This window comes from Carcharhinus amblyrhynchos, chromosome 17 (genome assembly GCF_965287045.1).
Source record: "Carcharhinus amblyrhynchos chromosome 17, sCarAmb.v2.hapA, whole genome shotgun sequence".
Classification (NCBI taxonomy): domain Eukaryota; kingdom Metazoa; phylum Chordata; class Chondrichthyes; order Carcharhiniformes; family Carcharhinidae; genus Carcharhinus; species Carcharhinus amblyrhynchos.
The window spans coordinates 40,717,562-40,861,740 of record NC_137340.1 but is presented as its reverse complement, the minus strand read 5'-3'; the positions used below and the strand labels follow the sequence as shown (position 1 = coordinate 40,861,740).

Sequence of the window (144,179 nt, the reverse complement as noted above, 5' to 3'; positions counted from 1 at the left end):
GCTTCTGGGTGTAAATTCCTGAGTTTAGGACTTAGGTACCATGGCTGTCAAGTGTGGAATAATGAAAATTAGGGATGCGCAAGATATCTTCAACATACCATTCTTGGGGCAAGCGGTGCTTAGCATTTGTTATCAAGATCAAGTTGAAAGTAGCACTTTAAAAGTTTGCATTTTTATTTCCTATTTTCCATAAATATGAATGCTTGGTAAGTTTTGTAGCTTACTTTATCTTTCACGGCAATGGAATACTTTATTAAACTTCAAAATGATAATTTGATGATGTTATTGCCAAGGCTTTTAGCTCTTATGTACATTTTCTCTCAAGTATGCTGGTCATTCCTGTAAGGAGTCAAGGTGCCGCATGCTGAGGACTAGCCAATATTTCAATAGAAGGTGGTCTAACAAGAGGTGGCATTTAATCTGTGCCTTGTGGATTTGAGTGGCAGGGAAATTTGATAGAGTGGGAGAATGGCATGTGAGGTTCATGCTATGTTCTATCACAATCCCGATTAGTGGCAAGGAAGCCCATGGATGGTATTTGCACATCGCTGCCAATGCCCGCAGCAACGGGGAGGGGACTTTCCATGCAGGGAGCTGGTGTGGCTACCTGAGGGTGGTCCCTCTTGTTAGCCACTCAGTGCCTGACTGAGAGACTCCCATCAGGAAGGGAATGCTCTCCTGAAAGCCACACCTCGGACCTTGCTGCCAACCTGCTTATTTGTCCCTCCCTCACAGTCACACACCCGATGGACCCACAGCTGCCATCATTCACCTGTGCCTGGTTCTATGATGATAATAGGCCTCGGGTGCTGCCAGCGTCACTCTGGTGCACTGCTGCGTAATGAGGAGTTGCCAGCCTCTGACTGACTGGCAGATCTTAGCTGCCTGGTTCTCTGCCCCAGGGTCCTTGATCTGTGGGAGGGAGGCCTGCTGTTGCCCAATTAAGTGCCTGATTTTAACTTAATGCAATGGGCTTCCTGAAGAAAGACATGGGTTTTACCGGCTCCCGAGTCAATTGGCAACACCCCAATCTCATACATGATGTATATAGTGGGAACTAGACTTTTTTTTGTTTTGCAAATGCATTTACATGTTTTTTTGAAAAGCTGAACTGAAATACATTAGCAAGGCGAAGCCAGATAGTATTCATCGAGCCACTTTGCAGGCACATCTAAACAATCTCCATTACTTAATGGTGGATTTTCATTTCAGACTCTTTTATGGACCATGGGAGTATAGATCAAAGCCCAAAGGCACAGAGCTTACTGAAAATTGGGAGTTTTGAGCATGGCTGGTGAATGGCTATCACACTAGTCTATCCATAATCAGCACTGATGCTCATGCCATTGTCTGCAGTTTTTCCAGTAAGACAACCTGTGGCACCCTTTAACATACAAGTCCTGTTGTCGGGCAAAATTCAGAGCAATCACATGACACCCATCATTCCTCCATTTTACCTTAAGTTAAATGGACAATCCCAAAACATAACTAACTTAAAAAATTCATTTTCATAATAGTGGACTAACCTCCTGAACAGCATCAAGGAAGCAATGCCTCAAGTGGATTGTGCAAAGCTCTAGCCTTCCAAATCTATTGCGCGTAGTCCATCTTGAAAGGTCCATCTCAAAGCATGAGCGATTCAAGATAAAAAACCTAGAATTATTAGGGAACATGTTGAAGCGTACAAAGTCACAAGTGCTCCTCAGAGAGGTCAGAGCAGGGTGGTGGGAAGTGCTGAACCAAGTGCTGTGTTCTGTGTTGTGACTACTACTGTTTCTCATGGAAATAACTGACTCAACAAAGGGTCAAACCTACTGAAGATACCAAATTGAGACGGGCAGTGGAGTTGGAGGAAGCAGGTCCAACATTACATAATGAGTGAGAAAGAAATGTTCATGGGCGAAATTTAAGTACTACATCAATGTTCAGTCACCAAGACACAAGTATTGGAACAGCGGCAAGAAGAGTCAAACAAGTGACCACTGGTGTCAAGGGCCTGAGGGAAAGATGGAGAAACACTGGCTTTTCACCCTGGACAGAAAGCATCAGAAAGCTGCTTTTGCGAAGGTTGACAAGCTAAAAAGTGGAACGCAAAAGAAAAATCCAGAATATTACTTCAAATTAAATTTATCAGTAGGACAAGGGACATGGGTTCAAATTATTCAAAGGTAACTTTAGTCTGATGATCAGGAAGGATTGCTTTGTGCAAAGAGAGGTCAACACTTGGAATGGGCTTTGAAGTAAAGTGATTGAGATGAATACTCTGGATTCATTTAAGAAACAACGAGATGGTGAAATCATTAGGTTCGTCAGGATGGACCAAGTAATCATCATCCATTTTAATCTTCAGTGATGAAAGGCATTATGTAATATAAATGTTTATGTATTTCACAGGGAGAGCAATGTGCACACAATGTTTGAAAGATGCCCTCAAAAAATCACAATCACATGACCTGTTCATAATCCTTAATGTTATAAAAGTTAAAGTTTATTTATTAGTGTCACAAGTAGGCTTACATTAACACTGCAATGAAGTTACTGTGAAAATCCCCTAGTTGTCACACTCTGGCGGCGCCTGTTCGGCTACGCTGAGGGAGAATTTAGCTTGGCCAATCCACCTAACCACATCTTTCGCACTGTGGGAGGAAACTGGAGCACCTGGAGGAAACCCACACAAACACAGGAAGAACGTGCAAACTCCACACCGACAGTGGGCCAAGCCAGAAATCGAACCCGGGCCCCTGGTGTTGTGAGGCAGCAGTGCTAACCACTGTGCCACCATGCTGCCCCAAAAAGGTGCTATCTATGACAGTTGCTTCATGAAACTTTTTTGACAGTCATACAATAAAAATCAATGGGGGATGCTTGAGAGGTGATACTTTTAGTAGGTTTTTTATTTGCAATACAATTATATACTGTACCTGTCATGTCACTGTGCAGTAAGGTTTTACTCTACCCACTATAATATCTGAATGCCGGGGCATATTGTTGGACATAATAACTGTCAGTGGCTCCTATACCTAGGGCAGATGGTGACATTGTGGTAAATTCAGTGACCCAGACTAATGCTCTGGGGGCTTGTGTTCAAATCCCATCGTGACAGCTGGCGGAATTAACATTCAATTAAGAACTCTGGAAGGTAAAGCTAGCCTCAGTAATGGTGATCGTGACAGCTATCACCGATTGTTGTAAAAGCCCACCTGACTCACTAATGCTCTTTCGGGAAGGAAAACTGCCAGCCTGACCTATATGTTATTCCAGGCCAACAACAATGCGGCTGTCTCTTAACTGCCATCTGCAATGGCTTGGCAAACCACTTAAGTTCAAGGGCAATTAGGGATAAGCAACAAATACTGATCTTGCTGGAGATGCCCATGAAAGAATACATTTTAAAAAACCTACACCATGGTCTGAATGTTAGGGATTACCTAGACTGTAGTCTGAACATTGCTGTCAGGATTTGCTGTATGGTCGGGAGGTTAGCTATGGATTACTGAACATATATTATGATCATAACAAATAAGGTTACAATGTCTGACTATTGCAGTCAAGCACCACCATGTATGATATTGTTTGATGGTAGGATTGTATATAGAATATTGTGATTGTGTGCATACCTTTGTTTTTTAATTATTAATGAGTGTTATAGTACCTACCCTGCAATGTAAACTCAGTGTTTATATTGAGGGGTCAGTGTAGTTACTCTATGGTCTAAATGTTGTAGTTAAGGATTACTGTACATACAATGGTTAATTGTTGTTTGTGAATTCCTGCATGTACAATGGTCTTTCTGACTGTTAGGAATTATTGGATGTCCTATGGTTTAAGTATTTTAGTCAGGGTGGGGCAAGGACCAATTATTTTATAGCCTAATGCTTGCCTGTTGCACTACAGACTGAATGGTACAACTGCTGGCCATTGGAGATGTAAGATTGCCTGATGAAATCACCTTTAATATCATTAGTGTTGCTGCCAAACCTATTGTATTCTTGCTCTGACATCACTAGAGTTCACTCAGTTTCATATGCATGGAAAATAGGTCAATTTTAACTTGCGGATCGCATGTATGCCTCTGGTAAAACATACACCAATTAACTGATTTTAATGTGTTTCATTTTACAAACACTACCTTGAGACCAGGTAAACATGTGCTAACAACAGTAAATCTCACGCTGAGGGAAAGTTTTCATGTGTGATTGATTTTGAATTTTTACACCTGTTAAAATTTAACTTCCATTACAATTGAAGAAACACTTGGCATCATCTCAAGAATTCAGAAAAAGGTGGGTCTGTTGGAATAGCAAATTTGTGCATTCACCCATTGTATCAGTAATAAAATTCAACCTTTTACCCCATGATTGCGGACGCTGATCTAATGAAAGGTCACAGACCTATAGGCCACAGGATCATAAGACATGGGAGCAGAATTAAGCCACTCAGCCCATCAAGTCTGCTCCACCATTCAACCATGGCTGATATTTTTCTCATCCCCATAACCCTTGACCCCCTTATTAATCAAGAACCTATCTATCTCTGTCTTAATGACACTCAATGGCCTGGCCTCCACAGCCTTCTGCACCAAAGAGTTCCACAGATTCACCACTCTCTGGCTGAAGAAATTCCTCCAAATGTCCTAAAGGATCGTCCCTTTAGCCTGAGGTTGTGCCCTCTGGTTCTAGTTTTTCCTACTAGTGGAAACATCCTCTCCATGTCCACTCTATCCAGGTCTCGCAGTATCCTGTAAGTTTCAATAAGATCCCCCCTCATCCTTCTAAACTCCAACGAGTACAGACTCAGAGACGTCAGCCATCCCTCATACGACAAGCTCTTCATTCCAGCAATCATTCTTATGAACCTCCTCTGGACCCTTTCCAAAGCCAGCACATCCTTCCTTCGATACGGGGCCCAAAACTACTCACAAAATTCCAAATGGGGTCTGACCAGAGCCTTATACTGCCTCAGAAGCACATCCTTGCTCTTGCATTCTAGTTAACATTCTGAAATGTTAACGTTGTTTCTTCACTCTGCAGATGCTGCCTGTCACCACCCTCCCTCACCATTTTCAGCACTTTCTGTTGTTATTATTGTGCAAAGACCCCGGCATTATGCAATTTAGCACAATGGTTAGCACTGCTGCCTCACAGCAACAGGGATCTGGTGTTTGATTCCCAGCTAGTGTCACTGTCTGTGCGGACTCTGCACATTCTCCCCATGTCTGCATGGGTTTCCTCTGGATACTCTGGTTTCCACCCAGTTTGAAAGATCTGCTGGTTGGGTGCATTGAACATGCTAAATTCTCCCTCAGTGTATCTGGACTGGTGCCTAGGGGATTTTCACAGTAACTTCATTGCAGTATTAATGTAAGCCTACTTGTGATACTAATAAATAAACTTTAATTGGAACAGTCAATGAAGGTTTACATAGAAACCATTCACAAAAGTTCTTAAGAATGGACAGTAAATATTTTTATACTAATGGAACAAAACATTGTTGAAAAATAAGGCAAGTTTTTCTCCACATTACTGACCTTACTTCACTCTCAGTTTCAAATGTTGCCATTCTACATTATAAATCCACATCTCTTCTTCCAAAACAGTTCTCCTTTATTAATTATGCATTATTATCAGATATTGGCATAATTTCTGAAATAGCCTCAGAAAATAAAATTTAATGAAACTTAATTTGCCTGCATACACAACAATGATTTGCAGTTTTTTTCTATTAATTCATGGGATGTGGCTGTTGCTGGCTGGGCCAGTATTTATTGCTCATCCCTAATTGCTCTTGAACTGATGGCAAGAAGGCAGTTAACGGTCAACCCATTGTGGAGTCACATGTAGGCCAGGCTGGGTAAGGATGACAGATTTCCTTCGCTAAAGAACATCAGTGAACTAGGTGGGCTTTTATTACAACCAACAATGATTTCATGGTCATCATTAGACTTTTAATTCCAGATTTTTTATTGAATTCAAATTGTAACATCTATGATGGTGAGATTTGACTGTGGGACCCCAGAGCATTGCCCTGGATCTCTGTGTTACTAGTCCAGTGACAATATCATTATGCCACCATCTCTCTCATTCGTTTAAGTTACAGGTTCCAAAAAATAGACCTGACATGTCTTGCTTCATGTAATAATTGTAAATTTGAATTTGTATTTTAGTGCTAAATGGATAAAAGAAAAAGGAGGACCAATCATTAACTTATTGGTGTTCAGAGTAACCCAGGAGATATTAAGTTTAATATTACCTACCGGAAGGTCAGAGGTTATCGTTCTATCAGGGTTCTAGAAACAGAAGTCACTAAATTCCACAATACTGAGGAGATCAAGCCATTTTTGAAGTTTTTTTGAGCATCATCTCTAAATGTTGATCCCTGAAGTTGTGAGGTCAATGATGAATGTCTCAGCACTGTTCCAGGTGAAAAGCAAATCCATTATTTTCAAATACTTGAAACAGAAAATAGTACAAGTGCATAGCAAGACATCCTTCTTCCAGTCCTAACAACTGACACCATGCCATCATATGGATTCAGATTGGGTCCATCTAATATGGTTGGGGGCATATTGGTAAAGGCTTCATTGCAAATACTCGCAGATCTGAAACAAGCATGAGGCCCTTTACAGTTGTACATGTGTCTGTTTGGGCCCGCATTTCCTAAATTGGACTGTGTGTTAGCTTCATCTTCGTGGAGACAGTGAACTGTCTCTGGGTGACTGATTGGTGCCCAAGATTTATCAGACTTTTCTCTACCTTAAATCTCCTTCCATAAGCACTATACCTTCTAGTGGGATGATCAATGTAACTAGCACCCCACTATTATAGTTAGAATGTTTAAGTAAATTAGGGCAGTAGTTTCAGCCTACATGCCTGAGGTGGGGTGGATGGGGTGACAAGCAAACAGGATGCTTTGTCCAAGGTGATGTTTGGCTTCTCGAATATTGTTGGACCTGCACTCTCATCTCCATTTGCCCTTGAGAAGGTGGTGTGAGTTGCTAGGCTGAGCCATTGCGGTAGTTCCAGCTTTTTGACTCAGAAAGAATGGCAAAGTGAAGGAATGGCAGAGGTGAACATGAGACCGTTCTGCCTAGGTGACTATACTTTCATATGCTTGCACTTAAAATATAAAAAAATTATGAAACATAGCAAGACATGTACAAAGCTATATAGTTCCATCAAATCAGTGGTGCAGACATACGAGCAGTATTAAAGAGTTCCATTATAGAGTGTTCGGAAGGTTTCTAACTCTGGCAAGTCATCAAAAACAGTGCCAAGTGAAATGCAAGCATTTTTTCAGACATTACATTGGTGGAACGTTATAAGTGTATATAATCTCAATGTATCTGCAATATTTTTCTACCGTTACAATTTGGGCCACTTGCCTCTTCAACAGCACGTTCCAAACCATATAGAAGAGCAGCAGATACATAGGAAGATGACTTAGCACCCTAACTTGGAACTATATTGCCTTTTCTTCACTGTTGCTGAATCAGAAACCTGGAACAACCGGCCCACACCAGATCAACTGCAGCAGTTCAGCCAAGTAACTCACTACCACCTTCTCAAAGACAATTGGAGAATGCAACTTCAACAATATTCAAGAAGCTGGACACCACCTAGGACAAAGCAGCAGCCTGCTTTCTTGGCCCCATCCATCACCTTCAACATTTACCCCTTTCACCACTGATGCTCAATGGCAGCAGTGTGTACCATCCAATGAATACACTTAGCAAGGCTCCTTTGACAGCACTTTCCAAACCCATGGTCTCTACTACCTAGGAGGACAATGGCAGCAGATGGATGGGAACACCACTACTTGCAAGTTCTCCTCCACACCATCCTGACTTGGAACAATATTGCTGTTTCTTCACTGTTGTTGGGTCAAAATCCTGGAACTCCTTCCCTAACAACATTGTGAGCATACCTGCCCACATGGACTGCAGAAGTTCAAGAAGGCACCCTCTCAAGGGCAATTAGGGATGGGCAACAAATGCTGGCCTTGCTTGCAGGGCCCACATCCCGTGAAAGTATTTTAAAAAGTATGGGTTATATCATTGTTATTGTCAACATACCAGTACAGGTGAGATGTATGGAATATGACACCTAATTCATATTAACCAGACTGTACTCGCCAAAAACAATGGAGTGTTTCAATTTTCGGTAAGAGAAGGCAATTGTGGCAGCATTGATGATCTGTGTACATGTGGATTATGCTTCAAAGCTGGGAGGAAACTGAATTGTTTCAGTGCGTGATTAGCATAAACTGGCTGGTGCACTTTACGCTTAATTGCCAGTGCGTCATGCACTAATGCAATGGGTTGTAGGCGGGCAAAACTTGTGTTGAAATGTACCTTACAATGTTGTGGAATGATGATGTGTGCTGAACCATGCGGTGTTGTGCTGACTTCAGTGTCAGATTCCAATGAAAATGAAGCCTAAATGCTGTTTCACTGAGGCAAATGAGCTGCGAATCCCATTACTACCATCTGTAAACATGAGTGCCCTGCTCGCTGAATTCTAATGTTTAATTTAATGAACAAATGAAAGAAACAACGTGCATAATTTGGCTTAAAACAGAGCACATAGCTTTGATTGGTAATCTGTTTAACATACCCTGTGTCACGTCCATTTTTGCAAACAGCACGCAGTAGATCTACTGATCAGTCCCTCTATTTCAAAATCACATGCATCACTTCTGTCTTCTGATATTATACAAACCAGTTCTAGTTGCCATAACAGCCATTAAGTGGGTATAAATCAGTAGACTAACAAATCAGCCTGCCTATCAGCACGGCTGCTGCAACAATAGCCCATTTAGCTGAGGTTGGCCTGTAGCTGGTTTTGCAAAAAGATATCCATGAATCATATTCAGCAGTCAGCAATTAGATACTTAACTTTTAAAGCTTATTTAAAAAACTAAAAGTAGACATGGAACTCATTACATATGATGTGTGAAATGCCAATGAACTGTAAGGTCAATGTGACATTGTTTATCTGTGTCTGAATTGTACTGTAAATGCTCATCCTGTCTTTGAATATCATGGCCTTCCTGTATCTTAGAGACAGGATATATGCCTTCATTATCTTTTAAATAAAAGCCTTATACCATAAGTATTTAATAACATGTTAAAATAGCCAAATGTAATTTACTCATTTGTCCTCTCTTACATTTTTCTTCTCAAACACAACAACCTCTGGTGCAGCACATGCTCATATGGTCCAGCATTCTTTGAGTAACTTTCCTTCAGGTGGGAGCCAGTAAATGACATCTGGTTGGATTTATTGTGTAGAAAGTTCAAAGGCCTGTGTTTTTTTTTATGTATTTGTGGGATATGGGCTATCATGTATTGCCCATCCTAGTTGCCTTTGACTTGGTAGCGATTGATATAACTGAGTGGCTTGCTAAGCTACTTCAGAGGGCAGTTGCAAGTCAACCACATTGCTGTGGCTCTGAAGTCACATGTAGGCCAGATGAGGTAAGGAGGCGGGGAGGATGGTAGTGCTGGAGGTGTGACATCAGTAGGACTGGAAGATCCTGCCAGTGAGAAAATCCTGCCCATGAGCTGGAAGATGTCATGTCTGCATATCTACAAGGCAATAAAACACAACCGATCCTATATAAAGCTGTGTTTCATGGATTTCTCTCCAATTCAGAGATTCTGTTGATTTGCTGCCAGATGAAGGTAGCCCTCATGGAATGTCAGTGGCATCTTGTTGTGTGTGCTAAAATAATTCAACATTAAAAATAATTAAATAAAAAAAACTTACCAGAAACATATTAAAGATGGCCATAACATTCTATCTTAAATAATAATTTCTTTCCACAATTAAAGTTAAAGTTTATTTATTCATCAGAAGTAGGCTTACATTAACACTGCACTGAAGTTACTGTGAAAATCCCCTAGTCGCCACACTCCGATGACGCCCTCTCGGGTACACTGAGGGTGAACTTAGCCTAACCTGCATGCCTTTCAGACAGTGGGAGGAAACCAGAGCGCCCAGAGGAAACCCATGCAGACACGGAGAGAACATGCACTCCGCACCGACAGTGACCTAAGCTAGGAATTGAACCCAGGTCCCAGGTACTGTGAAGCAGCAGTGCTAAGCACTGTGCCACCATGCCACCAGAGAGAGTATGGGACACTTGAACTGGGCAAAAAAATGTTGATTTTCACATGGTGATGTGCAGTCCAGTTGTGAGGAACAGGCTGAATGAGCACTGGAGGAAAAGATATGTTTTTGGATTTGTGGCATTTTAACATTTCACAAGATGAAACAAGAGAAAATACAGTTTGATTCTGATTCATAATTTTTTAAACCTTTTGCTACATTAACCAGGTCAGACAAGCCAGTGTAATGGCGCTGTAGTTGTGGCATCCACTGACAGCAATGAATAATTGCAATGCCCTATGCAGCACGGAGTAAATCCTAGCCATATTGTTGGTGGGGGTGGGGGAGGGAGGGGGAAACAAGGCAGGCAGGCCCTTACCGGAGATAAAACATTTCTAACAGGGAAGAGGGAAGTAATCCTAATCTGCTTTCATTTGTGTGGCTTATTACAGAAATACATTATCAAAGGGTGGAGGTGGTTTGCTTATCAATTCAATTGACCAGAGACAGCAGGAAGGGAAATTGAAAACTGGGGGTCAAGGCTTACATTTATTTATTTGTCTTTATTGCCACACGGTGCAAAGCACATAGGCACAGTATTAAATACAGGAACAGCAACAACAACATTAGACAATGCATACTTGTACAGAAATCACACTGTCTTTCTGACGAGTCTAAAAGTCATTACATATTCAGCATTCACAACAAGATCAACAATTATACATGGAAAAAAATACTGTGAATATCAAGATCTGAACCAGTTTATACTGATGACCACGCAAAGTCCTGTAATTGCGAATAAAGGCCTTTTCAGGCTTAGAGATAGTAAGATCATATATCGATTTAGAAATTTTAACTGAACACACGCTAAAGGGGAGAGGGCTTTAGATTCCTGGATCGATGGATCAGCTTCTGTGGAAGGTGGGACTTGTACAAATTGGATGGGTTGCATCTAAACTGGAATGGGACTAACATCCTTGTAGGGAGGTTTGGATTGCTATTGCTGTCGGGGGATGGGGGGGAGTTTAACTAATTTGGCAGGGGCATTGGATATAGCGTGATATGGTGTGGAGGTAGAGTATGGGGTGATGCACAGCCAAATACAGAAGAAAAAACTACTCCGTCTGGAAGGCAGAGCGATTAGGCTTAAGGGAGTTAACACATAGAAGATTATATTATTGCTATCACAAAGATATGGCTGAAGGTGGGGCAGGACTGGTAGCTCAATAATATAGGGTATAGAATATTTTAATTTCAATACATAGCAGGTCCAACAAGAGAGGGGGCGGTGCTGGACCTAGTTTTAGGGAACGAAATCAGGCACATGGAGTTCCAGTGGGGGAGCATTTTGGGGATGTTGACCATAACTCAGTACGATTTTAGGTAGTTATGGAAAGGAACAAAGATAGACCGGAAATAAAGGGAGAGCTTTGGAAGAGGTCCAAATTTAATTGGATAAGACAGGATTTGGTCATAGTTAACTGGGAACAGCTACTAACAGGAAAATCTACATCAGAGCAGTGAGATTCATTCAAAAAGGAAATAGGGAGAATACGGAGACAACGTGTTCCAGTGAAAGTGCGAGAGCAACAAATCCAGAGAACTGTGGATATCAAGTAATATCTAGGCTTGATAATGACAAAAGGAGGGTTTATGGCAGATATCGAAGGTTCAAAGGAGCAAAAACTCTAGAGGAATATAGGAAGTGCAGGGGGTTACTTAAAAGAGAAATTAAGAGAGAAATGGGTGCATGAAAAAACACTGGAATGTAAAATAAAGGAAAATCCAAGTGTTTTATAAATATATTAAGGACAGGAGGATGACTGGGAAAGAGTAGGACACATTAACAATCAATGTCGCAATTTGTCTGTGGAGTCTGAAGATGTTGGTGAGGTTTTAAATGAGTACTTTAAATGAGTACCCTAGAAGTAAGGGAGGGGCATTGTGATTTACTTGAACAACTTAACACTGAGAAGGAGGAGGTAATAACTGTTTTAACAGGCCTAGAAGTGGATAAATCCTCAGACTTAGATGAAATGTAACCCAGGCTGCTGTGAGAGGCAAGGAAGGAAATTGCAGCAGCTCTGACAATAATTTTCAAATCTTCCCTGGCCACAGGAGAGGTGCCAGAGGACTGAAGGATGCCTAATGTGGTACTATTATTCAAGAAGGAAAATAGGGAAAAAACAGGAAATTATAGGCTAGTGGGTCTAAGTTCAATAGTAGAGAAATTATTGGAAAAAAATTCTGAGGGACATAACTAATCTCCATTTGGGGAGGCAAGGATTAATCAAGGATAGTCAGCATGGTTTTATTAAAGGGAGATCATGCCTTCCAAATTTGAATTAATTTTTGAGGTGGGTGACTAGGTGCATAGATAAGGGTAGCACAGTTGATGTAGTCTACATGAACTTCAATAAGGCTTTTGACAAGGTCCCACATGGGAGGACAATTTGGAAAACTGGATCCAAAATTGGCTTAGTGGCAGGAGGCCGAGGGTAATGGTTAAAGATTGTTTTTTTTAATTGGAAGCCTGTGTCCTTTGGTGTTCCATGGGGGATCGGTGCTGTGGCCCTTGTTGTATGTAGTGTTACATTAACGATCTGGATATGAATGTCAGGTATGATTAGTGAGTTCAAAGAAGACACAAAAATTGGTGATGTGCTAAATAGCGAGGAGCAAAGTCTTAGATTACAGGACGATATAGATGGGCAGAACAGTGGCAACTGGAATTTAACCCTAAAACGTGTGAGGCAATGCATTTTGGGAGGACTAACAAGGCAAGAGAAATATACAATGAATGGTCAGAGCCTAGGAAGTGCATAGGATCAGAAGGACCTTGGGGTCTATGTTCATAGATCTCTGAAGATAGCAGGACAGATAGATAAAGTCATTAAGAAGGAATACGGGGTACTTATTTTTATTAACCAAGGTACAGAATATAAGAGCAGGGAAGTTTTGATAGAGCCTGGATAAAACATTAGTTAGGCCACAACAGGGGTACTGTGTGCAGTCTGGTCACCACACTATAGGAAAGAAGTGATTGCATTAAAGCAGGTACAGGGGAGATTCATGAGGATGTTGCCTGGACTGGAGCGTTTCAACTGTCATGACAGACTGAATAGGCTGAGGTTGTTTTCCTTGGAGCAGAGAAGGTTGAGGAGGGACCTGTGAAGGTGCTTAAAATTATGAGGGGCATAGATAGGAAGGTATTTTTCCCCTTTGCAGAGGGGTCAATAACCAGGTGGCGGAGATTTAAGGAGCAGAAGGTTTAATAGCAGATGTGAGGAAAAGTGTTTTCACCCAGAGGGTGGTGCGAATCTGGAACTGAAAGGGTGTAGGGGCTGGAACCCTCACAACATTTAAGAAGTATTTAAATGAGCACTTCAGATATCATAGCATATGAGACTACGGACCAAGTTTTGGAAAATGGGATTAGAATAGATAGGTGGTTGATGTTTGGTGCAGACGCAACGGGCTGAAGGGTCTCTTTTCGTGCTGTAAATCAAAAATCTGTCTTCTCTTCTCTAAAAGTTATAACTTAAGGATTTTTAAATGCTCCTCATAAGATTTTCCCTCATGCCTTCCATTGTCCTGGTAACACATTTTGCACTCTATATAAGCTGTCTATCCCTCTGAAAATGTGGATTCCAAACTGCAAATGCATTCTCCAGATGTGGACATTATTCATCTGGCAATAAGGATACTTTAGTTGCAAACAACAAAGGAACTAACTTCACAAAGTAAATCATAGCAAAAGGTTTAATAAAGAAGCTTCATTACCCCAACACTTGAGCAACACCTGGACCACTCAAACTGATCGCCTCATCATTTTGCCATTGGTTACATTGTATACTGAGTCAGCTGATTCTGACAGCATGTTACCATTGGTTACTTTATAATAGATTCCAATGTTATCACTGGTTATGTTCGAACAGGCATACTAGTTGCTCTTAGATTTTAAGTTAAACGCTGAGGTTTTGACTCGGAATGTTCTGAGCCGCATGATTTGTAAACTTCAAATTACTTGTAACAGTCACACCCAAATCTTTTTCAATAGTTGAATGTGCTTGTCTGACCATCAGTATGCTATTGTGAATTAGGATCATTGTGGTTGAAATAGAGAACAGAACACTTTGCCACATCACAGGTAAGTTGCCACTCCTTGGACCACTGCACCATAATAGAGTGTTCACTCTGGAGAAGTACATTCGAGAGCTCTGGATTATTTTCCTTAACTCCCAAATAATTTTAATGTCATCCACAATGTCATGACTGTACAATGATGAAACTGACCATCAATGTCATTGATGTGAGCCACAAATAAAAGGGATCTTAAGACACCCCCTTGAGGGACTATTTGATAATGGCTCCATTAACAGTGACCACTTACACACAGTCCAACAAGAATGATTTACCCACTGGGAAAGTTTACCTTTAATCTCCAGTGCAAACAGCTTGTTAAATGATAAAATATGTGGCATTGAATTGAAGGCTTTTGAAAAATCCATTTAAATTACATCACACCATCAGCCTCTGTCATGGTCACTTCTTCTAAAGTGTCAAGTAACTGTGAGACAGGTAGATTCTAAGACAATCTTTTTTCATATCAATATGTTCAACTTTTCTTTAATGGCTGGGGTTCTCTGACCTCATCCAGGGCTGAGATTCTTCCGTCCTGCTACTGTGAATAGAGATTTGGCTGAGTGCCAAATTCTCCATTCTCAATGGCAGCGGTGACAGGGCATGTGGCATTGGAGAATTCCAGCCAATATTTCTTGAAATTTCTCATGCATATATTTTCAGGAACATCAATGGTTGAGTTGAATTGAAAGGTTGGTAGTTCATTAATTAGTAATCTACCTTGTTAACCATTTACTGAAATCACACTTGCAATAAATAAAACTTCAATGCCCTGTTTTGATTTAAACCATGTGCACCAGACATGGTTTCTAAGCATAGAAGAGATTACGCAGCTCCAGCAGAGTGAATAAACATCAGTTCACAAATACTGCTCTGTGCCTGGTACAATCACTGAGTAGTGGCATGTTTCTCATGTTAAAGGTTACGTTTATTTTGGACTAAGATGAATTCAATAATTGATGTGTTTAGTTTGAAAACAGAATCGAGGTGTGAATTATGCAGTGGACAAGTGATGGCAAAACCTTTGGAAAGTAAAATTGTGTCAATAATGCGCATGGCTATATGGTGGAGGTAGGATAGGGAAATTCAAAACTAAATCATTTGATTGTAATATAGAATCCCTACAGTGCAGAAGGAGGCCATTTGGCCCATCCAGCCTGCACTGACAACAATCCCACCCAGGCCCTATCCCCACAACGCCATGTATTTACCTGCAAGTCCCCTTTATACTAAGGGAGAATTTTGTACAGCCAATCAAACTAACCCGCACATCTTTGGATGGCATTTTGTTTTGCTATCCCAATACACTGCCACAAAATGACACAAGCCAATTTCATACTGTTGACTACCCACGTAGAAGACATAGAATCCCCACAGTGCAGCTATTCGGCCCTTGAAGTCTGCACTGACCCTTCAACAGATTGGTCGGTAGGTCTGCTGAGGAACAGTGGAGGATCTTTAAGGAGATCTTTCTTGGTGCTCAGCAGAAATTTATTCCGATGGTAAAGAAGGATTGTAGGAGAAGAGATAATCAGCCGTGGATAACGAAGGAGATAAAGGAGAGTATTAAATTAAAAGCTGATGCGTTTAGAGTGGCTAAGAGTAGTGGGCGAGAAGAGGATTGGGAGAGGTTTAAATATCAACAAAGAATGACGAAGAAGTTGATAAAGAAAGGAAGGATAGACTATGAATCTAGGCTAGCGCTAAATATAAAAAAGGATAGTAAGGGTTTTTATAAATATATAAAAAGGAGGAGGCTGGCTAGGGTGAATGTTGGACCCTTAGAGGATGAGAGAGGGGATTTAGTGGTGGGGGATGAGGAAATGGCTGAGGCCTTGAATAACTTTTTTGCTTCGGTCTTCACGGAGGAGAATGCGAATAGTTTGCCAGGTGTTAACGATGGAAAGATGGTAGGAGTGGAGGGCCTGAATGAGATCATTGTTACTAGAGAGGCAGTGCTCGACAGACTAGAGGGACTGATGGTGGACAAGTCCCCAGGACTGGATGGAATGCATCCAAGGGTTCTGAAGGAAATGGCGGAGGTGATAGTAGATGCCTTAGTGATTATTTTCCAAACCTCGCTGGATTCCGGGGAAGTGCCGGAAGATTGGAAAACGGCTAATGTTACGCCGCTGTTTAAAAAGGGTAGCAGGCAAAAGGCAGGGAATTATTAGCCAGTTAGTTTGACGTCTGTTATAGGAAAAATGCTTGAATCCGTAATCAAAGAGGAAATAGCGAGGCATCTTGAGAAGAAGTGTTTGATAGAGCAGACGCAGCACGGATTCGTTAAGGGGAAGTCGTGTCTGATGAATTTATTGGAATTCTATGAGGATGTGTCTAGTGCGGTGGATAGAGGGGAACCGGTGGATGTAGCGTTTCTCGATTTTCAGAAGGCGTTTGATAAGGTGCCGCACAAAAGGTTGTTACAGAAAGTTAGGGGGCATGGAGTTGGGGGTAAGGTGTTAGCATGGATAGGGGATTGGCTGTCAAATAGGAGGCAGAGAGTGGGTGTCAATGGGTGCTATTCGGATTGGCGGTTGGTGACTAGTGGAGTGCCCCAGGGATCGGTGCTGGGGCCTCAGCTATTCACCATTTATATAGATGATCTGGAGGAGGGAGCCGAGTGTAAGGTGTCAAAATTTGCTGATGACACAAAGATAAGCGGAACCGCAAATTGTGTGGAGGGTGTAGAAAGTCTGCAGAGGGATCTAGATAGGCTGAGCGAGTGGGAGAGGACCTGGCAGATGGAATACAATGTTGTCAAGTGTGAGGTTATCCACTTTGGTAGGAATAATAGTAGGAAGGACAAGTACTTACAGGGCGAAAAGCTGCAGCATGCTATGGTGCAGAGGAACCTGGGCGTCCTTGTGCATGAGTTGCAAAAACCCAGCCTACAGGTGCAGCAGGTGGTCAGGAAGGCAAATGGGATGCTGGCCTTCATAGCGAGGGGGATTGAATATAAAAGTAGAGAGGTCTTGCTGCAACTGTACAAGGCACTGGTGAGGCCGCAGCTGGAGTACTGTGTGCAGTTTTGGTCGCCGCACTTGCGCAAGGATATTTTGGCCTTGGAGGGAGTGCAGAGGAGGTTCACTAGGCTGATACCGGAGTTGAGGGGGTTGAGCTATGAGGAGAGACTGAATAGACTGGGCTTGTACTCGTTAGAGTTTAGAAGGATGAGGGGGGATCTTATTGAGACATATAAGATGATGAATGGGATGGGTAGGGTAGGGTAGAGGTGGAGAGGTTCTTCCCGCTCAGAAAGGACAGCAGGACCAGAGGGCACAGCCTCAAGATAAGGGGGGGGCGCAGTTTAGAACAGAGTTGAGGAGGAACTTCTTCACTCAAAGGGTGGTAAATCTCTGGAATTCTCTGCCCGTTGAAGTGGTGGAGGCTACCTCGCTAAATATATTTAAGACGCGGGTAGATAGGTTTTTGGTAGGCAAGGGGATTAAGGGTTATGGGGAGAAAGCGGGAAAGTGGAACTGAGCCGCTTCAGATCAGCTATGATCTTTTTGAATGGCGGGGCAGGCTCGAAGGGCTAGATGGCCTACTCCTGCTCCTATTTCTTATGTTCTTATGTTCTAACAGAGCATCTTACCCAGGCCCTATCCCCGCAACTCCACACTTTTACCCCACTAATCCCCCTAAGCTACATATCTTTTGACACAAAGGGGCAATTTAGCACGGTCAATCCACCTGACCCATACATCTTTGGATTGTGGGAGGAAACCGGGACACCCAGAGAAAACCCACGCAGATATGGGGAGAATGTACAAACTTCACATAGACAGTCACCGAAGGCCCAAGGGCGGAATTGAACCTGGGTCCCTGGAGCTTTGAGACAGCAGTGCTAATCACCAAGCGACAGGCTGTGCTCCAAAAATGGTAATAACTGGATGTCAGGAGGTGCCCACAGTGTGATGGCTACTGTTGCTGATCTTCTCCATATGGTACATTAAGTGGCTGCAGTTTCTGAAGGGGATGTTTTGAATTTGGAGCATTGGCAGGTAATCTGCTTCTATATAGGCAGATTGCATTTTGCCACTATGAGGGGGCAGGCTGAACAAAGAACAAAAACAACCCGGGAAACAGGCCCTTTGGCCCAACGAGCCCGCACCGCCATTTTAACATTACCTGTCCCCCCCTCCACCCATGACCCTTATCTATTGTTTTTTGGCAATCCACATTGAGGGAAACTAATTTAGGGACAATTTATTACTTCCAATCAGCCTAATAGCACATCTTTGGGGTGTGGGAGGAAACCGGAGCACCTGGAGAAAACCCACACAAGCACGGGGAGAATGTGCAAACTCCCACAAACACTGGCCCAAATCCATGTGTCTGCACAGCAAACAGTGATAGTCACTGAGCTGTCGTGTTGCCCAGCATCTGGTCCAGTTTAAGCACACACTAATGACATGAAGCACTAGCCCACTCTCGAATATTCAAGAGCAGCCCAAGTACGACCCATCGCGTGTATGCCCCTCGTTGGACAACAAGGCGGACCGGCTTAAAACCTGTGAATTAAAAGAGAAAAACATTATTATCATACTACATCCTTTTATATTACCAGGGACGTCCCAATGCTAATAAACCTTATTTAAAACAATCTCCTATATCCTCCCACCTCCAACCCACTCATGTGCCTGTCTAAGTTACTCTTAAACAACTCCAGCATGCCTGCCTCCACCACCTTACTTGGCAGAGCATTCCATACCCCCACTACCCTCTGTGTGAAACACCTCTCCCCCCTCACCTTAAGCCCATGGCCCCTCGTACTGTGTGTCTCTAACATAGGAAATAGCTTACCTCTGTTTACTCTATCTGTACCCTTCATAATCTTATATACCTCTATTAGATCCCCCCCTCAGTCGCCATCTTTCAAGGGAAAACAGCCCCAATTTGCTCAATCTTTCCTCATAACCCAGTCCTTCCATATCAGGCAACATCCTGGTAAACCTCCTCTGCACTCTCTCCAGAGTCTCCACGTCCTTCCGGTAGTAAGGCGACCAGAACTGGATGCAGTACTCTAAATGCAGCCTAACCAACATTCTATACAACTGCAACATTAGACTCCAGCTCTTATATTCTATATCCCTTCCTATAAAGGCTAACATACCATAGGCTTTCTTCACAACCTTCTCCACTTGTACTGCCACCTTCAAAGACTTGTGCACTTGCACCCCCAGGTCTCGCTGCGTTTCTATACTCCTTATGGGCTTACCCTTTATCATATAACTCCCCCCTACACTATTCCGGCCAAAATGCATCACCTCACATTTATCCGGATTAAGCTCCATTTGCCAAGTATCTGCCCAATATACCAGCTTATCAATATCCCGTTGTATTGCCAGACACTGCTCTTCACTGCCCGCCAATCCAGCCATCTTGGTGTCATCAGCAAATTTGCTGATCACACCACTTACTCCCTCTTCCAAGTCATTTATATATACTACAAAGAGAAGAGGCCCCAGTACTAAGCCCTGCAGCACACCACTAGTGACAGACCTCCAGCTAGAAAAGGACCCCTCCACTACTACTCTCTGTCTCCTCTGAGCAATGATGTGGATGTGCCGGCGTTGGACTGGGGTAAACACAGTAAAAAGTCTGACAACACCAGGTTTTAGTCCAACTGATTTATTTGATAGTAAACGCACAAGCTTTCGGGTTAGTCCCTTCCCGAAAGCTTGTGCGTTTACAATCAAATAAATCGGTTGGACTAAAACCTGGTGTTGTCAGACTTTTTACTGTGTACTCCTCTTAGCAAGCCAGTTCTTAACCCATCTAGATACCTGGCCTCGTATCCCAAGAGCCTTAATCTTTTCTACCAACCTGCCATGAGGGACTTTGTCAAATGCCTTACTGAAATCCATATATACATCAATGGCTCGTCCTTCGTTGACCGTTTTTGTCACCTCCTCAAAAAATTCTACCAGATTCGCAAGGCAAGACTTCCCCTTTACAAGGCCATGCTGCGTATCCTTAATCAGATCGTAACGCTCTAAGTGCTCATACATCCTATCCCTAAGAATCCTCTCCATCAACTTGCCTACCACTGATGTCAAACTCACCGGACCTATAGTTACCCGGGTTATCCCTCCTACCCTTTTTAAACAACGGTACCACGTTCACTATCCTCCAGTCCTCTGGGACCTCACCTGTGTCCAAAGAAGAGACAAAGATTTGCGTCAGAGGCCCAGCAATCTCATCTCATTCCAGCTGCTTGGCAATGCATCTGCAATGTATTATTTATATTGGAATGCTAAATACCTGTAAACTAATAGATTTCAGGGCAAGTTGAAAAGTTTGAAAACCAATTAAGAAGCAAGATAAAATCAACACAAGGTCTCATAAATACGAAATGGAGCTGAACAGACCCAGAGGATGAGTAGGTTTTTTTATCTCCAGTGTGGCATCAGGTGTATTTCCTTAAATTCAATTAAAAAAATTTAGGTAAGATTGTCTATTAGGCTTATAATGTTGTGATTAGTAATGGAGATTCTTGTTCCTTGAGATTTGATCTGTAATGCCTATGAATATGATTGTTGCTTGTAGAGTAGTACATTCATAACAGTATTTGCCTCCGACGTAATGAAAATAATAACTGCTATAATTTTGCAAGAACAATTTTTAACATGATTGTCTTTAAAAATTACTCTTGAATATGGCTCAATTGATAAGCACATTGCCCAAGAATGCAACAGAATTTTGCTGAACGCCAAGGTCCCAAGCTTGGCAACTTGCACTGAATAATTGATCTCAGCTCAGTCAGAATTTTGGATGTTGGTCTTACTGACTTGGGCAGAGGAATTCTCCTTCGCATTGCTATCTAGTGACCCCTACTGGAAAGTGCACATTTGTGAAAATGTTGGGCACATGCATGACAGTCCTCGGCAGTGATGATCCCCAGTTGGAACATGGAAAAAAACGTACAGCCTGGTTTCACATTCTCGCATATGAACAGCAGCTACTTGGTCGAGGTATTGGAGGAGGACAGCTTGTACTTTTGGAATGGTGGATTGACACAGTCAGGAAAGAAGTGGTGGGGATGAGTGGAGGTGGGGGGTGGTAGGTGGAGGGATCTTAAGATTGCCTCCCGAGACTCAAACTAGCCACAGAAGGCTGAAGTATTTTCTACTCTAATCAGTGATTGGTACACAATCAAAGGCTTACGTATTTAACAAATTATTTTTATAATTCCTCTTCTTTATATACTATGTTTAAAATCAAAAGCTTTGATTGCATTGTTGGAATCTGGAGAAATCCTTTTCCTTTCCCTGAGCTTCTCAAACACAAGTCTTGAAGGAAATTATTCATGCGATATGACAATGGATTGTATTTTGCTTTCTTTACAATGAATGAAGGCGACCGAAATAAATTAGCATGAATCGTTAGAATCGACAGAATGGCATAAGAGAAATCGAATAATAGTTTTCAGCTCCGAGGTTTACATTTGTATAGTGACCAGACTAATGGGACAAAAGCCTTTGTCCCTGGGTGGTGTAAGGATAGTATCTGAAATGAATTTGGGCTGCTTCAGTTCAGGTCCTGGTGGGCACTGGCATACAGTACAAACTGCCCAGAACGTTGTATGTACTAATTGGAAACAAACCAGTTGTCCCAAGCAGAAGGAAGGCCCAGAATGATGTATTCATTGGAACTTAAACCAGTTGTCCCATACACAGTAAGGATAAGAAATGTTACACCACATCAATAGGCATTGCTATTCGGAGGTATTCATTGAAAGCATATTCTTGAAGGAGGTTCAGCCTTCACTTAAAGGTGTTTTCAGCAAAGGAGGAGCACAGCTGACAGCATCCACAGGGTTCTTCCACCATCAGCTGTGAAAGAATTGACCTTCATTGTTCTGGTAGCAGCACTGACCCAGATTTTTTGGGGTCCCAAGAGTTACGGTGACATTTCTATTTAAAAATAAAAGCAGGCAGCCAGATTGCCTCATTTCTTTTCTTACCAGTGGGAATTGTGGCTCTACATCTCAAGGCTGCAGTGTTGGCACCAATAAATAGAAAGGTTGAAATGGTGTGTGGAAATCACAGGTCCCCCTTTGAATGCTGCACTCCTAGGTCCTTTTAGCAAACACCAAAATACAGTAACATGTCCCTTACCTGTCTCAGGAATGCCTGATGTTGTGATATGCGATCACATGTTCTTCCATTTTAAGCTAAAAAGTATATGGATATGAACACTGGAAGCATGAGGCTGGGAAACTGACAGTTTATTAATTTATTACTGTGCTCGTGGCATTTCAGTCCTCAGATTATGTATGAAAGGTCAATTCCACTCATGTTATCAATATTTTCTAAGAATGGTCCAGATGTGAGAAGACATTCATGAGAAGTATCAAGGAAAGGTCAAAAACAAAATCTGGGTCTTATCAGTCCTGAAAGGGGACAACAAAGACAAATTCATGAAGCGATTTATAATCATAAATCCCATTAAAAAAGATAAATCTGGGATGCGAGTATGTTGTGACAGAAAGGGGAATGGTGACTGGCAAATCTGGACTAATATTGTCTTTACACACAAAAAAATTAACATTGGGTTTAGTCAAATTATTTTAAAAATAGTTAAAGGCTGTTATGGGAGGCAAGGAAACCTTTTTTTAGATGAATGAAGTATTGCGATATAAACCAATGTTGCGATATAAACCAATTATATGAGCTGTGTCTGATGACTGGGCCACCAGTATGTGATACTTACTGGATCACTGAAAGCTCCTTCTGATCTTTGTGTATTCTGTCGTGGACAGAATGTAAGAACTGCATTACTACCTGTAATGATTTTTATGGAAAGAAGTATATATTTTCTTATCTTAGGGGTGCGCATACCAATCAATACAATTCAGAAGCAAGCTTTCATGAGTTTAAAATAAAGGTTATTTATTCTCCCACGCTTACCCTGAATAAATGGAATGTCATTCACTCGCACACACGCGCACAAAAAGATTGGCTACAGATAAAGATAGTGCACTTTTACAGATTGTGGTCAATTCAGTCTCTGTTCACAATTTCCAATCTACAACATGAGAGGTTTGTAGTTTCTTGAATGGATTGATGATTCAGAGTTGAAGTGAGGTTGTTGTAAAGTCAAAGCTGGTTGTCAGGTTTCTTGTAGTCGAATATCAAGGAGGTTGGTTCTCAAGTGAACTTTGAAACTGGAACAGGTGAAGTACTTTGGCTGCTTGATGATTTGCAGCTAATTTCAGTCTACTTCTCTGATTGGCTGATGACTAATGGTTCTGATGGTTCTGTTGGGTGCTGGGTGATAAAGGTGCAGCCTCTGAAACCAAACTCAATCACATGACGATTGGGTGAATACCTCTGAGGCCCAGCAAGTTCAGTTTGAATGTGAGAGGCCAATGCAGATTTGAGAGTTGCCATTATCTTTCCTTTGGTCCAGTATGAAACATGGAGACAGGAAGTCTAGAAACCCCATAGTCTTTAGTTGTTGGCCCACTATTAAACAATGAGGTGTATGAATTCCACATAGTTGTGGAATTGGTTACTTGCTGGAGACTTCACACAGTCTGTTTAGGCGGTTTAGAACGGAGTTGAGGAGGAACTTCTTCACTCAAAGGGTGGTGAATCTCTGGAATTCTCTGCCCGTTGAAGTGGTGGAGGCTACCTCGCTAAATATTTTTAAGACGCGGGTTGATGGGTTTTTGATAAGAGAGGGGATTAAGGGTTATGGGGAGAGGGCGGGAATGTGGAACTGAGCCACGACAGATCAGCCATGATCTTATTGAATGGCGGGGCAGGCTCGAAGGGCTAGATGGCCTACTCCTGCTCCTATTTCTTATGTTCTTATGTCTGTAATCCAAATAGCAAAAATCACATAATTTGTGGCAGCCACCTTAACAGCTTGTTTGCTTCCAATTTTTCAAAGTTCATAACATGACATGCCTTTACTGGGCATGATCAGAACTCCCCACTCACCTGATGAAGGGGCAGATCCCCAAATGCTAGTTGTGTTTGCTACCATATAAACCTGTTGGACTTTAATCTGGTGTTGTGAGACTTCTTACTGTGTTTATCCCAGTCCAATGCCGGCATCTCCACATCTTTACTGGGCACAACATGCCTCTGCCGTACAGCAAGAAATGGAATTTGATTACATTTTAAAACACATTCTGTACTCTTTCTACCATCCACACATCAATCTTATACTGTAATTGTCTGCAACAGTTTGATTTCAAGCTTGGGTTTGATGGGTTTTTGATAAGAGAGGGGATTAAGGGTTATGGGGAGAGGGCGGGAATATGGAACTGAGCCACGACAGTTGAGCCATGATCTTATTGAATGGCAGGGCAGGCTCGAAGGCTAGATGGCCTACTCCTGCTCCTATTTCTTATGTTCTCATTGTCTCTTTTAGGACAAGGCTCAAATGTGATTGTATTTTTGTCAGGTGTTGATGTCTGGCCTAGAGACCCCTTTTAAATTTCCTCATTAAATTTTCTCAAATGGGCTTGGATTTGTAATAACATTTGGTTGTAGCACGTGTACCACCAGCAGCATGTGATTTCTGATGAGTGAGTGTACAGATTAATCTGCAGTGCTGGAAAGAATGGATTTCACAGGATGTTTAAGGATAATGGGTCAGATTCTCCAACCTTGCCCACAGTTGTGATTCTCTAGACTTGCTGCAGTTGAACGGAGATTTGGCTGAGTGCCAAATTGTCTGTTCTTGCTGGCAATGGGGCCTGAATGGCCAGAGAATTACAGCCAATGTTTATAATACACAAATTTCTGTTCCTGCATAGTTAGAACGTACAGCACAGGAAACAGGCCCTTTGGCCCATGATGCTGTGTCAAAATGGTGTCAAATTAAACTAATCCTTTCTGCCTGCCCTTGGTCCATATCCCTCTGTTCCTTGCATATTTAAATGCTTCTCTAAAAGCCCCTTAAACGTTCATATTATATCTACCTGCACCCACCCCTAGCAGCGCGTTCCAAATACCTACCATTCTCTGTGTAAACAACGTGCCCCTTCCTTTGAACTTTCCTCCTCTCATCTTAAGTGCATGCTCCCGAGTATTAGTCATTTTAACCCAATCTATGCTTCTTGAATGGCTGTTGTCAGGGCCCATAACCTTTGCAGTATCCAGTGCCTCCAACCATTTCTTGATATTATGTGGAGTGATTTGACTACGCTGCAGATAGCAGGAGGCAGAGATGGGTCATCCATGTGGTATGTCCAGCTAAAGATGGCTGCAAATGCTTCCATCTTATAATTTGCACTGATGTGCGAGACTCCCACATCATTGAAGATGGGGATTGTGTTGTTTCACATCCTCCATTAGCTGTTTATTTGTCCACCACCATTCATGTCTGGATGTGGCAGGACAGTAGAGTTTAGACCTGAGTGGTGGATGTGGGATTGCTTAACTCTGTCTATTGCAGGCTGCTTCTACTCTTTGGCATACAAGAATTCATGTGTTATAGCTTCACCAGGTGGACACCTCATTTTTAGGTATGCCTTGTGCTGCTCCTGGCCTGCCCTCCTGCATGCTTCATTTAACCGGGGTCGATTTCCTCGCTTTGATGGTAATGGTGGAATGAGGAATCTGCTGAGTTATGAGATTATGGATTGTGGTTACATAAATTCTGCCAGTGGTCCACAGTACCTCATGGATGCCCAGTTTTGAGTTGCTAGATCTGTTTGAAATCTATCACATTTAGCATGGTGATTGTGCTATACAACACAATGGAGGGTGTTTTCAGTGTGAAGACAGGATTGTCTCCACAAGCAGTCTGACCAATACTGTCATGCAGGTAGACTTTTTCCTCTTATTAGTTCCCTCACTACCTGCTTGAGACCCAGTCCAGCAGCTACTTGGTTTAGGAACCAGCAAGCTCAGTCATTAGCAGTGTTCCGGAGCCAATCTTGGTGATAGACATTTGAGGTTTCCCTACCCAGATTATATTCTGTGCCCTTGCGACCCTCAGTGCTTCTGTCAAGTGATCTTCAACATGGATGAATACCAATTCATCTGAAGGGGGTAAGGTTGAGACTAGGATGGTAACCAGCAAGAGGTTTCTTTGCCAATGTTTGAACTGATACCATGAGGCCTCATGGGTCCAGGGTTGATGATGGGAACTCCCAGGGCAACTCCCTCCCAACTGTATGCCACTCTTACCTCCTCTACCTCTACTGAGTCTGCCCTGTCAGGGCTGGATTAGCCATTGTCATTTCCGGTGTCTTGATGGTCAATCTGATGCAATTCCTTTTTGGCTTTGTATAGGTTTGATATACCGAGTGGCTTGATAGGCTGTTTCAAAGGGAGTTAAGAGTCAACCACAATATTTTAGGTCTGAGGTCACATAGGGGTCAGACCAGGTAAGGACAGAAACTTCTCAGATACTGAGGCAGTCCATGTCCAAATGCAGTAAGAATTGGGCGGACAAAGTAACATTTGGGCACACAAGTGCAAGGCAATGACTATCTCCAACATGAGAGGACTTAACCATTGCCCCTTGGATGGCACGGTGGCACAGTAGTTATCACTGCTGCTTCAGAGTGCCAGAAACTCGGGCTTGATTGTTGGCTTGGGTCACTGTCTGTGCAGGGTCTGCACTTTTTCCCATGTTTGCGTGAGTTTCCTCCAGGTGCTCCAGTTTTCTCCCACAGTCCAAAAGACGTGTTGGTTTCGCATTGGCCATGCTAAATTCTCCTTCAGTGTACCCAAACAAGTGCCAGAGTGTGGCGACAGGGATTTTCACAGTAACTTCATTTCAGTGTTAATGTAAGTCTACCTGTGACTAATAAATTAATGAAATAAAAATGTAAAAAATTGACATTCAATGACATTACCATCACTGAATTCCCCACTATCTACATCCTGAGGGTTACAATTGATCTGAAACTGAGTGTCTATCTGGGCATGTCAAAGGCCAGGAATCCTGCAGTGAGTAACTGAACTGCTGACCCCCCAAGAGCCTGCCTACCAAGGCACCGGTCAGGAGTATGATTAAATACCCTCCACTTGGCTAGATGAGTGCAGCTCCAACACTCAAGAAGCTCGATACCATTCAAGACAAAGCAGTCCGCTTGATTGCCAATCCTTCCACAAGCATTCACTTCTGCCATCATCTACGAACAACGGCAGTCATGTGTACCATCTACAAAAAGCACTGCAGGATCTCACCAGTGTTCCTTTGGCAGCACCTTCCAAACCCACGACCATGACCATCTAGAGGGACAACAGCAACAGATACATGGGAATGCCACCGCCTGGAAGTTCCCCTCCAAGTCACTTACCATCATGTATCGCATTCCTTCGCTGTCGCTGGGTCAAAATCCTGGAATTTCTTCCCCAACAGTACTGTGGGTGTACCAACACCTCAGGGACTTCAGTGGTTCAAGAAGTCTGCTCACCACCACCTTCTGAACGACAACTGGGATGGGCAATAAATGCTGCCCTAGTCAGTGACGCCAACGTCTCACACATGAATAAAATACATTTCCTCTCCCTAAAGGGATATGAGAGAACCCTCACAACAATCTTTGTGGTAACCGTAACTAGCTTTTAATTCTAGATTTTTATTAATTGAATTTAAATTCCACCAGCTGGTTGGAAACAAATTCAGTCTTCAGATCATAGACCTAGGCCTCTAGATTATTAGTCCAATGTCATTGCTATCGCAGACTATATTTGGAAGTCTTAACAATGATAGAATACCTGTACATGTTAGCTAACAGAGTTTTGGAGGCTTTCCCTTGCTATTTATGTACCATGTGTTGTTCCACCCAAGGACACAATGCCTTGGTCAGATTATTTCCTTATTTGTGGATGTTAGTCTTAAAATTGAGACTTGCTGATTGTCTGGTAGCTTAAGTTTAAGCAAAAGCTTCCTGCTTTTATGGGGTTGTGTGCTAGCAGTCTCCTTTTAAATACCTTTATGTTTATGCAGAATTAGGGCTACAACGCATTGAAGTTGGATTGCTGTGAACCAATTATGTATATCAGAGGGTTTGGAAGCACTGGAAGTCAGATGCTGAGGTCAGTAGTCCATTGCTGCTGGCAGGCTGTGAAATACTTAGTGTGTTAGCTGGAGGATTCTTGCCAATTTTTAAAAAGCATTATAGTGAGTGAGTTCCAATTGCCATACTATGAAACTTTGCAGCCAGTTAAAGATATAATTTGCTGGACGCAATTATTGTATATATTTGTGTGATTGCAACTTTTGGCCTGTCGCTCATTTTGTTATAAACTGCTTGTCATTTATTGTTAGCTCAGGCAGGCCTCTGGAATATATTCAGAAGTACTATGTGTGTACACCATGGAATTACGCAATTTAATGTTTTTCTCTCTCCCTCTCTCATCTATATTGGCCCAGATTTTGTGGTAATAATAATGGTGAAACTGCACTCCTCTGAAACGGAAAGCAGCTTCTGGAGTCTGCACATGCAGTCAAATGTGAAAATCCAAAAGTTGATGGCAGTGATTCTATGCTTCTCCATAGGGTGGGCTATTGAAGACCCTGGATATTTAATTCAATTAGAAATCATTGAAATGATAAGAACTTGCCCATTTACAGTATTAGTCTTATTGTAAAAACACTTGGGAAAATTCACACCTTGGTGAAGGGAATGTAGTGGGTTTTTAAAGGTGCATTAAATTCACAATTACTGCTGAACGACACTTATAGAATCACAGAATCCTACAGTACAGAAGGAAGCTATTCGGCCCATCGAGTCTGCACTGACCACAATCCCACTCAGGCCTTATTCCCATTATGTCATGCATTTGCCCTGCTAATCCGCCTGACACTAAGGGGCAATCTAGCATGGCCAATTCATCTAACCTGCACATCTTTGAACTGTGGGAGGAAACCAGAGCACCTGGGGGAAACCCACGCAGACACAGGGAGAACATGCAAATTCCACACAGTGGCGCAAGCTGGGAATCGAACCTGGGTCCCTGGCACTGTGAGGCAGCAGTGCCAAACTCTGTGCCACCATGCTGCCCACTTCTGGTTCTAATAACCTAATTTTATATTTGTAAAGTGTCAAATTTCTCAATTACAACAAAAATACAACAGGAACGATCTTACCTGCCGTTCATGCCATGCTCCCGCTGCAGCGAGGTCAGAGAATTTGGCGCCCAGCCAAATCTCCATTCACTGAGGCAGGATACATACACACAAGCAAAGGATTTTGTCTATGTGTAGAAGACAAACGAATCAGACCAATTTAGGGCCCCACTTCCAACCAAAGTAAGCTCCTGTCATATGGAGTCAAATGTTGCCTTGAAATTGATGTAAGCTACCCAGAATCACAGAATCCCTACAGGGCAGAAAACAGTGCCAACCACAATCCCACCCAGGCCCAATTCCCATAACCCCACATATTTAACCTGCTAATTCCCTGACACTAGGGGTTAATTTAGCATGGCCAATCAACCAAACCGGCACATCTTTGGACTGTGGGAGGAAACCTGAGCATCCGGAATAAGCCCACACGGACACGGGGAGGATGTGCAAATTCCACACAAACACTGACTTGAAGCCGGAATTGAACCTTTTGTCCCTGGCGTTCTGAGGCAGCAGTGCTAACCACTGTGCTACCATGCACCATCTGTAATGGATTTTAATGTTCTCTGTATTTATAGGCTCTGATGCTAAGTCCCAATATTCAATCTGATTGACTTTCCCGACAAGCTGTCATCGACCCTTGCTTAAAATCTAAATCCTTACAAGAATTCTATGTGCAGACCTTTCCCCAAACTCGAGACTGGATTACTAACTAGTTTCCATGTATGGCTTTGTTCTCTTTGACTGTCCAGATATTAATGATTACTCCACATACCCAAATTCCTATCATCGTTTACTCCTGGGTACTGCATTTCAACTGAATGACTTTAGTGCATATTTCCTATCAGCAATCATTCCAAATATGCTGGGAAACATTCTCTCTTGACCTACTTAATGGAGGCATCAGCTTCCAAGATGGTGGATGAAGCACAGTTGATCTTAGGATCAGGCGTGGCTTCATTTGCTGGTTCATAGAATGTGAGAAACTCTACAGAGCAGAAGGAGGCCATTTGGCCCATTGAGCCTGCACTGACCACAATCTCACCCAGGCCCTATTTCCATGAGCCCGCATATTTACCGTGCTAATCCCCCTGACAACCTAACCCGCACATCTTTGGACTGTGGGAGGAAATTGGAGCACCAGGAAGAAATCCACCCAGACATGGGAAGAATGTGCAAACTCTGCACAGACAGTGACCCAAGGCAGAAATTGAACCCAGCTCCCTGGTGCTGTGAGGCAGTAGTGCTAACCACTGTGCCATCGTGCTGCCCATTTTCTCACATGTTTCTGAGATCCTTGTTAGGGGAACTTCAGGAGGATTGCAAACCAGCCCTTCCATCATTCCACTTGTTGCCCCAGTGAATAGCAACTGACCATTACTGTGTCTGATTAGACTAGCTGATGAAACCCGCGACATTCACTTTTCTCCTGTTACTTTCATTTTAAAATTAAGATACAATGGATTAAACATGTGACATCAGTAACTTTAGGAATAGATAAAGAGCAGGAGAGAACACCAGAGGACACACACACACATACATACAGCTTCGGTTTTCTTTGACTTGATGCCAATATGGGAAACAAGTAACTTTATGCTGAGTATATTTTAAACTGTGAACATTATGCTAGTTATAAGGCTATCTCCTGCAGTTAAAATATCAAAGATATGGCCACTTGGGGTGCACTCCTAACCAAGATATATTATTTAAGGATCACAGGTGTGTTGTGATCAGCAACACAATGCAACACATGTGCCCCCTGGTGGCCAGCAATAGTTGCTATTTATGGTATTTTAAGCTATATTTTATAATGTGATGAAATTTGCACATACCTATGTTTTGGAAAAGAAGTGCTAATAAATTAATCAGCAGGGAAGTCTCAATGCTGCCAAATGGACTGATAGTAAAATAGTCTCTGTATCTGGATTAGTGACCAATGTTATACCACTGACAGAATCATGGTTACATATATGTTTCACTCTGCCAGGATAATCAGGGAAGACAACAACTGCTCAGGCACATATTGAATCTGTGGTAGCCTTTGGAAAAAATGTCCTCTAGCATCATAAAAATAAGATCTTAAGTAAATCAGAATCCCACAAGATCTCATAATGTTGATTCTGTTAGTTAAGTAAAATCCTGTCAGGTTTTAAAAGTCTAGCTGCTAATTACTTTGACAGCATTAAAGAAAAACTTTACAATTTTTGTTGCTGTTGCTCTGATTACTGATAGCAGATGTTCATACTCCAATAATATGGCAGATTGGGTTGAGACAACTACAAGGATGACTTCTTTGCTTTAAGTAATATTTGGTGCCTCTGAATGTATGCAGCCATTTAGGAAAATAATGATTTGTTCATATTGAGAGCTCTGTGATTCTTTATGAACACTGACCCTTTTCCTCATGTGAATCATTTTGAAGCTGTTACAAACTGTCATTTTCTGAAACAGCTGCCTCTGATGGGTATAAAGGATTCCCCCTTCCCACCTGAGAGCAGCCCACACAGTGAAAGCTGCTGGGACGCCTGCTTTGCTTCCAACTACCACTGTCACACGTAATATAGCAGTGGAGGCGGAATGAGGTCCTTAAGCAGTCATTAATTGGGCCTGAATCCACTCAGTGTAACGTGGAGAGTTGGCAGGAAGGTCACCATTTTATTTTACATGCCACCCTCCCCCATCCACCTTTGAATACACTGGCAGAATCCACAGAACTCAGTCCATGATTACTAGTGAGCTAGGAGGAATTAAAATAAAGTTTAGTTATTAGTCACAAGTAAGGCTTACATTAACACTGCAATGAGGTTACTGTGAAATTCCTGTAGTCGCAACATTCCGGCACCTGTTTGGGTCAGTACACCTAACCACCATGTCTTTTAGAATGTGGGAGGAAACCCATGTAGATGTGGGGAGAATGTGCAAACTCCACACAGACAGTGATCCAAGCCAGGAATTGAATCAGGGTCCCTGGCGCTGTGAGGCAGCACTATTAACCACTGTGCCACCCAAAAAGAATTAGAGGCTCATGATGCAAATTAAACTCAGCCGAGATGCATCAGGGCCAATAGCCAAATTTAGGCAGGAAATTGAAGCGGGTCAAGTTTTAAGTAATGTATGCATACAATATGCAACAGGAGCAGTACTGTAGCTTCTACAGCTAAAGGTAATAGCTAATATAGCAAGCATTTAAGACACATTTCATGATGCTGCATCTCATAATTATGACTCAACAATAAAGTAGCTGGGATGGAATGAGTATGCAGTTTATGCCAAAAGACATTTTGAAAGACAATGTAAGAATAGATACTCAAAAATTCATGTTGTCTGATGAATAAATAAAGGCACTGGCTTTATTAAAAATGTTTGCCAATTTTTTCTGCAAAATTGCAAACTATATCATAATACACCATTGTCACTAGTTTACACAAGATATCACAATCACAAAAATATCAAGCTACTTCTCTGCATTCTCCCCACATTTAAAAGCATGGGGAAGACGATCTGAAATTCCTACTCAGTCAGATGGTGTGAATAAGAAAAATGTTGATCATTAATGTAAATGATCTGTGTATCTTTTACACTGGTACAGTCTACCAACTGTTGTGCATAGTATTGCTCAGTAGAATCATTCAACATTAACATTGGCTGAATCACCTTATTTTCATGTAGACACACAGGGCGGGATTTTATGGTTTTATTTGCCCTGAAACCATTAAATTCCACCTGAGGTCAATGGACCTTTCCATGGTCTATTCCTCTTCCCATGGTAGTAAAATTCCAGCTACATTATTTGTGTATATTCTTGTCCTCCAGTAGCTGATATCAAAAATTGGGCATGGCCCAGTCTTATCTTAAATGTTAACAAATAAGTAGTGATTTGAAGGTACAAATGTAATTAATTAAAAAAAATTATAATCAAGTTCCTATTTTGGCAGACTGGTAGGCTGGAATTCTCAGGGACTAATACCTTTTCACCATAACCCTGTGACTCAAAAAATTGGACTCATCATCTGAAGTGATGTTGGTATTATCAATAGCAGCCACTTCAGCATGGTATCAATAGTTACGCTAATTTAAACAGTGTAGACATTAATTGGAAACAAATACTGTGATCACAAATTGATTGCAGTGTACAGCTCTGGCCGCCCTGTAACGAAAAAAAGGGGAAAGGGTACATGAAAGATTTACAAGATACCAAAATTGCAAGGCCATATCTCATAAGCTTTGTCCCTTTTCTCTTTTAGATGAGGCGAGAAGTGACCTAATAGATGTTTTTATCATCATGAAAGGTTTTGATGGAATGGACACAGATGGAATATTTTCCATTTTTAGGAAGAGCAAAACTATAGAGGCCATTAATGGCAGGAATGTGGAACTCTATCACAGGGTGTGTGGTTGGGGAAAATCTTACTGATGTATTTGCAGGGATTGGGGGGGGAACTAGAGCATGTGCGCAGAAGAAGGGAATTGAGGGTTACACTTAAAGGAGTTGGGGAGGGATGGGGGGGGTACAGCATTATTCATTGTTGCCTGACTGGGCCGTTTCTACAAAGTTGTCAATCACAGCCTCAGGGACCCAGATTCAATTCCGGCCTCGGGTGACTATCTGTGTGAAGGAGTTTGCATGCCCTCCCTATGTCTGCATGGGTTTCCTCTGGGTGCCCCCACAGTCCAAAGATGTGCAAGTCAGGTGGATTGGACATGCTAAATGGCCCCTTAGTGTCCAAAGATGTAGGTTTGATGGATTAGCCATGGTAAATGCACAGGGAGGTTACAGGGATAGGTGGGGGAAAGGGCCTGGGTGAGATGTTCTGTTGGAGAGTCGGTGCAGGCTCGATGGGCTGAATGGCCACTTCTGCACTAGAGAGATTCTATGAATGTAGGAGCAAATCTCACAGTAGGTTCCGGTGGAAATTTTGAAACCTCCTTTGAGGCAGACAACCAAGAACTGCAGGAAACCTGAACTCCAGGAGACCTGCAGCTTGAGCTCCGCAAACCAGGAATTTTGGGTGCAATGGAGTTCAGCCCAGTCCAGCAGTGCGCCCCAATCTCCTGAACTGATCCCTGTCCCACCCCCAGGCTGAAGAAGCAGTTCTTGAGTCAGTTGAGTTGGTTAACAGCAAGCAGGGCTTCATCAGAGCAGGGGTTTTTTGTACTGTCACAAGTAGGCTTACATTAACACTGCAGTGAAGGTACTGTGAAAATCCCCCTGTTGCCACACTCTGGCAATGCTAAATTCCCCCTCAGTGTACCCAAGCAGGCGCCAATGTACTTAACCAGCATGTCTTTCAGACTGTGGGAGGAAACCAGAGCACCCGGAGAAAACCCACACAGACATGGGGAGAATGTGCAAACTCCATAAAAAGTCCGTTGGACTTTAACCTGGTGTTGTGAGACTTCTTACTGTGTAAACGCCACACACACAGTGACCCAAGCCCGGGTTCCTGGCACTGCGAGGCAGCTGCGCCACTCACCTGAACAACGATTGAGCAGCCATACAGGGATTTTCTGGGCCGCACTCGCCGTGAAACCGGAAAATCCTGCCCGAGATCCAACGGACCCTTTGCATCGTCCGCCCAGCCCGATTGCCGGGGCGGGGCGGGGCGGGAAAATTCCGCCCCCCTTCCCCGCAGCGAGAGAGCCACTCACCCTAACCGAACCGCCGGGCCCCAGGCTCCGCTCACAATGGCGGCGTTCCCTTGGTTACCGTCGCTAAGGAATGCCGCCGGGCGGTGGGGGAGAGAGACGGGCAGCGGTGTCGGGAAAGTGTCGCAAAGGCACAGGTCTGATGGGCGGCAAAGAGCCGTAAAGTGGAGTTGGGTGGCTGGGGTCGGGGGGAGGAGAGCTGGCGATCTCGGGGAGAGAATATTTTAAAAAAACAACAGTGACATTCATGTAGGAGCAATCTAATCGCATCTAAATATAAATCCAGCGGCGGAGCTGGATGAACAGTGACTCCCCTCCCTCCCTCCCCGCCGTGACAATGGAGGAGAACATGGAGGAGGACGCCAGCTACCAGCAGCTGATGATGGACGATCACAACCACAACAACTGGGAGGCCAACGCGGACGCTTATCATCACCACCAACAACAACAACACCATCACCACCACCACCACCCCAGCCAGCCTGCTCTGCCCGAGCCGGGGGGCTCGCTGCCAGCACCCCGCCAGCCTAAAGAACTCCTGCCGCATCCCATGTCCCTGAACGGGGAAGAGCGAGGGCCGGCAGCGCACAGGGAGCCTGACACCGAACCCATGGCCAGCAAAGTAACCCTGAACATCAACAGCTCGGCCTCCAAGTTCTGTAAGTCCAGCAGACCCCAGGCGGATAAGCCCGTTCGCAATCGATGGTTAAAGCCAATAAGGATTTCACAAGTGTGTTTTCTTTTAAACAGAAAGGGCTGTATGTGTTATGAAAGCTCCGATTAATCTGTTGGGCGCCCTGGAGTTTGCATTTTTTTTAACCATGATCAATGCCATCTGCATTCTTCTACCTGTTCTACAAGGGGCATTTAACCCTGTTTGAGGGTTAGGAGTGTAGGAGTGGCACAGTTGGGTTGCCATGGTGGCACTGTGGTTAGCATGCTGCTTCACAGTGCCAGGGACCCAGGTTCAACTGCCGGCTTGGGTCACTGCCTGTAGAGTCTGTACGTTCACCCAGTATCTGCATGGGTTTCCCCTGGATGCTCTGGTTTCATCCCACAGCCTGAAAGACATGCTGGTTAGGTGCATTGGCTATGATAAATTCTCCCTTGATGTAACCAAACAGGCACCAGTGTGGGCTGACTAGGGGATTTTCGCAGTAACTTCATTGCAGTGATAATGTAGGCTTGCCTACATGTGACACTAATAAACAAACTTCAAAAACTTTATGTAATTATTGTAACTGCGGATAAATACAAAACTGGAATGGAGGTACAATTCAGCTGAGAGGCCTAGCCTCCTGAATGCCAGTCCTGAATCAGCTGCAAATCCGAATAATAACCTATCTGTGAACTCAAAGCTAGAAGATCAACTGTTGATTTTATAGATTGTGTTTTGATTTTAAGAGTAATTAGGGATGGCAATAAGGAAGTACAAAGATTAATTTCATCAGAAGGGATTTTATCTGCTTAATAAATGTTCGCATGTCTCCTGTGGTGGCCTGATTGTGTTCTCTGTAGCATTAATTTAGACATTCTGGACATGTTGGACTTGTCTCTTTGACATCCAACAGTAAACTGGAGTAATTGACAACTGAGAGTTATTGAATAAATTGATTGTGTTAATGTAGTGAGAATGGTGTGCTGTTCTTTCAGGAACATCAGGACATAAAGATTGAGTATTGCGTTATGGCTAATGTCAGACATTTGTTTTTTTTTTAATGTTTTGAGTGAATTGTGTTGCGAATAATAAAAAAGGCATGAAATAGAACCTGGAATTAATGGGATGACCTAATCATGTTAAATGTTACTCTAATGATGGTGTGCTACTGATTAACTGTGAGCACACAGTCCAATATTGTTGGCTCAACCTATTTAAACATTAATTATTGCAGTCTCTTAAAAAAGTGTAAAAGAAATAGCTTTCCATTTCCGTTCTATAAATATCTGAAAATTTGAAGTTCAGAAAATAAATAGTGCCAAAACACACACAGCAGTGTGTCACCTCCTGATATTTCAGTCTGCATCTGCAAAATCCATTGTAGTGCTGAACCATACAGAGCTGGAGGATTTTGGGCTTGATCCTTGTGCTGAGTTAGCTCTGATCTCCCAGAGCAGTGGAGCTATCGTTGGTTTAGGTATCATGCTACTAGAGGATAAGATATTACAGGGAAGAAAAAAGCTGGCTGGAGTCTCTGCTTGTGAGTGCTACCCTGTGACCCTCTGCTATCAATTGCACATGGGCAGGCCATCATCAGAACATTGCTTTGAAGTAATGTAATGCTTGGTGTCTAGGGACCTTTGTGAAGACTGACTCTTTGCATGGTGTGCTAAACTGCACTCCAGCACTGATCAGAGGATTGGTGAGAAGAGTGGAGCAAATTGAAGTTACTATGTGATTTGGTAAAAGTGATTTATAGTAGCCTTTTAGAGTCATTCAATGCCATTAAATTCTTCATGAGCAGGTATCAGGGTGAATTTTGTGGAACTGTTTGAAATAACCCATGTGTCTTTTGAATAGATCTGTGACTCTTCTTCAACCAATGCTAAACTTATTTACATTTTAGTATGGTCTCTGGAACAACGAGATTAAAAAATGGGCAACTAATGTGGTCATAGTATCCAAAAATGAAATACACTTTTGCAGTAGTAATATGTTTAAAAAAGACAATTTGTATTTTGATGAAACTTGATCGCTTTATACAGCACAATTTGACCTCAGAAGATTCAAAATGCTTTGTACTCAATGAACTACTTTGAAGTGTGGTTGCTGTTGTAATGTAGAGATATGATAGCCAATTTGTACAGAGCAGGAGCCTGCAAACAACATTGAAATATTGACCAAGTAAAGGCAGGAATTTCCTGGCCATTCGTGCCGCACCATTGCTGCAGACGAGGGTAGAGAATTTGGCACTCAGCCAAATCTCTGACTGCAGTAGGACCAGAGAATCCTGCTGGCGGGAACGGTTGGAATTTTCCAGCCGATGTGCTTTTGGTAATGTTGGTTGGGGAGGTAAAGATTGGCCCGAACAGCAGAGTGAACTCTGTTGCAGACCTTTGAAATAGTGCATGCAATCTTTTATGCCCACCTGTGAAGGCAGACCAGGCCGCAGTTTACTGTGCCCTTTCTGAAAAAAAGGTACCTCTGACTATGGAGTATCCCCTCAGAATTGCACAGAAGTTCAATCTGGATTATGTGCTTAACTGGAATGGGATTGGAACCCACAACTTTCTGACTCTGAAGTGATGGTGCTGGTTCAGGGTTTGTAGGGGCCATTTGTTTGGAATTAGTTCAACCCTTGAAATGTTCTCAAGATTTTAGCAGTGACTGGACAGAAGAAAACATTTTGCGCAAGCAAAGTGTGTTTTCTGTTGGGTATATCCAGCTTGAATATTTAAAAAGTTGCTTCCTCATCATTGATTTAAAACGTTTCTGTCCCCTTTCTGAATTTCTTGATTTTTTTCTTCTGGCTATTCTGTTCCAAATGTTTGCTGTGCATTTGCTACAAGGCAATTTTTTATTTTTGTTCTTGGAAGATTGAAATGATTTTTGTTTTTTTACTCTATGGGCTGAAAATATGTTATATCAAAGATTGCTGTTCAAAATATTTTTATGGGTAGTGAAGAGCAGATGATCACTGTCTACCTTGGGATATAAGAACGTTGAATTTTTTGATTGCCTCTGTTGTAGCGCACTTGAAGACGTGATTGGACAACTGACTGCCTGCTTGCCAAAAAGAAATATGTGATTTGAAGTCATGTTATTGGAGAGAAAGGGGAAGTAAATATAAAAGGAAAGTTTTGGCTAATTGTGATTGATCACTTGTGATTCTGCAAATTACTCTTTTCAGTCTACCTCTGTCTTAGCATTTCTTTCCCTTTAACTGTCTCTCCCTAGTAATTGGTAGTCACTTAATTTTTTTATATCATTTACTGCTGGGTGTCTTTTCCATTATTTTAAATTTATTTTTGTGTTGGTTCTGATGTTGGAACTTGGGGAGGAAGAAAAGAATTACCAAGGAGAGAAGGTGGATTTAATGGAAAGGAAATGGAAAATAAGTTTACTTATTAGCGTCACAAGTAGGCTTAGGTTAACACTGCAATGAAGTTACTGTGAAAGTCCCCTAGACGCCACACTCCAGCACCTGTTTGGGTACACTGAGGAGGAATTTAGCATGGCCAACGCACCTAATCAGCTTACCTTTCTGACTGTTGGAGGAAGTCCAAGCATCCAGAGGAATCCTACGCAGGCACAGGGAGAATGTGCAGACTCTGGCCCGGGAATCAAATCCAGGTTCTTGGAGCTGTGAGGCAGCAACACCTCCTCCACAAACTTCCTCAAAGCCGGTGCTCCGCAAGGCTGTGTTCTCAGCCCCCACTCTACACCTTATACACCTATGATTGTGTGGTCATATTCCCCTCCAACTTGATTTTTTCAGATTTGCAGATGACACCAACATAGTGGGTTGGATCTCAAAGAATGATGAGATGGAGTGCAGAAGTGAGGTAAAGAATCTGGTGGACTGATGCAATGACAATAATCTCCCTCTCAATGTCAACATAACGAAGGAGATAGTCACCACCTTCAGGAACCTTAGTGGAGAACATGCCCCTGTCTACACCAATGGGGATGGAGTAAAAGTGGTCGAGAGCTTTCAGGTTTTTAGGTGTCCAGATCATCATCAACCTTTCCTGCTTCCACCTCCCCCATGCCAACATTATAGTTAAGAAAGCCCACCAATGTCTATACTTTCTCAGAAGACTAAGGAAATTTTGTCAGGCCCGCTACGTCTCTTTCGAACTTTTACAAATGCACCAAAGAAAGCATTCTTTTTAGTTGTGTCACAGCTTGGTAGGACTCCTGCTTTATCGAAGACTGCAAGAACCTACAAAAGATCATGAATAAAACCCATTTCATCACTCAAACCAGCCACCCATCCGTTGACATTGTCTACACTTCCAGCTGCCTCAGAAAAGCATCCAGGATAATTAAGGACCCCACGCACCCTGGACGTACTCTCTTCCACCTTTCTCCGTTGGGAAAAAGATACAGAAGTCCGAGGTCACGTATCAACCGACTCAAGAACAGTGGCCATCAGAGTTTTGAATGGACTTGCTTTGCACTACACTGATCTTTCTCTACACCCTAGCTATGACTGTAACACTACATTCTGCACTCTCTTGTTTCCTTCTCTATGAACGGTAGGCTTTGTCTGTACAGTGCGCAAGAAACAAAACTTTTCACTGTATACTAATACATATGACAATAAATCAAATCCGTCCTAATCTTTGTGCCACTGGAGTAGTCAAGCAGGAACTGGAGGCAGGAAAAATTACTACTGGAGCTGAAGCCAGGTAAATGAGAAGAAGGAGGGCAGTGGTGGTGGTTTGTGGAGGTGACAGGAGAATAGATTAAGAACTTGGAGGGGGCTGATGTATGAGAAATGCAGTGAGGAATAATTGATGGGAAAACTGATGGAAAGGTGGCTAAAAATAAGATCTGCACTACTTCTGTCATTGTGCAATTGAATATCTGGGTCTGATTGGTGTGTGAACTGGACCACAAAGCATTTTTGGGTCGCGGTCTCGTCTGCCAAAACCACTCACTATTCCAGGATTATTTAAGGTTTCATTTTCTTACTGCAAACCCTGCACTTGAGTTATTCATTCTCACCTCCCAACAAGTCAGAGCTGCTCGTGGGTTTCTTTGTCATTAAGTTTGAGACCATCCAATCAGATTTATGGTACAGAACTGGCGACTTGACCCAACCAGCACAAGCTGGTGTTTACCCTCCACCTGAGCTTCCTATTGTTTGATTAAGAGAAATTTTCTCTAACTACACAGATGCCAAAGATGCGTGGATTAGTTTGATTGGCCATGCTAAATTGTCCTGTGTAGGTGAGAGGAATTAGTGTGGTAAATATGTGGGGTTGTGGGGATAGGGCAAGGGTTGGGATTGTTGTTGGTGCAGACTCGATGGGCCAAATGGCCTCCTGCACTGCAGGGTTTCTGTGATTCCTTGTATATCGAGAAGATCAAACCTCTTACTTTGTGGCCCCTACCCAAACTCCATTCCCTCGACTCCATCCCTCTTTTTGCAACTGATCCTGTAGATTTTGTAAACTTGGTGTCATATTTGGCCCAGAGGTGAGCTTTTGACCATATATCTGCACCATCACTATTTCCATCTCTACAACATTGTCCAACTTTGTGGCTGCCTTACTCATTTACTGAAACCACACACCCTTCTACTGTGCACTTGCTCTCGCATCTCTTTGTATGGTTTGGTTAAACTTCTCATTGATAATGGTCCTGTGAAGAATCTTGGGAAGCCTTACTACGTTAGAAGTGTAATATCAAAACAAATTTTTGTTGCTGTAATGATCTCAGGATTGGGTATAAATAATCTCTTAAGTATGAACCAGTGGTGAGCAGTAGTATTTCACCAAGGTTACATTCACACATCTTTCCTGGCACTATACTTTTTAATAGCGCATATACTGATCCATTTTCACTTCAAATGAAGTACCTGAACAGAGATGCCATCTATGTGAAAAGGTTTGCAGTGACAACTTGCAATAGTTGATGTTGGAACGTGCACAGTTTTTATACTTTTATTGGTTGTCTATGTCATGGTGATGATTTTATTATTTTGGTTGCTAAGTAAATATTAATTTTGCAGTGATTTATTGTTGCATAATACTGGATGAAAGTGAAACAGTTGATTTTAAATAATTCAACCTGCATTTGGTTAGAACAATGTGTACGTTAGAGTTCAGAAGGTAAAGAAGAATATGTAGTTGGTAATGGTTGTCAAACATAACATCACATGCATTTTTGCAGTGCTTCTAATGTAGAAAGAAGGTCCACGGTGACTATAGGAACATTATCAGAAAATATTAAAATTAAACCAGTGAAAGCGGTTAGGTGACAAAAAAGCTTGGTCAAGGAGCTGATCTTTAAGCTGAGACTTAAAAGGAGAGAAAGAAAACCTTTGGGAAGAGATTGAGTTTTTAGAGCTTGAGATAGATGAAACTGGCTTTCTTGCACTTCTCTTGCTGTTTCCTACATAGTCTGTGTATTAGGTTTGCGAATGATGATAGGATGCACTTGCAGCCAGTTTGATTTTTGTCTAATAGGCTGATATTATGTTCATGCCCACAAAGCATCACTTAATTTCATCTCTGTAATAACGATGAGACGAAAATGTGAGTGAAAAAGTGTATATGCTCCCATATTAACTGAAACAAGACATTCTGTTTGCTGGTTCATAATTATGCCAGCATAATTAAGGACCCCACACACCCCGGACGTTCTCTCTTCCACCTTCTTCCCTCAGGACAAAGATACAAAAGTCTGAGGTCACATACCAACCGATTCAAGAACAGCTTTTTCCTCACTGCCATCAGACTTTTGAATGGACTTACCTTGCATTAAGTTGATCTTTCTCTACACCCTTGCTATGACTGTAACACTACGTTCTGCACTTTCTCCTTCTCTAAGAACGGTATGCTTTGTCTGTCTAGCGTGCAAGAAACAATACTTTACGCTGTATATAATACATATGATAATTATAAATCAAATCAATCAATAACTCTATAATAACAATCCGGAAAGCCTGCTTAAAAAAATGCATGTTTGTGGCTACTTTGACCTGTGTGTGGGTATGATTAGTATGTTTGGAGCTGTTTGAAACTGTGTCTTGTCACTGGTGGCAGGAAGAAAGTAGAATGTGGAATTTATGACATATGAAGATTACATTTTACAGAAAAGGCAGCTTTGAAAACTTAAATTGAAGGTCATGAAAATATGCTTATTTGAAATAGTGACTTTTAATCCCATTGGTTGGAAACTTGGACTTGAACTTTTAAGAAAACTTTACGAAAGCAACAGGCTAAAGCTGAAGACTGAAATGTCAGCCAAAGAAATGGCTGCTCAAGCTTGCATTACAATGCAGTCCACATTCCACTTCATTCGGATGGAGATGCCAGCTCTGTGAAAGAGCCCGCAAGAGACAATTAACCCCCCAAGGAATATGAAAGACCCACTCTTCACTGGTATTAACAAGGCATTAAAACAAGTTCCGGACATTCAACTGTTGGAGATGGCATGTTAAATTTAATCAGTTGGATGATGATGGTAACTTTGTAAAAATTGAATACTTAGACTGCACACACCCCCCCCCTCGCCCCACCCCCTCTGACAGTCGAGAGAGCAAGTCTTGTGGTCAATAAACCCCTTTTTTATGTGTTTAAACAAAGAGGCATTTTTGCAGCTGGCTGATGCTGAGATGGTGATGAACTGAGTACAAGCAGCTGAAGCTGTTGAGCCTTGCACTCTCTCTCTCACTCCTCCCTTCCTCGCCAGCTTCCAGTGTTGTTTGCTGATGGAGACCAAGCAGAGGTATGCCTATTGCAAACAATGACCTCTTAAAACAGAAATTCTGCTCAACATCACTGTCTCTAGAGGAACAGCCAAATTAACCCACTTCAACTTTAAATTGAAACATCAGGATCACTGAAGTACCAACAGAATCACTGACAGAATATTACTTTCCCTTGGCATTAATTTTATCAACCTACCCTTCCTCACTTTGTAATTTGTATTTATATGTGTGGATCCTATGAATGACGTATGCATGTGAAACTTGGTGAGTAATTTATTATTTTACCCAGGTCAGAGTAAATACAAAACTAATGTCTTTCTTGTTAAACTTAACCTGTCCGATTGGTTATTTTATGCAATGCGTAGAAAGTTAAATGCTTAGAGAGCTGCCAGTATATCCTTTTAAATTAAAAAATACAGTTATGGTCAAATGAGCAGGAAAAGAGAGGAGCCATTCAACTCCTGCTCACTTCATTTCATTATATCGACGTACATAAGTGCTTTAAACCATGTGGTCTGTCGGCAAGCTCAAATACATAAATAATGGTGCATTTTTCATGCCTCTGCTGCCTGTTTGAAAAATGTCCAATTAGCTTTTGACAGTTCTGATTGAATCTGCTTCCAGGACTCTTTTTAGGCACCGCATTCCAGATCATCATTCATGTATTTTTTTTCCTCACACTGCCTCTTTTGTCAATTGTTTTGGTTACTGAACCATTTTCCAGTGGAAACGTTTTTTCTTTTCATCTGTGATTTTGAAGGCCTCTGTTAACTGTCCACTTAACCTTCTTTGCTCCAAGGAGAACACTTCTCTGATCCTTTACGTAACTGTAATTTTTCACCACCCTCTCTTTGGCTGTGAAAATGTCGTGCCCAAGTCCAGCATGGGCCTAACCAGTGTTTTTAAGAGTTAATGTAACTTCTTGACCTTTTGCACTTTACCATATATTTATAAAGCCAGTGATCCTGTGTATTATGTTTCCAACATTTTTAAAGTTACCAATATTTGTATCTTGAATTAAATGTCACTTGGAACTTGTTTGTCTTGTTTCCTGCCTTTTTAAAAAAAGGGTTAGGAGAGCTCAGAGGGTGTTGGGTAAAGGAAAGCCCCAAGACTTTTTACTCTTATGTGAGAAATAAATGAACGATCAGGGTGAGGTTAGGGCCAGTCAAGGATAGTAGCAGGGACTTGTGCATAGAATCAGGAGAGATAGGTGAGGTGTTGAATGAATACTTTTCTTCAGTGTTCACTAAGGAGATGGGCCATGTTTTTGAGGATGAGAGTGTGATACAGGCTGATAGGATGGAGGGGGTAAATATTCTGAGGGAAGATGTATTAGCAATTTTGAAAAACCTGAGGGTCGATAAGACCTCTGAGCCAGATGGGATACATCCTAGGATACTTTAGGAGGCAAAGGATGGGCGGCACGGTAGCATAGTGGTTAGCACTGCTGCTTCACAACTCCAAGGACCTGGGTTCGATTCCCGGCTCGGGTCACTGTCTGTGTGGAGTTTGCATATTCTCCTTGTGTCTGCATGGGTTTGTTCCAGTTTCCTCCCACAGTCCAAAGATGTGCAGGTTAGGTTGATTCGGCCATGCTAAAATTGCCCCTTAGTGTCCTGAGATGCGTAGGTTAGAGGGATTAGCAGATAAATGTGTGGGGATGTCGGGGTAAGGCCTGGGTGGGACTGTGGTCGGTGCAGACTCTTTCTGTATTGTAGGGTTCTATGATTCTGGAGCCTTTAGCTTTGATCTTTGGGCCCTCACTGTCCACGGGGATTGTGCCAGGAGGACTAGAGAGTGGTGAATGTTGTTCCTGTCTTCAAGAAAGGAAACAGGAATGACCCTGGTAATTATAGGCCAGTTTGTCTGGAAAGGGTCCTAAGGGATAGGATTTATGACCATTTGGAAAGATGTAGCTTAATCTGGGATAGTCAGCACGGTTTCATGAGGGGTAAGTCTTGCCTCACAAATTTGATTGAATTCTTTGAGGAGGTAACTGAAGTGTGTAGACGAAGGTAGAGCAGTTAATGTTGTATACATGGATTTTAGTAAGGTGATTGATAAGGTTCCCCATGGTAGGCTCATGAAGAAAGTAAGGAGGTGTGGGATAGAAGGAAATTTGGCCAATTGGATAAGTAACTGGCTGTCTCATAGAAGACAGAGCGTGGTAGTGGAGGGAAAATTTTTAGACTGGAGGCCAGTCACCAGTGGTGTACCACAGGGATCAGTGCTGTATCCTCTGCTATTTGTGATTTTTATCAATGACTTGAAAAAGGGGTTGAAGTGTGGGTTAGTAAATTTGCTGATGACACCAAGATAGGTGGAGTAGTGAATGAGGTGGAGGGCTCTTCTAGGCTGCAAAGAGGCATTGTTAGGATGCAGAGCTGGGCCGCAAAATGGCAGATGGAGTTTAACCTTGATAAGTGCGAGGTGATTCATTTTGGTAGGACAAACTTGAATGCGGATTACAGGGTCAACAGCAGGGTTCTGAGGAATGTGGAGGAACAGAGAGATGTTGGGATTCATTTCCATAGATTTTTGAAGGTTGCCACTCAAGTGGATAGAGCTGTAAAGAAGGCTTATAGTGTGTTAGCATTTATTAACAGGGGGTTTGAGTTTGAGTCGTGGGGTTATGCTGCAACAATACAGGACCTTGGTGAGACCAAATTTGGAATATTGTGTGCAGTCTGGTCACCTCACCATAAGAAGGATGTGGAAGCATTGGAGAGCGTGCAGAGGAGATTTACCAAGATGCTACCTGGTTTGGAGGGTAGGTCTTATGAGGAAACGTTGGGGGAGCTGGGACTTCTCTCTTTAGAGCGGAGGAGGATGAGAGGTGACTTAATAGAGGTTTATAAGACGATAAGGGGGGGATAGATAGCGTGGACGTTCAGAGACGATTTCCTCAGGTGGATGTAGCTGTTACTAGGTAGCATAACTATAAGATTCATGGTGGGAGATATAGAAGGGATGTCCAAGGTAGATTCTTTACTCAGAGTGGTTGGGGTGTGGGATGCACTGCCTGCTGTGATAGTGGAGTCGGACACTTTAGGAACTTTCAGGCGGTTTTTGGATAGGCACGTGGAGCACACCAGAATGTTAGGGAGTGGGATAGCTTGATCTTGGGTTCGGACATAGCTTGGCACAACATCGAGGGCCGAAGGGCCTGTACTGTGCTGTACTGTTCTATGTTCTGGTGAAGCTTGAATAAAGGTAGACTATCTCATGCAGCAGGCTTGAATAATTTTGTGGAAGTTAAGACTTAACCTAGATTTGCTCACAGTTCTGTGTATGGCTGTTTTTTGCAGAATTCATGGGGAATTATACAGGCTATCGCTGTAGGATAACTCTGGTTGGAATAAACAATGGTAGAGATGGAAACACAAAATGCTGGACAATCTCAGCAGATCAAGCAGCATCTACGGAGGGAGTAGTGCCAACGTTTTAAGTCCGGGTGACCCTTTGTACAGCTGTGACGAAGGGTCATCCTGACTCGAAACATTGGTTCTTCTCTCTCCACAGATACCTGCTGAGATTATTTTCATTTCAGCATCCGCAATAATTTGCTTTTATGGTAGAGATGACCTAGTTTCAGTTTGCCAGAAGCTTGACTTGTATCCTGGCCCTTTCATCTCTGTACAATATTTCACTAATACTGAGATTTTTATCTGTTGTCATTCTGATACAGTAACCAGTTAAGAATACAACTTGCGCTTGAGCAATTGGTGCTATAACAAGTGAATAAAAAAGTAACCTTTAGGTGTCATTGGATTTTCAATGTTGGGTTGTTTAGAATTTTTTTTAGAAATGGAAACATTTATCTGGACTTTAATGAGACCTGCCTCTTTTCACAGTCCAACATTATCTATCCATCTTCCCCAGATATCCTTCAAATCCCTTCTTTTGCACTGGAAACATATCAAATTCCATAACCCTCTGGGTGAAAACATTCCACTTCATATTGTTGACTTTCTCATTTTTAGTGTGGATGGTTATGGAGGCAGTTCAAAACAAAATGATGAGTTGGAAGTAGGCAAAGGAAGTAGACTGAAAAAGACATGTTTTTCATTTTCAGTTCTGAAAGAAGGCAGGGAAGATACAGGAGTGAGTGACGTGATGAATTAACATGGGTCCAAGTTGATCTGGGGATTAAACGTGTATCACTTTTTGTGTCTGCCTTTTTATTATGTAATTGCTCTTAATTCCTCACCAACCTCTTCACTTCAGTTTACTTTTTCTTTCCTGCAAATGTGCTGTTTATGTAGATTACCTTTTGTTGGAAATGTTACTTTCTCACATCATTCACAAATGGGGATTATGAAAATTACACAAAAGAATCATAGAAATTTAGAAAGTAAGTGCAAGAGTAGATCATCTGGCCCTACGAACCTTCTCCGCCATTCAATATGATCATGGCTGATCCTCTATCTCAAGACCATAGTCCCACACTCTCTCCCTTGCCCTTGATGTCTTTACAGTCTAGAAATCTATTTATTTTCTTCTTAAACATATTCAGTGGCTTGCCTGCACAGCCTTCTGTGGTAAAGTGTGCCACAGGTTTACCCCAACCTCTGAGTGAAGCAAATTATCAAGTCTTAAATGGCCTACTCTGTATCCTGAGACCCTGACCCCTTGTTCTAAACATCCCAGCCAGAGGAAACTTCACACCTGCTTTCAGTCTATCCAGGCCCGTCAGAATTTTGTACATTTCATTGAGACCCCCCCCCCCCCCCGATTCTTTAAAACTCCCGTGAATATAGGCCTAGCCAACCCAATCTCTCACCATGATTCTGCCAACCCAAGAATCATTCTGGTGAACCATCTATGTCAAATATATACTTTCTTAAGTAAAGACCAAAATTGCACACGTTACTCCAGGTGTGGTCTCACCAAGGTCCTGTGCAGCTGCAGTTAGGACATCTTGCTCCTGTACCCGAGCCCTCTTGCAATGAACATACAGAAAGCAGTTAAGACAACAAATAGTTTCTGCATGTTTGTTTTGAGTGATTGAGTACAAGGATGCTCAGGTACCATTGTCCATCGACATTTCCCAACCAGTCACTCTGAACTACCATTATGATTTTTCTGCCAAAATGGATAACTTCACACTTAGCCCACATTTCATTGCACCTGTCATGTATTTGCCCAGTCCCTCAATTTGGTACATCACCTTGAAGCCTCTTAACGCTCTCCTCACCACTCAAATTCTCACCAAGTTTCATATTTGTTGTGAATCTCCACCCCATTTCAGTGGGCAAGAGAGCTGTCGGGGGTGGCGATTCAATGGGAGTCCTCCAATGGCTTTTATGCTAGCAGGATTTCCCATTCCCATTGTCTCTGCCAATGACATTATGAGGCACCCTCGTGAAAGTTAGAACCCCATTACCATACATTTTAACTATCAAGTGGGCTCCCCGCTGTTTTATCCCCCCCACCTGCTACTGATGACCATGAAACCATTGTCAATTGTCAGAAAAACCCATCTGATTCATGAATGTCCTTTAGCGAAGAAAATCTGCCACCCTTATCTGGTCTGACCTACATGTGACTCCAGCGCCATAGCAACGGTTGGCTTTGAACTGCCTTGGGGCAACTAGGGATGGGCAATAAACGCTGGCTAGCCAGCGTCGTCCCGCTCAGAAAGGACAGTAGGACTAGGGGGCACAGACTCAAGATAAAGGGGGGGCGGTTTAGAACGGAGTTGAGGAAGAACTTCTTCACTCAAAGGGTGGTGAATCTCTGGAATTCTCTGCCCATTGAAGTGGTGGAGGCTACCTCACTAAATATTTTTAAGACGCGGGTTGATGGGTTTTTGATAAGAGAGGGGATTAAGGGTTATGGGGAGAGGGCGGGAATGTGGAACTGAGCCATGACAGATCAGCCATGATCTTATTGAATGGCGGGGCAGCCAGATGGCCTACTCCTGCTCCTATTTCTTATGTTCTTATGTCCCATGAATGAATAAAAAAAAGGGTTGGGGCGCTTTCCTGTGCCGATGGGGATGGGGGTGGGGGGTGGTGGTACTGTTATCCTGTTTGTGGGGGCTGTGCAGCTGAGTCACTTGTGGTGACATGAACTTGGCTATAGCTGCTTTCCCCTGTGAAAACATCTCCCCAAACAGTATCCAACACGGAAAATCTCTTCGGGGTAGATACACCAAAGGATCTCCTGCATTACTTGCCTAGTACTTTTATTTTGTTTGGCAGTCACCCATTCTTTTCTGCCTGCACACTTTTTTTAATCTACGATGGAATTAACTCACTTTATCTGCTATCCATAAAAATCTTCCCTTTTTTCACTGAATTTTCTCACCATACTCCAACTGGCACAGTCTAATACAGCCCAGAACAGCACTGGAGTTCAATTATCTTGTAGTGAGTTTTAATATGTATGTGTTTTGACATAGGGTTTGCCTCAAGGGGGAGGTGATAGCCAAGTGGAATTATTGCTAGACAATTAATTTAGAAACTCAACTAATGTTCTGGGGATCCAGATCCGAATACCATCATGGCAGATAGTGGAATTCGAATTCAATAAAAAATATCTGGAATTAAGAATCTACTGATTGTCTGAAAAATCCATCTGGCTCACTCATGTCCTCTGGGAAAGGAAATCTGCTGTCTTTACCTTGTCTGGCCCACATGTGACTCCAGATCCACAGCAATGTGGCTGACCCTGAATTGGTCTCAGGCTATGAGGGGTGGGCAATAAATGCTGGCCAGCCAGCGATGCCCATGTCCCACGAATTAATTATGAAACCTAACACCCTAATAAATACACAGAGCTCAAAATTAATGTTAAAATGACACTTTATAATACTTAATTGGTTACTCTGATTCTAATCCTTCTGGAGCAGCACGGTGGGACAGTGGTGAGCACTGCTGTCTCACAGTGCCCGGGACCTGGGTTTAAATCCCAACTTGGGTCACTGTCTATGTGGAGTTTGCATGTTCTCCCCTTGTCTGTGTGGGTTTAATTCCTTACAGTATAGTCTGCCTTTGTGTGTTCTGGCTGCCCCCTCAGATCTTCTAGGCTTCCCTGAAACCTGCTCCCCTTTATTTAAGTCTGCTCCTCGCAGCTCTCCTGTTTAACTTGGATCTGATTACTCTGCTCCTTTCTCTCAACTTTGTTTAGGATCTGTTATTGACCTTTATCCTTGTTCCTTTCCTGGCGCTGATTCCTGGGACCTCTTGCTGATCCCTTCCTTCATCTCTGGGATGTTCTTTTGGGACCTCTCCCTGTCCTGCTCCCTAGGACAATTTGTTCCAGAATGGTGCTGGTTCAGGTCACCTGGCCTGCAGTTTCATGCTATTTCAGTCTTTGTTTCTGTTCCTTCTGCGCAGGTACAGAATTCTGGCCCTTGGTCAGAAGATGATAAAATAAATGAACTGCATGTGTGTGTATGTGCAGTCCTTTCCTAGCTGGAACATGTGCAGAAGGCTCTTAAGCTCCGACCCTCAAACTGTACTTAAGTATTTGGTTTTTGTCACACTTATGTAATAAAATTTATTTTATTGGTTTAAGACCACGGAATTCTGTAGCTTTATTCTTTCACTGAGTAAGTGGATTTCAAATTTCATCTACTCGACAGCAAAAGTTACTGGGCCTTAACTGAAATGTGACAAAATTTGGTGTCTGGTTTGGGATTGTAACAAAATAAACTAACATTCTTCTCCTTGGAGAAGATTAGAGGTTTGATGAACCAGTGATGTCGGAAAAAATGTTTCAAGCAGTGAGTTGTTTTGATCCTGAATTTATTGTCTGACAGGCTGATGGAAGATTCAATCATAACTTTCAAAAGGGAATTGAATGTGTAATTGAGGAAGAAAAATGCATTGGGAAATGGCAGGTATTGTAGGGTAAGGGAAGTGAAATTAGATTGCTTTTTCAAAGAGTGGCCTTTCAAAGAAGGATGTGGAAGCATTGGAGAGAGTGTAGAGGAGATTTATCACGTTGCTGTCTCGTTTGGAGGGTAGGTCTCATGAGGAAAGGTTGGGGGAGCTGGGGCTTTTCACTTTAGAGCGGAGGAGGATGAGAGGCAACTTAATGGAGGTTTATAAGATGATGAGGGGGATTGATAGAGTTGACGTGCAGAGACTTTCCTCAGGTGGATGTAGCTGTTACTAGGGGACATAACTATCAGCTTCATGGTGGGAGATATAGGAGGGATGTCTGAGGTTGATTCTTTATTCAGAAAGTGGCTGGGGTATGGAATGTAGTGCCTGCTGTGATAGTGGAGTCGGACACTTTAGGAACTTTCAAGCGGTTATTGGATAGGCACATGGAAGACACCAGAATTATAGGAAAGCTTGATCTTGGGATTGGACAAAGCTTGGCACAACATTGAGGGCTGAAGGGTCTGTACTGTGCTGTTATGTTCCATGTTCTAGTGGTCACAAGCATGATGCACGGGGTGGTGAAGAAGGCATTCAGCATGTTTGGTTTCATTGGTCAGAACATTGAATGCAAGAGTTGGGATGTCTTGTTGAAGTTGTACAAGACATTGGTAAGGCACTTGGAATTCTGTATGCAGTTCTGGTCATCCTATTAAAGAGTATTATTAAATTAGGAAGAGTGCAGAAAAGATTTACTGAGATACTACTGGGACTTGATGGTTTGAGTTATAAGGAGAGGCTGGATAGATGGGGACATTTTTTCCCTGGAGTGCAAGAGGCGTAGTTGTGATCTTATAGAGGACTATGTAATAATGAGGGAAATGGATAAGGTAGATAGAAAACATATTTTCCCAAAGGTAGGAAAGTATAAAACTAAAGAGCATAGGTTTAAGTTGAGAGGGAAGAGATACAAAAGGGTCCAGAGGGGGAATTTTTTCACACACGGTGGTGAATATCTGGAATGAGCTGCTAGAGATAGTAGTAAAGGCAGGTAAAATTTTGTCTTTTAAAAAGCATTTGGACAGTTTTATGGGTAAAGATTGTTATGAAGGGATGTGGGCCAAATGCAGATAATTGTGACTTGCTTAATGGTAAAAACTGGGTGACATGGACAAATTGGGCCAAAAGACCTGTTTCCAGGCTGTAAAACCTCTATGACCAAATGGCTTCCTGTGTTGCTGAATTTGAAATGGAGATAGCTACTGAAAACTGCAATCTATGTGCTAATGTGCAGAAGTGTATTGGTCATGGAATTTCTCCAGTATTTGTATACCTGGATACAAATACTGGAGAAATTCTGATCAGACAGATATGCTGATCAAAAAATTTGGAGTAATTTCTCTCCTTTCTGCTATTACCCGTTCAATCTGCTGGAGGTAGGATCTGGCCTGTAACTGTAGAGCCATGAATAATTTGACACCTTAGTGCAAATTAGTGTGCAAGTTGTCACATATGGACATTTGAATTTAGATACATTTGATACATTTTTGTACATTTGAGTTACATATTCTGTGAATATGATAACTGTCTTGTACACACAGTTAACTAAATTCCTTCAATGGCTAACTATAAATCCATCACGTGCTGTCACACTAAGCAAAGCAGGCGAGGAACATCTTCATTCAATGCTTCTTTAATTGGTCATTTCACGCTATGATATTGTTACATTTGGCTTCAGTGTCTTTGCACCGGGGTTAGTTATGCCCGTTTTCGTAAGGGTTAGTAATATCTAATTATCATATGCGAAATGCTTGATGCTTGTTTAGACTTTCAACTCATTAACCATAAAGTTGAGCAGGAGTGTCACTGAACATCTGCTAACGCAGCTGAGCTAGGAATTTGTGTACAAATGAGTTCATAAATTGCAGTTTAATCTCCATTGTTCACATTTGTTTCCTGGATTATCAAACTGGAAATTTTACGGGATAAAGCTTTTTGCAAGACACCACCAGATTATTGTCTACCAATCCCAAATTGCTTGTGCCTGATATAAACTTAATGTTACAGTCCAGCTTTAATTTCAGTTTATGTTTGCTTTGTGACAGGCCATTGCAGTACCAAATGTATCTGACTATAATTTGGGGACTCTTCATGGTGCTGGGGACTTCTGGGCAGGAGAGGAGAGTGCTCAAGTTGATAATCACCAGGGCTGTCCTCCAGGAGACCTGTTGATCTGGATGGTTAGTGTCCAAAACAGCCAATCTGGTATGTAGACCACCTCAGCTGGCAGGCTACTTTGCTAATGATTGCACGTGTTCTGAACAGCAATATTCATCAACTGAATAGGAGCTGCCAGATTTCCCAGTCCCTTCTTTGTTGATCACATCATCGACTGTTGTATTTAGGCCTCTTTGGCTGCTGCTTTACCCTGTCTTCCAAGTTTAGACCTGGCTGGAGGCTGCTGAAGCACAAGGGGGCTATACCTCCCAAAAGTTTCTGGCTTCCTGACCCCCCTCAGTTCACAGTGTCTGTGGCCTGTAGCCCTTCCTGACCACCTTAATTCCTGACGATAATGTATCCTGGCCCTGGCTTCACATGTGTGATTCAGAGAGGGAGGGAGAGGGGGATATAGTGGGTGTGTGTGCGCGTTAATACTGGTGAGAAAACGGGTGTGAAACTCTCCAGCTTCACTGGCCACTTTTCTTTCTAGATCTTTCTAGACTAACTGCAAAACAAAGTGGGCATGGTTTGTGCCATCATTAAGGCAAGGCAGGGACTCTTAGAGCCGGGAACCAGCTCCACTGCGATTGAGGCACCTTTTTAAAGAGTACCCTGATCACTGGAAAAAAATTAATCTCTCTTCCCCTCCACTAGGGAGGTATCTGTGGCCTCCCTCTTCCTTCCCCACTCTGATCATCACCGTCATTGTCCCACTTCCCCCAACGATCATTGCTGGCATGTCTGCTTCTGCCACAAATAAATGAGGCCCCAAATGTGAGGGCCTGTCCCTGATAATGCTCCCTGGTACAGGTTGGCACTGCCAAACTGTGCCAGGGTGCTGCCTGGCCATGTCCCTTGGCTCCCAGGGCTATATTGGCTGGGTGAACCTGTTACAAAGATTGTCGGCATGACATTACGTTGGTGAGGTATGAAAATCTAGTGAGGGAGGTGGAAGATTAGGCAAGGGGGTGTTTATTAATTATATTTAAAATTTATTAAAATAAATGCAAATCAGATTCTCGCCCACTTTGGGCATGAACCAGATTACCGGAAAGAGTTGGCAGGGTGGTGGTGGGAGGATCTCATTAGTTCAAGATGTTCTCATTTATACATTAGATTGCTTGAGGTTTTCAGTCTTTTGGATGTTAATGTCTGGATACAGCACAGGGTGATGTTCAGAGAAGTTCAGAATGAATGACCAAGTTATGTGTACATGGGTAACAGGGGCACAGTGGTTAGCACTATTGCCTCGCAGCACCAGGGACCCAGGTTCGATTCTGATCTCAGGTGACTGAGTGGAGTTTGCACATTCTCCCCATATCTGCGTGGGTTTCCTCCTGCAACCCAAGGATGTGCGGGTTAGGTGGATTGGCCATGCTAAGTTGACCCTTAGTGTCAGAGGGATTAGCCGGGTAACAATATAGGATTGTGGGATTGTTGTCGGTGTAAGTTCGATGAGTCATATGGCCTCTTTCTGCACTGTAAGGATTCTATGATTCTATGTACATATCTGACAAAGACATGGCTGTAGATTGTATCGTACTGAAATCCTGAGATTTTGATGGTCCTTATAAATTGAGGTATAGGGCAGGATTTTACAGCCTCACTCGTTCCGAAACCCTAAAATCCCACTCGAGGTCAATGGATCTTTCCATGGTCTGCCCCTCACCTGTTCCGATTCCCATGGTGGGTGAAACAGTAAGATTGCAGCCACTGGTTTCAAAAGTCAGGAAATTTTGCTAAACTACAGTTTGGCCCCGCTGCGACTATGATTCCCAATTCTGGGTACTTGAAAGAAGCGGAAGTGGCATGGGGTTAAATGAATAGCAAGGGAAGAAGGGGTGCATGGAAAGAAGCACAAGTATCAGGGCCCCTGATTTCTCTCCTTATCCCTGTAAGAGGGTAAGTGGATAGACCGGAGAAATGGAGTTATTCTGCTTAGTAAAGGGAAGGTTGAGAGGAGATTTAATGGAGGTGTTCAAAATCATCAGGGAGGAGATATAGAAATTCTGTTTCCTTTGGCAAAAAAGTCCTCAACCTGAAAGCACAGATTTGATACTTCAAGCAAAAGAATTGATGATGACGAGGAAGTACTTTATTTTCATACAAAGTGCAGTTGGGATCTGCAGTGTGCTGCCCGGGAGTGTGGTGGAGGCAGGTTTAATCATGGGCTTCAAAAGCCAATTGGATAAACATCTGAAGAAAACAAATTGCGAGGTCATTCCAGGAAAGGGTAGGGAGTGGCACCAGCTGGCAGGGACTCAAATTGAGTGGCTGCCTTCTGTGCTGCAACGTTCTATGATTCATTCTGTTCAAGGTGGAAATAAATCTGATGCCTCAGAATTATGTTTGCTTCACCTTTTTCCATTTGGCATAATTTTACAGGTGACCGTTTGTCTATTGAGCAATAAATGGATAGTATGAGATTGTGCTTGCTGCACAGTGACAGTTAGTACATCAGTAACCAGTTTTTTAGGTTTAGTTTCATGCAGCTTCCCTCTTTTTCGTAAAAAGAAATTATCCATTGACACGTACATCCTGTACCAGAGCATAGTTCTTGATCATCAACACAGGTAGGTGGTCCACTGTTCAATTTGTAATATTCTGAAATGGGAAAGGGTACTGGAAAGAAAGGGAGCTTTTTTTTATGGAGAAGCACTCTGACTAACTGGAATTAGGGATTCTCTGGTGGCATTCAGCATCTGTCTTCGTTCCCCGAATTGTTGGACTACAACCTCTGTAGCTATGATTTTATAATTATACTTAAGGTTACATAGGTTTTACTAAAAGAAAATGTTATCAGGAAATATCTTAAAATATGATGTAGCAAGTGTAACTGTTTGCAGGAGAAATTGATGGTTTGCTTCAGGCCAGAACCATACACGATGAATTAAATTTGGAGTGATAATGAGAGTGTTTCTTCATTATCTTTACAATTACTGGAGCCACACCACCCGTGCAGCTTCCGTGTCTACTGCTGATCTGGATTGCAGTCCTATTTGTTAAGCTTGGAAGACCCATCAATCGCTGGCCATCCCAAGTACAGGGAAAGATTACAAAAACATTTCTTGTGACTCTGAATTTCTTTTTGTCTGTGTTTAATTTGGCAAATTGTGATTTTATTTTTAATATTTTGTTTAGTGATGAATGTTATAACGACAGAAGACTACCAGCGTACTTATTGGCCGAAACTGGACAGTGCCATTGATCAGCTTTTGACACAGTCTCCTGGAGATTGCATCCCTATATCTTACGAGCAAATCTACAGGTGAGAGAACAAAGAATTTAGATCATTGATAATAACACATTTAAAAGAAGTGATTGGAATTTAATGAGTTTGCTTGTAAAAGTCATACTTGTGATGCCCTGTAGGGCAATGAAGTCCAAAATGTAATTTGCAAAGTTTGAGAGACCCACTAAGGTCTTCTCACCCCAGGAACTAGAAAAGATTACAAACAACTTGCTGATCTAGTTCCCAGATGGCCACGGGAAGTAGTTTTTGCCTTTTATTTACTCCAGAGATTTAGTGACTTGACCATTCGTGCCAACCTCCGGCGCATTCCTGGGATGGCATCACTGCCTTACAGCGCCAGGGATTTTAATTAAATTCCGGCCTTGGGTGACTGTGTGGAGTTTTCACGTTCTCTGTCTCTGCGTGGGTTTCCTCCCACACTCCAAAGGTGTGCATGTTAAGTTGATTTGACCATGGTAAATTGTCCTTTACAGTCAGAGGATTGCAGTGGAAATCTGTGGGGCTATGGGAATAAGGCCTAGATGGGATTGCTGTTGGTGCAAGCTTGATGGGCCAAGTGGCCTCCTTTTGCACTGTTGTGATTTTATGATTCCTCTGGCATATTCCTCTGTTTGTATACTTGGGGAATTGTGTTGTTGTTCTTGATTCTGGATTGGTTCTTTGACCAGTCTGAAGTTCCAACCCACCAATCAAATGAAGTTGAACTGACGTTATGTACTCTGTGCCCTCAGCTTATTTCCTGCGTAAATTGGAACTTGTGTATGCAATGCTCAGTTTAGAGCATTTTTATTGAATCAGCCTTTTCTGAAAGCTCGTCTCACCTTGCTATATTTCTCGCTTGAGCTGCTCAGATTTCATAATCATAAAACAGTCTCAAATCAAACTTCAGTTTGAACAATGACAAAAATCTACATTTATAACAAGGGATGACAACTGAACCGGAGGAAAACCATCCATTATTGCAGTATCTTTCTTTCAAGCCCCCATTATTTATTGATTTATGTTCTGTCCCACACTACTGTCAGGGGCCTATAAACCACTGTACCAGTGATTTCTTTCCTTTACTGTTTTTTATCTCTTTGCAAAATTGATCCACGTTTTGGTCCTTCAAACCAAGATAGTTTCCTTCATTGCACTGATCTCCTCCTTTACTAGCAAGCTACTCTACTTCCTTTTATTTTATTGTTCTTCCAATGTGTCAAATACCTTTTCAACGTTCAGGTCCCACGTATGGTCATTTGGAAAACATGTCTCTGTACTGACTAACATATTGGACTCTTATTTCTAATTGTGTCATCAATTCCTCCATCTTATTGTGAATGCTGCATGCATTCAGATAAAGAGCCTTTAACTCTATCTTTTTACCATTTTTCCTACTCAAGTTTATTTGGTGATACATTCTTCTGTTTGCACACTCTGTCCCTTCCTGTCAGAGTCTAGTTGTCACTGCTTGCCACTCCGTAGTATTATTGCCTTGCCTGTCTTAATTTGCTCCAGATTTTCTTTTTACCCACCACTTTGGCTTCCCACTTAGTTCAGTGTTGGAAATAAAGTTTGTATGCAACAAAAAACATGCAATTTGCAAGAAAATTATTAGATTGAATTATAGAACTAACAGAGGCTTGGTAGCCTGAGCATTGAAATCCTGTAAGTTCTCAGACATGCAGTTGACAAAAACAAATCTAGCAGCTCTTGGGTTGCACAATTTGTGACTATTTGTCTGCTCTGGTCAGTCAGATTATGTCCTTCTCGTTTTTATAAAAGCTGTTGCTCCGCTTTCTACTCTTTGTTATCAAAAAATATATCGGAGCCTACAAGATAAAAATACAGCTTTCGTATTCAGAGTATATAATGACAAGCCAAGTACTTGAGTTGTTTGCACAATTTATTTTTAAAAAATTGCAGTGGTGCTTTTATTTCCTGTTTCAGACCATCTGCCTCCTGTTTCTCCATCTATACGAAGGAAGAAATACCATTTGGTTTATTTTTGTTGCTTTCAATTTGCTGGCCTAGGAGTTGGGTAACGCCCCAGATTTTTTATACATTCATATATTAATTCCTGGGTGTATTTATTGCTCATTCCTAATTGCCCGAGGGCAGTTAAGAATTAGCCACATTATATTATTTGGAGCACATCTCGATGGGTCGACTGACTTAATTCTGCTCCTATATCTTATGAACATTGTTGTGGCTCTGAAATTGCACGTAGGCCAGACCATGTAAGGACGGCAGATTTCCTTCCCTAAAGGACATTAGTGAACCAGATGGGTTTTTCCAAAAATTGACAATGGTTTCATGGTCATCAGTAGAACCTTAATTCCAGATATTTTTCATTGAATTCAAGTTTCATCATTTGCCATGGCAGGATTCAAACCTGGGTCCCCAGAACATTAGTTGAGTTTTTGGATTAATAGTCTCTTGATAATACTACTAGGGCATCACCTCCCCTACCAACTCCTCCCCCTACTCCTTACCCTGTCTCCTTTTGGTATATTCGATCAGCAAGAGAAAACAAGTGTATGGAGAAGACTCTGTTAGGAAGATCTCTGTGAAAGAGGCTGGAAGGTTTATTTTTAAAACTGGGGTGTTGGAACAGGGAATAATGTTTGTAATGATTAAAAATATAACATTTTTGATAAAATTATCAAACTTACCTGTGGTGTGGCCATATAATGGTGTAGTTGAAATCTGTCGAATTGTTTTGTTTTGAAAGCCTGCACAGCTCCCAAGAATCCTTGAGTTTGAGTTCTTGTCCTCCCACCAAAATCAACAAAGTAGGGTGTCACAATTTACAGCACACTTGGATGTGCTTACTTCTCCAAGATATGTAGTACTTGATAGAAAGGTCAACCACAGCCTGTGTCAAGACCTGCTAACCTGTCTGTCCTCCTCCACTACTCTGTATCAACAAATAATTATTGCTGATAAACTGCTCTATGTGTCTTGGGAAAATCATTTTTCAAACCACTGAAAGTTATCTGTTCCTGATGTTTTAAACGGAAAAAGCACAAAACAAGTTCAGCAGAAACTCATCAATACTTTCTCACATAACTTTCCTTTTTAATATCTGAACTTAAAAGTAGATAGCCCAAAAAGTGACATAAGCATGATTGTGCCGTTGTTTATTTTTAGTGTCTCTTCTCCTTTTAATCAAATTAATTCTGATTAAAAAGTTTTTGAATTAACTTTTTTAATTTAGACAGTATCTTTTAATAATAATCGATTGCTGCAGAGACATTTGGTAAATGTTAAAAAATAGGAGAATGCTGATTTGATCTTTTTAGGTAAAAGACTGCTTCACACTTATGAAATAGGGAAGTTTACTTGTGTGATCATGGTACACCAGAAAAGATTTATTTACTTGGACATTGTGGGCAAGAGTAATGTTGTTTTGTTTTTCAAGATTATGTCATGATTCATGTGGATGTTTGCCACATTTCAGATGTCGCATTGCACAGTGTTAAAAAGAAGAGACACTATTATTTATTCTGATCTGGATCTGGGGATTAATAAGTGTGTGTTTCACTGCAAATTTCTCTCATCAATAATAACTACCTCCACATTGTCCAGTGTATGCAGTTAAATTCCCTGACCTTGAAGGGATAGGCCAGATTAAGCATAACTGCAAATAATATATTGTGTGTTGCACTCATTATGAAACTTGAATTTATATAAGCACATTTTGCCAAATACTAATGAATTACTTTAAGTTTACACCAATGGACAAGTGTGAGGAACTCATCGACTGTTTTGTCACTAAGATTAAGATTGTCTACTTTGTTGCTTCTCTTGCGTCCCTTCCATTTGTTTGTCTGCTCCATCTACCTCAGCTCTTAATTTGCATATTTCTCCTGTTTCTGTCGTATCTGAGCTTCTGACTTTATCTTGCTCATGAAACCCATATTTTGCTTTCTCCACTCCATTCCCACTCAACCGCTGACCACCCAACTTTCCTTTTTGTCCTCCGTAGTAACTGATTTGTAATTAGTTTCTTCTCTGATACTCCAACCTTTCAAATTAGTCATCGTCCCTCAACCTTTTCAAAAAACTTCTCTTTAATAGTTTGCCCTGCCAACTTCCCATCTCCAACTTCACTTTACTTCTAAAACTGTTGTCACCTCCCTAATCCATCTCCTCAAGAAAGGACATTAGTGAACCAAGTGGGTTTTTATGACAATCAATATCATTAGCCTTTCATTTCCAGATTTTTTTCATTGAATTCAAATTTCACCATGTTCCAATTTGGGATTTGAACCCTGGTTCCCAGGTATTACTCTGGGTCTCTAGATTAATAGTCCATTGACAATACCACCAGCCATCACATGCCTTTTTTGGAGCTGAACATGACAACTCGTACCTAAAACCACTTAATGGATACTTTTAGCACCTTTCTCAGCTTTCTTCATCATTGTTTACATTTCCTTTGTCCAATTACAACACCCCCTCCCCACTCTCATAGTATAAATCCCTTCTTATTTTCTTTGCTCTTAGCTCTGACGAAGGCTCATCCAGACTCTCAAAGTTGTATCTCCACAGATGCTGTCAGACCTGTTGAGATTTTCCAGCATTTTCTGTTTTTGTTCCACTTTACTATCCAGGTGTAGCCACAGAATTCCTTGCAGTCACTTCTCTTCCCATCCTATATTTTTACTTTTGGAACCTCACAGGATCTTCCCTGGTCTCCTCCATTTCTCATCAACCCAGTGCCCCTTGGCAACATTGTCCATTGATATCGATGTTAGTTGCTTAATCCACAGTGGCAACACTCAGCTCTACCTCCTCACCGCCTTTCTTCATTATCTTTATGTTGTCAGACTCCTTATTCTGGATGGGCGACACTTTCCTCCAATTAAACATTGCAAAGACAGAAGTCATTATATTCAGTCTCTGCCAGAAACTCTGTTCCTTGCTACCAGTTCCATCCTTCTCCATGGCTACTATGTCAGGCTGAACAACACTCAGTCCGATTTGTTCCTGACCTGAACTTCCAAGTCCAAATCCTCTCCAAGAAAAAAACCACAAATTGCCACCTGCAAAACACCTCTTGTTTCAATCCTATGGCTGAAACCTTCAAGCATGCTTTCATTAACTCTGGATCTTCTGATTGACTTGGAATCTTCCATCTCCATAATCTTCAGCTCTTCCAAAACTCTACTATCTGTATCCTAACTCAGACTGAGTTTCAGTCACCTGTCATCCCTGTGCATGCTGATCTATAGTGGTTCCTGTCTCAACATCTTGTTTTTAAAAATCCTGAATCTCGTATTAAAATTCCTCCATGACCTTATCCCTCCCTATCTCTGTAACCTCTTCGAGACCTATAACCTCCAAAAGCGTTGTGTTCCTCCAACTCAAATCTTTGTGCATCCTTCCCTTTTCGCCTCTTTCAGTGGTCAAGCTTTTAGCTGTCTTTGCTGTAAGCCAGAGGGCTCCCAATCTCTCAAATTAGGGAATGAGCTTTTTGGCAACAGTGGTGGCTGTGAAGTAGAGTCTGAAATTTGATTGTCCTGGGGTCAGCTGCAAGACCCTTTTAAGACTGAACAATTTTTTTAACTTGTGGGTGTGCCCTACCCACTGACACCATCAGAACCTGCAAAATGGTAGGTGCCTTTGGTTCTTTATTTGCGTCTGTCTCTCCATTGGCTGAACCCTCCTGCACCTGCAATTTTCAATCTGGGTTGCATCACGTCTCAAGCATTAAAATGGGGTCACAGCAGAAAAAGCTTGGGAAACACTGCTTCACGTTCGGAATTCCCTCCTGTGTATCTCTCCACCTCCCTATCCCTCTCTGTCTCCTCCTTAGACACTCTTTCAAGCCTGTTTCTTTGAGGCTTTTATTCACCCATCTTAATAAATCCTTTTTTCATTTGGTGTCACGTGTTATCAAATAATGCCCCTGTGAAGCACCATGGCTATTATAAATGCAAGCGAGTGCAACAGTTATTGTTGTGTAAGCAAATCATTAAATACAGTGGGATGGCACAGTGGCACATTGGTTAGCACTGCTATCTCACCACTCCAGGGACCTATGACCAATTCCCAGCATGGATCACTGTGTGTGACGAGTTTGCACATTCTCCCTGTGTTTGCGTGGGTTTCCTCCAGGTGCTCCAGTTTCCTCCCATGGTCCAAAGATATGCGGGATAGGTTGATTGACCATGCTAAATTGCCCCCTTAGTGTCCCGGTTAGAGAGATTAGGGGGTAAATATGTGGGATTGTTGTCAGTTCAGATGTGGTGGGCCAAATGGCCGCCTCCTGCACAGTAGGAATTCTATGAATAGAAGATGTATATGCTCACTGATATTATTCATAGTCAACTTTGGACTATCATATTCTCTAATATTGTATTGATGATGTCACAGTCCTGCAGTTCAGTTTAGATGCCATTGTCTAATGCTGACATTGTGTATGTGATAATTTTTGTCATTTTGTGAGAGGAAGTCATTCTCATGTAATGCATGCAAATGTGAATTTAACCACTTTTGGGAATGAAGAATGTTAGGGTACCAGATTGAAAACCCCAAGGTATATTATGAAGCCAGACTAGACACCAACAAATTTTCTATTTTGATACTAATCTGAAGGTAGGATGTTTCACTCCAAGTGCGAATCTACTGACTAACCAATATATCAGAACAAATTTAATTTGATAGTGCAGTTTGACTATAACAAAAGTTAATTTAATTTCTAACAATTGAATAATCCTTAACTACTAACCTAATACTATGAGTTCCAATCGAACAAAACTTATCTTAAAGACTTAAACCACTCTGTATAATTAGTTAGCAAAACACAAGAATACTTCCTTTCAGAAAACCTCTGGAGAAAGACACTTCTTTCTTTGACCAGCTACAGGCAACAACTGCTGTTGATTTATAAAATGAAAATAAAACTGTCTTTTTCCTGCAAGCTTAGCTCCTTCCATTAACCATGTGACTCTGTCCCTGTCAGTCAACCTAATTGTGTTACTAATCTAAAATCCCAGAAGAATTTAAACAAAAGGTCAATTAAATCTACAAAGTAACACATCCCTGGCTAAAATCTGTTATTATCTTGCTCTCAGCATTTGAGCTGCATGTTTTCCCAGACAAATCGACTTGTGAAAACAGCCTCATCTTAAACATAAAATTATAATAAAATAGCACAGTATCTTCACAAGAAGATGACTATAAATCAGCTAAACTTCATTTTGCTTAAATTCTGAACCGCTAAAAGACATTTCTGCCTTTTAATGTTTTCTGTTTAACCAGTTTTCCGGCTGTGAAAATTCCAGAGCGTTTAAGGTTTGGCTTTATTACTGTGTAACTATATATTATGCTTAATTCCACTTTAACCGATTTGGAATATAGACAATGTTAGAAGGGACTAGGGTGAATCAGCGGGAAAGACGCCATAGTCCTTTTTGGCTCTGGGAGTGATGTTTAAATCAAACCTCTCGCTGCTGTGTTGTCAAGTTCCTGGAATGATGCTCAGTCCAGTTCTTTACACCACTGAACTTCTCAGATTTTCTAACAGTGGGATTAAATTGGCAATCTCTTACTGGGCAATAAATATAGATTAGAATTGTCCACCTGTTAGAGTAGGAGATAATCTACTTGGATCGTTCGTCACTCTCCATGTGTAATGTTACAGAATTAGTATCTATAAATTAGACAATTATACTAACAAACCACAGTTTCAAACCTCTGCTAACTATGAATAATAACCCAAGGAGATATATTAATGTTGAACGTGGACAATTGCATGCACCAACGTTTTAGAGACAAATTGAAATGAATCAAAGATCTAAAGGATTAACTGCCTGAAGCCACCAAATGGACCCCGTAGATTTGACTGGCAGTGAACTTGAAGTCTATTTATGTCCCTCCAAGTTCCTCCTGGCCTTGCAACAAATTTAGTGTTTGTTGTAGCAGTGGTAGACTCGGAACACTCATCCACAAATGGCAATTAATGCTTGATCAATTGTTAATTTTAATTCTGAGATTAATAAATGTTTATTAACCAAAGGCAGGTTGATAGAATTAGGTCACAGATAACCCAAAATATCACTGAATGGTGGGATGGCCTACTACTATTCATTTATACCTCTCCCTGTACCACTGGCATTGTGTACCACCCACAAGATACAGTGCAGCAACTCGCCAAGCTTTTTGACAGCACCTCCCAATCTGTGACCACTACTGCCTAGAAGGACAAAGCAGGAGATGTATAGAAACACCAGCTGTAAATACCCTTCCAAATCTCACACCTTCCTGAATTGAAAAATATATTGTCAGTCATTCATCATTACTGGGTCAAAATTCTAGAACCCCCTATGTAGTAGCACTGTTTAAAGAACTTCACCACACAGACTGGAGTGGCTCAAGAAGGCCACCTTCTCTTGGGCAATTAGGGATAAATATTGGTCTTGTCAGTGACTCCCATATCCCAAGAATGAACTAAAACAAGGGAACAGGCAGTACGAATTGATGCAGAGTAAAACTGCCACATAGTCTCCACAATGCTCATTAATCTCAGCTTTGGAAAACTACTTCTACTAGTGATTCCTAGATTCATTATTCTATCACTTTCTCAGAGTGGGAAAGCTAGATTATTTTCAAATGGCCAGTTTTAATGCTGACTCATAACCGGATTGAAACTCGCACCATTTCTTACCTCCGAGCATTGCGACTGTACTTATATCAATTGGACTGCAGTTGTTCAAGAAGACAGCTCACCATGATCCTCTTGAGAGAGATTCAAGATGGGTAATAAATGCTGGCCTTGCCAGTGACACTTGCATACGCTGAATGTAGGAAAAAATAAGATGATTTTAATCTGGATTTGAGCCAAGGTGTCTGAAGAGAAGAGACATTGCTTTAAGTGGTCTTATCCCTTGGTTAATAAGAACATAAGAAATAGGAGCAGGAGTAGGCCATCTAGCCCTTCGAGCCTGCCCCGCCATTCAATAAGATCATGGCTGATCTGAAGTGGCTCAGTTCCACTTTCCCGCTTTCTCCCCATAACCCTTAATTCCCTTGTCTACCAAAAACCTATCTACCTGTGTCTTAAATATATTTAGCGAGGTAGGCTCCACCACTTCAACGGGCAGAGAATTCCAGAGATTCACCACCCTCTGAGTGAAGAAGTTCCTCCTCAACTCCGTTCTAAACTGACCCCCCTTATCTTGAGGCTGTGCCCTCTAGTCCTGTTGTCCTTTCTGAGCGGGAAGAATCTCTCTGTAGCAGTGGTGTCCGATTTTAGAAATTTGCTTGTTCTCTGTTTATCTGATGCACACAATGAGGAATAATGTAACATCTAATGAGTAATGTACAGGCTAAAAGCTAGCTTATGTTTCTTTTTCTTTATTTTTAGCTGTGTTTACAAGTGTGTGTGCCAGCAACATTCAGAGCAGATGTACTGTGACCTCATCACAAAGATAACCAGTCACTTAAGACGAGTTTCAGAAGAGCTGCAGGTACATATTATCCTGGATGTTTTTGTTGCTTTCTTTGCACACTGTGTGCAATATTTTACACAGTGAAAGTGGTAGCTGTTATAATAAATCAGTGCAATCATTTTTCTGTTTAAAATGTGAGACTAAGGACATTGCAACTGACATTAATATTGAGGTTCAGCACCTGAATCCAGTTAAGAATGCAGAGAATTCTACCAACACAAACTGTTCTTGCCTCTGTGATATTGTTTGTTGGAGATTAGATCCAATATTTGATTTTTTGCTAGTCAGCATTCACCATTGTGAGTGCTTTATTCTAGTTTGGTCCAGGCACCATTAGCTTGGAAACTTTTGAAGTATAAACTTTGCCATTCTACAGATGTGTCATGTCTTTTCTTGTCCTGAATCAAAATAATTAGAAATTGTTGATGCTCTTCAACACAAATTTTTTTTTGTCATTGATTTGTCACTGATTTAAATATTTGTTTCAATATAAAGCCTTTTGTTATCTCAGGACATCTGAAAGTACTTCTTGAAGTGTATCACTATAATATTGTAGGAAACATGGCACTCAATTTGCACACAGCAATCTCCCACAAGCAGCAATGTGATAATGACCAGGTAGTCTGTATTCATTTTATGATGTGGATTTGAGGGATGAAATTGGCCAACATACCAGCATAACTTCCCTACCCATTAAAATAATTTTTACATCCATCGGAGAGGATAGATAGGACCTCAATTTAATGTCTCATTCGAGAGATGGCACCTCTGACAGTGCAGCACCCCCTCAATGGATTTTTACTCTAAGTCCTAGAGTTGGACTACAACCCACTCAGAGATGAGAATACAACCAACTGAGCCACTGCTGCCACCAATTTCATGTTACGTAGATAGATGGACAAAGCTGAGGATGTAGAGGAGAGAGAGCTGGGAGTCGATATGGTAGAAGTGCTCAATATTGTGAAGAGTCAGGATAGAGTGGGTATTGATTTTAAGGTGATCTGGAATGCACTGCTTGAGAGTGTGGTGGATGATTCAGTTGTGGCTTTCAAAAGGGATCGGACAATTATTGGAAAATAAAATTTGCAGAGTTGCGGCAAAAAGGCAGGGAAGTAGTACTAACTGAATAACTCATAAAAAAGAACAGCACAGACACAACAGGCTGAAATGGCCTCTTACTGTGCTGTAAACATTCAATCATTCCAACTTACCTCATTTTCAAATCCCTCCATGGCCTTACCCCTCCCCATCTTGCAGCCCACATCCCTCGGAGATATCTGCTAAGGTCTCGTGACCATCCTCCATTGTAATTGCTGCACCATTGGTGGCTACACCTCAAGTTGCCTCAACTCTGGAATACCCTCCTTACACCTCTCTACCTCTCTACATTCTTCTTGTTCATTTAGACACTCTTTCTAACCTACCTCTTTAACATTGGTCACCTGAACTAATGTGACTCATGTGATTTGCTCTTAGTGATGGTGCTGTGAAGCATATTTTATTATTTTAAAGACACTATATGAATGAGTTGTTGATTCTTTTGAAATGGATACTCACTGCTAATGTGGAGTTGATAACTAAGACTGTGTTTTGAAACTGTGCCTTTGTGCTGTGTGCCTGCAAAGTGGTGTTCAAGTGAAACCTTGAAATTTCTGGGTATTGCCTTGCTGTTTTACTTTTGAATCATGCTGATAATTATACATCACTGATGGATTATTAGGGCAAAGGGCACCTTTGTGTTTACCATGCCTTTTGCCTCTAACCATTTGTTCACCAATGCTGCTGGGATCCCAGAAAGTGGACTATTTTCACTTGTGGTAAGGTCATAAACACGATGAACTGCTCATCGATGCATATCATGAATGTAAAACTGGATTTTCATCCCATCGGGCAGTGCAGAGTTCCTAATGGACTTCACCATCTTCATGCTCCCTGTTTGACTTGTCATTTTAAAGGCCTCTGTCTTGGCCCAGGAAACTGACGAAGTTCAGTGATGTGGCATCAGTTTATTGCAACAATACGATCTGCTGTATGGCTGGTTTAAATTTGATCATACAGAAAGTTGTCAAGGTAAACATCTTTCTTGAAAAAACATCCCATGCAAGATTCAGCTAATCAAGTGAACTGGAAGCCCAATGACTGTCATAAATTGGTCATGGAGCCCCAGTGTATGATGTTGTCGTCAGTGGTGCCTCCAGAAGCAGCTCAACTACATGATGCAATCTAGCATGAGTCCCTTGCCTTGCCAATGCTGATGTTTGGGCAAGCCCTGAGGGAGGGGAGAAGAATGAGAGAGGAGCTGAACATGTCCTGGCCTGATTGAACTTGGACCCCAAATTCTGGTCTTGCACCCATATGTATTTTCTCTGTTTAATATTAAACTGTAGTTAAGGAGCTTGATTTATTCCTTATTTGGAATAAGATAATGCTAGTTACAGATGAGGAGAGTCACAGGTGCTATCTAAATCCTTCTAATTAGTCTCAATATTGAGTTATGGAGATGATTAACTAATATGTATGCTCTTGATTGCTGTCAAGTGACTTACTGGAAAACCATTTTGGACAAATACTGAATTGAAGTTGGCGATCTAAGAAATCAGACAGCCAAACTTAGACAGGACTGATCTCAGCTTGACGTGCAAATAGGACTGTAGATAGGGCTTTAAACTAATTGGGGGGGGGGAGGGTGCGAGGGTAGGTGAAATTACAGGGTCTAAAGTAAAGGAGAGGGTACAGGTACAGGAAGAGGCCAAGGATGTCCCAATAATAAAGGAAGTAGGGGGCGTGAGTAAGGTTGGTAGCGTTCCTGCAAATAGGGTCCAGGTGAAGGCTGGGATGAAGACACTTTATCTGAATGCACGAAGCATTCGGAATAAAGTGAATGAGCTGGTGGCGCAGCTCAGCACAGATGGATATGATCTGGTGGCCATTACAGAGACGTGGTTGCAAGGTGACAGGGACTGGGAGCTGAATGTCCAGGGGTATCAAGTGTTTAGGAAGGATAGACGGGAGGAAAAGGGAGGGGGGGGGTAGCTCTGCTGATTAAGGATAGCATCAGGGTGGTAGTAAGGGAAGATATAGGAGCCAAAGAGCAGAATGTGGAATCGTTGTGGGTGGAGATTAGGAACAGCAAGGGGAGGAAGACACTGGTGGGTGTCATCTATAGGCCCCCAAATAATGATCTGGAGGTGGGGCAGGCTATTAACGCGCAAATAAGTGCTGCGTGCAAGAATGGAACGGCGATAATTATGGGGGATTTCAATCTACATATTGATTGGTCGACCCATGTTGGACGTGGTGGGCTTGAGGAAGAGTTCTTGGAATGCTGCTGGGATAATTTCCTTGAACAGTGTGTGTTGGAGCCGACGAGGGAGCGAGCTATCTTAGATCTGGTGTTATGTAATGAGGCAGGTAGAATTAGGGACCTTGTGGTGAAGGATCCTCTTGGGAAGAGTGATCATTGTATGGTGGAGTTTCCGATGCAGATGGAGGAGGAGAAGGTGGGTTCCCGGACCTGTGTCCTTTGTTTGAACAGAGGGGAGTGCAATAGGATGAGGGAGGAATTGGCGAATGTTGATTGGGGGAGCAGATTGGAAGGTAGGTCTGCTGAGGAGCAGTGGAGGATCTTTAAGGAGATCTTTCTTGGTGCTCAGCAGAAATTTATTCCGATGGTTAAAAAGGCTCGTAGGAGAAGAGATAATCAGCCGTGGATAACGAAGGAGGTAAAGGAGAGTATTAAATTAAAAGCTGATGCGTTTAGAGTGGCTAAGAGTAGTGGGCGAGAAGAGGATTGGGAGAGGTTTAAATATCAGCAAAGAATGACAAAGAAGTTGATGAAGAAAGGAAGGATAAACTATGAAGCTGGGCTAGCGCTAAATATAAAAAAGGATAGTAAGAGTTTTTATAAATATATAAAAAGGAGGAGGCTGGCTAGGGTGAATGTTGGACCCTTAGAGGATGAGAGGGGGGACTTAGTGGTGGGGGATGAGGAAATGGCTGAGGCCTTGAATAACTTTTTTGCTTCGGTCTTCACGGAGGAGGACGTGAATAGTTTGGGTGTTAACGATGGAAAGATGGTAGGAGTGGAGGACCTGAATGACATTATTGTTACTAGAGAGGCAGTGCTCGACAGCCTAGAGGGACTGATGGTGGACAAGTCCCCAGGACCGGATGGGATGCATCCAAGGGTTCTGAAAGAAATGGTGGAGGTGATAGTGGATGCCTTGATGATTATTTTCCAAACCTCGCTGGATTCCGGGGAAGTGCCGGAAGATTGCAAAATGGCTAATGTTATGCCGTTGTTTAAAAAGGGTAGTAGGCAAAAGGCAGGGAATTATAGGCCGGTTAGTTTAACGTCTGTTGTAGGTAAAATGCTTGAATCCATAATTAAGGAGAAAATAGCGAGGCGTCTTGAGGAGAATTGTTTGATAGAGCAGACGCAGCACGGTTTCATTAAGGGGAAGTCGTGTCTGACGAATTTATTGGAATTCTATGAGGATGTGTCTAGTGCGGTGGATAGAGGGGAACTGGTGGATGTGGTGTTTCTTGATTTTCAGAAGGCGTTTGATAAGGTGCTGCACAAGAGGTTGTTACAGAAGGTTAGAGGGCATGGAGTTGGGGGTAGGGTGTTAGCGTGGATAGGGGATTGGCTGTCAAATAGGAGGCAGAGAGTGGGTGTCAATAGGTGCTATTTGGATTGGCGGTTGGTGACTAGTGGAGTGCCCCAGGGATCGGCGTTGGGGCCTCAGCTATTTACTATTTATATAGATGATCTGGAGGAGGGAACCGAGTGTAAGGTGTCGAAGTTTGCTGATGACACAAAGATTGGTGGAACAGCAAATTGTGCGGAGGGTGTGGAAAGTCTGCAGAGGGATCTCGATTGGCTGAGCGAGTGGGCCAGGAACTGGCAAATGGAATTTAATGTTGGCAAGTGTGAGGTTGTCCACTTTGGTAGGAATAATGGTAGGAAGGTCTACTCCTTACATGACGAAAAGGTGCAGCATGCTACGGTGCAGAGGGACCTGGGGGTCCTTGTGCATGAGTTGCAAAAACCCAGCCTACAGGTGCAGCAGGTGGTCAGGAAGGCGAATGGGATGCTGGCCTTCATAGCGAGGGGGATTGAATATAAAAGTAGGGAAGTCTTGCTGCAACTGTACAGGGCACTGGTAAGGCCGCAGCTGGAGTACTGTGTGCAGTTTTGGTCGCCGTACTTGCGCAAGGATATTTTGGCCTTGGAGGGAGTGCAGAGGAGGTTCACTAGGCTGATACCGGAATTGAAGGGGTTGAGCTATGAGGAGAGGCTGAATAAACTAGGCTTGTACTCGTAAGAGTTTAGAAGAATGAGGGGAGAGCTCATTGAGACGTACAAGATGATGAATGGGATGGATAGGGCAGAGGTGGAGAGGTTCTTCCCGCTCAGAAAGGACAGTGGGACTAGAGGGCACAGCCTCAAGATAAGGGGGGGGGGGGCGCAGTTTAGAACGGAGTTGAGGAGGAACTTCTTCACTCGAAGGGTGGTGAATCTCTGGAATTCTCTGCCCGTTGAGGTGGTGGAGGCTGCCTCGCTAAATATATTTAAGACGCGGGTAGATAGGTTTTTGGTAGGCAAGGGGATTAAGGGTTATGGGGAGAAGGCGGGAAAGTGGAACTGAGCCACTTCAGATCAGCCATGATCTTATTGAATGGCGGGGCAGGCTCGAAGGGCTAGATGGCCTACTCCTGCTCCTATTTCTTATGTTCTTATGCACCCTTGACTTTTGAGTCAGAGAGCTGTGGGCTTGGCTCCCACGCCAGGATTTGAACATCTGGGTTGACATTTCATTGCCATGCCAAGAGAATGCTGGGCGGCTGGACATGTTAGCATTTGGGTGAGTTGCTAAACCAAGATATCAAATGCCCGATCAGATGGAGTTTTGAGATCCTGTGGTATTCTTCATAGAATCTTTGGTGCCCTTTTTAACACTCGTCATTCAAACGTTAAATGATGGTTCATTTAATTGTATGGAAAATGACTGCACCTTTCACCAAATAGCAATAGTAATTGCATTTTTGGAGTAACTAATTATATGAGATGCTTTCTTGAATATATTGAAAGAGATGGATAAGGCATTATACAAATGCAAAACTCATTATTTCTTCTGAAAAGTGACAGCCTGGAAAAAGATAGGATAAAGTCTATTTTTTTTCACTTAATATGTTATCATTTAATATCTGTTAATCCTCTTAAAATACGCTCAAAGATATTTAATTGAAACATGTTAAGCATTCATGCTATAATGTCACATTATGCAGTTTCATCATATTATGTTGCTAAACTGCTGGGAGTATATTTTATGGTTATGCTGTAGTCATTGAATTCTTTAGAGGCATCTTCAGTGCTGCATTAATGATTATCCATTTAGCTGCTTTAATTGAATCCTATAAATGTAGTATGTCTTTTATTTATGATCAGAGTTTTCAGGAACCTCATCCCACATCTCTTGTTCTCCCGATGGAACGTTTAGCAGGATTTGTCATAACGATAAAGTTGTGGATTTGCTGCTGAGGAATTGTTCAGTTGTGTCCATTTTGCAGCGTTTCAGAAAATACAGATATGGACTGATTCTTCAATTCGACATTGATCATGTTCCAGCAACATTCATGCATTTTAGGTTATAATATTTGACCTCATCAAAGAGGTAATCCCTCACTGTGTGTTAGATAACCATAAAGTTAAACGTCAATAGCTGCATATTAAAATTGCTAGAAGTAAATTTTTTAGATAGAAAATGATGATGTCCATGCAACTCACCTTTCAGATTATGCTGCTTCAATTAGTGCAGATGTTATGTGAAGTGTTTAAACTCCGATAAGTTAATTTGCATCTGCATTTAGTGGTTCAAAAGGTATGAGGGAAAAGTACTTGTGGATATAGGATTTAAGATCGGTAATGGAAATGAAAGCATGTGCTTGTAGGGGTTTTTGCCATGGACAGTGAAGTTGAATATTAAAATCAGTCCTCCCTGTAATCTGTCATGAGAGGATTATTACCCTAGGATGGACAAGGGAGGATCAAGCGCAAGAGTTTTTTTTATGAAGCAAGCAAATGGAACAATCCTTTGTTCCTTTAAATCATCCAGGTTTGCACTGTGTACAATTGTAGTTTTCCATACACTTACTCTATGCTATTCTGGCAAATGTTTTCTTTCTAATTAAGAACATTTTAGCAACACATTTAAACAGCTTGCGATAGCTTATAATAACTATAGGCAGAAAAATTCCCTTTGCCGTTAGCTAATATGTACTGTAGGTGGCACTGAAAAAAGCATTTTTTTAATGCACAGGTTTTCCTAAGTGTCCTAACTATAAGGCATTTTAACCAGTAGGCGTCAGTGTAGTCTGCAGTAAAATGAGGTAGTGTCAGGACACTAACAAATCTTTGTTTTTACACACCTTTAGTTACCAATTTCCCCCTTGCATTTTCTTCCCTTGTCATGTCTTTCTGATGGGCTAAGTTCCACAAGTGGCTCTTTATTCCGCTTCTGAGTGGTTATTCACGTGCACGCTTCCAGTGGTGGTCATTGGAGAATCGTTGGGGATGACGATCTTGTTTCAGCTCTATTTTAAGAATATCAAGGCCACTGCCCCAGATGTGTAGTTTAGTACCACAGCATGTGATGAATTTTACCTCAATTTGTATTGGGTGTTTTATCTGTTGTGGTTCATTAACAGATTGTTCAAGAGATGAAAGCAAATTACTACAGATGCAGACTGTACAAGAGTTTAGGTGCATGGGACCAGCACAATATCATATATAAAAAAACTAATGAGAGAAACCCTAAGGTCAAAATAGCCCTGAGGATAATGAAATCTAATATATTGGGTATGAACCCTCCATCTAAAGGATATTAATTCTGAGCACTTTTCATTTTTATATATATTAGAAATTCACAAAGTGACAAAACCTAATAACTAGTATATAATTGATCCTGAATTATTCTGTATACGGTTTGTAGTTGCTTTTTAAATAAATGCATGATAAAACATCTTTTGGTAACATGTCTGCTGCATCAATTCCTCAGATGTTGAGCTCTGTTTTAAAGTTGGTTTCAAATCAGTTTAAATAAGAAAGCACCTTTTAAGAAGGCTATATATCTCCTCGTCAACTGAATGCACATTTTAGCGTAATATAGGTTTGTATGAAGTAAAGATAAAATCCGTCCATGTGAGCATACATATTATCTTTCTTTCCATTGTCCCATCCCTTCCTCTTTTGAATACAGCAACTTATTCCCAATAAAATTATCCATCTTTTGCATGTTTACTTTATTATTTCATGGGATGTGGGCATCGCTGGCAAGGTTGGCATTTGTTGCCCATCTCTAATTGTCCTTAAACTGAGTGGATTGCCAGACTATTTTAGAGGGCAGCTGACAAGCTAACCACAATGCTGTAGGCCTGGAGGAGTTGCATGTAGGCCACGAGATGGCAGATTTCCTTTCCTTAATGGACATTAGTGAACCAGATGACAATTTATTGACAATCAATGATAGTTTCGTACATTACCAAGCTTTCAGTTTCAAGTACTATTAATTGAATTTAGTTCATTCGACTGCTGTGGTGGGATTTGAATTCCTGTTTCCAGAGCATTAGTCTGGTCTCAAGATAATAAATTCAGCTCCGTTTTATGATTTTCATTTGGATGGAATTGACCATATAATGCATGATGTTAATTAAACCAAATACCAGGACTTCCTTATTTTTTTGCTGTTCCTGTTGGGTTTCTAAGTCGTCCCTGAAAAGCCAGGGCTGCCATTCTGATCAAAGTGGCATTGGCTAGAAGCCTTAAGTTTGTCCTAATGATGGTGTAGGAGAGAAAAATGATGCATAGGATTAGGGAAGTGGAACTAGATGACTTGCAGGAGTACTGAAGCCAATTTTCAAAAAATTCTTCTGGAGGAAATAAAAATGATGCTTATTTTAATGTGTTTCTACTTAATCATGATGCTTGAATGAACTCATAATCTGCCTTAAGTTTTCCTAACAAGGCACTGGATGGAATGTAGTGTAACTGAACAAACCTTTTTTTTTCACCCAGGTAGCAATCCACAAAATTAAATCTGAATATGTTCAATGGGCAAAGTTCCTGAAAGGAAAAAAGGGATTAATGTTTCAGCTGGGGTCCTTCATCAGAAGGAGCTTGGTGAAGCATTCCACCTGAAATGTTCATCAGTCATCTTGTTGTTAGCTATTGACTGATTCCAGCATTCATAGTTTTAATCTTTTATCTTTAATGATGAATGATATTGAACTGATTGGAATGATGGCTGAGATTGGGAATTGAACCATATTAGTGTCAGGCTGGGAGCCAAATGTTTTGCTGAGGAGAAGCCTAGGTAATCTAAGCCAAAGGATAATTTAAAATCACAGTCTTGCTTTCTGAAACTGAACAATTGTACAGTCTCTGGAATTCATTCCACTTCTAAATTTGGCACAGAGATTTGGGTAGTGAAGTTCTGAGTGCAGTGTCGGATCCATAAATATCAGGTGAGGCAATTGTACTGAAATTGTACAATAATTTGGTCAGGCCACACTTTGTATCACGTTCATGCTGGGTGTTCAAACTTTTTAAGGAGGATGTCAAAAGCTTGGTCTCCACAATCAGAGGGTTAAGAACATAGATTAGAGAAAGAACCAAACTCTTTGGCAAAACTTACTTCTAATTGGCACTATTTGGTCAGTTGAATGTTTCATAGACTCCAAAAGATGTTTTTGGTAGTGTGTCCGAAGTGCATGTTGTAGTATCTGGTTAATTTCAGTTTTTCTTTGTTGTATAAGTGAATTAGGAACTAGTTGTCTCTTTATATTAAACTGCTACCATGAACATTTGTTCCAGATAGTTCCACAGGAAGACGAATGCAGCAAACTTGTGCTCCAAAGATTCATTTACGATGAATCGGAAATTTGGAAAATATCGTATCACCCTGACTACATGCTCCGTTATGAGTTACATGGTCAAAGCCTGGGCAACATACATCCTTGGGTTGATGTGTGGCATGAATGTTATTTGCCACTTCATTGCCAGGCAAGCATGAATAACCTGGGAATCACCATTGAGCAAACACTTAACTGTATCAACTGTGCAACTATTGTAGCTGCAAGAGTAGGTCAGAAACTGGGAATCTTGCAGGAGTTACCCACCTCCTGTCTCTTGAAAGCCTGTCCACCATCTACAAGGCTCAGGAGTCTGATGGAATATTCTCCTTTTTTAAATGAGTGCAATTCTTAGCATTCCAGGAGCTTGACACGATTGAAGACAAAGCAGCTCACGTGGTTGACACTCCATTGACCACATTAAGCATTCACGTCAGTGCCCAGTGGCAGCAATGTGCATCATCTACAAGATGCACTGCAGTAGCTTGTCAAGGCTCCTTGGATAGCACCTTTCAAACCCATGACCTCTACCACCTAGAAAGGCAGGAGTATCAGAAGCATGGGAACACCACCGCCTGCATGTTACAAACCAACCCCCACACCATCTTGTCTTGGAACTATACCATCGTTCCTTGACTATTGCTGTGTCAAAATCCTGGAACTCCCTCCCTAATACCAAAGTATCAACAACCACATGCACTGCAGCAGTTCACGAGGTTGCTCACCACCACCTTTCTGAGGGCAATTAAGGATGAACAAAAATTTTGATTTATTATTGTCACATGTGCTAACATACAGTGAAAAGTATTGTTTCTTGCATGCTACACAGACAAAGCATACCGTTCATAGAGAATGAAAGGAGAGAGTGCAGAATGTAGTGTTACAGTCATAGCTAGGGTGTAGAAAAAGACCAACTTAATGCAAGATAAGCCTATTCAAAAGTCTATCAGCAGCAGGGAAGAAGCTGTTCTTGAGTCAGTTGGTAGGTGACCTCAGACTTTTGTATCTTTTTCCGATGGAAGACGGTGGAAAAGAGAATGTCTGGGATGTGAGAGGTCCTTCATTATGCTGGTTCCTTTGCTGAGGCAGTGTGAAGTATGGACAGAATCAGTGGAAGGGAGGCTGGTTTGCGTGATGGATTGGGCTACATTCATGCCCTTTTGTACTTCCTTGCAGTCTTGGACTCAGCAGGAGCCTTACCAAGCTGTGATACAACCAGAAAGACTGCTTTCTATGATGCATCTGTAAAAGTTAGTGAGATTGTAGCTAACATGCCAAATTTCCTTAGTCTTCTTAGAAAGTAGAGACATTGGTGGGCTTTCTTAACTATAATGTCAGCGTGGGTGGACCAGCATAGATTGTTGGTGATCTGGACGTGCTGGCTTTACCAGCAACACTCACATCCCTCAAATTATTATTTTTAAATTATAACTATTGTCAGCCTATTACTATTTAACTAGTCCTGCCTGCCTTCGGTGGGTGAAACGTCATTCTTATTTAGTTATAATTACAGGCACATCACAAGTTCCTATTCATTCCAGGGAACTTTGACCATCTGCGAAGTAAGCAAAGATGAGATAGCAGTGGGCAGGAATAGAGCGACTTTGAACTGTAAGTCCACTCACCTAATTTTACCCGCCTTGCGCACCAATCCCGCATGTCGAATGCGTGGGGTAACTGTCAGTGCCACAGTTTGCAGAATGTATTGGTTGAACTTTGATTGCATAACATGGGCTTCATTTAGGTTATTTAAAGTGTGACAGCAGACTAATATCGCAGTGGTGCCGTCACCTGTCAGAAGTTAAGTAGATCTCCATTTATTGTTGAGTGACAATAAAATTGTGTAGCTGTCATGAAAAATATTGATCTTAAGTGGTGTTGCATACTGAGGAAGGACTTGGGTGTAATGGTTCTGACAGATGAATTATTAAATAGCATGGCATAGGGGTTCACTGCCTTTTTTGTTTTTGATGGTGCACACACCATCCCCCTTCGCCCTGCAGTGTTGCAAAAATTCCAAACCCCCCTCTAACACAATTATTTTTCTGTATGTAGGTTTATTATATGGTTAGGCTCATTTATTATTTTTGTTTTGCTTACTGTGGAATTGGATGTGATCACATTTTTAGTGTTTGAAACTACAGCATCATCCACAATCAACCTGAAATAAACCTGCTGGATCAGAGACCTTACTGGAAGCAGATTCCTTCCTGTGCATGACTAAGTGCTGATAGTTTTTTCTTCTAGCAATTCCTGCACTGCATGAGGCATTGCTGCCTTGCTTTGTGACAGAACAGATGAAATAAACCATGACCTTATTGAATGATGGAGCAGGCTTGAGGGACTAAGTGGCTTATGCCTCTTCATCCTTACATTCGTTCGTCATACCCAGAACTTGTGGGAGTTCCCAGTGTGGTGATTGTTTGAAATGTATTTCACTCAGTCATGGAATAACAGCACGTACCAGGTGGCTGTTTGATCCCTCACTTTTCTGTATTCCATCAGCCAAAAATGTGTGCTCAGATTGGACAATTTGATTGTCCAGTCAGACATCGACCAACAATGTGGAAAATTGCTCAGATATGTCCTGGTCACAAAAACAGGACAAGTCCAATCCAGCCAATTACTTTTCCATCAGTTTGCCCTCTGTCACCTGTAAGGTGATGGAAGGGGTTGTCAAAACTGCTATTAATGGCAATTTTTCAGCAACAACTTGATCACTGATGTTGAGTTTGGATTTTGTCATGGCTGTTCAGCTCCTGACCTTATTAGAGTCTTGATCCAAACATGGCCAAAAAAATCTGAATTTCAGAGGCTACAGTATCTGCCCTTGGACATCGAGGCAGGATTTGTGGCATCAAGGAACTCATGTGAAATGGAAATCTGGAACACTCTCCACTGGTTGGCATCCTGTCCAGCACAAAGGATGATGCATGTGGTTGTGGAAGGCCAATCGCTCAGCTGTAGGACATCTCTGCAGGAATTCCTCAGGATAGTGTCCAAGTCCAAACCATCTGTGGCTGCTTCATTAATGAGCTTTCCTCCATCATAAGGTCAGAAGTGGGGATATTTGTTGTTAATTACATAATGCTCAGTACCATTGGCAACTCCTTAAATGCTGAAACCATCTGTGCCCACATGCATCAACACCGGACAACATTCAGTCTTGGTCTGGTAAGTGACAGCTAACATTTGTGCCACTCAAGTGCCAGGCAATGACCAAACAGCGACCAAGAGAGAACCTAACTAACTCCTCTTGACATTAAACCTTATTTCTATCACTGAATTCCCTACCATCAACATCCTAGGAGTTACCATTGACTAGATACTTGGTCAGTGACATAAATATTACAGCAGAGCTTGGGAATTCTGTGGCAAGCAACTCCCCAAAGCCTGTCCACTGTCTACAAGGCACATGTCAAGGCTGTGATGGAACATTCTCCACTTACTTGCATGAGTGCATTCCATCAAGCTTCAAGAAGCTTGACATGATCTTGGGCAAAACGGCTCGCTCGGCGACACCCTTTCCACTACCTTAAGCATTCAGTCCCATCACTACCGGTGCACAATGGCAGCATTTGCAAGATGTACTGCAGCAACTTGCCAATGCTCCTTCGACAATACCTTCCAAGCCCTTGACATCCACCTAAAAGGACAAGGGCAGCTGATGCATGAGAACACCACCACCTGCAAGTTCCCCTTCAAGTCACACGTAATCCTGGGGTTATTTTGTTCTCACTGTCGCCGGGTCAAATTCCTGGACTTCCCCAACAGCACTGTGGGTCTACATGCACCACATGGACTGCAACAGTTCTAGAAGATAGGTCATCACCACCTTCTCAAGGGCAGTTAGGGATGAGTAATAAATGCCAGCCTTGCCAGCAGTGCTCACATTCCAGCAACAAATATGTTTTAAAATGGATAAAAAATCTTTGAATTCTCTGTTGACAGTTTAAGCATGATAGTTATGGCTCATTATTATCTTAAAAACTGAAGCAACTTGGAAATAAACCAGTTGAAGTTTATTGGACAATACTAGTGAATGTAAAACATTGAATGAAAAAATCCACTATTACGTATAACTTTACTGAAAATGTACTTAAACTATTGAAGTGAAGCTCTGAAAAAAGTTCACAGGTTCCTGAAGAAACAAAGAAACAATCAACACAATTGGAATCTTCCATTAGTTAAAATAGTACTCTGTGTACATGCTTAAAGGTAATCCACAAGTAGGAAATGCTTCCTTCCCATTCAGCAACTATAACAGTCTCTTTGTCTCTCAAATAAAACTCAGATCAGCAATGTGATAGTTCATGGTTCTTTTGATAGTTTTCAGTGACAAAAGAACAGCAACTAATTCAAATTTCCTGTGTTGTGAGGATCTGCTTAATCAGGACCTAGCTCCTGAAAGAATGGGAAAGTTTGATTTTAATATTTCTGTCACTCCCAATGGCAATGTAAAATCCATGGAGAGGTGTTTGGGACTGGTACTTGGAGAGTCAAACAGGAGAGTGGGCCCACGTCAGTCTCTGCATTGTGAATTCCAATAACAGGAACATAGGACTTAAGAGCAGGAAAAATCTGTTCCGCCCTTCTAGCCTGCTCCATGGTTGGGTTGGAGGAGGGAGTGGAGAGAAACCCCATTGGGAATTCAAAAGAAAGCTTTTTACCCAAAGAGGACTGGAAATATGGAACTCGCTGTCATAGAGAGTGGGTGAAGCAAATTTGTGTAGATATACGAATAGTGATAGGGAAGCTAGACAAGCACATGAGAGAGAAGGTAATTGAGGGTTACAATGGTTGATTTAGGCAATGAAACATTGGAGAGGAGACTCATGTTTAGCATGAAAGCTGGCATAAACTGTTTGGATTGAATGGCTTGAATCTGTCCCATATATCCTGTGTAATCCTATACAAGGCAGTTAGAATGATAGGGTTCATTTCAGTCAGGTGAGAAAATTATTTTCTGTTGGTAAAGCAGGATTCCATGCAGATGTGACACAAGCATTTTGAGGCTGTTGTAATGTCAGTAAACCATCCATCTGTACCTGTGGGATAGGAAAACAGACTTTGCCTGCATTGGAACATTTTGTAAAGCATTGCATTGTTGTTTAACATTCATAGTTTAAAGTACTGTTCCCTCATAGTTTTTTCTTATATTGAGCTTGTAACCACATTAATATAGAGTTTTGTGTTCAACGTTTTTGCATCTCCACAAATTTGACTCTTATATTTGAGTCATAATTTTGATAAGACTTGTGTACCGAGCTTTCTGACAATTACTTGTGAAGGTGGCTTCTCCTGTAAGTGCCAAAGTCCTAATAACAGGGATCCATTTGGTCAGCACTGGGACACCTGCCAGGTATGTAAAATAAAACAACTGAGTAATTACAAATTTGCTTGGGGGAAATGCCTTTCTCACTTTCCCAGTGGGATGGAGATACCAAGAAGGAAGAGTGTAGGTAAGAAAAAAGTAAAAATTGATAGGAAATACGAAAGATAGGTGGTCCCTTAGAGTAGTTTATAAATCCCCTCATGATTGTATTGTAGAACAGACTATGCAGGAAGAAATAATGGGCTGTGTAAGAAAAGTGCTACAATAATCATTGGCAATATTAATCTAAATCTATAGAATCATAGAATCCCTACAGTGCAGAATGAGGCCATTTGGCCTATCAAGTCTGCACTGACCACAGGCCCTAGTCCCGTAACCCCTCATATTTACCCTGTTAATCCCCTCCGACACCAAGATAAGTAGAAAGTTATCAAGTGGAGACAGAGAGCCTGGAAAACAATATAGGTTAAGTGAGTGGACAAAAATTTGACAAATGGAATCTAATGTGTGGAAATATGATCTTGTCCAGTTTTGCAGAAAGAATGGAAAAGCTGTAGACTGTTGAAATGGAGAGAGATTGCAGAATTCAGTAGTACAGAGAGATCTGGGTTCCTGATACATGAATCACAAAAGCTAGTCTGCAGGTGCAGCAAATGATTAGGAAGACAAAGAGCAGGTTAGTATTTATTGCAAGGGGACTGGAATATAAATGTAGGCAAGTTTTTTACTGCAACAGTGTAGGGTCTTATTGAGACCACATCTGGAGTACTGTGTACATTTTGGTATCCTTATTTGAAAAAAGATATAGTGAGAAGCAGTTTAGAGATTCACTCATTATCTCTTGAGATGAGAGGCTTATCTTATGAAAACATTTTGAACAGGTTGGGCCTTTACCTATTGGAGTTTAGAAAGTTGAATGATGAAGTATGACCTTATTGCAACAGAAGATCCTGAGGAGAGTCAGTAGTGTAGATACCAAGAGGGTGTTCCCACTTATGGGGAAACCTGAACCTGGGGATACATCTTAAGAATAAGAGATATAAAGATAAAATATGGCAGATGCTGGAAATGGGGAAATAAAAACTGAAAATGCTGGTTAAGATGTACGGATCTGGCGGCATCAATGGAGAGAGAAACAGAGATAACATTGTGAATCATATGACATATTCTGTATATGTAACAGAGAATTTAAGATTTTGAGAATTTTTTTCTCTGAGGGTTTTAGTAGGTAGAATTTTTTTCCAACAAAATAAGTGAAGGCTGGGCCATTAAATTTATTCAAGGCAGATTTTAGATAAACAAGGGGGACAGACAGGAAAGTGGAGTTCAGACTACAAGATCAGCCATTACCATTTGAATGACGGAGCAGACTTGAACAGCTGAATGATGTATATCTCTTCTAACTACTACATTCTTAGAAGTGTACAACTGTTTCTGCCTGAGTGAATCTCTGAACTGCTTCTAACACAACTACATCTTTGTTCAAGTAAGGACTTCAAAAGTACTTTGTGTCGAGAATGTTATAAATGTGTGCACTTCAGGGATCTGCAAATTACATGCAAAAATCAGAAGTATCGTTCCGTCATTGTATAGGTAGATTTGGACTGCAGATTTATTATCTTGCATGTTAATAGCCAATATCCAGACATGTACAAATAATATTTTCATTCTGCAGCACGACGATAATTCTTGTATTATTTGTCGAGCCTGGCAGATACACTTGGCTGTCAGGTGATTGGACAATTCTTTGAAGCCATAACTGATGTCCCCAGTTAAAAACAAGGGCAGAATGCAGATACAGTTTAGTCAATGCCACTTCTTGAGTTTTTAATGGAATAAACTATAGGAATATTGAAGTAGTTATTTTTGGTCAAAGATTTGAGTTTTATAGAGCTTCTTAGAGAAGGAAAGAGGAGAAGAAGAGAAGCGTGCAGACTTTTGGGAAATTAACTCCAGGGTTTGGGGCCTTGGCAGCTGACGACAAAGCCACCAGTGTGGAGTAGTTAAAATCTGGGATGCTCAAGAGGTTAGATTTGGAGGAATGCAGAACAATCTGAGGGTCATATACAGCACAGGAGTAGAGAGAGAGAAATGGGTGAGGCCATAAAGGGATTTGAACAGATAATATTGTATTGGGGAACAGTCAGCCATTGCAAGTCAGTAAGCGTAGATGGGAGTGAGCACAATATGGGCAGTAGAGTTTGCATGAACTGATAAAATGTTTTAAAGAGCTTGTACAACATTGAAATTCAGTATCATTGAAGTCTAGAAAATCTGAAGCCTTTTTTATGATGTCCTAACCCAGATGCATTATGCCAACCCCCTGTGATGAAACTGTTCTCTGATTGTTGCACTGAGGCAAAGGTAGATATCTGGAGTTGGGGCACAAACCAGCCATGTTCACTATGGATGGTAGAACATGTAGTCCCTCCTTTCCTAGTCATATGTTCCTGTGGGAGTGATTATTGTTCAGCTGTGTCCTTATCAGCTATTTCATTTTGAGGACTTCCTGCCAGAAATGACTTCAGGTGCAAATATGGACAAGTGTACAGGACACAAATGTTGAGATAATATATGCCAGGAAAGGTGATTTTTTTTTTGTGACCAGCATAATAAAGGATTTCTTCCAAAAGCCAAAGAAGGAGGAAAATGCAGAATGCAGTAAAATTCCAATGAGTGGAACCTCAATGGATCCATCCATAAATTAATCGTAAGATGATCTTTGTAATTGAGGAGGACTCATTCCAACATGAATGTATTGCTATCTAAACGATATGCCTAAAAACATGGTCTGTGTCAAAAACAATTGATTCAAATTTAACTGAAACACAATAAAGCAGTATACGTGTAAACATATCTTTATTCAATTTGGTCACGCCTTACAATGCCTAATTTTATCCAAGGTCAGAACGTTGTACTGAAAGTTGTTGGGAACTGGCTCTGGAAATACTTGGCTATCTCTTGAATCGGCTTAACCATCTGTTGCTGCAGGTGAACTCGATATGGCGCAGCTTGTTTCCCAGGGGGACATACCCATTCCTGCAGGATTAGACTGGTGTTGGGAACATGCTCTGCTCAGGCTGCCTTGAACCCATGTTAACAGAGCTTCTTCAATGTCAGGATAAGCAGTCCTTGCTGGAGGGCTGCCTGCCTGTTGAACAGTTCTAGGATGTTGGCTTTGTGTGTCATGATGATGCATGAATTTAATGGTGGGATCTCCCACTCCTTCACAATGTCTGCTTTCCACTTCATGCCATGGTTTTCCATTTGCCATATCAACTTAATCTCTCTGACCAGCAAAACTGTAAACTTTCTCACGGGTTTAGCCAACTCACAGGCTTTAAACTTGCTGGTTTGTAAAATAACTTGTCCTCCTAAATAACCATAGTTTGAGAAACATTTTTGCACAATCTGACTAGAAACTGTCTTTAACTCACAGCAAGTGTTCAGATGCTCTATTATGATAAAAATTGCTTTGCTCACAACGCAGACAAGATGTAATCTTGGTGGAGACTCTGATTTTTCCTTTTGTCGTTTCAATGATTAATGTACATGTTAACATTTACAGTTTACAATATACAATTTACAATAAAGGCAAAATATTGCAGATGCTGGAATCTGAAATTAAACAAAGTGCTGGAAAATCTCAGCAGATCATCCTGACTTGAAACGTTGCCTTTTATTCTCTCTCCACAATGCTGGCAACCTGCTGAGATTTCCCAGCGTTTTCTGTTTTTGATGCAATTTATAATGTTTATATTATCAAGATTAAAAATGCCTAGAATTTGAACATATACTGTCTTGCCTATCTGACGACAAGGAGGAATAGGAATCCTAGGAATATGATGCATTTACCCCATCAGTAAAAACTGAGCTTGATGAGGTATTTGCATTTCACGACATATAAAAAGTGCTATCATCTTCAGGCCCCTCATGCTGCAGTGACTTTGTCACTTTGCACTAAAATGTATACATGATTCCAAGTCACGAAAGAATTTGAGCCCATTTTGTCTCCAACCACTAGTTTCCAGACTTTTTCTTATCTTTCATCACTCTCATCTCTGTAGACGGCTGTTTTAATCTGCTGCATTTAATTGATTGTATTAAGACAGAGTAGCAGCTTCAAATTTTGCGAAGATACCATAGCAATCTCCTTCACCCCCCACCACCACCAAGGTGCACGAAATGTTTAAAGGAAGCTGAAGTCAAGGAGGTTACAGGTGGAGATTCCACTTAATGGAAGATCCAACAACATTGCAACAAGGAAGGAACTTTAGACCAGTATCATTGGGATTACACTCTGAAGTTGAGGAGACATTTGAGTGGTTAGCATTGCTGCCCCACAGTGCCAGGGACCCGGGTTCAGTTCCCAGCTTGGGTCACTGTCTGTCCAGAGTCTGCATGTTCTCCCTGTGTTTGCGTCGGTTTCTTTTGGGTGCTCCGGTTTCCTCCCACAGTCCAAAAGACGTGCTGATTAGGTGAATTGGCCACGCTAAATTCTCCCTCAATATACTCGTATACCCGAACAGACTGAGTGTGGCAACTAGGGGATTTTCACAGTAACTTCATTGCAGTGTTGATTTAAGCCCTACATGTGGCACTAATAAATAAACTTAAATTTAGACATTCTTCCTCCTCTTTCTTATCATCTTCACTTGCTGTCTTTTCATTAAACTTTCTGTCTTTTGATTATCTTTTTCTTTCCATTCTACACTTTTATTTCTGGTAGTTTCATCATTTCCCACTTTGTTTTAATTTTTGTTTTAAATTTATCATTTCTGCTGATTTAGTGACATTTTCTGACTTTTCAACAGCCACATTTCTATTCATTTGCAGCTTCATGGTAACCAAGTTGGCTTTAAATCCACCGACAGGCAGAACTGCTAAAGGGAGGATGATGGGGAAAATTGACTCAACATGAAATACTTCTAATTGGTCCTGAACATTTTTGCTTAAAGCAGTTCAGGATAAATGGAGTCCAGAAAATATTTTGAATAATTCGCACTCAAAAGTGTAATAAACGTTATAGTAAATTCAGTAATTCTTTCCCAATGGGGAATAACATTCAGAGTAAGAGTTGACCAGAGCTGGTGCTGAACACATTAGTAGTTCTCTTGACTTTGTTGCCTATGTCTCCCCAGTGTGGGTACAAAATCACTGAATGGGTCTTTGGAATTATTGTACATCTGACACTTTTGAGCATCAAAATGAATGAAAATGTGAGATTCTGAAATAAAAGCACAACATGCTGGAAGTGCACGGCTGGTTTGATATCTGAAAAGAAAACAGTCTGTTTTGTGTTTGGTTAAAGATTTTTTAAGAATTATTTTCTCTACTTTGCACACGGTTTCAGATCTGTCTTTACCAGATGGAACATTTATTAGAGCACCCATTTCTAGATCACGAAATATTCAATCATGGCGCTACGAGCTGTGGCTATGAATCAGAAGGACTCAAACACAGAGCTCCAGGACCTGAACACACAAATGAAAGCTCATAGTCCAGTACATTAAGGAGGGAGTGCTGCACTGTTGGAGGTTTCAGATGAGATGTTCTGCCTGGATTCTGTTTGCCTTATCAGAGAAATGTAATGGACATATTTTGAAGAAGGGCAGAGAAGTTATCCCTGATGTCCTGACCAATATTTATCCCTCAAACGACATCACAACAACAGATTGTTTGATCATTAGCACATTGCTGTTTGTGGGAGCATAGTGGGTGCAAATTGACTGCCAAGATTTTTACAGTTACAACAGTGACTACATTTCAAATGTACTTCTTTGGCACATCCTGCAGTTCTTGAAGGTGCTGCATAAGTGACAGTTTTTTTATAAGATCAAAGCTAAAAGCAAATTACTGTGAATGCTGGAATCTGAAACAAAAATACAAAATGCTGGAAATCTCAGCAGGCCTGACTGCTTCTGTTGAGAGAGAATAGAGCTAATGTTTTGAGTCAGGGTGATCCATCATCAGCATCAACGAAGAGTCATCCAGGCTTGAAATGTTAACTCTATTTTCTCTCCACGGATGCTGTCAGACGTGCTGAGATTTTCCAGCATTTTCTACTTTTTAGAAGGTCCATTTATTGTACCTCGATGGTATATTCTTGCTGGTATTCTTGCTCGATGGTATATTCTTGATGTGCAAATTACTTACTCTGCTGCTATCCTGCATTCTCTCTGCAGGTCAGTTCTCCAGATGCATACATTGAGAGGTTTAATGCAGCACTCAGCCAGTACATGGGAGCTCTGCAGAGCATTGTGCCTCTATTCATTTACATGGTGAGTAGGCACTTATGTGGAAAGACTTGTGTGATTAACTGCTATGACCGTGGACTGATTTCCTTCTCGTTAAATGCACAGCATTACAGCACTTTACCTCAATTTGCTTAGCTCCTTTTCAAATACTGGATAAAATGGAAGTAAGAAGTCTGACAACACCAGGTTTAAGTCCAACCAATTTGTTTGATAGTCCATGGCTCCTCAGAGTTTTCAGTTCCGAAGTCCAGACCGTTCAAACTTGAGATCTCTTTAATTCCACTTTGGGCTTGTGTGTTATTTTGCAGCTCAGTGGGAAATGCTCCTGAAAGTAGGCTGCAATTTTTAAATATTGTTAAAGAAGCTTTCATCTTTGTGTTTTGCTTACTCAGACTGACGATGATTTTAATGCTACACACTCTTTATCCTGTTGGAAGATGTGCAAGATAAGACTGAGCCACTAATTTTTTCTTCTGTCCCTTACTTGTGAAAAACCAGCTTATCCACATTCAATATTGATCCACAGCCTCAGATTAGAAACTCGCCATGCAAAAATCATTCTCAAGCCCTGTGGCTTCCTTCAGTCACACAATTATTTAAAATGTACACCTCGCTACAGCCTGCCCTTTGTCACACTTTAATCACAGTGAATGGCACTACATGTATTGTGCACCTAGCTTCAATAACACAAATTCAAACTTCTAACCACTGTCTGTGTAAAGAACTTTAGTTCTGGCCCCCCCACCACTTTGTTTTTATCCAGAATTACAGGTTGCTTTAGAGTATCCAACCACTCAGTCTGCCCTTGCATTTGTTTTGTCGTCAGAGGAAAGACATTTATTCCTTCAAAGAAGGTGCTTTGAGGTAGAGCCTTTGGCATTTGTCATGAACTGGTTGAAGGATTGCAGCCAGAAATATGCTTATGAGTTTTCTAACAGACACTGTTGAGATTAATTAGTCTTCAGGTACCTCTAATAAATGCCTTGTTTTGACCTGAAGGTGGCAGCTATTCCCTGAAGACGATTGAAACTCATGTATTCAAGTAAAATGCTAAGGAAACATAACAGTGCACTCCCATCCGTACTGGACCACTCTGTTCTAATAGAACCATGTGTCTTTTGCCTAGTTCCCAAATGCATCTGTCTAGATGTTGAATTTGCCTCTGATCATGTTCTCATTAGCATGTCCCCTTAGAAGCCCTATTTTAATGAGGTAGTTATCCATTTTCTTTTAATTAGACTCTCAATCATGTTAAAGTAAAGCACAAAGGATCACTACTGAAAATTTTTAACCAGATCAAGTTGGATCCACAAGTGAGAAAATAGTTTAATTAATACAAAACGCCGTCCAAATAGGATCTATTTTTATTCTCGCTTGCATCCAACAGCAGTGTTTGCTGGTTGTGGGAATTGCTGGCAGCATTGTTGGAGTGAAGGGAATTTACCATGGAGATGATTTATGTTGCACAGGCTTTTCCAATTCACATCTGTGCTTTTAATGAGCATCAAGCCACTGTCTTCCAGTTGCGTGCATGAATTCTTTTCTCTTCTCCTGGCCTACTTTAGACATGTCCTAGTTCAGAAAATTAAAATGGGTCATTTGCTCCATTTGTGCTGTTATTTTTTTCTCTCTACTGGAGCTCCAATCTAATTCCACTTTACTGCTTGGCCCATCCTGTCGATATTGTTTGTTTTCAAACTGTTATATTTTCTTTTTTAATAGAATTGAAATAACTTAGTTTTAGCAACAGGCTGTGGCAGTGAACTTGACTGCCCCACATGTAAGGAATTTGAATTATAAGTTCAAAAGATATAGAATTAGCATTTGGCCCATCGAGTCCACTCCATCATTCGATCATGATTGATGTACTCCTCATCCCCATTTTCGTCCTTCTCTCCATAACTTTTCAACCCATTACCAATTTAAAAATCTGTTCAACTCCTCAAATTTACTCAGTGTCCCAGCATTCACCACACTTTGGGATAGCGAATTCCACCAATTCACAACCCTTTGGGAGAAGTAGTTTCTCCTCAACTCTGTTTTAAATTTGCTACCCCTTATCCTCAGACTATGACCTTACCTCGAGTCTTGGGGTTATTATAATTTTATAACCTCCTATTACTGTCTCTGGCCAGGTCAGTGCTAAAATCTACTGTAAATGCAGTAGCTGATAACAGTGACCAGTCAACATTGCGAGTTGGGTGGTGATTAAGTAATGTGACCACCTTCATTAGAAGTTGACTGCTTAAGGTTGGAATTTTACCATCCCACCCGCCACGGGAATTGGAGTGGGCGAGGGACGGACCATGGAAAGATCCATTGACCTCAAGTGGGATTTTATGGTTTTGGGATAGGCAAGGCCATAAAATCCCACTTTAAGAGTATGTCTGGAGAAGGATCATCATTAGCTATTTCTTGATTTGAGGATCATGTCAACTCAGGCTTTTTTTTTTCATGGCTTTCACCCAGGAGAAGGGTAATGATACCCTTGATGGAGAAAATGGCAGCCTTCAGCAGAGGAAGCAGCTAAGAGCCAGCCAAGATTGACGCTACCTACAGGGAGCCTTCATTGTCTGCTACTCCAATGCAGTCTCAGAGCCCGCAGGATGTGCTGCACTAGTTTGAAATGAGGCAATTCCTTGAGTGTGCCTAGAACCAGCACGACCTGACCCTTGGTGATGGTTTCAATGAGGAAATGATGCAAATTTCAACATGGTCAATCCTAAAGTGGGAGCTGCTGGTTGGAAGTCTGGGGGATGTGAAACGGGCAAGTTGGAATGAGATGACAGATCAAAACCCTTGCGATGATCGAATCAGAGAGTCCCTACGGTGCAGCAGTGGCCTTTCAGCCCAACAAGCCTGCACCGGCAGCAATCACACTGGGATTGTGGGGATCTCAGTGGTACATAGTCATTCAATGTGAATAAAATTTTCTTACGATTGGGGAAAAAAGGTAGATGAGCTAATCCCAGACTTAGCCGATGGTTTCGCTCAAGCTTATAACACTGCTGTACGTAACAAGTCAGTGAAAGAGGACCAGTGGACTTTAAGATGCAACAGCAGGCTTCAAATCCCTACCTTAATGTGGAAGACAGCCATAGCAATTCCGACGATGCTTGAAATTATCATTATTGTCTCAGCCCTCAGTGAAAACAATCTCACTATTTATCTTAATGTAACTCTTCATCATCTTGGTGTCTTCTGTCAGGTTGCTAATTAAGTTAACCTCTCCTGTCTTTCTTCATTACTCTAAATACTCATCCTTAACAACAATGTATTAATGAATCAGCAAAGGTGCTTCTGACTTTTTTGGAAAGACTTTTTGTCAAGTGTCTGGATGAACTTGCTTTCAATCTTAAAATACTGCTTTGAGTGATGAAGAATGAATGGGAGAGATTATGCATCTGACTTTGACTTACTCATGTGAAGTTGTACTTATTATTGTTCTCAAGAAAACATTGAGACTCAGAGCTCAGTGGCTTGTTAAATTCAAGCTGTGTTCTGGTGCTCCAGCTTTCTGTTCTATTACAGAGCAGCTGTAATAACTTGTGTTGCTTGTTGTTTCTCACTTCTCTTCTTCAGCTTATCTGATTTAATCAACAGTCTTTTTCTTTTGTTTTCTTAATCTTTTCTTACTTTTGTGCATTGAAGTTTAGCAAACGTTGGCCATACGAGCCAGAACTTATTGGCAGTTCATGCTGGTGCAATCTTCTAGTCTTGTCGATGGTGCACCGTCTCCTCCTCCCCACCCCCCCGGCAAGTTTCCCAACATTGAGAAGCGCATTCAATGTGAAACCTTGTTGACAATAGCAGGACCAAAAGATCCTGTCTCTAGCTGATGGCAGACTATCTCTGCTGCCTGAAAACAGGTGCTTGGTTCATCAGAAAATCCTGCCCAATGTTTTTGTTTAACCCTTCCACAGTGACAAATTCTACTGAAACACAGTTTTAGAGGTAATTTTCACTCTAATTCTGTCTGCAAGCAGAGTCTAAAAGCAACGGAGTGAGGTGCTTACAGCAAATCTCAGTTAGAGATGTTAATATTACTTGCCATTTTCATCCTGGCTGCTCTGTCAAACCCAAACAGCTGAACATGAGAAACAACATCATCCAACAACTTTATTACTTTCTATTGGCTCTTGCTGAGTTTTTGGAAGTAGTGCGTGTTTGGAGAAACTCAGAAAAATTGATAAAGTCTGCAGTAAATAATACTGAACATTGCAGCAATGCTGTTTGTTATTGAAAGGGTTCCAAGTACACCATTTGCTCCATGTCATGGCAGCTTTAGTTGCAGCATCAGAGAGGGATAGAGTAGAGGCAGCAAAGAAGACAAGATGCTCTCAGATGGAGGGGGAGAAGAACTCTTAAGCAGGAAGCCCGAGGGCCTTCTCCCATCTGCAGTTGCTCAGTGACTGCAATTTACCAAAGATTGTTCACAAAACTGTGAAACCTCTTGAAATCAGACCTGTGTCTGGACTGCCAAGTTGATTGTGTGGCCCAGAACATTTTCACAAATGAATCCTTCCAATTTAGAACGATCGATATAGCAAACATCTCATGGCTCGTCATTCACTGCTATATCGTTTGACAAAGTACCTCACAAGAGGTTATTGCAGAAGGTCAGGGGACTTGGAGTTGGGGGTAGGGTGTTAGCGTGGATAGAGGATTGGTTGTCAAATAGGAGGCAGAGAGTGGGGGTCAACGGGTGCTATTCGGATTGGCGGATGGTGACTAGTGGAGTGCCCCAGGGGTCGGTGCTGGGGCCTCAGCTTTTTACCATTTATATAGATGATCTGGAAGAGGGAACCGAGTGTAGGGTGTCGAAATTTGCGGATGACACCAAGATTGGGGGAACGGCAAATTGTGCGGAGGGTGTGGAAAGTCTGCAGAAGGATCTAGATAGGCTGGGCGAATGGGCCAGGAAATGGCAAATGGAATTTAATGTTGGCAAGTGTGAGGTGGTCCACTTTGGTAGGAAGAATGGTAGGAAGGACTATTACTTACGGGGCAAAAAACTGCAGCAGGCAACGGTGCAGAGGGACCTCGGGGTCCTTGTGCATGAGTCGCAAAAACCCAGCTTGCAGGTGCAGCAGGTGGTCAGGAAGGCAAATGGGATGCTGGCCTTCATAGCGAAGGGGATTGAATATAAAAGTAGGGAGGTCTTGCTGCAGCTGTATAGGGCATTGGTGAGGCCGCAGCTGGAGTACTGTGTGCAGTTTTGGGCGCCGCACCTGCGCAAAGATATTTTGGCCTTGGAGGGAGTGCAGAGGAGGTTTACTAGGCTGATACCGGAGTTGAGGGGGTTGAACTATGAGGAGAGGCTGAATAAACTAGGCTTGTACTCGTTGGAGTTTAGAAGAATGAGGGGAGATCTCATTGAGACGTATAAGATGATGAATGGGATGGATAAGATAGAGGTGGAGAGGCTCTTCCCGCTCAGAAAGGACAGTAGGACTAGGGGGCACAGCCTCAAGATAAAGGGGGGGCGGTTTAGAACGGAGTTGAGGAGGAACTTCTTCACTCAAAAGGTGGTGAATCTCTGGAATTCTCTGCCCGTTGAGGTGGTGGAGGCTACCTCGCTAAATATTTTTAAGACGCGGGTTGATGGGTTTTTGATAAGAGAGGGGATTAAGGGTTATGGGGAGAGGGCAGGAATGTGGAACTGAGCCACGACAGATCAGCCATGATCTTATTGAATGACGGGGCAGGCTCGAAGGGCCAGATGACCTACTCCTGCTCCTATTTCTTATGTTCTTATGTTCTTATCTCCAAGATTACAGCCTTTACGGCTAGAGAGGGGCTTCATTGCCTTCACTGTAAAGGAGGGGCCAATATAGTCTTGCCCATGGTTCAGGATGCCACCAACTGTATAAATAAACTGTGACTCATGCATCACTTTGGTTGTGGTGTAATTATGCGCCACAATCCCTGTGCCTGAATTCAGGGGCTATATAATTTAGCCCGCACTGTTTGTTTTGAGAAAAATTCACTTCTCCACTTGTTATCAGGGAGTGGTTTAATCATAACTTATGTGGATATGACATTTGGAATGGCTGGCACTTCAGTGAAACAATTACACTAATTTCCTTCTGGAATCTGACTTTCCATTTCTTGAGGTGACTTGGACTTTGTAGTCTGTTTTGTATTGGTCAGAGAACTATGCCTGTTAAAACTGTCAAATGAGTGATACCTAATTCTACTGCACAAATAATGGAAACACTTCTAAGGCCCTATTGAAGCTTCTACAAAGTTAGCACAGAGTATGCTTTGTGCAACCTGCCCTGCTTCACATATCTTCATTTAATGATGGATGTCTTGTCGATTTGGCAGGCAGGCAATTCCCACTGCTGCCAGTAATTACACTGACTCAACAATTCATGAGGAAATAATCAAAACCAAAAAAGAGCAAAGTCTATCTTAACATTGTTGGCTGAATCTTGCTATACTCAGCATCCTACAATTCTGGATAACCCCCTTATCAAAAAAAAGCCTGTAATTTGTAGCCAGTTTGGTAGGAAAATAATGCAGGAAATTTAATCAGGTCACTTCCTCCTCTCCAAAAACTGCCATTTACAAAGGAAGGAGATTCTACACTATTCACTGACCATTCCGGTGCCATCCCAGAGCAGTGATAAGTATTGGCAATTTCAAAACCGTTGTTTGTGCCCTCACTATTTACTGATTCCATCCCCGTCCCTGGCAACTGCATGGTGCTGAACCAGACTGTTCACAACCTTGGTGTCTTGTTTAACCCAGAGATGAGCTACTGACTACCATCAAGAATGCCTATTCCCACTCTAACATCTCATCCCGTCTGCTGCTAAAACTCCTATCCATGCCTTTGTACCTTTGGGCTTGATTATTCCCAGGCCAGCCTCTCTCTGTAAATTTTGGTCATCAAAGATCTCGCCATACTATTGCATGCAGCAAGTCCCATTCACCTAACTACTGCGTGCACCCCCATCCCCCTGTTAATTGCTACTGCCTTCCATTCAAGCAATGTTTTGATTTTTTAAAATGCTCATTTCAAACACATCCATGTCCTCATCACCCCCGCCCCCATTTCTGTAAACCCTTCCAGTTCCACAACCCTCCAAAATATCCTTACGTTCTTCTAATTCTGACTTTGTAACAATCCCCAGATTTATTTGCTTATACCGTTGGTGGTTGTATCTTCAACTGTCCCTCAACTTTCCTCACTTCAAATGACACTTCTTAAAACCTGCTTAACCAAGATTTTTGCCATCAGCCCCGAACATCACCATCTTTGGTTTAGTCTCAGAATTTGTCTTTACAAAGCTGCTGTGAAAATACCTTGGGCTGTTTTCCTTCCATTAAAAGTATATGTGGTATTGTTGCTGTGGGAGCAAATCTACATAATATTCATGCTGTTGCTGATGCGATTTGAGGAATTGAGATTTTTTAAATTGCTCTCTTATAACATTGAATCCTGCTGATAATTTCTGTTTTCATTCTTGCAGAACAAATTTTACATTGAAACCAAACTTAACAGAGATTTGAAAGATGACCTCATAAAGTTGTTTACAGAACAGGTTGCAGAAAAGCATGTTCCTACCTTAATGCGTGAGTAATGATTCTGTTTGCACTTTGATTTCTGTGCCAAAGTTGGTTTATTCCTGAAGCTGCGATGTTCAGAATTGTACTTCTGACATTAATTTTATCAAGCATTTGTCTTTACTCAAGCTAAGCATCACCAGTAATTTGGAGTAGATACTCAAATGAGGAGCCACCCCAGGAGGAAGAGAATCATTCCCTTTCCTAAATCTTGATCTTTGCTGTCAGCCTGTTTTTCCAGCATTTCCAGGATGTGCCTTTGGGATATAATTTTTTTATTTATGACAAAGCCAAGATTTATTGGACAGCCAGCATACTGAATAAGATGGTTAGATTGTCATGACAGACAAGTTTCAGCTTCCAGCTCAAGTATCTTGTCAACTTCATTTCTTCTATTTATGGGAAATTAGCAGTGAGCTTTTACGTGACTTTTGCTTTTGAATTCTGCTGCTTGGATTATTTCTGTATTACAAAACTGCAGTTCTGTTAACATTATTCATGGCAATAAATTGTAATTAAAACTGGAAGTGTAGTTGTATATTTAGTTCTGTCATTTGATACAACATTAAGCTTGAAGGCAGATTCAATTTGAAAAGAAGGATACTTTCCTGTTACGGAATCATTCTCTGATAATGTGCACTAGTTCATTCTCATTTCCAATTATACAAGGCTGAAATAGAGGAGGAGAGACAGTAGATGCAATTTACAGATGAATTTGGGTCAGGAATTTGGTTGAACTAAATTAAATTTTGTATTCCAGAATTTAAAAGATTCAATTTGGGTAAAAGTGTGATGCAAGTATATAATAAAATAGCAATAGAGCAGGAAAGCTTGGAAAAAAAGACTTGAAAGTCAGTAAGTTTTTTCTTAATTTTCAAAAAAATTATCAAGGAGCTGTTGCAAAATTAAATCAAAGGCAGCCATAAAGTCAAATCAATTGAGTTACAAGTCTACAGAGGTTATGTTGAAGTATTAGAATAATTTGGTCATTCCACATTTGGGGTACATGGCTCTGATCACCAGCTTTCAGAATAGAAGTGCAAGCATTGGAAAAAATGTACTGAAGAGCAATAGGAATGTTCCTAAGCGTGCAGAAACTCAGCCGTAAAGATAGGTAGGAAACAGTTGGTCTGTACAATCCAGAGTGAATGAGGTTAATGGAAACCTTGTCAAGATATGTTGAGCATTAAATTACATCAATAGCAATAGTGAACCTGAAATATTACTGGGCTAGGACATATAACTTTATTGTGTTACATACGACAATTGAAAATCTTATTACCCACCAGGTAAGATATGTAAATTTTGAGAAGAAAATGACAGTGGCCGACACAGTGGTTAGCAGCGCTGCCTCACAGTGCCAGGGACCTGGGTTCAATTCCTGTCTGTGTGGAGTCTGCACATTCTCCTGTGTCTGCATGGGTTTCCTCTGGGTGCTCTGATTTCCTCCCACGGTCTGAAAGATGTGCTGGTTAGATGCATTGGCCATGCTAAATTCTCCCTCAGTGTACCCGAACACGCGCTGGAGTGTGGCGACTGGGAGATTTTCACAGTAACTTCATTGCAGTGTTAATGTAAACCTACTTGTGACACTAATCAATAAACTTTTAAACTTTAAGTTCTCCTTATGTCCTGACCAACATTCCATTGTCAACCAGTTGTATCAAAAACAAAGGTAGTTATTTCATCTCATTTGTTATTATTAAGGAGGCTATCACAAAACACTTAAAAAATGTCAATATGATAAAGCAGAGTTAGCATGGCTTTATGAAAGAGAAATTGTGTTTGACTAACTTACTGGTTCTTTGAGGAAGTAACACTCGATACTGATAAAGGCGTACCTGTAGATGTGATATATTCGGATTTCCAAAAGTATTTGATAAGGTGTCACATCAAAGCTTCCTACATGAAATAAGAGCTCATGGTATAGGTGGTAAAATATTAGCATGGATAGAGGATTGATTAACTAATAGGAAGCAAAGAGAAGTGTTCAATGGATTATTTGCAGGTAACAAACTGTTATTAGGGGAGTACACAGGAAGTACCACAGTTCTGGGGCCTGAACTATTTCCAATCCAAATCAATGATTTTGGATGAAGGGACCGAATCTATATTAAATTTATGTGTCTAGGGCGGTGGATAGAGGAGAGCCGGTGGATGTGGTCTTTCTTGATTTTCAGAAGGCGTTTGACAAGGTACCTCACAAGACGTTATTGCAGAAGGTCAGGGGACATGGAGTTGGGGGTAGGGTGTTAGCGTGGATAGAGGACTGGTTGTCAAATAGAAGGCAGAGAGTGGGGGTCAATGAGTGCTATTCGGATTGGCGGTTGGTGACTAGTGGAGTGCCCCAGGGGTCAGTGCGGGGGCCTCAGCTATTTACCATTTATATAGATGATCTGGAGGAGGGAACCGAGTGTATGGTGTCGAAATTTGCTGATGACACCAAGATTGGTGGAACGGCAAATTGCGCGGAGGGTGTGGAGAGTCTGCAGAAGGATCTAGATAGGCTGGGCGAATGGGCTAGGAACTGGCAAATGGAATTTAATGTTGGCAAGTGCGAGGTGGTCCACTTTGGTAGGAGGAATGGTAGGAAGGATTATTACTTACGTGGAGAAAAACTGCAGCAGGCGACAGTGCAGAGGGACCTCTGCATGAGTCACAAAAACCCAGCTTGCAGGTGCAGCAGGTGGTCAGGAAGGCAAATGGGATGCTGGCCTTCATAGCGAGGGGGATTGAATATAAAAGTAGGGAGGTCTTGCTGCGGCTGTACAGGGCATTGGTGAGACCGCAGCTGGAGTACTGTGTGCAGTTTTGGGCGCCGTACTTACGCAAGGATATTTTGGCCTTGGAGGGAGTGCAGAGGAGGTTTACTAGGCTGATGCCGGAGTTGAGGGGGTTGAGCTATGAGGAGAGGCTGAATAAACTAGGCTTGTACTCGTTGGAGTTTAGAAGAATGAGGGGAGATCTCATTGAGACGTACAAGATGATGAATGGGATGGATAGGATAGACGTGGAGAGGCTCTTCCCGCTCAGAAAGGACAGTAGGACTAGGGGGCACAGCCTCAAGATAAAGGGGGGGCGGTTTAGAACGGAGTTGAGGAGGAACTTCTTCACTCAAAAGGTGGTGAATCTCTGGAATTCTCTGCCCGTTGAGGTGGTGGAGGCTACCTCGCTAAATATTTTTAAGACGCGGGTTGATGGGTTTTTGATAAGAGAGGGGATTAAGGGTTATGGGGAGAGGGCAGGAATGTGGAACTGAGCCACGACAGATCAGCCATGATCTTATTGAATGGCGGGGCAGACTCGAAGGGCCAGATGGCCTACTCCTGCTCCTATTTCTTATGTTCTTATGTAAATTTACGGATAAGACAAAAGTAAGTAAGGTAATAAGCTGTGGAGAGGACATAGTCTACAGAGGGATATAGATAAGTTAAGTGAGTAGGCAAAATTCAGGAAATGGAATGTAATTTGGGAAAATGTGAATTTATCATTGGCAGGAAGAATACAAAAGCAGTATATTATTTAAATCGAGAGAGATTACAGAACACTTATGTTGCAGAAGCATCTGAAAGTCCTGGTATGTAAATCACAAAAAGTTAGGATGCAGATATAGCAAATGATTAAGAAGATAAATGGAACATAACTTGCATTTATTAGAAGAGAAACCAAACGTAATTGTAGTTAAGTGTTACTACAGCTGTACAAGGCCTTTGACTGCATCTGAGTACTGTATACAGGCTCCTTACTTATAGGATTTAATTGCAATAAATGCAGTTCAGAGAAGATTCAGTACACCGATTGCTGAGATGAATGGGATAAATACAAGGAATGGTTGGATAGGTTGGAGTTTAGTGGAATTAGAGGTGATCTTGAGGGAAAAAAGACCTGAAGGGACTTGAGAGAGTGGATGCTGTGAGGACGCTTCCCCTTATTGGAGAGGCTGGAACTGAGAGACAGAGATTAAAAATAAGGTACTTAAGGTTGAGATGAGGAGAACTTTCTTTGTCTGAGGGTTGTTAGGCTGAGGAGAACAGTAAAAACAGGGTTGTTGAATATCTGTAAGGCTCATTTAGTTTTTAAATGGACAAGGAAGTCAAAGGTTATAGGGGTTAGAGGAGAAAGTAGGGTTGAGACTGTAATAATATCAGACATGATCTTATGAAATGGCAGGGCAGGCTCGAGGGCCCTAATGGCTTAGTCCTAATTCTTGTGTTTTTGTGCTGTAAGTTTGCGTGAGATGTTACTATATGCCGATTATTGATTGATTTACTTGCATTACAACAGTGACTACATTTCAGTAAGAAGTCTCCAACATCAGGTAAAAGTCCAACAGGTTTATTTGATATGAGCTTTTGGAGCGCTACTCCTTCATCAGATGAGTCACCTTATGAAGGAGCAGCGCTCCGAAACCTGTTGGACTTTAACCTCATGTTATGAGCGTTCTTACTGTGCCCACCTCAGTCCAATACTGGCATCTGCACATCATGACCACATTTCAGCACCAGTTAATTAGATTTGGAGTATTTTAAGGATTTATTTATTTTTCATAATATGCTTATGAAAGTAAAACCATAATTGTTAGATTTGAACTGACTTTTGTTCTGTAAATCTAACTTAATAAAATTTGTCTCAAAAACTGATTCATATCAATTCTGGGGTGGAATAAACAAAAGGAAAGGGAAGGTTGCTTCTCCCCTCTCCAGTTTTTGACTGTGTAACGCTCATACAAAACATGTCCGCCAGAGACCAATGTCATATTACACACTGATTTCTGATCTTGGCAATGAAGTTTCACATCTATATGCTTTGCATTGTGTGCGTTTGGTTTTCAAATGTTGGCAGTGCCTGGCTAAGAGCATCCAATTTTAAGCATACCATTAAAGATGGAACTTTTACATGTATTTTCTTTGGGGCTAAAGTTACATGGAAGCCAGTGCAAGCTTTGAGTAATGTGAGCAGGCCTCTGGCAGGATTGTGTATTTGGCTTTTGTGTACTTGGGTATTCCATCAGGATCTGGTCGTTCTTTTTGTTACGTTTCAGAATGGATTATACTCCATTTATGCCAAAGTTAAATGACTTTAAGGTTGTCTGCTGATGGCCTCATTCAGAACTTGAATGAATAAATGCTAATAGGTCTAATTCAATTGAAGTACTGTAGTCCTCCTTGCACTTTATCTGTTTCCTTTGCTTCTGTTTCAGCTTTACTAATAGAAGCTCAGTCAACTCCATTTAAGGTCACTCCTTCAACCATGGCAAATATAGTTAAAGGCTTATATACACTTAGACCTGGTAAGTAACAGAAAATGAGAATTGTCTTTTCGAGAAAACAACATGATTTGCAACATGGAAATTGTATTCCCTAAGGCTAAGATGAAGTTATCTCTTTGTGAAGTAAATTCAACATCATTTTCTCCCTTCAACAACCAAAACAGAAAATGTTGGAACATTTCAGCAGGGCTGACAGCATCTATGGGGAGAGAATAGAGAACTTTCCCCCTTGTTCTTAGACTTCAAATAAACCATCCTACTCACTCCTCCTCCTCTCCGTACGTATGGTGTTAAAATGAAAATCTGTCGCGCTGTTACTTATTTGAATTCCTACTGTTAAAGAACTTAAAAATAATGGAGCTCTCTTGGCTTCCTCCTATAACTGACCAGTCTGTAAAATCTCAGCATACGACTGTTTTACTTCCACTTGTTTTATCTCTTGACCTACTCTCTTTGCTTTTGATGGAACCCTCTAAATATGGTCTTGGTCCTTCAATCTAGTTTCTCAATAACAGAAATAACATCTGTTCATACATGGAGTAGATATTACCAAAATATATTTGAAGTCAAATACTTAAAAAATTTGTATAATATTGGGTGGTTTGGTCGGGCCCATAGCATCCCAATTTAAAAATCAGACAAGTTGAAGTTGACTACACTTGCAAAATGCATGGACATAGGTTACATTTTAAGGTCAGAGGGAGAGGTGTAAACACTTAAACAATGGATGACCCATTTTCTAAACCTTGAGTAGAGCTAGAAGTTCTCCATTTAAATCATATAAGTCTTTTATTGAGCTATGTAGTTTCCAGTTCAAAATTAAGCTAGAAGCAAGCAGCTTTGTAGAAATGGAGATTTCTTCTGGTCTCAGGAAATCCAGAGGGAGGACCATCACATCTTTTAGCAATATAAATTATTCACAAGTTGCAGAATCAGAAAAGCATTGAATAATTTGTTTGTATTTCTGTTTGAGAATATTCCAAAGCGTGTTACATTGTCATAGAGATGTGCTGTGGGAGTTGGGAAGTCTCTAATTTATCTGGGTGTGCACTCACAGGAGGCAGATGCAGTTTTGATTTGATGCAGACTACATCTCAGAGAGGAGAGAGCTAAGAGGCAATGAATATTAGACAGGCTTGCATGAAAGCAGAGAAAATACTAACTTTTAGATCACCACATGGGTGCTTCAATCACCATATGCTTTTCATGAGGGGGGAAAAGGCATCTGGAAAGTTTATTTGCTTTGAAGCTGGAGGAAGAAACCTACATTGGTCCCCATAGAGCCTTGTGGAAGAAAGCAGTCAACAAATTAGCTTGGAAACTCTGAGAAGGAAACCAGAACAAGGAGTTAAGACATCTGCAGTCATAATGTCTCACCTTGAAGAATAACTGGAATACTGAGGAGAGTTAGTGAATTCTGGAGGGTTGTAGCATATCTTTGGCTCAGTTCCTACATAAGTAAACAAACCTTCCAAGACTGAAGTAAAGTATAAGGAGAAATTATAATGTGGAGTTAATAGTACTTGTTTTGTTTAATTCTTTTTATTTGTGATAAAGTTTGTTTTTGTCCAAAGCTATGAAATCTTGTGTATTTCTGTTGGTTAAATCACTGGATATTTGGATTTCTGTTTAAACGTTATGGACCCTAATTAGATTGTAACAAACCAAAGGGATAAAAATTATATCTCATATCTATTTTAAGATGCAAGACAAGTCATGATAAAAGCCCAGTTTTGGTGATGAATGTCTTGCACAACCAGGATACCTGAAGAACTATCGATGCAAGATTTGTTTGTGCCATTTTCAGGGATCTTGGCCAGTCATCTAAAATAAGCTTTATGCCCTTCCCAGATGCAAATGAGAGACCTAACTCCTGTTTTAGAATGTCTCAGGGTAATTGGGCATTCTTGAGCTGAGCAGGCATTTGACCTTCTCTGGTTTTCGAGATCTGGATTTGAACTACCCAGGGGCTACCAAAAAGGTAAGGTTTATTTTGTTTTTAAATCAAAGTGGTGCCTGGTGGAGCAGGAGTGTTCCATCAACTCCATGATACTCTTGTTGCCACTGCTGGCTGCCATTGCCAGTCCCCTCTCCAACTCGTCCAATTTTCCAGGATCTACTGGAGGGGCAGCTACCAGAGAAGCTGACGTCTAAGAATAACTTATTCAGCGTGATAGGGTACGGTAATATAGTAGTTATGTTACTGGACCAGCAGTTTGGAGGCCTGGACAACTAATCCAGGAATATGAGTTCAAATCCCAACAGTTAATTAAATAAATCTGGAATTGAAAAAAAGTACCAGTATTGTTAATATTGCTATTGAGGTTAATCGATTGTCATTAAAAACCCAACTGTTCACTGGTATCCATTAGCATGTAAACACAGCAAAACACATTTCTTAGTTAAAGCGTCTTGGCTCTGAACAAATATTGGAATAACAATCTGTTGTGGGCTCTACAGATTTAATTAAATGTGCAGGTTTTATGTGTGGGAACATTTAAAGGCTTTTTTTTTTGACAGCTGTTATTACACCCACAAAAAAATCAACTGAATTTTCCAAAAAATGACTGTAGAGGAAAAGATTCTTGTCATTCTGTTGCCAGGTTGACGATGTCTAATTAATTGTGTTTAAATTTCTGGAGTGTTTTTTCAGGTTAAAAACATCTTCATTATTGATCAAGCAATGAAAGTTCGAATGAGTTTGCTTAGTGACACAGAAAGAGAGAGCAAGTGTGTTTTTAGAAGATGCATTCAAATGTGATTATATTAGGTTAATTGATGTCAGAGAACATTGCTTCTCTCCTTATTGTTGTTTTCTGCTTGTAGAATCTGCATGTTTTTATGTCCGTGCAGAAGGCACAATATTGATTTTATTTGCACAGAGCACTGATACGTAGCTGCTGATTCCCTTCATTTTTGTTTTCATTGGGCTTTGCTTTTCAATTTTGCTTTTTCCAATTTGAGTGGTTTGTATTTAATATCTTTAGTGTCAGAAAATTTATTTAATTCCACATTTTCCCCCAACCTCCAATCCTCGAAATAGAACATTGACTAATAGGATACTAACCTCATCTTATTTATGATTATACAATATGAGAACTGAAATCAGGCATCAATTGATCACATGTTTTGAATTGTAGCCTGCTCACTTGTATCTGAAATGGCAACACTCAACAACAAGGCAGTTGCTTCTCTTTATAGTACAGTAGAAATATATATTTTATTATATAACCATATTGTGCCAATTTAGTACCCTGATCCATCATTCTCCTTATTCTGACAGTTTTAGTTGGTTAGATACAGGTGAAATATCTTGTAAATCATTGGTAACAAGAAGTTTACAAGTGTTTCCCAATCAGAACTCAATAATTGTTTTTTTAAAGGAGAAGGTGACTTATCATACTAGTATAGGGCTTGCCAAGCTTCAGTTGGCCTATCCATTGAAGTTAGTGCATCTGAAGAGCTCTGTGGCTGCCTGGTAAGGCAAGTGTCAAAACAACTCCTGCTTGTTGTCCCTGTAAATTCATTCATTAAGCAGTGCGTCCAGGCACATCTTCCCAGCAGCTTGGAATTCAATGCATTAGCACTGTTACTGTGCTTATCGGTTCAGTTCAGTCACCATGGTACATGTTCCTTTTCTCTCCATGTGGACCTTCTATGATCATGTACCTACTGCCCGAGATCAGCAGGAAACTGGCTCATCTCATAAGCATATTTAATACACTCCTGGTCATGTATACATCAGCTCAGATACATTCCAGCTCCAGCTAACCTGATAGAAGGGGGGATGGTCAGGAAGGAACATCTAGCGAAACATGCAGCATAAGTGCAGAGGAGAAAATGGATAAGGCTTTAGGATTGGGAACAACCAATAAAGAAGGCCAATTGTTTTGAGTTGTTTTGAGTGCTGCTGAAGACAATGAGACTCTCAATGTAACCCTTTAAAAATTTGACCAAGATCAAGCCGGAGATGGAATGCAATGTCTTTCCTTGTCAGCTTGGATCTTTTATGTCTCTCTTGTGGGGACCATGAATTGGATTCAATTTGAATTTGGTTTTTGGAGCAAGCACGGAATAGATTTGGATAAGCCTGGTCCACTCTGCACTTGGTAACTTTAAGAATGGAGTAAAAATTAAACACATTGGGCCACTTGTCTGCATGGGTGCAGCTAGAACAAAGTCACAAAGTCTGATACTATTTAGCACAAAGCACTTCACAGGTTGGGCACCCAATTCGCTGGTGCAAACTTGATCCACTACAGTACCAGGCTATAAAGGATACACTGCAGCAACTCGCCATTACATCTTTGACAGCATTCCCAGTCTTGCAGCCTCCACCATCACAAAGGCAGGGCCAGGAAGTCCATGAGAACGCAATCATCTTCAAGTCCCTTATAAGCCAGACATTGTCTCACCTTGACATGTGTCACTGTTGCATCATTTTTGCTGCATCAAAAATGTGGAACTCCTTCTCCAATATTACTGATAGAATATAGATTACAGAATAAATTGTTCATACGGTTAGAATATGGATTACCTTCAAGTTAGATCCACTATCACTTTCTTGAGGGCTTTGCTAATGATGCATGAGATATCCTGAGAATAGATTATAAAATGCTGCATTAACTTGTGAAAGGAATTGGAAAATATGTTGTTCATACTAGGTGGCCCTTCAGAAGACTGAAGAAGTGGTAATGGACAAGAGCAAACATCCACTATGTTGTCCTGGCAACAGTTGATGAACACTCCCATCATTCTTTAGGTGTTCTTGAGTTTACGTTTCATCAAATGTTCTCTTCATATTTGTTTCCCAAAACCTTTTTTAATTTGAATTTTAATTCAGATCTATTATATCCTAAGTTCTAGATTTATGAATCATTTGTCACTATATCTATTCATTTCTGAATCTTAGTGAATCTCGTCCAATCTTCAAGGAGCCTTAACTTTCTGCTTCACGTGGGTATGCAAAACTAGACACAAAATTCTGTGCTCAAAATGAAAATCTGTAGAGTTTTCACTTACCTTTTTGAACTGCTTGTCCCATTTAGGAAATTTCTATATAGCTTTATCAACTTCTCATTTTTCCTACTTTCAAAGATTTGAATGTTTGAAGCCCTATGTCTATCCTCTAAGCCATTAGAGACTTGTTAATATGGGAAATTGAAGGGGCACCCTGTTTAATTCTTGATAGGTGCTTTTGACAATGGAAATCTAAATATGTAGTTGGAATTGGGAACAAAAATGACTTTGCTGATCTGCAGAATTTCAAACAAATGTCTTCCGTGGACATTTAAGTAAATAATTTGAAATGCTGGTAGGAATTTAATTCTGGGAAATAAATTAGTGAGATGTCAATGTTATATAATTTGTGTATTGAGTGCTTAAAATTTTCAATAGAACATTGTTGTGCATTCCCTTGTATTCTGAAACAAATCTACAATAAGCTTGTAACCATTCATTTAGCTACTTCGTGTAATGTTTTACTGATGCTTCTTTTGAAGTACAGTTGTTAGAATTATGCCAAATGTCATGTATGATCATCACAAACCAAAGATCATGGAAAAAGTACAGGCCTTTGTAAATAAGTTATAAAATAAAATAGTACATAATATAAGAGCAAACAGAGGTTCTCAAAATATAGTCACTAAATAAAATTTAATTTGAAGCTCATTTTTCAAGAATAGAAGCAGGAAAAGAATGGAGCAGTTATCAAAAAAGGAATATCTTTGTATTGGAGTAAATGCAATCTTTATTGTCCAAGTGGAGAGGAAGACTATTATAACATATATAATTGAGGTGAATATTTAGTATCAACAGTGCAGTACAACAAATTTAAGTTTCCACATAATTTTTTTTTTACTAAAAACTAATCTGTTCAATGATAAAGTCCAAAGATGTGCAGGCTAGGTTGATTGGCCATGCTGAAAATTGCCCTCAGTGTTCTGAGATGCATACATTAGAGGGATTAGCTGGTAAAATATGTAGGGATATGGGGTTAGGGTCGTGGTGGCTTTGTGGTTGGTGCGGACTCAATAGGCCGAATGGCCTCTTCCTATACTGTAGGGATTCTGTTTTTGTTTTTGTCAACTTTAGCCAATTTAAGTTTGAACAAGAAATTCTCAAGATCATGTAACTTAGTAAGAGGATGATTTTATCCTGGAGTTTGTATTGCTTTTAAAATATTTCAGTTGTTCAGTTTTAGATCACTGTGTCAACTGTTCAGAAAATAATTTGGAACATCGAATCTCCCTGATGGTTCGGTTAATAAATGCACTAAGCTTCACAGGCCAGGAAAGTCCCGAGTTTAATTTTTCATTGTGTGCTTGATCAGCTGGCTGTATTCGGAGCTGCATGGACTTCAGCAGTAATCACGCTAATATGATCACAAGTTTTCCATCATTTTCTGAGAAAACATTCTGTTTTATGGCCTGTCACCTTTTACTACTTTTGCCACTCATATTTTATTTTTAAGAGCATTGTGGATTAAAATGTGGAAATCCATTTCTGTACATGCAGAGCAAATTGTGAACTTCAGAAAGCGAGAAGGATGCAAAATATGAATTAAAACAGAACTCCAACACAGGCTGCATTGTTCAAAACCCCCTATTTATTTGAGCACATATATTCAGCCACAAAGAAATTACTGGTTCATGTAATATTTATTTGGTTTCAATATTTAAAATATTTCAGCAGTGATTAGAACTATTTCTTGTTAGATATTGTAGTCTGTGGGCATAAAGATACAGTTGAAAATGTTCACTTTACATTGCTGAAATAGATGAATAACTTGTAACTAAGTGTAACCAAGTGCAAATGTTTTTGAGTACACAGGATTCAAAGTTTAACACCTGGTAGATATTCAAGTTTATTTATTAGTGTCACAAGTAGGCTTATTTTAGCACTGCAATGAAGCCTAGTCGCCACATTCCGGAGCATGTTCAGGTACATAAGAACATAATAAGAACGTAAGAAATAGGAGCAGGAGTAGGCCATCTAGCCCTTCGAGCCTGCCCCGCCATTCAATAAGATCATGGCTGATCTGTTGTGGCTCAGTTCCACATTCCCGCCCTCTCCCCATAACCCTTAATCCCCTTGCTTATCAAAAACCCATCAACCCGATGTACATCGAGGGAGAATTTAGCATGTCCAGTGCACCTAACCAGCACATACTTTGTACAGTGGAAGGAAGCCAGACCATCTGGAGGAAACCCAGGCAGACAGGGAGAATGTGCAAACTCCAAACAGACAGTGACCCCGGGAATCGAACCCGGTCCCTGGCGCTGTGAGGCAGTAATGCTAAGCACCTTGCCACAAACAGATTCATTTAATGTGGAATGAAGCCCCAGTGAAGATTTTTTCCCTTAGCATAATACAGCAATGAAGAAGCTATTCAGCCCATCACGCCTGGTCACTCTGAATGAGAAAGAGTTGGACAAGTAATTATATATTTTTAAAAAAGTTTAAAGCAACTATTTATGATGATGAAACCAGAATCAATCATCAAGTTTTTTTGGTATTCTCAGTGTTGTGAATTTTATAGTTAACCAGCAGTAGCTACGAGCAGCTTTCCCTGCATTTACTTTAATTTAGAAAAGTTACATTTGCTACAATTGAGAATGAATCTCTTTCTGCAGTGTATTCTGACACAGGTTGCAGTTGTTTATATCAAGGCATTGGTGTGACATCAAATTAACAGCCAAAATTATGACCGTCAGTACTCAGTTTCTGTATTTCCCTGCATTGTTTTATGAGGTTCCTGCAATCATGGAGATGTTTAAGTGATTTATGGAAATTTGATCCTCAGGTGCCTGCAGTTTAGAAGGAAAAGTGAAGGAAGGGCAAAACCTGGTGTACTTTTCATTCAGGGCACCAACTTGATCATCGGCAAGAATTGTCAAATGCATACAATTGTGGGACAAAAATTAGAAGCATTATAATTTTTATATGGCTATTGCAACAAATTATATTTGCTGTACTTGCATAAAAATACAGATGTTGACCATGGTAGTAACCTTTCTTTTTCTCTATTTTCCCAGATTGGGCACAGCTGGCACCCAGTCTCTTTTCTAAATTTATCCCAAATATCCTTCCCCCTGCTTTGGAATCGAAGCTCTCAGAATATGCTGCTCAAGACCAAAAACTCCAGCGAGAATTGATGCAGAATGGTTTTGCCAGGTAAAATTTAGACTCCATGTTTCAAACCTACCATTGTAAATGTAGTTGCTAATTTATTTATCTTTATTCATTCATGGAATGTGGGCAGTGCTGGCTAGGCTGGCATTCATTGCCCATCCCTAGTTACCCTTGAGAAGGTGGTGATAAACTGCCACCTTGAATGCTGCAGTCCACGTAATGTAGCTGCACACACAGTGATGTTAGGGAGGAAATTCCAGGATTTTGAGCGACAGTGAAGGAGTGGCAACATATTTCCAAGTCAGGATGATGATCAACTTGGAGGCGGATCTCTAGGTGCCAGTATGATCTGCTGCCCTTGTCCTTCTAGGTGGAAGTAGTTGTGGGTTTGCAAGGCGCTGTCTAAGGATCCTTGGTGAGTTCTTGCAGTGCATCTTGTAGTTGATATACATGGCTGCCATTGTGTGTCGGTAATGGAGGGAGTGAATCTTTGTGGATGCCTTTCAAGTAGGCTACTTTGTCCTGGGGGGTGTCAAGCTTCTTGAGTGTTTTTGGAGCTGCACTCATCCACGCAAAGGGGGAGTATTCCATCACACTCCTGACTTGTGCCTTGTTGATTGTGGACAGACTTTGGGAGTCAGTAGTTGAGTTACTCACTGAAGGATTCCTAGCATCTGACCTGCTCTAGAACCATAATATTTATGGGATAGTCCCATTCAATTCATGGTTGCTAGTGGGGGAATTCAGTGATGGTAATGCCATTGAATGTCATGGGGCGATGGTTAGATTCTGTCTTGTTGGAGATGGCCATTGCCTGGCACGTGTGGCACAAATGTTAATTGTCATTTATCAACCCAAGTCTAAATATCGTCCAGGTCATGCTGCATTTGGACACAGAATGCTTCAGTATGTGAGGAATGCGAATGGTGCTGAACATTGTACAATCATCAATGAATATCTCCATTTCTGCCCTTGTAGTGGAAGGAAGGTCATTGATGAAACAGCTGAAGGTGATTGGGTTAGGATACAAACTTGAGGAATACATAGGGATTTTCTGGGATTTAGATGAATGGCTACCAACAGCAACAACTTTTGTGTTACATATGACTCCAACCAACAGAGTTTTGCTCCTGATCACCATTGACTCCAGTTTTGCTTGGGTTCCTTGATGCCACATTAGTCAAATGCTATCTTTAATGTCAATGGTAGTGACTCTCACCTCTGGAGTTCAACCCTTTTGTCTATGTTTGAACCAAGACTACAATGAGGTCAGAAACTTGAGTGTCAGTGAACGTCAGTTATCTGGGGCCACAATTAAATTTACCTTTTTTCTCTTGAAGATATTAGACATCAGGACAGCCCCTAAAGTTGCTCCCTTCCCCCAGAATTTACCCAACTTCTATTTAAATGACTTTCACCTGCACACTACTTATAACTAATTGTAGGTATTAATCACTTTATGAAGTAAAACAACCCAGAATCAATCCCAATGTTGTGTTTGAACGTGTGCCTCTGTTCTAAACTTTGTTTAGTGCTAGGGATTACTTCTATATCTCTACAGTAAACAACTCACAGGGTTTTGAGTGCTTGTTGTCTTTCAGTTTTAATTACCAGAAATGAATGCAGTGCTCAGTCTGGTATAAATAAGTGCACTATACGATTCAGCCTCCTGTTTGCTTTATTGATAGTCATTTTGCAGTGATTGGGTATGTTGACTGGGTCTCTTAATACCTATGGATCTGTCAACCTGAGCCTTAACTATTTCAACACCATTTTCTGTGGTATGTTGTCTGATTGTTGTTTATCATGTTCTATTTTATACTTGCACTAATTACATATTTAATTGGTAGGTCTCGAGCTGCTCCCCCGATTGAGCTGTTTTCCTAGAATCATACAGTGCAGAAGAGGCCCTTCGGCCCATCGAGTCCTCACCGACACATTAGAAACTCCTAAACTCCACCTAATCCCATCTGCCAGAATTTGGCCCATTGCCCTGAATGTTGTGATGTACCAGGTGCTCATCCGGATTCTCTTTAAGGATGTGAGGCAACCCGCCTCCACCACCCTCCCGGGCAGCATATTCCAGACTGTCACTACCCCTTGGGTAAAATTTTTCCTCAAATCCTTCCTAAACCACCTGCCTCTCACCTTGAACCTATGTCCCTTATTGACTGACTCTTGAACTAATGGGAATAGTTGCTCCTTATCCATTATATCCATGCCTCTCATAATCTTGTACACCTCAATCAGGTTGCCCTTCAGTCTTCTCTGCTCCAATGAAAACAATACAAGCCTACGCAACCTCTCTTCATAACTTAAATGTTTCATCCCAGGCAGCATCCTGGTGAATCTCCTCTGCATCCCCTCCAGTGCAATCACATCCTTCCAATAATGTGGCAACCAGAGCTACACACAGTACTCTAGCTGTGGCATCACCAAAGTTCTGTACAACTCCAACATGACTTCCCTGATTTTGTAATCTATGCCTTGATTGACAAAGGCAAGTATCCCATGTGTATTTTTCACCGCCCTGCTAACATTCCCTTCCACGTACAGAAATCTATGAACAAACACGCCAAAGTCTCTTTGTTCCACAGAATTACTTAGTGTCCTACCATTCATTTAATACTTCCTTGTCCAATTAGTCCTTCCAAAGTGCATCATCTCACACTATTCAGGGTTAAATTCCATCTACCATTTATTTGCCATTTGACCATTCCATCTATATCATCTTGTAGTCCAATACACTCCACCTCACTGTTAACTATGTCCAATCTTTGTGTCATCTGCAAACTTACTAATGCTGCCCCCACATAGTCATCAATGTCATTTATATAAATGATGAATAATAGGAGACCCAACACAAATCTCTGTCGTATGCCACTAGCTTCTAGTCACTCATGCAGCTTTCTGTCATCAGCCTCTGACTCCTAAAACTGAGCCAATTTTGAATCCACTTTATCAAATTATCCTGTTTCCCAGGTGAATTTACCTTCTTTACAAGTGTCCCATCTGGGGCCTTGTCAAAGATTTCGCTGAAAACCATATAAACTACATTGCATTATCCTCGTCTACACACCCGGTCACCACCTCAAAAAATTCAATCAAGTTTGTTGGGCATGACCTCCCTCTGATGAAGCTGTGCTGACTATCCCTGATCAAGGTTTGCCTCTGCAAGTAGAAATAGATGCTCTCCTTCAGAAGTTTCTCTAATAGTTTCCCTACCACTGATGTGAGACTTGCTGACCTGTAGTTTCCTGGTTTATCTCTACAACCCTTCTTAAATAGTGGAACCACATTATCTGTTCTCCAGTCGTGTGGCACTTCCCCCGTGGCCATGGAGGGTTTGAAAGTTTGGGTCGGAGCCCCTGCAGTCTCCTCCCTTGTCTCTCATAGCAGCCGAGGGCACAATTCATCTGGACCTGGAGATTTATCCATTTTTAAGGCTGCCAATACCTCCCATATATTGTCCTTCCCTATGTCAATTTGCTCAAAAACCTCACAGTCTCTCTGCCTGAATTCCATACCATCGTCCTCATTCTCTTGGATGAAGACTGATTCCTAGTTTAGTGAATTATATTAGAAACAATTGAGAGAGCAACAGTGTGCTCAAGTGCTCCACTTTACACTCCGCCATGACCTAAACTTGGTATTCCACACTGTCTTAACTCTTCTATCAAATATGGCTGCATCCTATCTGCCAGTTGTTTTTTGAAACCTCATATTAAGTTGATCTTTCTCTACACCCTAGCAATGACTGTAACACCACATTCTGCACCGTCTCCTTTCCTTCTCTGTGAATGGTATGCTGTGTCTGTATAGTGTGCAAGAAACAACACTTTTTTCATTGTATACTAATACATGTGACAATAATAAATCGAATCAATGATTGCCAGATCATGGAAGCCTTGATACACTAGGTCCAAAGCTGAAGAAAGTTCTTTAATTCAAGGGCTTCACTCTCTAGACTGCACCCATTCTAGCATGTTGGGCATTCAACTTGTCCTGCAGGTAGAATGTTACATGAGTTTGAGTGTGAAAGAGCTCTTTTCAGAAATTGACGGCTTTTCAAGCAGGAAAAATGGCTGCAAATTTATCGCTCTGGAGAGGCTGCTCTCGTGGCAACTAACTGTTACAACTTATTTGCTTTTGAACTACCAAATAATGCCTGGCCAATCTTTACTTGCCCATTAAACAAAAATATGTACACACTTTATGCTTTTAATAGATAACCATGAATTAAGACTGTGAGAATGCTTAACTTGCTTTTCCTGGTCAGATCAACAAAACTTTTCCTTGCCTTGGCTCTCTATCCTTGGCACTGAGAAGGTTTTAATGAAGGTTTAAGCCGTTTGCCTGTATGTTAGAATGCTAATTGAGTGGAGAGTCTTCAACCTCAAAATTCAGCAGTTCGCAACTCTCCACTTAATTCATGGAGACCCATAGCTCCTTCCCTCTAGAACTTTGGAGCCCCTTCTTGGATGCTTTCCCTGTGGAAAGATGTATGTGCACAACACCTAAATATTTAAAATGCTATATTTTTTAGTTTTTGATTCGTAGCTTTTTCAGATGTTGCACGTCGCTTACCTCAGCAGTGCCATACCTCAGAGTTATAGCAATTGATTTTAGATGTTTATAGTGCCATGTAATTGTGTGTCATAGAGGTTTACAGCATGGAAACAGGCCCTTTGGCCTAACTCGTCTATGCCTCCCTTTTCCTTAACCCCTAAGCTAATCCCAATTCCCCGCATTTGGCCTATATCCCTGTATACCCATCTTACCCATGTAACTGTCTAAATGCCTTTTAAAAGACAAAATTGTACTTGCCTCTACTGCTACCTCTGGCAGCTTGTTTCGGACACTCACCACCTTCTGTGTGAAAAAATTGCCCTTCTGGTCACTCTTGTATCTCTCCCCTCTCACCTTAAACCTATGCCCTCTAGTTTTAGACTCTCCTGCCTTTGGAAAAGATATTGACTATCAAGCTGACTTATGCCTCTCATTATTTTATGCGGGGAGTATTCTCCACACAAAGGCAGGGCCAAGGCTTTCATGATGTGGGGACCATGGGTAAGCCATTGGGCACAAAGATTGTAAGGCCATCAATGCAGCAGTAAAATTACCATGTCAATAACAGTGACATTCCAGCAGCTTGCAGCACAAATATAGTCCGGTGACAGTGAGAAGCTAAAGAACCTAATTAGTGTCATTCACTGCCCAAACTGCCATTGCAGTAATTTTTGCCTCATTGTTGCCCTATTACTGTTTTTCAAAATAGAGAATAGAATAATTTCAATTGACATTTGCAACCATCTGTGAAGTGACAACTGTCATTTCCATGTGATGGTATAATTGCAGGATAAATTGTACATAATTGCCATGCTTTTGCTTCACTGCCCACCGACATACAATAGCACTTATTTTGAAATGGAAAGTTAAGGTATTTAAATGTGACTATTAGTGATCGACCTGCTATTTGGAAGTAAGTTTACAGGAAAAGACTCATTTCCAAGAAGTGGTGATAACACTAAGTAGGACAAATAAACATTATTTTATGATAAATTTTCAGAATCTATTATTCAGACACTTGTCACAAAAACATGTTTCCTGTTTTTCAATTGTTCCTTAATGTGTTCCCATATTCATTTTCAGGTTTAGTTTGAACCACACCAACTCATTTTGTTCAAAGAACATAAAACTATACATTTAATAGATTAAAATGCAGAGCTCTTTGTATTTGCAGGAAAATTGATAACACATGCGGTTAAACCTTGGGGACAGGAAGGAGTGAGGGGGTGCTAAGTGAGGGTTTGGATCAGGTCACCCTCATGCTGGAATGTTACCATCCCGCCTACCACGGGAATCTGAGCAGGCGAAGGGCTGACCATGGAAAGGTCCATTTAACCTGGGGTGGATTTTTGGGACAAGCGAGGTCATAAAATCCCACCTATTGATTCCATACTTACCAATAGATTACCTCCATGTGTTCTAGAATAAGACAAAGTATATGATTATAATTCAAGGAAACGGTCTGAGTAAGAGTAGAAGGTTTTTTTTTAGTTTAGTTACGGCATCATGATCAGCACAGGCAAGGCTGAAGGGCCTGTTTTTATGCTGTACTTTTCTTTGTTACTGCTTAATGAGGATATTTTTCAGCCCCTGCTGAAGTTATAAAGTTTGCTTTGGTAAATATCTTAATAAGGGCAGCATGGTGGCATAGTGGTTAGCACAGCTGCCTCACAACGTCAGGGACCCGAGTTCGATTCCTGGCTTGGGTCACTATCTGTGTGGAGTCTGCACATTCTCCCTGTGTCTGAGTGGGTTTCCTCCAGGTGCTTCAGTTTCTTCCCACAGTCTGAAAGACATGCTGGTTAGGTGCATTGGCCGTGCTAAATTCTCCCTCAGTCTATCCGATCAGGCACTGGAGTATGGCAACTCAGGGATTTCGCAGTAACTTCATTGCACTGTTAATGTAAGCATACTTTTGACACCGACAAATTTAAAAAAAACTTTCTGGAATGAACTCCATTAGATTTTAAGTAGCAATTTTTTCCTAATTGTTTACTTTCTCCACTTGTCTCCTGAAAGCACTACCTCAGAAAGCAGTGCTAGAGAGGAGATAGCCTTGCACCCCTTGAGACTGGCGTCGCAAAGGGTATAATAAATAGATCAGAATGTTGTGTCAAACCTAGATTATTAAACTCTCGGGATCAAATATCTACTTGTGTGCAGCATACAGTTGAAATGCTCCAGAGTATTATCCTTGCTACAGATACAAAGTAATTTTATTTTAAGAAGGATAGGATACTGGAATGCCCAGACATGACTCCAATTACTTGGATTAACCTGTTTAGAATGGGGCTATCCTACCTATCGGTCATTTCAATTGATCTGCTGACCATCTCTCGGTTTGAAGAAAATTGCCAATATAAACAACTCGTGACAGACATTATTACTAGCTGGTGTGACCCTCCTGTTCCAACAATGATCTTCTTTACTCTGGACTTGCAGCACTGCACATTTCTAAACAAGTCACGCCAAGTTTGTTGCTGGACTTATTTACTGATCATTAAAATGCAAGCTTGGCAGCCGTAGCGGAAGGAGTTTTCTTTTTGTCCTTGCATCTGTACGGAAAGTCGACACAAATGTTGTCTAGAATGGATTCATAACTCCCTATGGGGAATTGTCCCAATGCCCCTCTGAATGGGGTCTTGGCCAAAAATTGGATTTCCGATGAGAGTCAAGGCAATCAGGATTCACCCGACCTGCCCCACCAGTCCTGATTCAGTTCCCGCCCAGAACAGGCAGTCACCCGATTATTATGCAAACTCGCTAAAGACAAGACAATCAGCGAACTTGACAGCCCGTTCACAAAACGCACTGGCTTTGGTGCTAATAATGACCCTCAGCAAAGACGGGCATTCTCACTCCCTGCCCCCCCCCCCCCCCCCCCCAATACCTGCACTCAAGTAACATCAGCACCCACCCTACACACGCAGGCATGAGGGTGATCTGATAGAACCCTCACTCAGCACCCCCCCCTTTCCTGCCCCTGGCTCTGAGACCCACCTTTAGGCTACATGCCTTGATAATGGCAGCAGTGCACTGCCCCCTGGCACTGATACCCTGGCCTGAGGGTGGGGAACATAGTAAAAAGTCTCACAGCACCAGGAAGGGACAAGCCCTGAAAGCTTGTGGGTTTACTAGTGAATAAACTGGTTGGACTTTAACCTGGTGTTGTGAAACTTCTTACTGTGTTTACCCCAGTCCAATGCCGGCATCTCCACATCCTGAGGGTGGGGATGCAGAGGGATGTACCAGCACGTTAGAAACAACCGAACTCCCATCTTATCCCTTCTGCCAGCACTAGTCCCATAGTCCTGAACATTATAATGTGCCAAATGCATGTCCAGATACATTTTAAAGGATGTGACGCAACCCGCCTCTACCACACCCCGAGGCAGCGCATTCCAGACCATCACCATCCTCCAGGCAAAATTTTTCCTCGCATCTTCCCTAAATCTCCTGCCCCTCACCGTAAGCCTGTCCCCTCATGGCTAACCCATCAACTCAGGGGAACAACTCTCAAATTTGATTGAATTCCTTGAAGAGGTAACAAAGTGTGTAGATGAAGGTAGAGCAGTTGATGTCATATACAGGTGTTTGATAGTGTTCCCCATGGTAGGCTCATGAAGAAAGTAAGGAGGTGTGGGATAGAGGGAAATTTGGCCAATTGGATAAGTAACTGGCTGTTTCATAGAAGACAGAGGGAGTTGGTGGATGGAAAATTTTCAGACTGAATTCCAGTTCCAGCGGTGTACCACAGGAATCAGTGCTGGGTCCTCTGCTATTTGTGACTTTTTTTTTATTAATGACTTGGAGGAGGGGGCTGAAGGTGGGTCAGTAAATTTGCTGATGACACCAAGATTGTTGGAGTAGTGGATGAGGTGGAAGGCTGTTGTAGGCTGCAAAGAGACATTGGTAGGATGCAGAGCTGGGCAGAAAAGTGGCAGATGGAGTTTAACCCTGATGAGCGCAAGGTGATTCATTTTGGTAGGACAAATTTGAATGCCGATTACAGGGTGAACGACAGGGTTCTGAGGAATGTGAAGGAACAGAGGTCTTGGAGTTCATATCTACAGATCTCTGAAGGTTGCCATCAAGTGGATAGAGCCGTGAGGTAGGCCTATAGTGTGTTAGCGTTTATAATGTGGGAATGCCGGCGTTGGACTGGCGTAAACACAGTAAAAAGTCTGACAACACCAGGTTTTAGTCCAACCGATTTATTTGATAATACTCACAAGCTTTCGAGGGGACTGCCTCTTCGTCAGGTGAATGGAGAGTTCTGGCCTCAGACAGAGCATATAAAGCGCAGACAGTTTAGAGATTACTGATTGGAATGCGAATCCTTACACCTAACCTGCTGTTCAAGACCTGAAGTGGCTGACAATGTGAGTGGAAGGAGCACTGATCACAGGTTACAGAGATGTGTATTGTCTCCAGACAGTACAGTAAGTGAGGTTTTGCAAACCCAGGCAAGTCACGGGGGTTACAGATAGTGCGACATGAACCCCAGATCCCTGTTGAGACCGTCCTCATGTGTGCGGACAACGGATGAATGAACATTGCTACGACAACGGATGAATGAACATCGCTCGACAATCACCAGGCAAGACTGTTCCCTTCCTGTTGGCGAACACTTCAGTGGTCACGGGCATTCAGCCTCTGACCTTCGGGTAAGCATTCTCCAAGGCGGCCTTCACGACACACGACAGCGCAGAGTCGCTGAACAGAGACTGATAGCCAAGTTCCGCACACATGAGGACGGTCTCAACAGGGATCTTGGGTTCATGTCGCACTATCTGTAACCCCTGTGACTTGCCTGGGTTTGCAAAACCTCACTTACTGTACTGTCTGGAGACAATACACATCTCTGTAACCTGTGATCAGTGCTCCTTCCACTCACATTGTCAGCCACTTCAGGTCTTGAACAGCAGGTTAGGTGTAAGGATTCGCATTCCAATCAGTAATCTCTAAACTGTCTGTGCTTTATATGCTCTGTCTGAGGCCAGAACTCTCCATTCACCTGACGAAGAGGCAGTCCCCTCGAAAGCTTGTGAGTATTATCAAATAAATCGGTTGGACTAAAACCTGGTGTTGTCAGACTTTTTACTGTGTTAGTGTTTATTAACAGGGGGTTTGTGTTTAAGAGCCGTGGAGTTATGCTGCCACTGTATAGGACCTTGGTGAGACCACATTTGGAATATTGTGTGCAGTTCTGGTCTCCTCACTATAAGAAGGATGTGGAAGCATTAGAGAGAGTGCAGAGGAGATTTACCAGGCTGCTGCCTGGATTGGAGGGTAGGCCTTATGAAGAAAGGTTGAGGGAGCTAGGGCTTTTCTCTTTAGAGTGGAGGAGGATGAGAGATGACTTAATAGAGGTTTGCGAGATGATGAGGGAGGGAGATAGAGTGGATGTTCAGAGACTATTTCTTCGGGTAGATGTAGCTATTACTAGGGGGCATAACTGTAAGGTTTATGGTGGGAGATATAGGATGGATGTCTGAGGTAGGCTCTTTACTCAGAGAGTGATTGGGGTGTGAAATGGTCTACCTGCTGTGATAGTGTGATAGTGGAGTCGGACACTTTAGGAACTTTCAAGCGGTTATTGGATAGGCACATGGAGCACACCAGAATGACATGGAGTGAGCTGACTTGATCTTGGTTTCGGACCAAGCTCGGCACATCGAGGCCTGTATGTACTGTGCTGTACTGTTCTGTGTGCCATGTTCTAACTGCTCCTTATCCACTCTGTCCATGTCTCTCATAATCTTGTACATCTTGATCAGGTTGCCACTCAGTCTCTATACTCCAATGAAAGCAACCCAAGCCTATTCAACCTCTCTTCATAACTTAAATGTTCCACCCCAGGCAATATCCTGGTGAATCTCCTCTGCACCCCCTCCAGTGCAACCACATCCTTCTGATAATGTGGCGACCAGAACTACACACAGTACTCTACGTATGGCCTCACCAAAGCTCTATACAATTCCAACATGACTTCCGTGCTTTTGTAATGTATGTCTCAATTGACAAAGGCAAGTGTCCCAAATGCCTTTTTCACCACCTGACTAACATGCCCTTGTGCTTTCAGAGATCTGTGGACAAGCACACCAAGATCACTTTGTTCCACAGAACTTCTAATGTCCTACCATTCATTGAATACTTTCTGGTCAAATTACTCCTTCGAAGTGTATTACCTCACATTTTTCAGAATTAAATTTTATCTGCCCATTTGATCATTCTGCCTATATCTTCTTGAAGCCCAAGACACTCCGTGTGTTAACCACCTGTCCAATCTTTGTCATCCACAAATTTACTAATCCCATCCCCCACATAGTCACCAATGTCATTTATATAAATGATGAACAATAGGGGGCCCAACACAGATCCCTGTGGTACACCACTGGACACTACCATTGTCCTCTTCAATGAAGTTGGATGGCTCAGACTGGGGGGACAATAGATGACAGGATGGGGATTTCATGGTGGAACTGCCCTTTCAGACCTGAAGATTACCCCGGTGTGGTGATTTCATGGTGATTCCAGGCGGTCTTTGATCAAAATCTGCATTCCTGTTTGTCAACTGTGAAAATTCTGAAGTGGCCAGATCACTTTAATCTCCATGCCCACTGGACAGCTGGCAGGCTTTTAAATCACAGCAGCACTCCATTCTGCAGCAGGGATTGCCCTTACTATGTATCAGACGCTTCAGGTGTTAGCAGTGTTCTTTGATGGCCTCTGACAGAGGAAATATCAGTTTCACTGGGGGATGGTTCCCTTTTCCACAACCATTCACTCAACCCTAATATATTCAAACTTTTATTTGAAGTCTCTGAGCCTTTCTAGAAAGCTGAAACACTCTATTTCATTGAAAATCTTTGATCTCTTTCAATTTTTTGGTCCAATGCTTTAAAATAGGTTTTCAATAACAGCTCAATGGATTTCTACTCAGTCTCCAGTCAACTGTCCTTAATTTTTACCTCCCCCTTCATGCTTGAATGCATCATAAGTACCCCAATTGTTTCTGACCACAATGTTTACAAAGACTCTAACCCTTATTGACAGTTGTGGTATCTTCAAAAGAAATAAATAGTTTGGGAATGCAGGAGTGGGGGTGGGGTAGGGTGGGGGGAGGCAGGTGGTGACCAGTTATTTGACAGTTGTGGGGGAGCATGCCCTTCTTCGCTGAGGTAGTGCTTCACTGAGGCAGGGGTGGGGGGGGTCACCATTTCAATTCAATCGGTGGGGTGGGAGACCTATCCGCAAATGCGGAGATTGGGGCTCCCTTTAAAAGGTTCTCTGAACAGTGGGGCTGGCTGGCATGAATCACATGATGTATTAATACACACACACACACCCCTCCAATTCTGGTCTTTTGAACGTTCCAGAGTTTAATTTCTTCGCTGTTGATGGCCGGACCTTCAGCTGCCAAGCTCTTCTAAGCACTGGAACACCCTCTCTTAACCTTTCTACCTCTCAACCTACCTCTCTTTCCTCCTTTAGGATACTCTTTAAAATGTACCTCTTTGACAAGTTTGTCATCTGCCCAGTCATCTCATGCAGTGATGCTGTGTCAAATTGTGCTTCTCTGAAGCACGTTGTGACATATTTTGTTGAAATAGAGCCACGCTATCACTTGCATTGGCTTCTGTTTCATCTTCCTGCACTTTTACCTTGTGTGTTCCCCAGCAAACTATTCTTGCCCCACTTCTGGTGACATAATGATGGTGATATCATCTAAAAGCACAGAGTTAATTTTCACAGATACGCTGAAGACATTCAGCCCTACCTTACCACCAGCTCTCTCGTTTCCTCCACTGGATGGCACAGTGGTGCAATGGTTAGCACTGCTGCCTCACAGCGTCAGGATTCCCAGCTTGGGTCACTGTCAGTGTGGAGTCTGCACGTTCTCCCTGTGTCTGCTTGGGCTTCCTTCGGCTTCTCCGGTTTCCTTCCTCAATCCAAAAGATGTGCTGGTTAGGTGCATTGGCCATGCTAAATTCTCCTCAGTGTACCCGAACAGGCGAGCGTGATATCTAGGGGATTTTCACAGCAACTTCACTGCAGTGTTAATGTAAGCCAACTTGTGACATTAATAAATAAACTTTAAAAAACTTTATTGTAAGTTTATCCAACATCCAGTACTGGACGAGCAGAAATTTTCTCCAGTTAAATATTGGGATGTTTGAAGTCAGGGGTCGCAGTCCTTGCTCAAATCTTCAATTCCTAGCTACCACTTTTTCTACCAACTGTCTGATGCTAAGCCAATTTAGGTGTTATATTTGACTTCCGAAATGAGCCTCAGACCACATATTTCAACCATCACTAAGACTGCCTGTTTCCACTTCTGTAACATCCCTCATCTCGGCTCATCTGCTGCAGAAACCCTCCAAGATATCTGTCTTCCTCTAATTCTGACCTCTTGAACATCACTGATTTTAATTGTCCCATCAATGATGTTTGTGCCTTCAGCAACATGTTTAATTAAGTTCCCTTCAGACCCTTCTCTACCTCACTTTTCTCCTTCAAGATGCTCTTTAAAACCAGCCTCTCGTTAGAGGCCCTATTTGTTGTTCCAAGGTTCAGAGGAAGAAGAATTGAGATCTGCCCCTGTCATTGTAAACGCGTTAAGTCAAGGTTGCTTCATTAAGTATTTCAGCCTTGTGAAATGGTGAACTTGCACTGTGAGAAGAAGCACAGCTTGATCTCCGTAATTACTACAGTCATTAAGGGGGGGGGCACACTTGCTGACTTGACCAGTGTCTAAAGTGGTAGGCAGAACTAATAATTAAATACCATAAACATGCCCCACATACCAGACAACTTGATTTCTGGAAAATAATCTGGTTGATAACTAATAACTTTTCCCAAAATATAAGTTAAAGCTACTTTCCCCTTAGCTGTAAGTGCAGTGGCACATGAAGGTGCAATTACTTTGCTACTCTCACATGTTTTTTACTTCCACTGACAGAACAGCTTGTTCTGTTGTGGTCTCAAATGTGTAGAGATTTTGACCCTTATTTTCTACCTTCTCATTTAATTAGAGGGGATCAGTCACGGAAAAGAGCTGGAGAGGAGCTAATGTTTAGTAAGTGACTTTGATCTTAAATATTTTTTTCAAGTTTGTTCTTGTAACATTGCAAAGTACGTGAATGGAATGTGAGATCTAGTGTTCTGAGATTTCCACTAATTTGTTTATGACAATCTGGCCAAACCAATGCCAAAGATCGAGGAGTCTTGAGGCCAAGTTATGTTCAATGCAAATTATGTTTCCACAATCAGTTGTACCAATTTAAATGTGCATCATGCTAGAAGATAGCTCCACTCAAAACTGGCCAGAAACCTATACTGCCATCTGGAATTTCCACTAATTGTGCCTGTTGCTGACCTTTGAGGGAATCTTTATTGAGCTCTTTCTTATGTGCAAGATCTCTAATGGGGATGTTTTTAAAAGCTTTAAAAATATTTAATTAATTTACTAAGAAACTGACTACTATACATTAATGAATTTAATATATGGTTTGATGTAGTTTTTTTGTTATTTTCATTTTTTTTATTCATTGGGTTACTCACAAGTGATGGTCTAGATAGTGATTGAGAATGTTTATATTTAGCAACCATATTAATAAAAGTGCAGCATAAGTACATCAAATAATACTTTATTAAAGCCTATTTTTTTAAAATGCCTTCTAAAATGTTGCCCGATTTCACTGGTTCAGGGATGATTTTGGGATGGATTTTATTTTGTGGGCCCAAACCCGTTGTCAGGTGGAATTGTTGATCTGGAAAGCCCCACATGACTGTGCCAGACTCCAGAGGATGATTTTTCAAATAGGTGGTCAATTAAAGGCCACCTCTGGGAGCCCCGCGCATTCAGGACAATGGGCAGACTCTCGAGACTGAGGTTCAGTAGGATTCCTTCCAGAACTGAGAGACTGGTGACTTGGCCCTCAGACCTTAGAGCTGCAGATGTGGGTCGGAAGAAAAGAGGGATCTTCAAGATGGAGGTATACCAGGGAGTTAAAAAATAGAGGCCTCAATTACCAATCTGTCATCATGGAGAGGCCAGAAGTATTGCAGTTGCAGGGAGAGTGAAAAGGATGAGTTCCCCAGCTGAATGGAGCATGGCCCTCATCACAGTCTGCTGCATTGAACCTAACTTGCCCTTGAGACTCTTCCTTCATCCAGTTGCATGCATGGAGTGGCCTCAATAGGTGCTTTAATTGACCACCTGCCATTTACAGCCAAACAGTTGGCCCTTTGTATTTGATGATATGCAAGTAGGTGGAAACTTCAGTTCGATATTTAAAAAAAGCCTTTGGGAAGCCAGAATGATTTGGGACGCAGTTTGTACCTGGATCGCTAATTGCATCCAAAGCAGACACAACTAGCTATAACTTAGTGGCTCCTTTTAGTTTTTTGTAGAAAAGTGTGTAGTTCATTTAAATCTTGCAATTGTTTACCATTCCTTGATATTTTTGTAGTGGTGTTAATCCAACTTTTTTTTTGTCTCTCCCCTTTGTGTCTTAGATGGGTCAGCATCAGCATCATCATGTGCAAATACAAGAGGATTCAGATAGTGAAGAAGTGAAAACTTGTTTTCTGTTGCCTTGGAAGAAAAGGACTGAATTGAAGGCATAAACCGTACAGGGAGTTATGCAATGGAGTGGCATCTGCTGAAGCTCAGGCCTGTTTTACTCTTGCCCTCCCCCCTTAAAAAGAACTTGTCATCTTTTAAGTTTTGATTCCGATGATCATGCTGCTAACAGACTTGGAATTACTCTTTCCAATGGCTCAAAATATGGCACCGTGCCTGGACTGGTTGTATAGTGTAAAGGTTCATATTGAGAGAGCTTCAGCATCCTGGCGATGGTTTCTGAATGGAATTTAACTTTTTTTTTGCAAGAAGCACAGTTTCCAGCAACCTTCTAGCATGCTTGCCATTTTCATGACTTTTTAATCATTCAAATGCCCTATAAAGGTGCTCCCTATTTTACTGCGTGGGTCAGGGTATGTTTTTTTTTGTCTGTTTACTTCCTAAGGATTTGCTTTGAAAAACAGGGATTATAACTCTTCGGTATTTGCTGTAATTTCCACACTAGACCCCATCCTTGCATGTTTTTAAACTGTCGGACCACTGTTCTGTCAGAATCTGAACTAAAATCTGGTCCATTTTGCAACTCGTTTAACTAACTGATTTCGCAATAGTGAGAAATCATGAACATCCAAACGTGGATGTATGTTGACTTGGAGATAGTTGTTTAAAAGAATTGAAAATACACTACTGGTAAAAGATTAACCAAACAGTGTGCACAAAAGTAAACATAATTAGACTTAATACCAAGTTGATATACATAAAACCCCAACTGCGTTATTTTCATTGAATGTATTTCCTATTGAATACAGTATAATTCAATGTTTATGTAACACTGTGCTAAATAATTGCCCTCCACCATACCAATTCTGGAGCATTTTATCAGTTTTAGTAATGTGATATAATTTGCTATTGTAGGTATTTTGACTGCGTGAAGACTGTGCCATTTATTACATTATTCCCGTTGCCTATCGTCTTGAATCTGGTTAACTGAGCGGCAGTCAGAATGTAAAATATATTTTCCTCATACAGTTGGTCTGCTATATTAAACCTGTGCAGGTAACGCATCGCTGCATTTGCTGCGAATGTTTTCAGTGTCACCGCTGCTTCACTGTGAAGAAAGAGCAGTAATTTTCAGGATACGGAAGCAGAGGACAAAAGCACAAGATGGAAGCTGTTCTGATAATTTCACGTTCAACACTTACGTGGTCTTACTCTTGCTTCATGGGTAACTTTCTAAGTTAGTTCAGTGTGGCTGTAAAAACTGTAGGAAAAATGTATGAGAGAACAAATAATTGTAATTTTTGGGTTATAATTGAACAACTCTTGCCCATCTGGCTATAGCAGTTATTTCAAATGTGCAATAAAACCCAAAATTGGATTTTGGATATTATAACGCTCTTTTGCTCACTTATGTAACTGCTTAACTTTGCAGTCCTTAACTGCAATCTGTTTGCATATTATTAGCTACTGAATCATCAGCGTAAGAGTGTTACCCATGAGTGAAATTTTAATGATAAGGTGTTTTCTTATGCACCCATGAAAATTGGTGTTAACCAGAGGTACTGGCAGAGAGTAGAGCCCTATTGAAATTAATTTAACGTGCAAGTACTATAGGCTATTATTTCTCATGTTAAAATGTGCTGCAACCAGTCTAACAGTGCTTTGAGGCTTCTATGCAAGCTCATTTTTGCAAGCCAGAAGACATGTTTATAGATGAATCAGCTTTTTATTTGAAACATAATGATATGCTTCCCAGCACTTGACCCTCGTATTGAACGTAATAAAACTAGGGATTCATTGACAAAAATGGAGACATAACTCTTTGAGTTTGGTTGAAATGTTCTTGTGGCTCTAACAGATCAGGGATAGAACATTACTCTGGTTCCACACGCCCCTTAAGTGGCTAACCGTGCTTTCACTGTTGTTTTTACTTATTTCTGACGTAACCTAAACCTTTCTATCTCATGTACTTAAGTAGCTTGCCCTGAGATACATCAATACTATTCACCCCAGCTGCTCTATGTGGTCACACATTCCACATCCTAACCACTCTTTGGATAAAGAGGTTTCCCTGAATTCTTTGTTGGATTTATTGGTGACTATCTTGTATTTATATCCAAAGGCTTTTGACTCCCCTAGCTAATGTAATGAGGGTCTTGAGCTTTCAGTCCTATGGCAGAACTGGTAATTAATCTATACATTTAAAAAAAGGTCGAAAGGCCAGGGGTTTTAATGGCATTTTGCTTTATAGTTTTATGTTTCTTCCCCCAGCAATGTGGTGAACAGTGTCAATGATTTAAATACTCAGCTTGCAGTATCTAATTTTATACCGTGCGATCCACCAATTTTAAACCATTTACCTTTGATTTTGATTTGATTTGATTTATTATTGCCACGTGTCTTAGTATACAGTGAAGTATTGTTTCTTGCACGCTATACGGACAAAGCTCATCCTAACCACCGTACAGGTGGAGAGTGCGGGATGGGTGCGTTGGAACCGGTGATTTTACATGCCTTCACCTGAATTTGCTCCCAGTATTCATGTTAATACCGCCATATAAAGTGAAAATTAGTTTTTTCTTAACATGTTTTCACTGTGTATTTTGGGTAAAATTTTTAAAGGGAAGTATTTTGATGTACAAGTACACATTCCAAATGTGATTTGTGGTGCTTCATGTAAAGATGGAAAGTGATGAGAACACAAAGCGGTTTTCTGTCTGACTGAGTGGTGTTCAATTATCAATAATTAATTGTGATTTTATAACACTGGTGCCGGTTTCTAATATTTATGAAATTTGGGTGGGGTAGCAGAAAGGTTCTCCATAGTACATTAGTCGCACTGAAATTATAAATTGGTGAATTAAGAATGTATTTATAGTTGAGCAGAAATCAATTAGAAATTAATTACAATTATGAAGTATTCTAGTTTCAGAAATAAGCGAAAGGCTGTTGAAAATCATAATTTGCGTTATTGTATAATTAAGAGATGAGAACTTGATTATTTAATACAGTTTCTATGCATTAAAACATGACAAGGGCAGTGAACAGGCAAGGTGATTTGCACAGCTTTGAGCGTAGCCTCCAGGTTGGATTGCTTACGTATACTTCAAAGTTATGATTGAAATAAAAAGTGTTTGATTCTTTATTAGTAATCTGTGCAGCCTCAGCCTGCGGTTCACTTTAGCAGCCCCTCAGGGAAGACTCCAGGCTGTAAACAAAATGTATTTAATATGCCTAAGACTTCGCTGTAGTTAATTCCTGGCAGAATTTTGACAACATTTCATGTCTGCAGGTGTTTTTCACTCATCTGACAGCTGCTAGTAACTGTCGTGGAAATATCTGACACAATAAAAATATGATGTGGAGATGCCGGCGTTGGACTGGAGTGAGCACAGTAAGAAGTCTCACAACACCAGGTTAAAGTCCAACAGGCTTATTTGGTAACACAAGCTTTCTGAGTGTTGCACCTTCATCACCTGAGTTCCTCACCTGATTAAGGAGCAGCGCTCCAAAAGCTCATGATGCCAAATAAACGTGCTGGACTTCAACCTGGTGTTATGAGACTTCTTACAATAAAGATACAGTAGCAAAGTTTACAAAAAGGTGTCACATGTAAAAAAAACACCATAGCAGTTCTAAATGCTGATACCTTAAAACTATAATAGTTTTTCAGCTTAAGGATGCCAACATGTGAAGACCACTACTTATGATGAGATTTTATTTTTTGAAGCCCATTTGATTGGTATTGTTGCTTATTGGGAGCACTGGTGACCGAGTATTTGGAAAGGAGAACACAGGTTCAATTTTTCCAGCCACACACAAAAGTTGGATGATGGTGGGAGGGAATTGCTAATAGAGTTCCAAGTATACCTCCCAGCAATTGCTGCTTAAAACTAAGTCATCTACCCAAGTCTCTTAGCTGCAAAAGACCTTTGTCTTAAAGATAAATAAGATCGATGGGGGTGGTTGTTGCAGAGGAGAGGTGGTGGTTACAATCAGAGGCAATACACAGAAAATGAGATGTACGGACAAGGTAAGTATCCTTAAATCAATATATTAGTTGAAACTTGAATTAGCAGTGCACTTGTACATTAATATTTAAAGTCCCAAATTTATATGCTAAGATTTACTTTTCTGTCAAAAGTGGGGTTGTCCCTTCCTTGTCGAGAGTTGTTCTGCCAAAGGTTGTTACAGATATAGCATTTAGTGCAAGGAACCAGCAGAGATTTAAGCCATGGCATCAGTGGAATTGCCCATTCACTCTCAGTAATTTAAACTTTTAAGATTCACAACATGAAAATTGTAAAACAATTTAAATACGAATAAAGACAGACCAGGCAGGCAATGAACAAACAGCTGATGCATCGTGTTTGTGTATCAATTGTGTTACAACTAAGCAACGTGTGTATCAATTGCGTTACAACTAAGCAACGTGCTCCCCACCTATGAGCAGCCATGTCGTTTGCAGTGATTCAGCACTTGTTGCACAATGCAGCGACATATTCTAAATGTCTGTGGTCCTGTTCAAAAAAAAGACCTCGTAATATCTGTTCTAGTCTTGGTTTTGTCACACTTCAGGCATGTAGCTCCTTTTAAATACAAATCTTTCCTGGACTTTGAAAAGAGAGAAACTTCAATCCAAGAAAGGAAGTATTTTCAGCGTAATAAAGATTTCCATAAACCTTGTTGAAAACATGACTAATCGTATCTCTCCCCTAAAATTAATTATATGCAGCATGGCGGCGCAATGGTTAGAACTGCTGCTTTACAGCGTCAGGGACCACCTGGATTCAGTTCTGACCTCGAGAATTCTCCCCTGTGTCTGTGTGGGTTTCATCTGGGAGTTCCGATTACCTCCTGCAGTACAAAGATGTGTAGATTAGGTGGATTGGTCATGCTAATTTGCCCCTTAGTGTCCAAAGATGTGTAAATTAGGGGGGTTGGCAGGGTAAATATGTGGAGTAGTGGGACAGGGAGTGGGAGGGCCTAGGTAAGATGTTCTTTCAGAGAGTCTGTGTGACTCAATGGGCTGAATAGCCTCTTTCTGCACTGTTGGGATTCTGTGTATCGGATTTTATACTGATTGGACCTTAGTCCAAATTTTTGAGGAAAGACTCCTATGTGATACATTTCTGTTTTTGCCCTCGCTTTCAGAAGTTTGTCTCTATAGACCACTGGGCTATGGTACACATGATGGGAGATCCAGAATGCTGACCTAAAGTTTATGTATAAGTCACAAGTAAGGCTTACATTAACATTAATGAAGTTACTGTGAAATTCCCCTAGTCGACACATTCTGGCGCCTGTTCAAGTCAATGCACCTAACCAGCACGTCTTTCAGAATGTAGGAGGAAACTGGAGCACCCAGAGGAAACCCATGCAAACACAGGGAGAATGTGCAAACTCCACACAGACAGTGACCCAAGTCGGGAATCAAATCCAGGTCCCTGCGAAGCAGCAGTGCTAACTACTGTGCTACCATGCCGACCTGTGGGACTGTTTTCCTATGTTTACCTTAATCTAAGTTGCTAACCTTAACCCAGTGGTACTTGATTGATATATGATATCATTGGTGCCTGGAACATCCGATCTGTTGTTTATGCTGGACTTTCACACATGGGCAATAGGCTGAATTCCTGTAGTTGGGTTAAGTTGATTGGCCACACTAAATTTTCCCTTTGTGTTAGGGGATTTGCAGGGTAAGTTTGTGGGGTTACGGTGATAGGGCATGGGTGAGATTGTTGTCTGTACAATGGACTGAATGGTCTCCTTCTGCACTGCAGGGACTCTGTGATCCTATGAATTGTAAATAGTATCAGTCAGAAAGTTTCTAGACTGGTTACTGAATGAGAAGAAACCCACTTGGTCGGCAAGTCCTCTGGCAAGGTGCTACTGGAGAGAACCAGCATTAAAATCCTTCCTGTTCCCAACTGTCACTGAACATGTGACTGATGCAAGGATATCAATCTCAGCTGCCCTAGAAGGGGCTTCTCCAATGGCTGGCTGTGGAAATATATATTGGTACAGATCTGAACACACTGGCCTCAATTTCTGATCTCTGCTTAATTAAGTATCCTAGGCTTGGGAAAAGTTGAAGAGCTGAAATACTAGGAATTGGGGAAAGAAAGTAGTAAGAGTTCCCACTTGTTATTGCTTACTAGTCTTAATGTTAAAAGTGGACTTTGGATGAAGGCTGAGCCGGAGTTGGCACTGCTTGTGGATGGTGGATATTGTGGGACAAATCTTAATCCCTCCTGAAATATCCAGGCAGAGAAAGTCAAACCAGGCAAGCTATGTAAGTAAATTTCTTTCAATATGGAAACGTAACTTCAATATGGAAACCTATCCAAAGATGTCTGTGCTAGGTTGATTGGCCATAATAAATTGCCTGTTAGTGTCAGAGGGACCAGCAGGGAAATACGTGAGGTTACGGGGATAGGGCCAGGTTGAGATTGGATCGGTAGACGCTCAATGGACTGAATGGCCTCTGTCTGCACTTTAGAGAGTCTGTTCTATGATTCTATGATTCTAATGAGGCTAATTGAAATTTCTTCACAGGCAGAAGTGACACACAGCCACCTTTTCTAATGGATATTTATGGAAAGAATACTTAACACTGAAATCACTTTGTTCATTCAAAAATATATTCTGTTGTGTAGCCATTAAGTGACAGTTTCTAACCTGGAGATGTTCTTTAATATGACACTTTAAATAAATTGGTACCACCTTTCTGTTTTGATCGAAAGAGTCCAGCACGCACCTCACACAGATTGCCAAGGTTATGAGACTATGAGAGATCATTAAAGCTCCTAGGAGATTACAACATAGGAAATTATCTTGTGTCGCAAATTGCAATGAGGTGATATTCATTTGTCTTGGTGTAACTACATTCTCATTCAAATAGATAATTAACCCTCTGCAGAGCATTTTTCCCCCAAAATTCTCAAGCCTACACAACATCCAAATAATTTCTGTGAAGATCTATTTCCATAGGAGGATTGCTTAGTATGTCTTCAAATGCTGTGGTAATATATATATCCCTTTTTAATGTATTTTTAAATATGGTTGGAGAAAAAAAAACTGGTGCAAGAAATAAGAATATCTGAGTTCAAAATTCAGCTGATAGAAGCTGATTCATTTTTAAATACAAAGAAAATGAAAGCGAGGCGATATGTTACATCACATAGAGTAATTAAATTCATGTTTGCACTAAAATAAACTCATATGATGAAGTCACGTATTTCATTAAAGGAGAAGTGATTGTTAATTTGGTATTGGATGTCTCAGTTGTGATCTGCAGTACCTTGGGTGTGTACCCGCTCTTTCAATAAAATTATCCAGTTTGCTGCAATTTTGCCAGGATTTGTTTTTGTAACCATGAAGATGTATATAACTAATGACATTTATTTCTAGTCCAGAATGTCTCTGATAATTGTTTTGTGAGACAATAAAAGTTTAGGTTTTTTATTTTAGTTTTTGTTCATCTAAGATTGTGGCTTATGGTATGGGTGTGGTTTTTTATTTCTTCCATCACGTTAAGTGGTTTTATAACATTCAGTCTCCTACCCAAACTGGACCCTTGTTTGGACCAAACTTCTTCTGACTCGATTTGCTAATTCTGTGATAATCCCATACTCTTGCATTATAATTTAAGTTCTGTCATATGCTATAAACTTAAGGCTGTTGTTCTGTGTGGAACATATTGATTCTTTATTTATTCCATGTTGTTTATTGAACTTCAGAACTGCACATCAACTTCGATGATGATTTATTTGTCATTGCTTTTGGCTAAACGTTACTTGCCTGGCTGAATTCTTATGTAAATTTAAATTAAAACAAAAACATTTCAATTCATAGAATCCTACAGTGCAGAAGGAGGCCATTCGGCCCATCAAGTCTGCACATCACAAACCCACCCAGGCCCTAAACCCATAACCCTTCGCACTTTACCCTACATAGTCCCCCTGACTTAAGGGGCAATTTTTGCATGGCCAATCCACCTAACCCTCGCATCTTTGGACTGTGGGAGGAAACTGGTGCACCCGGAGGAAATGCACGCAGACACCGTGAGTACGTGCAAACTCCACACAAGCAGTGACCTGAGCTGGGAATTGAATCTGTGTCCCTGGCGCTGTGAGGCAGCAATGCTTACCATTGTGGTAATCATAAAACAAAACAGGAAAGTGGTCATATGAACTATTAGGGTGGTTGGCAAAAAGCTTTGCCAGAAAGGTAAGTTTTAAGGAGTGCTGAAGGGCAAAAGCAAGTGGAGAGAAGGAGCAGTTTGGGTAATGAATTCCAATGCTTATGGCCCAGACAACCGTAAGCACAGCCACCAATGGTGGACAGATTAAAACTGCTCAGGAAGCAGAATTTGACGAGTGCAGATACCTCAAAAGATTGTGGGGCTGGAGTTTATTATCAAGGTGGTGAGGGTTGATGTTATGAAAGACTTGAAACCAAAGTTGAAAATTTTTAATAAGGCATTGCTAAAACAGAGCTAATATAGGTCAGCAAGCATTGGGCTGATAGGTAAGTGGAACTTGGCGCAAGTTGGGACCCCGCCAGCAGAGTTTTGGATGAACTAGCAGATAGAATGTGGGAGGTTGGTCGGGCCAGATTTGGAAAACCCAAGCCCAGAGATGACAGAGGTGTGTTTGAGGATTTCAGCAGATCAGTGGGGGCAGTGATGCATTGGACGATGCTATTCAGGTGAAAATAGGCAGTCTTGGTGATGGCATGGCCATGTGGTTGGAAGCACATCTCAGACTGAAATATAACATTGATGTTGCAAATAGGCTTGGCTTCAGACAGTTGCCAGGGATGGGGATGGAGCCAGTAGTTGAAAAACAGGGTTTGTGGCGGGAAGCAAAGATAATGGCTCCATCCTTCCCTATATTTAATTGGAGGTGATACTTTTGACAAGGTACCATATGGTAGGTTGTTACATGAGGTTAAATCTCACAGAATCCAGGGTAAGGTATCTAAATGGATACAAAATCAGCTCAATGACAGAAGCCAGAGGATGGTTGTAGAGGGTTGTTTTTCAAATTGGAGGACTGTGACCAGCGGTGTGCTTCAGGGATTGGTGTTGGGTCCATTGTTATTTGTCATTTATATTAATGATTTGAATGAGAATAAAAGAGGCATGGTTAATAAGTTTGCAGATGACACCAAGATTGGCAGCATAGTGAAGAAAAGTGAAGAAGGTTATCTCCGATTACAACTGGATCTGGATCAACTGAGCCAATGGGCTGACGAATGGCAGATGGCATGTAATTTCGGTAAATGCGAGATGATGCATTTTGGTAGATTGAACCACGGCAGGACTTATTCAGTTAATTGTAGGGTGTTGGGAAGAGTTACAGAACAAAGAGCTCTAGGATACAGGTTCATAGCTCTTGAAAGTGGAGTCACAGGTGGACAGAGTGAGGAAGAAGACATTCAGCATGCTTAGTTTCATTGGTCAGAACGCTGAACATAGGAATTGGGACATCTTGTTGAAGTTGGACAAGACATTCGTAAGGCCACAATTGGATTACTGTACAGTTCTGGTCATCCTATTATAGAAAGGATATTATTAAACTAGAAAGTGCAGAAAAGATTTGCTAGGATGCTATCGGGACTTGATGGTTTGAGTTATAAGGAGAGGCTGGATAGACTGGGACTTTTTTTCGCTGGAGTGTCGGAGGCTGAGTGGTGACCTTATTGAGGTTTATAAAATAATGACAGGCATCAATCAGCTAGATAGTCAATATCTTTACCCAAAAGTAGGGAAGTCTAAAACTAGAGGGTATAGGTTTGAGGTGAAAGAGGAGAGATACAAAAGGGTCTAGAGGGGCAAATTTTTCACACTGAGTGGTGAGTATCGGGAACAAGCTACTAGAGGTAGTGGCAGAGGCAGGTACGATTTTGTCTTTTAAAAAGCATTTAGACAGTTACATGAATAAAATGGGTATAGAGGGATATGGGCCAAATGTGGGCAGTTGGGACTAGCTTAGGGGTTTAAGAAAAAAAGGTGGCATGGACAAGTTGGGCTGAAGGGCCTGTTTCCATGCTGTAAACCTCTATGACTCTATGCTCATCCTGTACATTCTGCAGGGTCGGTCATGATATGGTGAGTTCTAAGAGCATTTGCATTGCATTCTCTGTGCGGTGAATTCACCTTTTTAACTTTGTTTTCATATCTTTATCTTTTAATTATCCCTTCACACTCATGACCTTGTCAATTTCCTAATTGTCTTTGTCATTCACTTTGTGTCTACTTTCTATTCTCAACTGCTTTTTTTCCTTTTCCCAATTTAATGTTTTAAATCCATCTCTATTTGATTCCTAATTTAATTCTGTCTGCTTTTCGATTCCCTGCAATTCTCTTTCACTTTACCTATCTCCTATTTCCTGTTCTTTTTTTCCTCACCCACAGCCTTTCTTCATTTTCAATTTCCTTCTGTTTCATCCATCCCCCCACCTCCCACCCTACCATTCCAACCACTTGCAAAAGATCTTCCCCTTTATATATGTGTCATGTATGCAGTTTGTGGACCAATTTTTAATAACAAAGCAGTTCATAAAGAGAACATCAAGGTCATGTTTCAAGCGAGCAGTTAAAAGCATCACTTTGAATCTGGGTTTCAACTGCACTTATTATTGAGAGATAATGTTGATGTCAAATTGAGACCCTAACAGCACTGATGTTCATTTGTATGTCTGAATGTTATCAGCTAGAAATAAAAAAGAAAGCTCATATATTAATGGAAATCTTCAAGAGCTGTTGAGTGCATTGCACTTGCTTTCTGTTATTAGAAATATAGGGCGGAATTCTCCCCCCAAAAAAGTCAAATTCACATGAAAACGAGTTAACCACATTGTTTTTTTTCCAGTGGGAGTCCAGACAACAATCTCCCACGCTCTGTACACTGCAGAGGCTTTTTTTTCCCCCTGTCTGAAACAATGCACATCTTTTTAACCTGTACTTAATGCTCTCTCCGCTCACATTGTCTGTATCTTTAAGACTTGATTAGCTGCAAAGAGTCACGTTCCAATCATTACTCAAGTAAATTGAGTTTGTGTCTTTATATGCCCTGTTTGTGATCAAAGCTCCCACCCACCTGACGAAGGAACAGCCAGTTCCGAAAGCTAGTTGTGTTTGCTACAAATAAAGCTGTTGGACTTTAACCTGATGGCGTGAGACTTCTTACTGTGTTTACCCCAGTCCAACGCCGGCATCTCTCCATCATGACTGCAGAGGCCACTGATGTGAATTTCATTAAAAACTAGGGGACTAAGATATCCCCCACTGGAGAGGCTGAAATCAGTGTGCTGAGAGGACTAGTGTGCATTTGTCAATCTGTCAGTGCTGAGATAGGCACATGCACAATGGCCATGCACTGATGGCCTCCCAATTGCAGGCCAGCTTAATTGCTGGCCAGCCCCACAGACCTCCCCCCCCCCCCCTCCCCCACAACCCGGTTGCTGGCCCCTCAATCATTCCCAAGCCAGCCCTCTCACCTGACTAGCCTGCGCCAATTGCTTTCCTCCTTCCCCCACTGATCCATATGCACTTTGCCCCTTCTGGACATTGCCACCCTGACAGTGCCAGGGAGGCAATGTCCAGAAGGCACTCTTCCCCCCGCCCTCCCCACTGCCTGACCCTATGGGGAGGTCCCAATTGTGCCCCCCTGCCCCCTTGACTCCAGCAGGGTTGGGCCACTATTTCCCCATTAGTGGGGAGCTACTCTAAACCATGCTCAAGTGAACCACTCTGGTTGTGGGGGAGATGCTAGTGGGCTTGAAGACTTAGTCCCGGACCCGTTAATCACATTTAAATTATATGCAGATGACTATTTAAATAGTATTATGGCCTCCCCGCCAATTTCCAACACACATCAGAAACCGCTGGAAATCTAACACTGGGAAATGCTCGTGAGGCACGAATGCACATTCGAACCCCACAAATTGGCCAAAACGTGAATCTCCTGGCCTGCTACACTAAAATATCAGCGCAGTGGAATGGGAGAATCACGGTCATGGTCTTTCTCCCTTGTAACTAATCCATTCATGTCTGGGAATCTCTCTCTGCCAAGTTCCCATTTGTTCAAGTTGTTAAATTCCCATTGTGGGTTGATTATTTCATGCCTGATGATCTTCCATTGAATATCCCAGATTATTGCCTTGATGCCTTGCTAATGGGGAATGGATGTGTGATTCACTCATTTTCCTGAGTCATTGTCCTTGATGGATCTTTGCAGACCTGGTGTCTCCATCTCAGGGGATTGGAATATTGATGGTACAGTGATGCGAATTAGGTAGCCATCATTGGCTGAGAGTTCAAGTCACATTTCTTCTTCATTTTTAAAAGATTAATTCAGGTTTCCAGCTGGTGAATCTAAAAAAAAACCTATTCGGCATAAAGTATGATTTTGTGACAATTTTGTATAGGCACACCCATAGTGCTATCGGACAGTTCAAGCATTTTGATCTAGTGACTTGGCATAGCAATATATTTTTACATCAGAGTGGTGTGTGACACAGAGGGAATTTGGATGTAATGGTTTTCCTGTGGTACCTTCTGGGTTTGGGCAAGACTTGTTCTGGATGGTAGTGTTTTTGGAAGGTGCTGTCAAAAGGGTTTTGGTGTATCATTGCACTACATCTTGTGACTGTGGTGGAGGGAGTTCATGTTTTAAAGTAGTGGATAGAGTGTCAATCAAGCAAGCTGCTTTATCTCGGCTGATAGCAAGCTTCTTTGGTGGGGAGTATTCCATCGTGCTCCTGACTTGTGCCTGGGAGATAATGGATAGGTTTTGAGGAGTCAGAAGATGGGATTTTTGCTGTAGAATTGCCAACCTCTAACCTGCTCCTGTAGTTACAGTATTTATGTGGCTCGTCCAGTTAAGTTTCTGGATAATGTTAAGTCCCAGATCCATAGAATGCCTACAGTGCAGAAAGAGGCTATTCAACCTAGTGAGCCTCTACCAACTTTCCAAAACAGCATTCCACCCAGGCCACCCTCTTCACCTCATCCCCATAACACCACACATTTACCATGGCTAATTCACCTAACCTACACATCTTTGGATTGTGGGAGGAAACCCACACAGACAGTCACCCAAGGTCGGAGTCGAACCTGGGTCCCAGGTACTATGAGTTTGCAGAGCTAACCACCATTCCACTACATGGTGTTGATAGACCATTCAGCAATAGAAATGTCATTATATGTTAAGGGAAAGTTGCTAGACTCTTTTATTGCAGTTGGTCGTTGACATTTGTATACCACCTTACAGCTCAAGCTAAATGTCAAATCTTCATGCATGTATGCGGACTGTTTCATTACCTGAGGAGTTGTAAGTGAAACCAAACACTGCAAATATGCCCACTTTTGACCTGATGATGGAGGGAAGGTCATTGATGAAGCAGCTGAAGATGATTGGGTTTGGGATACTGCCCCGAGGAACACCTCCAGCAATGTCCTTGGACTGAGCTGATTGGCCTCCAACCACATCTATACTCCCTTGTGCTAGGTTAGACAAAAATCACTGAAGAATGTTTTTCCTTGATGCACATTGAGTCCTGGAAAAATTAAATTCAATAGTCTTGATCAAATGCTGCCTTAATGTCAAGGACAGTCCCAGTGAAGTTCTGGGATGCAGCTACTTCATCCATGCTTTGACCAAGACTGTAATGGGATTTAGAGTAGACCTGTCAGAACTTAAACTGAACAATGCTGAGTAGGTTATTGGTGATTAAATGCCACGAGATAGCAGTTGCAACACTTCCATTACGTTGCTGATGATTGAGAGTGGCCTGATGGAGTGCTAATGTGATAGATGGGATTTGCTATGGTCAATTCGCTGGGTAGATGCTGTAATGTCAAGAACACTGCTAAATCAGAAGCAACAACTCTCGGACGTTCCCTCTAAATCACCATCTTGAATTGGAAATATATCACCGTTCCTTCATTGTCGCCAGTTCAAAATAGTCAGAGACTCATAGAGATTTACAGCATGGAAACAGGCCCTTCAGCCCAACTTGTCCATGCCATCCCCTTTTTTTTTAATACCCCTAAGCTAGTCCCAATTGCCTGCATTTGGCCCATACCCTGAAAAATCCTGAAACTGCCTCTCTAACGGTACTGTCCCACAGTGCATTTCAAGAAAGCAGCTCACCACCACCTTCTCATAGACAATAAATGCTGGCCTAGCCAGCAACGCTCACATCCTGTAATGAATTTTAAAGGAAGCACAAGTCTTCATCACTTCAGCCAGGGTGTTTTGGGGCCCATTTGCTTTATCCAATGCGCTCAGCCATTCTTTAATGTCACCGCGAGTGATTTGAATTGTCTGAAGATGGGTATCTGCAATGATGGAGACTTCAGGAGGAAACTGAGATGGATCATTTAGCACTTAAGGCTCCCAAAGGCTTCAAACTTATCTTTTGCACCAATATTCCCCCATCGTTGAAGACGGTGACATTTGTTGAATCACCTCCTCCCATTTTTCCTGCCCTATAATACATTAGCGAACCAGAGGTGTTCTGCCAACAATCCAGTGGTTTCATGGTCATCATTACTGAGACTAACTTTTTTAAATTCCAGACTCATTTTAATTAAATTTTAGTTCCTTCCAATGCCTTGATTGATTGGAAATCATGGGCTGGACTTAGCAGAGTGTAGTTGGGGATGAAACTATCCATGCTTTGGGCAGCTATTCTGTGGGCATTGAACACTGAGCAGCGTCAAATGGCTGGAGGTAGGATGCCTACTCCTATCTGGCAGGAAGTCCCACCTCAGAGAGCTGATGGCCAGCAGTTCCCTAGTCTCAGCAGCACCGTGGGGAGAGCTGGCCACTGCTGTGACTGCAGTTTGACCTGATGGACTGGAGCCCAAACTCTTGCTTGGTCTAGTCTCTCACAAGGGCTAAGCTGACAGGCCCCAGTTGGGGGTGGGGGATTGGATTTGAGAGACTAGAGTAAAAGGAGGGGATGATCTCAAGTGTGTTTGGGATGGAGTGGATGGGAGGTGGGGAGAGGGGGAAGGTGGGAACCCTCAAAAGATGTCATGACCACCTTTGAAACAAAGTAAAGTATAAAGATCTTGGGAAGAAAGTTACCTCAGTGATCTGCTAAGTGTAGTAACTGTCGTATACCAGATCTGACTCCTGTGCGGCTATAGCACCACAAATAAAATCTCAGTTCATAACTTACATGATGCTATTGTACCTTTAAGAACTGTTTTTTTTTAAATCGTGTTCTCTGCAGTTTGTAAGCAGGTTTTTTTATTATTGTTGCTGGGCTGTCTGGTTAGAACTCCTTTTTTTGCTGCTTCAGTGGTTGAAATGGGGTTTTGTTTATTTTTATTCTGGGCCTCAGGTACTTTCTAGGGTTTTTTTTAATGATCTTGCATTGTGAGAGGCAATAGTGATTGACCAGTCAAAGTCAGCTGGTTCGTCCACAGAAGAATTTAAGGACTTGCCTTCAGTTTTAGTTTCAGGGTCAGAAGCTGCGCTGGTTGTCACGTGGTAGACAGTTTTTCTCCCTCTTCCTCCCTGGTATTCTGGATTCTGCTGGCTAGCTGGAAGAAGGTGGTCTCACCTTCCTGGAGTGGTTGGCTTTCCTAAAGTCTCCCTCGTTCTCTCCCTGATGCTTTGGAAAGTGGTTTTGACTTCAAGCTCATCTATGTATATCAAGCAGGCTGCTAGAAAGTTACAAGGCTGGGAAGTCAGAATTTCAGTTCTCCAACCGGAGGACTAAGTTTAAGCATTATGTGAGCGTTTGTATTTTCTGTGCTAAACCTGTGGCAAGGGTTTTGTATCAGGAAGTTTGTTGGATTGGAACATTTTGTTTATTTGTTTAGGGTAAGATAATATTATGGTTGTGCTTTTTGTAATTAGTAAAAGTTATTGCTAATTTTCTTTCTACGCATATTAATTGTATTCTTAAATAAACTTTGATTAAAAACTCCCTAGTGGGTCAGTTGAATCATACCTGAGGTGAAGCATCTTACGCTTACCCTAACCAAATTCAAAGTACAAAACTTATGATCCAAATGATCTTCATAAAACATGTTGGGGTTTCTGATCTGAATGATAACACTTTGGATAACAACCCATTCCTCATTACTATTCCTACTGGTTAATTATCTCCCACTGTTCCCAATTTTCAAATCTGATCATTATCCCACCCCATCTTTAACCACCTTCACTCCTCGCCTCTCCATCCTCCGAGCCTGACATTTTGTGCTTTCTCCTCTCCCTTCATTTCAGCCTTCAAGACTAGAGGACACAGCCTCAAGATAAGGGGGAGGGGGGGAGGGTGGGCGGCAGTCAGGACTAGAGGGCACAGCCTCAAGATTAAGGGGGGGAGAGTTTAGATCAGAGTTGAGGAGGAACTTCTTCACTCAAAGGGTGGTGAATCGCTGGAATTCTCTGCCCGTTGAAGTTGTGGAGGCTACCTCGCTAAATATATTTAAGTCAAGGGTAGATAGGTTTTTGATAGACAAGGGAATTAAGGGTTATGGGGAGAAAGCGGGAAAGTGGAACTGATCCACTTCAGATCAGCCATGATCTTATTGAATGGTGGGGCAGGCTCGAAGGGCTAGATGGCCTACTCCTGCTCCTATTTCTTTCTTATGTTCCTGGGTGTGCAGAACTTGAGCCGTTTAAGCCCCATCCTCAGAAATTTTCTCCCCAATTCCACCACCTCGCCATCTCTCTCTCGCCTCCTTCAAGAGCTGCCTTTTTGTTACCCTACTCAAAATCTCCTTTGGCATCTATTTTGTCTGCATGAGGCACTTCCCGAAGTTCAAGGTTGTTGTATAAATACACAAATTGGATCAAACTGACAGGAATGCAGCTCCCTGATCACACACACCTTGTCAGTTTTCTGTCACATAGATTAAAAATAGAACCTAATTGTGTTTATTGCCAGGCACTTTGATTATTTTTCTTAATAATGCCCTTTTATTCTCCCTGTATATTATTTTATGTGGGGAACAGCTTTGACTTACACATGATTTGAGTGCAAATTGGCACAGGACAAGCAGACGACACTAATGTCAGATCAGTTGGATAAGGTGAAAGTTTTACATGGGCCACAAAGGGCCTCTGGCATCTCTCTCCATTAGACCGAGACAGTTAGTTAGAGGTAAATTGAGAGGACACCACTTCCCAAGTGTTGGGGCAAGGAGAGGGGTCAGGCCTCTGTGAACTACCAGAACCATCATGGGGATTGAATCTGTCACGTTGACACGTTCTGCATCATACTGTAGACTTCCAGCCAACTGGGCACATGCCAGCCCTAATGCTAAGTTGTGTTAATTGAAGGAATTTTCAATTTATAATAGCTGTGCTTCATTTGAATCAGATGCTAATTACCACTTGACTCATTTCCACACAAGTCATCAGAACTCATCGTCAGTGATATCAAGTCCCCACGAGTACTTTTTAATTCTATTCTAATTTCTCCAGTGTCAAGTTAATTTAATGAAAAAAGTGGACTGGATTCAGAGACTTGTCTATTGTGATAAATCCAATAACTACTCATTGCTTCATGAGCCGTGTGTAGGCTATAAAAGCACTGTACTTCATTATACAGCTCACCACAGGAGACAAAAAAAGCCTCCTAGGAACAAAGGAATGAACTTACCTGGTCCCACACACAAACTCAAGTTACTTCAAAAGATCACATATTGATTTTATTTTTGTTATTGTGTGCTTGTTGCTTTATTTTCATAAAATCTACAGTATAGAAGGAGGCCATTTGCCCTATCAAACCTGCACTGGCAACAATCCCACCCAAGTATCATCAACTCATATTTACAGTCCTAATCCTCCTGACACTAAGAGGGAATTTATCATGGCCAATCAAACTAATTTTGGACTGTGGGAGGAAACCTAGAACACCTGGAGGAAGCCCATGTAGACACGGGGAGAATTTGTGAACTCCATACAGAAAGTGACCTGAGCCTGGAATTGAACCCAGGTCCCTGGTGCTATGAGGCAGCAGTGCTAACCACTGTGCCACCATGCCATGCATGGAATTTTGAATTATAAAACTTGACAGTGACTAAAACAGACGGCCAATACCTTGCTTAGTCTATAATACATAAAATAAAAATACATGGAAATTGATATAGCTTAATAGATGTGCTCCAAACATTTCTACCTCTGGCTGCAATTAGTAAAGTTTGCTTCATTTAAACATGTTCTTTAACAAGGAGACTGTGGGTCAAGCCAAAGGAGGAAAAAAGGTTCTCAAACCATCAGGTAGAACATAATCAGAGATTGGGCAGCACAGTGGTCAGCACTGCTGCTTCACAGTGCCAGGGACCCGAGTTCAATTCCAGCATTGGGTGACTGTGTGGAGTTTGCACATTCTCCCCATGTCTGCGTGGGTTTCCTCCAGGTGCTCGAATGTCCTTCCATACTCCAAATTTGTGTGGACTAGATTAATTGGCTATGCTAAATTGCCTCTTAGTGTCCAAGCTTAGGGGAGTTAGCGGGGTATATATATATATGTGGGGTTATAGGGATAGGGCATGGGTAGGATGCTCTATCAGAGAGTTGGTGCAGACTCAATGGGCCAAATGGCCTGTTCTGAACTGTAAGGATTCTATGATAACTTGTGTGTGCTAAAAAATGTTTGCTTCTAATCTCAAATGAATCCTAAATGAATATTTCTCATCAGTACTCACCAGTCACCAGTGGAGTGCCCCAGGGATCTGTTCTAGGACCCTTGCTGTTTGTCATTTTCATAAATAACCTAGATGAGGAAGTGGAGGGATGGGTTAATAAGTTCGCCGATGACACGATGGTGGTGTTGTGGATGGTCTGGAAGGATGTTAGAAGTTGTAGCAGGACATAAATAGGATGCAGGACTGGGCGGAGAAGTGGCAGATGGACTTCAACGCGGATAAATGTATAGTGGTCCATTTTGGCAGGACCAATGGGATGAACGAGTACACTATCAAGGGCAGGAGTCTTAGCAGTGTTGAAGGGCAGAAGGATCTTGGGGTCCGGGTCCACAGGACTCTTAAATCGGCCTCGCAGGTGGAGGATGTGGTCAAGAAGGCGTATGGTGTACTGGCCTTCATTAATCGAGGGATTGAGTCTAGGAATCGGGAGGTAATGCTGCAACTTTATAAGACCCTTGTCAGGCCTCACTTGGAGTACTGTGCGCAGTTCTGGTCGCCTCACTATAGGAAGGGCGTAGAAGCTATTGAAAGGGTACAAAGGAGATTTACAAGGATGTTGCCTGGATTGGGAGGCATGCCTTATGAAGATAGGTTGCGGGAGCTGGGACTCTTCTCCCTGGAGCGACGAAGGTTGAGAGGCGACCTGATAGAGGTTTATAAAATGTTGAGAGGAATAGATAGGGTGGATTCTCAGAGGCTATTTCCCCGGGTTGAAATGGTCACTACGAGAGGACACAGATTTAAGGTGCGGGGAGGCAAGTACAGAAGTGACGTTAGGGGTAAGTTTTTCACTCAGAGGGTGGTGAGTGAATGGAATTGGCTGCCGTCAGTGGTGGTGGAGGCGAACTCGCTGGGGTTCTTTAAAAGACTTCTGGATGAGTATATGGGATTTAATGGGATTGGGGGTTATAGATAGGTCCATGGATTGGTAGGTATTGATGTGATCGGCGCAACTTGTGGGCCGAAGGGCCTGTTTGTGCTGTAGTGTTCTATGTTAGGGAACTTGGGGAAATAAATAGCGATGTCTTGAGGAGTGTACATATTACAGAGAAGGAGATGCTAGAAGTCTTGAAGTACATCACGGTAGATAAACCCCCCGGGACCTGATGAAGTGTATCCCATGACATTGTGGGAGGCTAGGGAGGAAATTGCAGGTCCCCTGGCCGAGATATTTGAATCATCGATAGTCACAGGTGAGATGCCTGAAGTTTGAAGAGTGGCAAATGTTGTGCCTTTGTTTAAAAAGGGCTGCAGGGAAAAGCCTGGGAACTACAGGCCAGTGAGCCTCACATCTGTAGTGGGTAAGTTGTTGGAAGGTATTTTGAGAGACAGGATCTATAGGCATTTAGAGACACAAGGACTGATTAGAGACAGTCAGCGTGGCTTTGTGAATGGAAAATCATGCCTCACAAATTTGATTGAGTTTTTTTGAAGGAATAACCAAGAAGATAGATGAGGACAGTGTAGTTGATGATGTTTACAAAATACCACGTGGTAGGTTTTTGCATGAATTTAAATCTCACGGGATCCAGGGTGAGGTAGCCAAATGGATACAAAGTTGGTTTGATGACAGAAGCCACAGGGTGGTTGTAGAGGGTTGTTTTTCAAACTGGAGGCCTGTGATCAGCAGTGTACCTCAGGGATCAGTGCTGGGTCCACTGTTATTTGTCATTTATATTAATGATTTGGATGAGAATATAGGGACATGTTTAGTAAGTTTGCAGATGACATCAAGATTGGTGGCATAGGGGACAATGAGGAAA

General features: G+C 41.6%; 1 protein-coding gene and 1 long non-coding RNA gene across 2 annotated transcripts; one reads left to right on the top strand and one right to left on the bottom strand.

The window, feature by feature from the left end:
- Positions 1-32,629: 32,629 nt before the first annotated feature.
- LOC145354226 (uncharacterized) lies at positions 32,630-34,960 on the bottom strand. The gene is made up of 2 exons (XR_013888834.1): positions 34,781-34,960; positions 32,630-33,453 (listed from the first exon to the last, which is right to left on the bottom strand). It is a non-coding gene; the product is annotated as an uncharacterized LOC145354226 (long non-coding RNA).
- A 167-nt stretch (positions 34,961-35,127) lies between these two features.
- cacul1 (CDK2 associated cullin domain 1) lies at positions 35,128-131,204 on the top strand. The gene is given in 11 exon segments (XM_080205850.1): positions 35,128-35,380; positions 35,383-35,434; positions 35,436-35,611; positions 56,536-56,662; positions 66,003-66,105; positions 87,520-87,615; positions 95,073-95,175; positions 100,367-100,456; positions 108,472-108,610; positions 122,176-122,219; positions 123,662-131,204. Coding segments are annotated over 11 exon segments (1,110 nt in total). The 5' UTR covers positions 35,128-35,250; the 3' UTR covers positions 123,712-131,204.
- The last annotated feature ends 12,975 nt before the right edge of the window (positions 131,205-144,179 follow it).